Below are 129,165 nucleotides of genomic sequence, written 5' to 3'. Positions count from 1 at the left end.
CCCTCCTCTCTCTCTCTCTCTCTCTCTCTCTCTCTCTCTCTCTGCCCCTCTCGCTCTCTCTCTCACTGCATATCTCTCTCTCTCTCTGCCCCTCTCGCTCTCTCTCTCACTGCATCTCTCTCTCTCTCTATCTCTGCATCTCCCTCTCTCTCACTGCGTCTCTCTCTCTCTGCCCCTCTCACTCTCACTGCATCCCCCCTCTCTCGCGTGCTCTCTCTCTCTCTGCAGCTTTTTAAAATTTGTTTCGTTCACACCTTAAGTATTTCACTGCAACTACATCTGGGACCCTGTGCATGTGACTAAATCATCTCACTCTCTACTTCCCTGTCTGACTCATGCTCCCACCTCTCTCTGCGTGTTTCAGCACAATAAACCCCTCTACTCCTTTGAGGACAACGCTGACTACGTCTATGATGTCATGTGGTCCCCTGTGCACCTGGCTCTGTTTGCCGCTGTGGACGGGATTGGTCGGCTGGATCTGTGGAACCTCAATAATGACAGAGGTTTCTGAATGTGTGTGTGTGTGATATGGAGAGAGAAAGACATGTCTCATTCTTTGTCACAGTACTGTGTGTGTGTGTGTGTGTGTGTGTGTGTGTGTGTGTGTGTGTGTGTGTGTGTGTGTGTGTGTGTGTGTGTGTGTGTGTGTGTGTGTGTGTGTGTGTGTGTGTGTGTGTGTGTGTGTGTGTGTCTGTGTGTGTGTGTATGTGTGCCCTCATCCGTGTGTGTGTGTGTGTGTGTGTGTGTGTGTGTGTGTGTGTGTGTGTGTGTGTGTGTGTATGTGTGCCCTCATCCGTGTGTGTCAAATCAAAATCAAATCAAATCAAATCAAATCAAATTTTATTTGTCACATACACATGGTTAGCAGATGTTAATGCGAGTGTAGCGAAATGCTTGTGCTTCTAGTTCCGACAATGCAGTAATAACAAGTAATCTAACTAACAATTCCAAAACTACTGTCTTGTACACAGTGTAAGGGGATAAAGAATATGTACATAAGGATATATGAATGAGTGATGGTACAGAGCAGCATAGGCAAGATACAGTAGATGGTATCGGGTACAGTATGTACAAATGAGATGAGTATGTAAACAAAGTGGCATAGTATAGTATAAAGTGGCTAGTGATACATGTATTACATAAGGATACCGTCGATGATATAGAGTACAGTATATACGTATGCGTATGAGATTAATAATGTAGGGTAAGTAACATTTATATAAGGTAGCATTGTTTAAAGTGGCTAGTGATATATTTACATCATTTCCCATCAATTCCCATTATTAAAGTGGCTGGAGTTGAGTCAGTGTCAGTGTGTTGGCAGCAGCCACTCAGTGTTAGTGGTGGCTGTTTAACAGTCTGATGGCCTTGAGATAGAAGCTGTTTTTCAGTCTCTCGGTCCCAGCTTTGATGCACCTGTACTGACCTCGCCTTCTGGATGATAGCGGGGTGAACAGGCAGTGGCTCGGGTGGTTGATGTCCTTGATGATCTTTATGGCCTTCCTGTGACATCGGGTGGTGTAGGTGTCCTGGAGGGCAGGTAGTTTGCCCCCGGTGATGCGTTGTGCAGACCTCACTACCCTCTGGAGAGCCTTACGGTTGAGGGCGGTGCAGTTGCCATACCAGGCGGTGATACAGCCCGCCAGGATGCTCTCGATTGTGCATCTGTAGAAGTTTGTGAGTGCTTTTGGTGACAAGCCGAATTTCTTCAGCCTCCTGAGGTTGAAGAGGCGCTGCTGCGCCTTCTTCACGATGCTGTCTGTGTGAGTGGACCAATTCAGTTTGTCTGTGATGTGTATGCCGAGGAACTTAAAACTTGCTACCCTCTCCACTACTGTTCCATCGATGTGGATAGGGGGGTGTTCCCTCTGCTGTTTCCTGAAGTCCACAATCATCTCCTTAGTTTTGTTGACGTTGAGTGTGAGGTTGTGTGTGTGTGTGTGTGTGTGTCTGTGTGTGTGTCTGTGTGTGTGTCTGTGTGTGTGTGTATGTGTGCCCTCATCCGTGTGTGTGTGTGTGTGTGTGTGTGTGTGTGTGTGTGTGTGTGTGTGTGTGTGTGTGTGTGTGTGTGTGTGTGTATGTGTGCCCTCATTCGTGTGTGTGTGTGTGTGTGTGTGTGTGTATGTGTGCCCTCATCCGCGTGTGTGTGTGTGTGTGTGTGTGTGTGTGTGTGTGTGTGTGTGTGTGTGTCTGTGTGTGTGTCTGTGTGTGTGTCTGTGTGTGTGTGTATGTGTGCCCTCATCCGTGTGTGTGTGTGTGTGTGTGTGTGTGTGTGTGTGTGTGTGTGTGTGTGTGTGTGTGTGTGTGTGTATATGTGTGCCCTCATTCGTGTGTGTGTGTGTGTGTGTGTGTGTGTGTGTGTGTGTGTGTGTGTGTGTCTGTGTGTGTGTCTGTGTGTGTGTCTGTGTGTGTGTCTGTGTGTGTGTGTGTCTGTGTGTGTGTCTGTGTGTGTGTGTGTGTGTGTGTGTGTGTGTGTGTGTCTGTGTGTCTGTGTGTGTGTGTCTGTGTGTGTGTGTGTGTGTGTGTGTCTGTGTGTGTGTGTGTGTGTGTGTGTGTGTGTGTGTGTGTGTGTGTGTGTGTGTGTGTGTGTGTGTGTGTGTGTGTGTGTGTGTGTGTGTGTGTATGTGTGCCCTCATCCGTGTGTGTGTGTGTGTCTGTGTGTCTGTGTGTCTGTGTGTGTGTCTGTGTGTGTGTGTATGTGTGCCCTCATCCGTGTGTGTGTGTGTGTGTTTGTATCCGTCTTTGCGTGTATGTCAAAGTGTGTCCCCAGGGCCTCTCATGTTGGACTGGAGCCAAACCACACAGCCCAACACCAGCATTCCCAGCAGCCACCTCTTTGTGTGGGCGTTCCCTTCCCCACAAGCTCTCCCTAAATCAGCCCGGTGACATCTCCTCACCCACTCCCACCAAACACACCATCAACACTTCCACAACCATCATCATAACGCTCCCTTCTCCTACCCACTGAAACCTTGTGACAGCAATGCTCAAAGGCTTCCACAACCGTCCCCTCCACCAAACGCCCCCTCAACGTTCCCACAACCATCCCTAACACTCCCCTCTCCTCCCCACTCAAAAGCGGTGACACCAGTACTCAAATGCTCTCACAACCATCCTCTAACGCTCCTCCAACCACCCCATAAGGCTCTCCTCCACTCCAACTCTGTCGCACCAGCTCACAGCTGTCCACAGACCACTCTTCTTCGTCTTCTTCGGTCCCAAGATAAAAATACACCTTTTAGATCTGAGCAGCAATTTGATCATCTCACTTGACCCTTGTTGGCTTCTATCCATCATGTCATCATGTATACGTCCCAAATGGCACCCTATTCCCTATAGTCTACTACTTTTTACCAGAGTCCATCCAAAATGGCACCCTATGCACTACATAGAGTGTAGGGTGCCATTTGGGTTGCAGCTATAGTGATTGATCACAACTGAAGAGATATTTAAGAGTTATTTCTGGCATGTATTGTTGGGGTTACACCATCAGTAACCTCATGGTGCCAGTATGTTGCCTTTCTAGCCCAGTCCTTGGTCTTTGCCTCGCCTTCATTGGCAAGTCTACAATCACCACGTAGCAGTGATTGACATCTAGGAACCTCACCCATAGGTAGGAGGGTCTGATCAGAAAACCAATGCTGAATTTCCGAATTGGTTTAAATTAGGTTAGGTTAGGGAGTTAACGTTAGGGTTATGGTAAGGTTAGGTTTTAGATTTTGGCTAGTTGGTCCGTCAATGGGATGCTGGTCACAAAAGTCCCCTTAGGCCAGGATTTAATTCAAGGCGCTTTATTGAACAGCACACTAGACAGCCGAACAATGCACCTTTTAAAGGCATTTTCCACGTTTGCGTAGATCACATTCACAGTAACCGCTGCACATGTCATGTCAAGCGTAAATGAAATGAGGTCACTGCTCTATAACATGCATCAGATTGAATCCCAGCCTTAGTCTCTCCCAGGTAGGAGGGCTCCCTCCAGTACTGTCCTGTCACAACAAACTAAACCTTCCTAAGGTGGAGTAACTAAAACACTGCCCCTCTTCCCCAGAGGCTACTGCCCTCTGTCTACGTTGAGTTACTGAGGGGCGAGTAGGGGCGCTGGGGGGCACAGAGGTCACCCTTTCATGGCTCAGGTCAAAAGTGAGATGAAAGGGGTGACCGCTCCCTCTCTTTTTGGCATTTCCACGGATACCATGTCCACAGACCCTCCTCTCTAATTATATATCTGGTCCATGATTGATATTCTCTCTCTTTTTCTGTGTGCGTTTCTGTCTTTACCTCTCCCTTTCTCCACCATTCCTCTCTCCCATGTTTAACCCCTACCCCCGATCCAGCTCCGTGATAGTAGCTGTGACATTTGGGCCTTGGGGTTTGCCCTTTTGGGACTATACGATTGGTTCCATTGTATCACTCAAGCACAACTAGCTAAAGATATCCAATGCTATTTGAACCCAGGTCTGATGGACAGACACACACCCTTAATCCCAGTCTCTAACAGGGACAGGGGACTGGAGAAGGAAAGGGATTGAGCGTACAGTGGGCCTTGGTCAAACGTAGTGCCCTATATAGTAAATAGTGTGCCACTCCTTCCTTCAGTCTATCTCACGTTCCAGCCCTTCAGCAACAGTGTAGTCTGTAGGAAGAGTTCATTAAGGATGGACTGACTGCTCCAACAATGTGCTTTATGAAAAACATTTGGAGACACACACATACATACCCACACACACACAGACAAATACACACACACCCTCTCTCTCTCTCTCTCTCTCTCTGTCTCTGTGTCTCTCTCAAACACACACACAAACACTGCTAGATAGATAGAATGCGAGGAGCCCACAATGTTGCAACAGTCATCATAACAGCATTAGCCTAGCGGTGGAGGGCCTGGTTCTAATTTCCCCTTCACAAACACACAGCCGCTAGTCAGTCAGTCTAATAGCAGCCAGTCTGTGGTTAGCCCTGCTCTGGAGCGGGGAAGCTGTCGTATTAGCCGACGTGATGCCGAGGCTTCTGTCTCCAACGACGACATGTGTCATAAACTAGTCCTACCTGTCAAGTGCAATAGTTCTTCAGCAGGCCCTGATAGCAGACATAATCATATATAGACTGGTCCCAGATCTTGATTGTGCTTTAGACAACCCCTCTGGCTGGACTGCGATAGCTAATGCACATACTGATCTGGGATCAGGCTATTACTCTGGGTCTACGTCCCAAATGGCACCCTATTACCTACATTGCACTTCTTTCGACGAGTCATATGGGCCCTGGTCAAAAGTAGTGCACTATGTAGGGAATAGGGTGCAATTTGGGACGAATCTTGGATCATCTGTGTTCATTCCTCCTGAGCAGCCTGTAGCCTCCAGGCTGTCCTGAGTGTAGTGGAGGGCTCTAAGAAGATTTATATGGCTCATTAAAAGTTTCATATTGTTATTTCACATGGAGCTGAAGTACTACTGTATGAAGACATCAGTCTGTCTGAGAATGTACTAAACAATCTGCTGGTGCTGATGTTATTATACTATTACCGCTATGAGTGAAACCTGAAATAGTACTGTTGAGTTTATTGCCACTGTCACCTTCGCTTGCTCTTCGGCAGTTCTTAGGAAGGAGCATGTTTGTAAAACACTAATTAATATACTATGTAGGTGAAACTGTATGGATGGGTGGATGTATGAATTGATTCATTGACTGTTGTAACCCTGTGTGCCCAAGGTCCCCACAGCCAGTGTGACTATCGAGGGAGCCTGCGCCCTGAACAGGGTATGTTGGGGGTCGGGGAGCAAGGAGGTAGCCGTGGGTGACTCGGAGGGCCGTCTGTGGATCTACGATGCAGGAGAGGTATGATATGAACAAATGGCACCCTACATAGTTTTTGACTTGGGCCCATAGGGTGCATTGTGTATGGAATAGGATGCCATTTTACTGAGTAACAAGAACAGTCTGTAGAGTCTTAAGTCATAAAGATCCAATGCAGCCATTTTATCTAAATATCATTTCTGGGAAACAATTAAGTACCTTACTGTTTTTTTTATTTTATTTAAATGGTCAAAAATATCTTCTTCGCTAAGAGCTCAAGCAAGAATTTTACTAGGACTGTCTGGGAGTGGTCCGAGTTAGGGCCTAATTGGACGAGCATAATGGGAGGGATATGTAACCTGGAAACTAAATGTTATTGGCAGATAGGTTTGAAACTCTTTGTTATTGGTCTATTAACTTATACCGCCTGGTGATGTCGCCAGGCAGGTCAAAACTCCATCCCACCAAAAGAGACAAACATTTCAGGCTCTTTTCAATCAGCTCTAACACTAAAACGGCCTTATCATCATTTTCTCAACTCCACAGTATTATTCCTACCTCATTGTGTGCATATAAAACACAGGAGATAAGTTTTTCGACTGCACTGGGCCTTTAAGTATACAACCCGTTCTTCTGGAACATGTCCTCTCAGCTCCATGTAAGGGCCTAGTGCGTGGTTCATCTCCTTTACTGTGTGTTCATTAACCCGTCAGGCAGCATTGCCATGAATGTTTGTATTTGAATTTCTCTTCTATTCTTCATACATCCTTCGTTCTTTTAAAACGGCATCCACATTACGTTTACCTCTACCGCAAAGTATTTTTGGGCTCTGGTTTGTGCTTTGTGTGTGTGCGGTGTCTTCTAAATTTAGTCCTCTGTAATGTGGTAATTGGAGAGAGGCTGGGTTTAGCGTGTAGTTTCTCAATGATCTGTCCCAAATGGCATCATATTCCATATTTAGTGCACTGGTTTGACCAGGGCTATGTTCAAAAGCAGTGCACTATGTTCTTAACTGACTTGCCTAGTTAAATAAAGGTTAAATTGTTTTATTTTTTTAAATAAAAGGTCTAGCAACAGTGCAACATTTGGGGAAATGGAATGGTGGATTAGCAAGAGTCTTGCTGAACTGTTAGTTATAGGCTACGTCCCAAATGACACACTGTTCCCTATATGGTGCACTACTTTTGACCAAGGCCTATGGGGCTTTCGTCAAAAGTTGTGTACCCGTGTGTAGGGAATAGGGTGCAATTTGAGACACATTGAAGATCTCAATTGAATAGTCCTCACGTCCTTTCTCCTCATCTCCTTCTCAAAACCCATTGGATGAGAAGGCCAGAGGTCCCTCCCCTCTGACCTTCTCCTCCAATGGGTTTTGAGAAGGAGACAGAACATAAAGATCTTCCCTCTGTCATAGTAGGCCGTTTATGGCTCAATTATATTATTTTCTAAATCAATGATATCATTACCTGTACAGTATATTCTAGTAATATTACATCACCAGGTCGTTTATGTAAAAACAAATTTGTTCTCGAAGACACCTGGTTAAATAAAGATTAAATAGATATTCCAGCATATAATGATATACTTTAATATCCTGAATTGCATTTTCAGGGGATAAAATATCCCGGGTGTGTGAGATGGCATATACACTGAGATGTACAGAAATATATGGAATGAATATGTGGATAGTTTCTTGTCAGTTTTGTTTTGTGTTCATGTAGCGTGACCTCGTTAAGTGCTCAGTAAATACCTTAATTGGCTTTCCTTGTAACTTGTAATTGATTGTAATTCCCTTAAAACTATACCATGGGTGCCAGCGGGTTTCTGCTTTAGCCAACTTTACTTGTTGCCATCTTGCCAAACCACGTAGCTACAGCCGTTGAATACAAAACAATCAGATCCGCAGGTCTATAAAATATGTTCCTTAGCAAAACTCATAGGCTATATGAAGCACTACAATATCCAATCGTAGATCTTCTTAGAACAATAGGCTATGACATGACATGACACACTCTCCCTATCTGGTTAAATTTTTCTATTTTTCTTTTCAATTGTGTTATTAACTGTACGTTTGTTTATTTGTAACTCTGTGTTGTTGTTTGTGTCGAACTGCTTTGCTTTACCTTGGCCAGGTCGCAGTTGTAAATGAGAACTTGTTCTCAACCGGCCTGCCTGGTTAAATAAAGGTGAAATAAAAAAAATGCTCTTCGGGCCTCCCGGGTGGCGCAGTGGTTAAGGGCCACCAGAGACTCTGGGTTTGCGCCCAGGCTCTGTCGTAACCGGCAGCGACCGGGAGGTCCGTGGACGCACAATTGGCCTAGCGTCGTCCAGGTTAGGGAGGGTTTGGCCGGTAGGGAAATCCTTGTATCATCCCGCACCAGCGACTCCTGTGGCGTGCCGGGCGAAGTGCGCGCGCTAACCAAGGTTGCCGGGTGCACGGTGTTTCCTCCGGCTTCCGTGTTGGATGCGCACTGTGTTAAGAAGCAGTGCGGCTTGGTTGGGTTGTGTATCGGAGGACGCATGACTTTCAACCTTCGTCTCTCCCGAGCCCGTACGGGAGTTGTAGCGATGAGACAAGATAATAGCTACTAAAACAATTGGATACCACGAAATTGGGGAGAAAAAGGGGTAAAAAAAAGAATAAAAAAATGCTCTTCTGTGCTCTTCGTCCCAAATAACTCCCTATTGCCTATTTAGTGCAATACTATGGGCTCTGGTTAAAAGTAGTGCACTAAATAGGGAATAGGGTGCTATTTAGGACCCCTGGGGTCCTCTAAAAGCTTTGGGCCTTGTCACAGAAAACATCTTAAGTGTTTTCCTTAAGGGTTTACCTTAAGGAATAATTACCTAAGGGAATTGTTTAAGGGCATTACATAACATTACATAAAGCCCCTCAAATATTTATTTAGGTAAGGGCATACAGCGCATTTTCCACATTTTCTTACATTACAGCCTTATTCTAAAATTGATTCAATTGTTTTTTTCCCCTCATCAATATACACACAATACCCCATAATTACAAAGCAAAATGTACTTATGCGAATGTACTTATAATAAAACACTGATATCACACTGATATCACATTTATATAAGTATTCAGACCATTTACTCAGTACTTTGTCTTCAGGCCCCTTGACTTTTTCCACATTTTGTTACGTTTTAGCCTTAATATAAAATTGATTAAACGTTTTTTTCCCCACATCAATCTAAAAACAATACCCCATAATGACGAAGCAAATGTATTATAAAAACTGAAATATCACATTTACATAAGTATTCAGACCCTTTACTCAGTACTTTGTTGAAGCACCTTTGGCAGCGATTACAGCCTCGAGTTTTCTTGGGTATGACGCTACAAGTTTGGCATGCCTATATTTGGGGAGCTTCTCCCATTCTTCTCTGCAGATCCTCTCAAGCTGTCAGGTTGGATGAGGAGCGTCGCTGCACAGCTATTTGCAGGTCTCTCCAGCAATTTTCAAGTCCGTGCTCTGGCTCGGCCACTCAAGGACATTCAGAGACTAGCCCGAAGCCACTCCTTCGTTGTCGTGGCTGTGTGCTTATGGTTATTGTCCTGTTGGAAGGTGAACCTTCGCCCCAGTCTGAGGTTCTCAGCGCTCTGGAGCAGGTTTTCATCAAGGATCTCTCTGTACTTCTCTCCATTCATCTTTCCCTCGATCCTGACAGGTCTTCCAGTTCCTGCCTCTAATAAATATCCTTTGAGCATGATGCTGCCACCACCATGCTTCACCGTAGGCATGGTGCCAGGTTTCCTCCAGACGTGATGCTTGGCTTTCAGGGCAAAGAGCTCAAACTTGGTTTCATCAGACCAGATCATCTTGTTTGTCATGGTCTGAGAGTATTTAGGTGCCTTTTGGCAAACTCCAAGCGGGCTGTCATGTGCCTTTTACTGAGGAGTGGCTTCCATCTGGCCACGATACCATAAAGGCCTAATTTGTGGAGTACTGCAGAGATGGTTGTCTTTCTGGAAGGTTCCATCCCCAAAGAGGAACTCTGGAGTTCTGTCAGAGTGACCATCGGGTTCTTGGTTACCTCCCTGACCAAGGCCCTTCTCACCCGACTGCTCAGTTTGGCCGGGCGGGCAGCTCTAGGAAGAGTCTTGGCAGTTCCAAACTTCTTCCATTTAAGAATGATGGAGGCCACTGTGTTCTTCAATGCTGTAGACATTTTTTGGTACCTTTCTCCAGATCTGTTCCTCGACACATTCCTGTCTCGGAGCTCTACGGACAATTTCTTCGGCCTCATGGCTTGGTTTTTGCTAAGACATGCACTGTGGGACGTTATATAGATAGGTGTGTGCCTTACCAAATCATGTCCAATCAATTTAATTTACCACAGGTGGACTCCAATCAAGTCGTAGAAACATCTCAAGGATGATAAATGGAAACAGCATTCACCTGAGCTCAATTTCACATCTCATAGCAAAGGGTCTGAACACTTATGTGAATAAGGTATTTCTGTTTTTTAATACATTTTCAGAAATGTCTAAACCTGTTTTTGCTTTGTCATTATGGAGTATTGTGTGTAGATTTTTCCATTTTTTACCTTTATTTAACTAGGCAAGTCAGTTAAGAACAAATGTTTTTTTCAATTACATCCTAGGAACAGTGGGTTAACTGCCTTGTTCAGGGGCAGAACTTCTGATTTTTACCTTGTCAGCTCAGGGATTCGATCTTGCAACCTTCCAGTTACTAGTCCAACGCTCTAACCACCAGGCTACCTGTCGCCCCAAAAGATTGATTACTTTCCGAATGCACTGTACATAAGAGGTTTTACGGTAGTTTGAAGGCATACAGTTGAAGTCGGAAGTTTACATACACCTTAGCCAAATACATTTAAACTCAGTTTTTCCCTATTACTGACATTTAATCCTAATGAAAATTCCCCATCTTTATTAAATTAAGATCACCACTTTATTTTAAGAATGTGAAATGTCAGAATAATAGTAGGGAGAATGATTTATTTCAGCTTTTACTTCTTTCATCACATTCCCAGTGGGTCAGAAGTTTACATACACTCAATTAGTATTGGTAGCATTGCCTTTAAATTGTTTAACTTGGGTCAAACGTTTCGGGTAGCCTTCCACAAGCTTCCCACAATAAATTGGGTGAATTTTGGCCCATTCCTCCTGACAGAGCTGGTGTAACTGAGTCAGGTTTGTAGGGCTCCTTGCTCGCACACGCTTTTTCAGTTCTCTCCACATATTTTCTATAGGATTGAGGTCAGGGCTTTGCGATGGCCACTCCAAAACCTTGACTTTGATGTCCTTAAGCCATTTTGCCACAACTTTGGAAGTATGCTTGTGGTCATTGTCCATTTGGAAGACCCATTTGCGACCAAGATTTTACTTCCTGACTGATGTCTTGAGATGTTGCTTCAATATATCCACATAATTTTCCATCCTCATGATGCCATCTATTCTGTGAAGTGCACCAGTCCCTCCTGCAGCAAAGCACCCCCACAACATGATGCTGAAACCCCCGTGCTTCACGGTTGGGATGGGTGTTCTTCGGCTTGCAAGGCTCCCCCTTTTTCCTCCAAACATAATGATAGTCATTATGGCCAAACAGTTCTATTTTTGTTTCATCAGACCAGAGGACATTTCTCCAAAAAGTACGATCTTTGTCCCCATGTGCAGTTGCAAACTGTAGTCTAGCTTTTTTATTGCGGTTTTGGAGCAGTGGCTTCTTCCTTGCTGAGCGGCCTTTCAGGTAATGTCAATATAGGACTCGTTTTACTGTGGATATGGATACTTTTGTACCTGTTTCCTCCAGCATCTTTACAAGGTCCTTTGCTGTTGTTCTGGGATTGATTTGCACTTTTCACACCAAAGTACATTAATCTCTAGGAGACAGAACTCGTCTCCTTCCTGAACGGTATGATGGCTGTGTGGTCCCATGGTGTTTATACTTGCGCACTATTGTTTGTACAGATGAACGTGGTATCTTCAGGCATTTGGAAATTGCTCCCAAGGATGAACCAGACTTGTGGAGGTTTACAATTTTCTTTCTGAGGTCTTGGCTGATTTATTTTGGTTTTCCCATGATGTCAAGCAAAGAGGCACTGAGTTTGAAGGTAGGCCTTGAAATACATCCACAGGTACACCTCCAATTGATTCAAATGATGTCAATTAGCCTATCAGAAGCTTCTAAAGCCATGAAGTCATTTTCTGGAAATGTCCAAGCTGTTTAAAGGCCAGTCAACTTAGTGTATGTAAACTTCTGACCCACTGGAATTGTGATACAGTGAATTATAAGTGAAATAATCTGTCTGTAAACAATTGTTGGCAAAAATGCTTGTGTAATGCACAAAGTAGATGTCCTAACCGACTTGCCAAAACTATAGTTTGTTAACAAGACAATTGTGTAGTGGTTGAAAAACGAGTTTCAATGACTACAACCTAAGTGTATGTAAAATTCTGACTTCAACTGTACGTATGTGAGGGTTATTGCACTGTTCAATGACTACAGGCCTAAGCAACAAATTACGGTTTAGCACGTTATTTGGTATAAGTGCTACGTGAACTGTAATGAACAAAAGAGACATATTGTAAGCCGCTGTCTATCGTGATACCCGCCAATAAATAATGTCTGAAGAACTGTTAGCTTGTTTACTTGTTGTTGTTGTTTAGCTACTGTAATTATAGTGTCACAAGTTGGCTGTTGTGATTCTGTCCTCGTCTCCAGTGCCAGGCTTCAAGCTTTTCTCTGACTTGTCGCACCATAACATACCACCTTGTCAAAGAACACATGCACACACTTTGTTCACTAGCGTTTAATTTCATTAGTACATATATATATTGCTGCCATGCATACAGTAAGGCACAATTATCACACCATATTCTACTTCTCTCCTGTACTGTACAAGTTTAAATCCGGATGTCTTTCGTGACACCATTGGGCTGTTCCAGAAAGCTGGATAAATACGTTAGCCAGCTAACTGTCCAACATTGCTTAAAATAATGAGATATTTTGAGAAATATAGACTTAGGGCTCTGTTCAGTCTGTATTGCTGAAGCGTTACAGATTGTGTACTAGAAATGTAAAGGTAATTTGTGATAGGGCTGACATACGCAGCGTTTACGGTGAATGCAGTCGCTGTGACCACAAGAACATTGCCTTTAATTGTCAATCACGCTTTAAAGCTGAACAGTGATATAAATTGAATAGAGCCCTTCAAATTGACAAGATATAATTGACTCGGCAACAACAACCAGAATACAAATGAAAATAATATGTGGTTGTTTATCAAAGTTAACTGGATAATTTCATAATCCTGCTTTCTGGAATACCCCACATCTCTCTACTCTCTCCCCCTGCTCTGTTGTACCCTGATGATTCTTTAAACAGAAAATTATATAACACACAGCCCAGTTTGATGTGACTGAGACAACTAAGGATAACAGACAGTCACTACAATACCATAGTAGGTGTAGTAGTAATACCTTGTGCGAGTGGTGGTAATAGTAAACAGTATATTACATTCAAGCGTTTTGGTTGGTCAATCTTTTATGTTTTCTCGCAAATGAAGTTCAAGATCAAGATTATTAGTTTTGTCTCAGTATCCAAAAAGCGACTTGGTGAACTGTATCGATATGTAAATGTGTCTCTCTGTTCCGTTCTCATATGTACAGTAGAACCGTCATTCAGATGTGTCTCTCTGTTCCGTTCTCATATGTACAGTAGAACCGTCATTCAGATGTGTCTCTGTTCCATTCTCATATGTACAGTAGAACCGTCATTCAGATGTGTCTGTTCCGTTCTCATATGTACAGTAGAACCGTCATTCATATGTACAGTAGAACCGTCATTCATATGTACAGTAGAACCGTCATTCGGATGTGCGTACTTGTGCTACTATCCCCATCCTGCGGATAGGGCTCATTCTGTTTGGTATCTATCAGACTCTCAGGTGGAAGACAGTAAAAGCACCATCATATAAAGTGATGGTTAGACCAAGATTCAATCAAAGGCACGTTGTAGACGAGCACATTGAACTGTCAAGTGTCTTTTAAAGAGATGGCCTTCATGGTAAATACGGTACATGTCGGCTCAAGTGTAAATGACCTTTAAAAGCAAGTGCAATGCACATGTTGACAATGCACATGTTGACAATGCACATGTTGACAATGCACATGTTGACAATGCACTTTTGAATGAGTCCCGGCCTTAGTGATGATGTAATGAAAGAAAGCAGTCCAGGTCTAATTCAAATCATGGCCAGCCCCTCCACTACTGTGCATATTACTGTATGAAAAGACATACTGGAACACTACTCTAGACACACATTGTCAGTACTGTAGATATCACTTGATCTTCACAATAAGACTGACTCAAAAAGTCATCTTTACGGGTAGCTAAGACTAAAACAGAAGCTAAAACAACGTTTTTGTGTTTCTAGACCATGATGTAGAAAGGTACATTTCTGAAGATCATAATAGCTTTAAAAAATTCTCATCAACTAAAACAGACACATATTTATCTTTAAATCCTAGCGAAGCAGATCATACTACTCACAATGTGCTTCTCTTTCGGGTGGAATATTCCAAGTGCTCGACTAGCTGGGGGTGGGAGGGAGAGGGTGTAATGATTGCACGTGTGCTATTCTGCCCCCTATGTGTGGGCAGAGGGGGTTCAATTCAAGGGGCGTCCTTCTTGGACCGGGGGGTTACGTGAACGTTGTATCTTGGGAGGTGGAGTCCAAATTTGCTCTCGGTGCCAGCGAACGTGGCCACGGCCAACCTGAAACCTCCAATGTGGTCGGGGCTGGGCGCCGGCAGGCTGATGCGAGACTTGGGAGTCGGCTCCGAACCAGACGGCTTTCTGTGGTGTGGAGAGAGAGCGGGGAAGGACGAGGAGAGCGGGAGGGGTGGAGGTACAGGGAGAGACGAGGGGAGCGGGAGGGAGGGAGGATGAGAGAAAACGGGAGGGAGGAGAAAAGGGGGAAGAGAAAGAGGGATGGGGTAGAAAGGGAAGGAGAACGGGGGAGAGAGAAAAGGATAAAGGAGAGAGGAGAGAAAGAGAGAGGGAGTAGAAAGGGAGAGACAGAAAGGGAAGGAGAACGGGGGAGAGAGGCAATGATAAAGGAGAGGAGAGAAAGAGGGAGGGAGGGAGTAGAAAGGGAGAGACAGAAAGGGAAGGAGAACGGGGGAGAGAGGCAAGGATAAAGGAGAGAGGAGAGAAAGAGAGAGACCGAAAAAAGAGAAATAGAAAGTGGAAGGGACAAGAGAAGGAGAGAGATTTTATATTAAACATTGTCCACCACAAAAAATAAACATCTTAGTTGAATATTAAGACTGGGCGAGAGGGCTATTTTTTCCCAGAGCACACGAACCAGAAATAAATGAATATCCCACAATGGTTTCATACTCCCTTCAGTGATATCTTTCCAATACGTACAGGGAACATATTTCAAACCCACACTACACCATCCAGCAGTACAGTATTCACATTGAACACAGTCTGTGAAGACAACACAGTATGCACATTGGATATTTACAGTACATAGGGGTTTGCATAATAAATGGAAGTTGTTCTGACTTTCCAAAGGGCTGTAAACAGTCCAATATACTGGATCTCTTGATTTCCTGGTTTAGTAAGTAAGAGTTGTTGGTGGTGGTGGACCAATTATACCATGCCAATTTCAAGTCTATTTCTGTTAAAGAATATTAAGGATATTATGGTCAGTTAACTCATTGATATTGCTTTCTGGAAGAGCCCCAAAGTATTGACAACATTCTGTCAGTACCACTATATACAGTATAAAGTACTGACAACATTCTGTCAGTAACACCACCTATATATACAGTATAAAGTATTGACAACATTCTGTCAGTACCACCACCTATATATACAGTATAAAGTACTGACAACATTCTGTCAGTACCACCACCTATATATACAGTATAAAGTATTGACAACATTCTGTCAGTACCACTATATACAGTATAAAGTATTGACAACATTCTGTCAGTACCACTATATACAGTATAAAGTACTGACAACATTCTGTCAGTACCACCTATATGTACAGTATAATATTATTAACAACATTCTGTCAGTACCACCACCTATATATACAGTATAAAGTACTGACAACATTCTGTCAGTAACACCATCTATATATACAGTATAAAGTACTGACAACATTCTGTCAGTAACACCACCTATATATACAGTATAAAGTACTGACAACATTCTGTCAGTACCACCTATATGTACAGTATAATATTATTAACAACATTCTGTCAGTACCACCTATATATACAGTATAAAGTACTGACAACATTCTGTCAGTACCACCTATATGATATTAACAACATTCTGTCAGTACCACATATGTACAGTATAAAGTACTGACAACATTCTGTCAGTACCACATATGTACAGTATAAAGTACTGACAACATTCTGTCAGTACCACCTATATGTACAGTATAAAGTACTGACAACATTCTGTCAGTACCACTTATATGTACAGTATAAAGTACTGACAACATTCTGTCAGTACCACCTATATGTACAGTATAAAGTACTGACAACATTCTGTCAGTACCACCTATATGTACAGTATAAAGTACTGACAACATTCTGTCAGTACCACTATGTACAGTATAAAGTACTGGCAACATTCTGTCAGTACCACCACCTATATGTACAGTATAAAGTATTGTCAACATTCTGTCAATACTGCTCTATGTACATTATAATAGTATTGTCAACATTCTGTCAATACCACTATGTACAGTATAAAGTACTGACAACATTCTGTCAGTACCACCTATATGTACAGTATAAAGTATTGTCAACATTCTGTCAGTACCACTATATGTACAGTATAAAGTACTGACAACATTCTGTCAATACCACCTATATGTACAGTATAAAGTACTGACAACATTCTGTCAGTACCACTATATACAGTATAAAGCACTGACAACATTCTGTCAGTACCACCTATATGTACAGTATAAAGTATTGTCAACATTCTGTCAGTACCACCACCTATATATACAGTATAAAGCACTGACAACATTCTGTCAGTACCACCTATATGTACAGTATAAAGTACTGACAACATTCTGTCAGTACCACTATATACAGTATAAAGCACTGACAACATTCTGTCAGTACCACCTATATGTACAGTATAAAGTATTGTCAACATTCTGTCAGTACCACTATATGTACAGTATAAAGTATTGTCAACATTCTGTCAATACCAGTATGTACAGTATAATAGTATTGTCAACATTCTGTCAATACCATTATGTACAGTATAATAGTATTGTCAACACTCTGTCAATACTGCTCTATGTACATTATAATAGTATTGTCAACATTCTGTCAATACCACTATGTACAGTATAAAGTATTAACAACATTCTGGCAGTTCCACCTATATTTACAGTATAATATTATTGACCATTCTGTCAGTACCACTATATGTACAGTATAGAGTATTGACCATTCTGTCAGTACCACTATATGTACAGTATAGAGTATTGACCATTCTGTCAGTACCACTATATGTACAGTATAGAGTATTGACCATTCTGTCAGTACCACTATGTACAGTATAGAGTATTGACCATTCTGTCAGTACCACTATATGTACAGTATAGAGTATTGACCATTCTGTCAGTACCACTATATGTACAGTATAGAGTATTGACCATTCTGTCAGTACCACTATGTACAGTATAGAGTATTGACCATTCTGTCAGTACCACTATATGTACAGTATAATGAGTGAATGGAATATATTTGGTGATGCTTGTCCTAACAGTCTCCCCTTACCCTCCTGTCTCTGTCTCTTATTGGTCAATGGAACATTAGTGCATTCTAAAGAGTGACCAATTTGCTCCTCCAGGGAAAATGAGCTAATTTCTACCCCAAAAATCTGAAAAGAGAAAGATCCCAAGTCAAAGTGATTCTCTCTGCACTGCTTCACTCTCTGTAGCCCTGTAGTTTAGGTCTGTGTCCCAAATGGCAACCTATTCTCTATTTAGTGCACTGCTTTTGACCAGAGTCCTATGGTGTTTCACAGCTCTCTCCCTCTGTTGAAAGGTTGGTAGAAAAGTGGTGCTAGAAATTACCATCATTTTGTATCACACAGCAGCTGTCAGTAGAAGCTATCAATCCTGACTGGACATTTCTATGACATTTGCGTTTCTGTATTTCTCAGTCTTATCCTGTGGTAAGACACTTACAGGTGCATCAGAGCTGGGACCGAGAGACTGAGAAGCAGCTTGTATCCCCAGGCCATCAGACTGTTGAACAGCCATCACTAGCCCTGCACCTTGAAACTAATGCCTCATATTCTGAGTCGGCGGTTAGGGAAGCGTTATCAAATCCTAGATGCCATTGTGCCCTTGAGCGAGGCACTTAACCCCCCACAACAACAGCTCCCCAGGCACCTAGTGTGGCAGCACCTCTCCAAAACCTGTGTGTGTGTGTGTGTGTGTGTGTGTGTGTGTGTGTGTGTGTGTGTGTGTGTGTGTGTGTGTGTGTGTGTGTGTGTGTGTGTGTGTGTGTGTGGACCTTGTGTGCAATTGACCAATAAAAGTGATCTTAACCTCTGATCATAATCTCTTCTGTTTCTATACTTTTGTTTACTCACTGTGTATGTGTCTACTGTATTCTCCACATAGCTCATCCTAAAATACCTACTACTGTGCAGTAATAGCCTGTATCACAGCACACACAGCTCTCACCCCCTAGTAAAACAGTCATTTGTACGTTTAGAAATTCGGTTTCCCCTCTGTGTAATCTCTTGATCTCTTCTCCCGGAAAAGGAAATAAATATACTGATACCATTTTCTTTCCAAATGATATACCGTCTATACACACCACCTATTTATATTCTGCATTCTGACAGGTGCTAGCGGTTATCAGCTACCTTTAGCCTGGACAACTCTCGCCAGTTTGCACAGCGCGACTCAAACCAGAGAAAATTTGACTTATTTTTCTCCATATCTCCGGATTCCTACCGCAAGCTCTGAACCTTTTTTTTCTCTCACCTGTATCATCGTAGATAGCAAGCTGCTATCCGAGTGGCTACTCCTGGCTAACGTCTCTGTCCCGAAGCAAGAACCAATTAGCCTGGAGCAAGCCTTGCTAAGCCCATCTGCTAGCCTGTAAGCCGCGGCCAGCTATCTGTCTAGAGCACATCTGACTGTTAGCTTAAGAGGCCCATCAGACAAATTCTTTGGCCACTATACCTATTTTGCCAATTGGCCTGGTTTACAACATGGAGCCCTGTTGATCCGTCTGCCGAGATCACAGCACGAGGGCGCCACAACAGACTTTCGTCCGTTGCGACGTCCCTCAAAGGCCCTTCTGCTAGCTTGCTAGCCCTGGCCCGCTACTCACTGTGCCTGAAGCCACTCACTGGACTCCTATGATCACTTGGCTACGCATGCCTCTCCCTAACGTCAATATGCCTTGTCCATTGCTGTTTTGGTTAGTAATTATTGCCTTATTTCACTGTAGAGCCTCTAGCCCTGCTCAATACGCCTTAGTTAACACTTTAGTTCCACCTCCCACACATGCGGTGACATCACCTAGTTTAAATGATATTTCTAGAGACAATATCTCTTTCATCGTCACTCTATGCACAGGTTTACCCCCACTGTATTCACATCCTACCATACCTTTGTCTGTACATTATGCCTTGAATATATTCTACAATGCCCAGAAATTGTCTTCTTTTACTCTCTGTTCTGAACGTACTAGACATCCAGTTCTTTTAGCCTTTAGCCGTACCCTTATCCTACTCCTCCTCTGTTCCTCTGGTGATGTGGAGGTTAATCCAGGCCCTGCAGTGCCAAGCTCCACTCCCATTCCCCAGGCGCTCTCATTTGTTGACTTCTGTAACCGTAAAAGCCTTGGTTTCATGCATGTTAACATTAGAAGCCTCTTCCCTAAGTTTGTTTTATTCACTGCTTTAGCACACTCTGCCAACCCGGATGTCCTAGCCGTGTCTGAATCCTGGCTCAGGAAGACAACCAAAAACCCTGACATTTCCATCCATAACTATAACATTTTCCGACAAGATAGAACTGCCAAAGGGGGCAGAGTTGGAATCTACTGCAGAGATAGCCTGCAGAGTTCTGCCTTACTATCCAGGTCTGTACCCAAACAATTTGAGCTTCTACTTTTAAAAATCCACCTCTCCAGAAACAAGTCTCTTACCGTTGCTGCTTGCTATAGACCACCCTCTGCCCCCAGTTGTGCCCTGGACACCATATGCGAATTGATTTCCCCCCCATCTATCTTCAGAGCTCGTGCTGTTAGGTGACCTACACTTGGACATGCTTAACACTCCGGCCATCCTACAATCTAAGCTTGATGTTCTCAATCTCACACAAATTATCAATGAGCCCACCAGGTACAACACCAAATCAGTAAATACGGGCACCCTCATAGATATCATCCTAACCAACCTGCCCTCCAAATACACCTCTGCTGTCTTTAACCAGGATCTCAGCGATCACTGCCTCATTGCCTGCGTCCATAATGGGTCTGCGGTCAAACGACCACCCCTCATCACTATCAAACGCTCCCTAAAACACTTCAGCGAGCAGGCTTTTATTTTTATTTTTTAATTTTTTTTTTTTGAATTTTACCCCTTTTTCTCCCCAATTTCGTAGTATCCAATTGTTGTAGTAGCTACTATCTTGTCTCATCGCTACAACTCCCGTACGGGCTCGGGAGAGACGAAGGTTGAAAGTCATGCGTCCTCCGATACACAACCAACCAAGCCGCTGCTTCTTTAACACAGCGCACATCCAACCCGGAAGCCAGCCGCACCAATGCGCCGGAGGAAACACTGTGCACCTGGCCACCTTGGCTAGCGTACACTGCGCCCAGCCCGCCACAGGAGTCGCTGGTGCGCGATGAGACAAGGACACCCCTACCGACCAAGCCCTCCCTAACCCGGGCGACGCTAGGCCAATTGTGCGTCGCCCCACGGACCTCCCGGTCGCGGCCGGTTACGACAGTGCCTGGGCGCGAACCCAGGACTCTGATGGCACAGCTGGCGCTGCAGTACAGCGCCCTTAACCACTGCGCCACCCGGGAGGCCCGCGAGCAGGCTTTTCTAATCGATCTGGCCCGGGTATCCTGGAAGGATATTGACCTCATTCTGTCAGTAGAGGATGCCTGGTTATTCTTTAAAAGTGCTTTCCTCACCATCTTAAATAAGCTTGCCCCATTCAAAAAATGTAGAACCAGGAACAGATATAGCCCTTGGTTCACTCCAGACCTGACTGCTCTTGACCAGCACAAAAACATCATGTGGCGTACTGCATTAGCATCGGATAGTCCCCGCGATATGCAGCTTTTCAGGGAAGTTAGGAACCAATATACACAGGCAGTTAGGAAAGCAAAGGCTAGCTTTTTCAAACATAATTTGCATCCTGTAGCACTAACTCCCAAAAGTTCTGGGACACTGTAAAGTCCATGGAGAATAAGAGCACCTCCTCCCAGCTGCCCACTGCACTGTCACCACCGGTAAATCTGCGATAATTGAACATTTCAATAAGTATTTTTCTACGGCTGGCCATGCTTTCCACCTGGCTACCCATACCCCGGTCATCAGCCCTGCACCCCTCACTGCAACTTGCCCAAGCCTCCCCCATTTCTCATTCACCAATCCAGATAGCTGATTTTCTGAAAGAGCTGCAAAATCTGGACACTTACAAATCAGCAGGGCTAGACAATCTGGACCCTCTCTTCCTAAAATTATCCGCCGAAAGTGTTGCAACCCCTATTACTAGCTTGTTCAACCTCTCTTTCGTATCATCTGAGATCCCCAAAGATTAGAAAGCTCCCCTCTTCAAAAGGAGAGACACTCTAGACCCAAACTGCTACAGACCTACTGTATACATATCCTACCCTGCCTAAGGTCGTCGAAAGCCAAGTTAACAAACAGATCACCGACCATTTCGAATCCCACCGTACCTTCTCCGCTATGCAATCTGGTTTCTGAGCTGGTCATGGGTGCAACTCAACCACGCTCAAGGTCCTAAACGATATCATAATCGCCATCGATAAGAGACAATACTGTGCAGCTGTATTCATCGACTTGGCCAAGGCTTTTGACTCTGTCAATCACCACATTCTTATCGGCAGACTCAAATGACTGCCTCGCCTGGTTCACCAACTACTTCTCTGACAGAGTTCAGTGTGTCAAATCGGAGGGCCTGTTGTCCGGACCTCTGGCAGTCTCTATGGGGGTGCCACAGGATTCAATCCTCGGGCCGACTCTTTTCTCTGTATACATCAATGATGTTGCTCTTGCTGTTGGTGATTCTCAGATCCACCTCTACGCAGACGACACCATTCTGTATATCTGGCCCTTCTTTGGACACTGTGTTAACTAACATCCAGACGAGCTTCAATGCCATACGACTCTCCTTCCGTGGCCTCCAACTGCTCTTAAATGCAAGCAAAACTAAATGCATGCTCTTCAACCGATCGCTGCCCACACCTACCCAACCGTCCAGCATCACTACTCTGGACAGTTCTGACTTAGAATATGTGGACAACTACAAATACCTAGATGTCTGGTTAGACTATAAACTCTCCTTCCAGACTCACATTAAGCATCTCCAATCCAAAATGAAATCTAGAATCGCAAAAACTTTCACAACAAAAGCCTCCTTCACTCATGCTGCCAAACATACCCTAGTAAAACTGAATCCAACACTCTACTCAGGAAATTGGAAGCAGTCTATCATAGTGCCATCTGTTTTGTCACCAAAATCCCATATACTACCCACCACTGCGACCTGTATGCTCTCGTTGGCTGGCCCTCGCTTCATATCCGTCGCCAAACCCACTCGCTCCAGGTCATCTATAAGTCGTTGCTAGGTAAAGCCCCGCCTTACCTCAGCTCACAGGTCACCATAGCAGCACCCACCCGCAGCACACGCTCCAGCAGGTATATTTCACTGGTCACCCCCAAAGCCAATTCCTACCTCTGCCTGCCCTGACCCTGAACCTGCCTAACGTTCTGTACCTTTCGGACTCTGCTCTGGATTACTGACCTCTGCCTGCCCTGACCTTGAACCTGCCTAACGTTCTGTACCTTTCGGACTCTGCTTTGGATTACTGACTTCTGCCTGCCCTGACCCTGAACCTGCCTAACGTTCTGTACCTTTCGGACTCTGCTCTGGATTACTGACCTTTGCCTGCCCTGACCCTGAACCTGCCTAACGTTCTGTACCTTTCGGACTCTGCTCTGGACTACTGACCTCTGCCTGCCCTGACCCTGAACCTGCCTAACGTTCTGTACCTTTCGGACTCTGCTTTGGATTACTGACCTCTGCCTGCCCTGATCCTGAACCTGCCTAACGTTCTGTACCTTTCGGACTCTGCTCTGGATTACTGACCTTTGCCTGCCCTGACCCTGAACCTGCCTAACGTTCTGTACCTTTCGGACTCTGCTCTGGACTACTGACCTCTGCCTGCCCCCCTGTTTCTGTAATAAACTTTTGTTACTTCGAAAATGTCTGCATCTGGGTCTTGTCCTGAGCCTTGATACCAGGATAATTTCATTCAGTTTAAGATTAGGAGAGGGAGGAGTTCTGACTTACTGTCCGCCAAAGTCAATGTAGAACCACCTCTGCAGGAGTTCATAGGTCACCAGGGTGACCCCAAATTGGGGCGAGGACCGGAACACTCGGGCTATAGTAAAGGGAGAAACCACAACGCTCAATAACACAGTTTCACTATTACACCACAGTAGCCTGGGTACCAGTCTGTTTGTGTTAACATTCCACTTCTTGCCACTCCTTATCATGCCAAACACATAGTACAAGGAGTGACATTTTTGCACAAAACAGGTTCTGGATTTCAAACTAAACAATTTGTTGTATGAAGGGTTAAAACCAGTTGCAAGTTAGCTAGAGATTACCATGGTACACTGTAACATAATAGTGGAAAATGGTTATTAAAAACAATCACACAGTCAAATAAGACCTAAACCAATCTACATAATCACGCCACATCAGTGGACCTTTCTGGATACAGCTTAAAAAGGTGTTAACAGATGTATAACAGATAAATAAACGAAATATGTCATTTGTATCAATCGTCGTCATTATCATCGTCATCATCATCATCGTCATCATCATCGTCATCAGATATGAATAAAAACGTGGTGATACCTCCCGCTCCTTTCCAGAAGGCCCGTGGTCCCTCCTCCTTCAGAATCTTCCAGAAGCAGTCAGCGAGACCGGTGTACGTGGTCTGGCCGGCACGGGCCGCCACTTGTAGCCTGGTCTTGATAACGTCGGCGGGGGTCACCAGGGAGGCCGCGGGCATGCCTAAGGAGAGAGTGCCTCACTCAGCAGTCATCTGATACAGTACTTATCACCTATTAACTCACCTTTTACTATTATATTTGTTAAGTACTTTGAAATGCATCCCCTGTGAGAAATGTGCTCTATAAATAAAGTTTGATTGACTGATTGATATTAGGAATGGATGTGAATATACTAACCTGCATCACTATCACTGCTGAATCTGAATGAATACGTTACTACTGTTGGGTTATACAAAGTTAATAATCTAACTCTATGAATTTCCACCCGTGGCTTATCAAACTCATGTTTGGTAAACTTTTGTGCCTCTTTCAAAACAGAATTCATTCGTAGTTGAATTTGAGTCAACTGAATGAGGACCAGTGATCCTTCTTACAGAAGGTGATTTACGATCAGAAAAAAATGCATTGGACGTTCATGGTTTTCCCCCTCAGATTGGAGGGACAGACAATACCTAGTAATGAAGAAGGACCCACAAGGTGGCCCACGTGCCGGTGACTGGTGACTGGGGGCCCCATGCGGGCAGCTCTCTCCAGCCACTTCAGCTATGAATGGCCTCAATCATCAATGGCTGCTTTCGATCTCCATGCACGGTCATTACCATCACCGGCCTCTTCACCAGCAGTCACACAGACTTCTAGCTGCACGTCTTCAGTCTAAACAAGCCATTCAATTCAACCACTGATCAACTCACTCACTGCCACTGTGAGAGCTGAAGAGACCACCTGCATTGATGTCCTTCACAGGAGAGGAATGGAGAGCAGTCTTAAATCTTTCTCTCAAAGTTACCTCAGTAGAAACCATATTCGTCTCCAGCCATTGAAAGAGAGAGAAAGAGAGCGAGAGAAAGAGGGAGGGAGGGAGAAAGAGAGAAAGATGGAGAGAGAGAGAGAGAGAGAGAAATAGGGAGAGAGAGAGAGAAAGAGCAGGAGGAGGAATTAGGAGATGACCAGCGCTGCAGTGTGTATTGGGATCAGGGGGTCTGCTTGGCAAATAATGCCACCCAAACTGAGCGTGTAACTCAATTTCCTGCGCCGACTGTTAAGCACTAATTGCCAAAAAGGCTTAAAATGTAGAGAAAAAAAATGCTGATAAATGTAGAAAGGAGTGATAAATGCTATGAGCAAATGCAAAATCATAAACTGCATTTCAGATTTGTAAACCATAGCTCCCGGACCCGGTTGAGGGAATAACCAAAATAAGAGGGAGGGGGAAAATTGGGAGTAGGAATGTCTTTTTAAATTTCTATGAGTTTCCATGAAGCGCCGTGCTCGCTGCTCACTCAGTGCTGAAGAGCAGAACTACAGTACTGACCAACATTATCCCTCAGGATTCAAAATAAATATTTATCCTTTTCTTATGATGTTCCAAACCACCCTGACTTGGCTTCCGCGCTCGTCTTTTTATACACTGTTTTCTTTAAGACAAACCCCCTCCAATAAAAAATATTAAACCTACAAACTCGCTCCAGATCATATTTTCGTGTATGAAGAGGAGAAAGAGACTTGTAAGACTGTGGATCAAAACTGTTGGATGCCTTTCCTCCGGGTTGCCAGTATTGTGAGAGTAAGATCTGTTTATGGCTGACACAGGTCCCATCCTCACCTCCCTCAGCACCTCACTCCTAACATACAGGTAGTATCTCAACTAACACCCTATTCTGTACTTTTGACCAGAGCCTTATGGGTCCAGAGAGAGAGAGACATTGGACCCTATGGGCCCTGGTCAAAAGTAACACACTATGTAGGGAATAGAGTGCAATTTGGGACACAGTTCAGGCTGCCAGTTCCTATATGTTAGCAGTGGAAAGTCATCCCATCCCGACCCTGTTGGCTAGCAGGCAGGCAAGCGGTCTCTCTCTCTGGGCTCTGTCTTCTCCCTCAGTGCTCAGCTCCAAACCCCAGCCAATCACTGAGCACTCTAATTAGGAATGACCACGATTGAGCCTGCGGTCGCCGGCGGCTACTGGGGCCCTAGGCCTGGAGCCAGGAAGTTGGGATGGTTAGGGGGATGGAGGCTGGAGGGATGGAGGATGGAGGGTTAGAAGGATGGATGGGGGAAAGGAAGAATAGAGGGATGGAGGAATGGAGGTTAGAGGGCTGGAGCCGGGGCCTTGTGTCTGGGCTGGGGTCCATGTGGTGGCTCACCAACCACCAGGGACACTCATGCATGGTTTTCTGCTTCCCAAAAGAATGGTTCCTTATTTAGCTTGTGATAGTGGCATTTTAAAAGTATTGTTTCTTTCCTCTGAATCGTCATCTTCTGATCGTCATTGACCAATATGGTTGAAAAATGTTGTATTTTTTGTATTGTTCGTTTGTCCTGAAGTTTTTGGATGTGTATATATACTTTATCATATAGGCCGAGAGAATGAGAGATCGAGACAGATACAGAGAGAGAGGGAAAGAACGACAGAAAGAGGGAACCAGGCAGAGACAGACAATTCTCAAAAGACCCTGGGTCTGAACCACATGGTATCTTACCTGCTATGGCCCCTGAAAACAGCAGCTTGCCTGGTCCGATCCTCCCATCCTCATCACTCATGTAGGCCTTGACGTGCGCATAGCAGGGGAAGTAGATGGCTGAGAAAGGGATGTCTCGCAGGAAACAGGCTTTGGCTCCCTGTGGATGATGAAGAGATACAGAAGAGACAGAGGTGTGAGGAAAGAGAGGGGGGATTGAGAGGGGAAGGACAGAGAAACAAGGAGGAGTCAAAATAGAGGAAGAGGGAGACAAGAAGGGAGGGAGAGAGAGAAAGAGGGAGAGCAAAGGGGAAGACAGTGAGAAAGAAAAAAGGAGGGGGTGAAAAAAGAGGAAGAGAGACAAGGGAGGGAGAGAAAAGGTGGGAGGGAGAGAATTATTGAACTGAATTGAAAAGGTGGGAGGGAGAGAAAATAAGTTTCGTAAAAGACACAAACATTCTTTGAGGACTCACATAGAGTACTGTAACACTTTTCCTCTTTCCATCCCTGATTTTGAAAATATACCATAAATAAACATGTTTTATTGGTTGGAAAGATGTTACCTTCAACAGTCTTGATTTTTCCAGTTCCATGGGAACATCATTTATCATAGCATAGCTTGTGGTTTTATTTCCGAGAGTTCTAACCACAAAATGTCTAAGACTGGTTTCTGTTCCTGTCCCTCTGTGTTTGAAAAGCCAGTACCTTACACATCACTAGGGCTAGGAGTGTTTCCTGCTGACCATGTGACCTGACCAAGGAAAACTCTGGGCCCTTCGCTACAACTCATCAACTCTCCTCACTTCTCTTCTCCTGCTTTGGTGAGACGAGAGTGTGTGTGTGAGAGAGAGAGAGAGAGAGAGAGAGAGAGAGAGAGAGACAAAGAGAGAGAGGGCAAGAGAGACAAAGAGAGAGAGGGTGAGAGAGAACAAGAGAGATGAAGAGAGAGTAAAAGATGAGACATCAGGAAAAGAAGAGGAAGATTGCTTCTGTCCGTCACTGTAAACAAAGCCATATCTTCAACCAGATTACGTTTCATCTTATTCCCCCCCTTGGCTGCCATCCAGGTGGGGTTGAGGCAGGGGAAGGGAAATGGAAGGGTTCTCCCTTCAACAGAGTAGTTTAAAGCCAAGTTGCATCCCAAATGGAATCCTACTCCCTACATGGTACACTACCAGACCAGAGCCCTATATGGGTTCCCTTTGGGCCCTGGTCAAAAGTAGTACACAATATATAGGAATAGGTTGCCAATTGGGACGCTACCAGGAGAAGTGCTTTAGACAGGCTTCATTTAACTGCTGGGGTTAATCCTACCACTCATACACAGTTTGCACAGATACCTCCCTATACAGGTATCTCTGCTGTCCTCAAAGGCTTTGCTTCATTCTCCCCTCCCCACCAGGGCCGCCATGCCAGACTGCCTGCTGAAAAGCTGCAGATACTATCGCCAGGGCCCTGGTTCACATTCACAGACAGGCTCGTCCTTGTGCCTGCTGAGGCAGGAGAGGCTGGGATTATGTGAGTCATGTGAATCTACTATGATTCTACTGTGATTCATGTGAATCTACTGTAATTATTCTGTGATTCATGTGAATCTACTGTAATTGTACTGTGATTCATGTGATTCATGTGATTCTACTTTATCCATAATCTAGTGTGCCTTGTTTCTTCTTTTTCTGAAGTATGGTCAGGCCAAGAGTTGAGGTGACAGACATGTGTGAATTCATGACAATGTATACCTACAGTCGGAAGTTTACATACACTTAGGTTGGAGTCATTAAAACTCATTTTTCAACCACTCCACAAATTTCTTGTGAACAAACTATAGTTTTGGCAAGTCGGTTAGGACACATTTGTGCATGACGCAAGTCATTTTTCCAACAATTGTTTACACATTTCACTTATAATTCACTGTATCACAATTCCAGCGGGTCAGAAGTTGACCCACTGGACTAAGTTGACTGTGCCTTTAAAGAGCTTGGGAAATTCCAGAAAATTATATCATGGCTTTAGAAGCTGATATAGGCTAATTGATAGGATAATTGACATCATTTGAGTCAATTGGAGGTGTACCTGTGGATGTATTTCAAGGCCACCTTCAAACTCAGTGCCTCTTTGCTTGACATCATGGGAAATCGGCCAGGACCTCAGAAGAAAATTGTGCACCTCCACAAGTCTGGTTCATACTTGGGAGAAATTTCCAAACACCTGAAGGTACCACATTCATCTGTACAAACAATAGTATACAAGTATAAACACCATGGGACCACGCAGCCGTCATACCGCTCAGGAAGGAGACGCGTTCTGTCTCCTAGAGATGTGCAAATCAATCCCAGAACAACAGCAAAGGACCTTGTGAAGATGCTGGAGGAATCAGGTACAAAAGTATCTATATCCACAGTAAAACAAGTCCTATATTGACATTACCTGAAAGGCCGCTCAGCAAGGAAGAAGCCCCTGCTCCAAAACAGCCATAAAAAAGCCAACGTTATGTTATGTAATAACCATCGTTATGTTTGGAGGAAAAAGGGGGAGCCTTGCAAGCCGATGAACACCATCCCAACCGTGAAGCACGGGGGGTGGCAGCATCATGTTGTGGGGGTGCTTTGCTGCAGGAGGGACTGGTGCACTTCACAAAATAGATGGCATCATGAGGATGGAAAATTGGGTATATTGAAGCAACATCTCAAGACATCAGACAGGAAGTTAAAGCTTGGTCGAAAATGGGTCTTCCAAATGGACAATGACCCCAAGCATACTTCCAAAGTTGTGGCAGAATGGCTTAAGGACAACAAAGTCAAGGTATTGGAGTGGCCATCACAAAGCCCTGACCTCAATCCCATAGAAAATGTGTGGGCAGAACTGAAAAAGCCTGTGCGATCAAGGAGGCCTACAAACCTGACTCAGTTACACCAGCTCTGTCTGGAGAAATGGGCCAAAATTCACTCAACTTATTGTGGGAAGCTTGTGGAAGGTTACCCGGAACGTTTGACTCAAGTTAAACAATTTAAAGGCAATGCTATCAAATACTAATTGAGTGTATGTAAACTTCTGACCCACTGGGAATGTGATGAATGAAATAAAATATGAAATAAATCATTCTCTCTACTATTATTCTGACATTTACATTCTTAAAATAAAGTGGTGGTCCTAACTGACCTAAGACAGGGAATTTTTACTAGGATTAAATTTCAGGAATGGTGAAAAACTGAGTTTAAATGTACTTGGCTAAGGTGTATGTAAACTTCCGACTTCAACTGTACATAATACACAGTATGTATCTCCTTCTGTATATGGCTATGAATGAGGGATAGTACATGGTGTTGTCATGCCGTTGGCCTCTTTGGGTATAGCAAGCACATCCCCCTCTCCCTGCCTCCCCCTTGCCTCCTTCAACTAGGTTGCTGTGGTCAGAGAGACGTCGTAAATTCCTGAGAAGACCCTGCCACATGGCCACACAGTAGAGAGAGAGTAGATTTTCATGGAGAACAAAGGAAATCCTTCCACCTCACAGAACTTGAGGTACGAACAAATGTCATGTTCCGGAGAAAGTATAAAAGAGACGGACAATTCTACAAAATAAATGAACTTTTCACCAGCGACGACACCCTGAGCGTAAATATATATATTGATTGTAATTGTTCCCGAATGAGTGAGCGGTCATGTGCAAAGGATTAGCATTTCAATTGTTATAATTATCACTCTGTAGTGACTTCTTAGTCGACCCCCACTTCCCCTTTTGTCTAACAAGCCGCCATGCCGGTTTAGCCCACTAGGGCACATTCTCCTATCATTTCATGTAACCATATTTACCTTGTTTGTTTGTTTGTTTATGCATTTCTGTGAATTACTTAGTTAGTAATAAATAAATTATTTAAGACAATTGATGTATGGATGACTCATAGTGAAGACTGGGTTCGTGCAGATAACCAACAATTTACGATGTTTGGAATGAGACTAACGTGAGGTAAAGTAAATAATTCATTAATTCGAAGACTAATTGATCAGATAAAATATCTGAAAAGTTATTTTAGGAAATTATAACTTTGTAATCTGAATATTTTTCCTTGGTGCCCCTTCCTAGTTAATTAGTTACGTGATTAATCAGTTGATCGCGTAATAACTAATTACAGAGAATCTTTGATAAAAACTATAAGTCTTCAGTTAATGATAGTAAAGACACGACACTGTATATAGTATGATTGATTGTTAGTATGTTTCTTTTTTTATTTTATTTAACCTTTATTTAACTAGGCAAGTCAGATAAGAACAAATTCTTATATAGGTCAGGCCCCGGGCTAATTGCGCACCGCCCTATGGGACTCCCGATCATGGCCAGTTGTGATACAACCTGGGATCAAATCAGGGTATGTAGTGACTCCTCTAGCACTGAGATGCTGTGCCTTAGACAATCTCCTTAGACCATGTCTATCTGAATGCCTGTGTGTATGAGCACTGGAGTACATACAAGTATGTGTTTATATGAGTGAATAGGTTTTGATAAAGCCATTCAGTCAGTCAGCCATTCAGTCAGTCAGCCAGTCAGTCAGTCAGTCAGTCAGTCAGTCAGTCAGTCAGTCAGCCCCTCCAGCAGCAGAGCGGAGGTAGGTAGCAGGAAGAGGCAGAGAGAGAGAGAGAGAGAGAGGCTGAGGGGGAGGGTAATTAGCCTGACAAAGGGTGCTCTGTGCCTGGGCACAGCCCTGAGGAGCCAGCCCGTCTGGAGCTTGCTAGTCCTCCCTCCCGGCCCTCTTCCTTTCTCTGAATGCACATTGTCTCAGAAGCAGGACAGGAGACACAGACACAGGGGAGGACTAGAGGAGGCACCACCAGTGTCATACCGGATTCAGCATTCTTATAGACATAATGGAGCAGACATACTATAGACGCAAACATATTCACATTTGTGCGCACACACACACACACACACACACACACACACACACACACACACACACACACACACACACACACACACACACACACACACACACACACAGACAAGTGGAGGCACCAGGTTCAGCATTCTCTCTCTCTCTCACACACACACACACACACACACACACACACACACACACACACACACACACACACACACACACACACACACACACACACACACACACACACACAGACAAAGACAAGTGGAGGCACCGGGTTCAGCATTCTCTCTCACACACACACACACTGATTGACAAACACAGACGACTGTCATGAGAAGAACCTGGGAAGAAATTGAACTGAAACTTTGCCACAGAAAGAGAAAGGGGTAGAATCTGCAAGCTCTGGATAAAGGACCTGGAGCTTTTTAAAATGTTTTTAACGCTTTCATTTAAATGAAAACCCAAAAAGTGTTAAAACCCACAGTTTTAACAAGTGACAAAAGCCTAAATCAGAACTCTTTAAAAGGCTTCGTGCATCAAAGACACTGATCATCGTGCCCTTTTAAAAAGCAACCTCTCTATAAAGAGAATGACCCACGGTAGTTCTAAAATAACACCTGCTATCCACAAAACGTCTCAGAGTAGAAAAAGTGATAAGAATAGAGACATTAAACTCCTACTCTTATTGGTAAAAATAAAAGCTATGCATCCAAGCCTCTTTAGTCATAAGAGTCCCATCTAGTCGACATATTTAGGAGACCTCGTGAGCTGTCCTAACCAGTTAAGAGTTACCAGCAGGTGCCTTGATCATAGAAAAAGGCAGTCAGTCAGCAGGTTCCTGCAGCACATGCAATTGCTTTAGAGTTGAAAAAATGTTTTGATATTTCTACATGATTAATCCATAAATAATCTAGACCTACATGGAACAGTATCTTTGCTTTTTACAATTATTTCACAAGGCCTATTTCACATGATATGCCTCAATATTTATAGACACTAGGCTAATAAATAAACATGTTTTTATTTTGATTATTTAAGAGGCTAAATTGGACCTGTCTATAAATTGGGCAATTGAAGGCATTTAGGGCTTATATTAACTTTGATTGTGTCCAATGATAATAATAGACCTTTTAAACGTTGTATGCAACATTATCGGCAAGTGAAATGATGCCTACTGTGCAAAAGCGATTTAGAGTTCCTAAACGGGAGAGATGAGAGCGTTGATATAACAGTAATATTGTCAGCTTCCACTTTTAACAACCATCAGAATCTGTAAAAAAAAAAATTAAAAAGTTATGTATACCAACATATTAGGCAATAATTAAGAGTAGACAAAGTGATTCTGTCAGGCAAAAATGATATCAAACATTTTATCATTGTAACATTTTATCTATCAGTAACATTCACCATGGTTGTCTGAAGTGTGCTATTGTCACACCCTGATCTGTTTCACCTGTCTTTGTGATTGTCTCCACCCCCCTCCAGGTGTCACCCATCTTCCCCATTATCCCCTGTGTACTTACACCTGTGTTCTCTGTTTGTCTGTTGCCAGTTCATCTTGTTTTGTCAAGCTTACCAGCGTTTGTCCTGTCAGCTCCTGGTTTTTCCAAGCCTCTTTTTTCTCGCTCTCCTGGTTTTGACCCTCGCCTGTCCCGTCTCTGTACCCGCCTGCCTGACCACTTTGCCTGCCCCTGAGCCTGCCTGCCATCCTGTACCTTTTCCCCTGTTGCTGTAATAAACATTGTTACTTCGACACAGCCTGCATCTGGGTCTTACCTTGATACCTGATAGATTTATTACAAGACGCTGTGGAGAGGACTGGGGACAGCGCTGCGTAGAGGACTGGGGACAACGCTGTGTAGAGGACTGGGGACAACGCTGAGGAGAGGACTGGGGACAATGCTGTGTAGAGGACTGGGGACAACGCTGTGGAGAGGACTGGGGACAACGCTGTGTAGAGGACTGGGGACAACGCTGAGGAGAGGACTGGGGACAACGCTGTGTAGAGGACTGGGGACAACGCTGAGGAGAGGACTGGGGACAACGCTGTGTAGAGGACTGGGGACAACGCTGAGGAGAGGACTGGGGACAACGCTGTGTAGAGGACTGGGGACAACGCTGAGGAGAGGACTGGGGATAACGCTGCGTAGAGGACTGGGGACAACGCTGTGTAGAGGACTGGGGACAACGCTGTGTAGAGGACTGGGGACAACGCTGAGGAGAGGACTGGGGATAACGCTGAGGAGAGGACTGGGGATAACACTGAGGAGAGGACTGGGGACAACGCTGAGGAGAGGACTGGGGATAACGCTGCGGAGAGAACTGGGGATAACGCTGCGTAGAGAACTGGGGAAAATGCTGCGGAGAGGACTGGGGACAACACTGCATAGAGGACTGGGGATAACGCTGCGGAGAGGACTGGGGATAACACTGCATAGAGGACTGGGGATAACGCTGCGGAGAGGACTGGGGACAACGCTGAGGAGAGGACTGGGGATAACGCTGAGGAGAGGACTGGGGACAACGCTGAGGAGAGGACTGGGGATAACGCTGCGGAGAGGACTGGGATAATGCTGTGTAGAGGACTGGGGATAACGCTGCGGAGAAGACTGGGGATAACGCTGCGGAGAGGACTGGGGATAACGCTGCGGAGAGGACTGGGGACAATGCTGAGGAGAGGACTGGGGATAACGCTGCGGAGAGGACTGGGGACAACGCTGAGGGGAGGACTGGGGATAACGCTGAGGAGAGGACTGGGGACAACGCTGAGGAGAGGACTGGGGATAACGCTGCGGAGAGGACTGGGATAATGCTGTGTAGAGGACTGGGGATAACGCTGCGGAGAAGACTGGGGATAACGCTGCGGAGAGGACTGGGGATAACGCTGCGGAGAGGACTGGGGACAATGCTGAGGAGAGGACTGGGGACAATGCTGAGGAGAGGACTGGGGATAACGCTGCGTAGAGGACTGGCGATAATGCTGCGTAGAGGACTGGGGATAACGCTGCGTAGAAGACTGGGGATAACGCTGCATAGAGGACTGGGGATAACGTTGTGGAGAGGACTGGGGACAACGCTAAGTAGAGGACTGGGTAGAACGCTAAGTAGAGGACTGGGGAGAACGCTAAGTAGAGGACTGGGGAGAACGCTGAGGAGAGGACTGGGAATAACACTAAGTAGAGGACTGGGGAGAACGCTAAGTAGAGGACTGGGGAGAACGCTGCGTAGAGGACTGGGGATAACGCTGCGTAGAGGACTAGGGATAACGCTGAGGAGAGGACTAGGGATAACGCTGTGGAGAGGACTGGGGACAACGCTGCGGAGAGGACTGGGGATAACGCTGAGGAGAGGACTGGGGATAACGCTGTGGAGAGGACTGGGGACAACGCTGAGAGGACTGGGGATAACGCTGTGGAGAGGACTGGGGACAACGCTGAGGAGAGGACTGGGGATAACGCTGCGGAGAGAACTGGGGATAACGCTGCGTAGAGAACTGGGGAAAATGTTGCGGAGAGGACTGGGGACAACACTGCATAGAGGACTGGGGATAACGCTGCGGAGAGGACTGGGGACAACGCTGAGGAGAGGACTGGGGATAACGCTGAGGAGAGGACTGGGGACAACGCTGAGGAGAGGACTGGAGATAACGCTGCGGAGAAGACTGGGATAATGCTGTGGAGAGGACTGGGGATAACGCTGCGGAGAGGACTGGGGATAACGCTGCATAGAGGACTGGGGATAACGCTGCATAGAGGACTGGGGACAACGCAGAGGAGAGGACTGGGGATAACGCTGCGTAGAGGACTGGCGATAATGCTGCGTAGAGGACTGGGGATAACGCTGCGTAGAGGACTGGGGATAACGCTGCATAGAGGACTGGGTATAATGTTGTGGAGAGGACTGGGGACAACGCTAGGTAGAGGACTGGGTAGAACGCTAAGTAGAGGACTGGGGATAACGCTAAGTAGAGGACTGGGGAGAACGCTAAGTAGAGGACTGGGGAGAACGCTGAGGAGAGGACTGGGGATAACACTAAGTAGAGGACTGGGGAGAACGCTAAGTAGAGGACTGGGGAGAACGCTAAGTAGAGGACTGGGGAGAACGCTGCATAGAGGACTGGGGATAACGCTGAGGAGAGGACTGGGGATAACGCTGTGGAGAGGACTGGTGACAACGCTGCGGAGAGGACTGGAGATAACGCTGTGTAGAGGACTGGGGACAACGCCGAGGAGAGGACTGGGGATAACGCTGCGTAGAGGACTGGGGATAACGTTGTGGAGAGGACTGGGGACAACGCTAAGTAGAGGACTGGGGAGAACGCTAAGTAGAGGACTGGGGATAACGCTAAGTAGAGGACTGGGGAGAACACTAAGTAGAGGACTGGGGAGAACGCTGAGGAGAGGACTGGGGATAACACTAAGTAGAGGACTGGGGAGAACGCTAAGTAGAGGACTGGGGAGAACGCTAAGTAGAGGACTGGGGATAACGCTGCGTAGAGGACTAGGGATAACGCTGAGGAGAGGACTAGGGATAACGCTGTGGAGAGGAATGGGGACAACGCTGCGGAGAGGACTGGGGACAACGCTGAGGAGAGGACTGGGGATAACGCTGTGGAGAGGACTGGGGACAACGCTGAGAGGACTGGGGATAACGCTGTGGAGAGGACTGGGGACAACGCTGAGGAGAGGACTGGGGATAACGCTGCGGAGAGAACTGGGGATAACGCTGCGTAGAGAACTGGGGAAAATGTTGCGGAGAGGACTGGGGACAACACTGCATAGAGGACTGGGGATAACGCTGCGGAGAGGACTGGGGACAACGCTGAGGAGAGGACTGGGGATAACGCTGAGGAGAGGACTGGGGACAACGCTGAGGAGAGGACTGGAGATAACGCTGCGGAGAGGACTGGGATAATGCTGTGGAGAGGACTGGGGATAACGCCGCGGAGAGGACTGGGGATAACGCTGCATAGAGGACTGGGGATAACGCTGCATAGAGGACTAGGGACAACGCAGAGGAGAGGACTGGGGATAACGCTGTGTAGAGGACTGGCGATAATGCTGCGTAGAGGACTGGGGATAACGCTGCGTAGAGGACTAGGGATAACGCTGCATAGAGGACTGGGTATAATGTTGTGGAGAGGACTGGGGACAACGCTAGGTAGAGGACTGGGTAGAACGCTAAGTAGAGGACTGGGGATAACGCTAAGTAGAGGACTGGGGAGAACGCTAAGTAGAGGACTGGGGAGAACGCTGAGGAGAGGACTGGGGATAACACTAAGTAGAGGACTGGGGAGAACGCTAAGTAGAGGACTGGGGAGAACGCTAAGTAGAGGACTGGGGAGAACGCTGCATAGAGGACTGGGGATAACGCTGAGGAGAGGACTGGGGATAACGCTGTGGAGAGGACTGGTGACAACGCTGCGGAGAGGACTGGAGATAACGCTGTGTAGAGGACTGGGGACAACGCCGAGGAGAGGACTGGGGATAACGCTGCGTAGAGGACTGGGGATAACGCTGCGTAGAGGACTGGGGATAACGTTGTGGAGAGGACTGGGGACAACGCTAAGTAGAGGACTGGGGAGAACGCTAAGTAGAGGACTGGGGAGAACGCTGAGGAGAGGACTGGGGACAACGCTGCGTAGAGGACTGGGGATAACGCTGCGTAGAGGACTGGGTATAACGCTGCATAGAGGACTGGGGACAACGCTGCATAGAGGACTGGGGAGAACGCTGAGGAGAGGACTGGGGATAACGCTGTGTAGAGGACTGGGGATAACGCTGTGGAGAGGACTGGGGAGAACGCTGAGCGGAGGACTGGGGACAACGCTGTGTAGAGGACTGGGGATAACGCTGTGGAGAGGACTGGGGAGAACGCTGAGGGGAGGACTGGGGAGAACGCTGTGGAGAGGACTGGTGAGAATGCTGTGGAGAGGACTGGGGACAACGCTGTGGAGAGGACTGGGGACAACGCTGTGGAGAGGACTGGGGACAATGCTGTGGAGAGGACTGGGGAGAACGCTGAGGAGAGGACTGGGGATAACGCTGTGGAGAGGACTGGGGAGAACACTGAAGAGAGGACTGGGGATAACACCGCATAGAGGACTGGGGATAACGCTGCGTAGAGGACTGGGGATAACGCTGTGGAGAGGACTGGAGATAACGCTGTGGAGAGGACTGGGGACGACGCTGCGTAGAGGATTCGGGACAACGCTGCGTAGAGGACTAGGGATAACGCTGCGTAGAGGACTGGACGACGCTGTGTAGTGCTAGTGAAGTGCTAAGAGAGGCAGAAACTAAAAGTATCAGAAAAGACATGTAGACTGTAGAAAATTGCTAAAATGAGTGTTTGAGTACAGCTGTGACCTAATAGTCCCTGTCTTTTAATACAGTACTTAGTGTAGTAGTGTACAGGAGGACCTGCCTTGTAGAGGCCAAAGAAACCCAGGTCCTTGATGACAGATATGGCGCTGACGCGGGGGCCGGTGGTGATCTCTCCAGCCACCTGCAGGCGGATTTTCACAATCTCCAGAGGGTTGGTGAAGATCACCTGGGATCCACCCGCCTGGACACACACACACACACACAAACACACACACACGGAAACACACACACAAAGTGGGGATTAACGGAATAGTGATTCGTGAAACCTGGATTAGCAGCAGCACAAGGGGAATCTTTTTGTAAAAAATCTGTAAGAGAATGGGCAATAAGTGACCACTGGAGCTACAGTATGTAACAGAGGGTAACCATCGGCGTACACTGATGGTGCCCTGATAGGGACATCACAGGTCTGACTGATGTCATACACACACAGGACAGTTCAAATAGGCTACACTGGCTGTGATAGGTGTTCACTGTAGACAGGCTCCCAGGTCTGTCAGTAATGGGTGGTCACTGTAGACTGGCTCCTAGGTCTGTCAGTAATGGGTGGTCACTGTAGACTGGCTCCTAGGTCTGTCAGTAATGGGTGGTCACTGTAGACTGGCTCCCAGGTCTGTCAGTAATGGGTGGTCACTGTAGACTGGCTCCTAGGTCTGTTAGTAATGGGTGTTTACTGCAGACTGGCTCCTAGGTCTGTCAGTAATGGGTGGTCACTGTAGACTGGCTCCCAGGTCTGTCAGTAATGGGTGGTCACTGTAGACTGGCTCCTAGGTCTGTCAGTAATGGGTGTTTACTGCAGACTGGCTCCTAGGTCTGTCAGTAATGGGTGTTCACTGTAGACAGGCTCCCAGTGTGTCTGTAGTCTCTGAACCATCCGTCTTCAGTTGCACCCTGCCTGAGGGGTTCTGTCTCCACAACGCTCCAACTGTATACCTGGTACCGGAGATAAAACCCCCAGCCACAGGCCCAGACAGGTTCTTCTCAGAGAGCTTCAAGGTCGTCACAGCTTTCATGCACAGCTACGGTATCTGGAGCTGGGGGTGCGGTGTGGCAGTGGCTGTTGTCTTTTCCATATTTGTGCTGCTACCATGTTGTGCTGTTGTCATGTTATGCTGCTACCATGTTGTGCTATTATTATGTTGTGCTGCTACCATGTTGTGCTATTGTTATGTTGTGCTGCTACCATGTTGTGCTGTTGTCATGTTGTGCTATTGTTATGTTGTGCTGTTGTCATGTTGTGCTATTGTTATGTTGTGCTGCTACCATGTTGTGCTGTTGTCATGTTGTGCTATTGTTATGTTGTGCTGCTACCATGTTGTGCTGTTGTCATGTTGTGCTGCTACCATGTTGTGCTATTGTTATGTTGTGCTGCTACCATGTTGTGCTATTGTTATGTTGTGCTGCTACCATGTTGTGCTATTGTTATGTTGTGCTGCTACCATGTTGTGCTGTTGTCATGTTGTGCTATTGTTATGTTGTGCTGCTACCATGTTGTGCTGCTACCATGTTGTGCTGTTGTCATGATGTGCTGCTACCATGTTGTGCTATTGGTATGTTGTGCTGCTACCATGTTGTGCTATTGTTATGTTGTGCTATTGTTATGTTGTGCTGCTACCATGTTGTGCTGTTGTCATGTTGTGCTGCTACCATGTTGTGCTATTGTCATGTTGTGCTGTTGTCATGTTGTGCTGCTACCATGTTGTGCTGTTGTCATGTTGTGTTGATACCATGTTGTGCTGTTGTCATGTTGTGCTGCTACCATGTTGTGCTGTTGTCATGTTGTGTTGATACCATGTTGTGCTGTTGTCATGTTGTGTTGATACCATGTTGTGCTGTTGTCATGTTGTGCTGATACTATGTTGTGCTGTTGTCATGTTGTGCTGATACCATGTTGTGCTGTTGTCATGTTGTGTTGATACCATGTTGTGCTGTTGTCATGTTGTGCTGATACTATGTTGTGCTGTTGTCATGTTGTGTTGATACCCTGTTGTGCTGTTGTCATTTTGTGATGCAACCATTTTGTGTTGTTGTCATGTTGTATTGCTGCCATGTTGTTGATACCGTGTTGTGTCTTAGGTCTCTCTTTATATACTGTGATGGTGTGTGTCTCTCTTGTTGTGTTTTGTCTACATTCATTTTATTTGTTAATCCTAGCCTCCGGCCCAGCAGGAGGCCTTTTGCATCATTCTAAATAGGAATTTGTTCTTAATTGACTTGCCTGGTTAAATAAAGGTTAAATAAAAAATCATTTTAAATAAGCAGCTAAAGTAGCTAACTTTGTCTCGGCACGAAGAGGGAGAGCCGGGACATAGTTAGCCGGGAAGGCAGCAACCATTCAGGAACAGTCTCTCTCTCTCACACTAGTTGCCCCTGGATACCATGGCTGAAAAGTGGCACAGCGCAATTAGATAGAAATCTGTTTCCATGGAGTCCTTCCCTGCCATTAAATAGGGCATGTACTGTTTGTTGTACTTTTCTCTCCCCCCTCCTTTGCTGTGAATTATTAATGTGTAATTGCGTGTGTCCCCTCTATCTTACGGGAAGGCTATCAAATGAGTACCCCAATCTGAATGTGCAACCTTGTTTTTTAACAGCCGCCCCCAAATTCGTAAGTAAATGTTCCCATATTTTGAGGGAGAGATCATAATCGCCCCGTTGAAGGGAGTAGTACATTAAATAGTGGCGCAGAACTGACCAACATTTCCCTTCCAGAACTAAAAGAGAGGCATTGAATAGTAGTTCTACCGACTCACAGGTACAAATTTATCACTATTTATTTCTGTGGAAAATTATATTTCATAGTTGATTACAGCGACCCTCTAATAGCAATGCATTTATTACCGGGCCGTTGGACACAGAGATGATTAACTGAAAATAGGGCCTCTTGAGCAGCCAACGCTCTCGCTCACATCAATTGGACACTAATTGGGAGATTTCTGAATATTAAAGAGAGCAACAACAGGTTAGAGAAACCACCGCACAATTAGGTCTGACAGACAGAACAACAGACACGTCTGTCAGGGGGGGTAGAGAGAGAAAGAAGGAGAGAGATGGAGAGAGACAGAGGGCGACAGAGAGCAAGAGAGAAACAGACAGACAGACAGAGAGAGACAGAGAAAGAAACAGAAAAAGAGAGAGGGAGAGAGACAGAAAGAGGGAGAGATTTGATTACAGAGTGAGACAGTCGGTGGCTCGCTGATAATTCCCAGGTAATTACAAGGCAAGGTGATCCCCTGAGGGGGTTTGAGAGTCAGAACCTCAGACACGCTCCAGCACTACATCCACAGTATGTGTGGGTGTGTTTCTATGTGTGTGTGTGTGTGTGTGTGTTTCTGTGTGTTTGTGTTTCTGTGTGTGTGTGTGTTTGTGTGTGTGCACATCAGCCAGATCGCTCAAGATTGACTTTGAAATTGGACGTCTGTCCATGTCCTGAGGACGTCGGGAAATGCCTTCAAAACCAGCCACTAGGGCCAACAGTGAGGACTATTACAATCAAGTTTTGGGTTTTGGTACAGCATTGTGGACAAGGGTGGCGGATGGGCAGAATCCCGTGACTCCAGGACCAAAGGTCACATGTTCAATCCCAGTGGTAGACACTCATTGTTTTAACTCTATCCCAAACCTTAACTTAACCATTCAGAATGAACGCCTAAACTTAATGTTTAAACCTATCCCAAACCATAACTTAACCATTCAGAATGAACGCCTAAACTTAATGTTTAACTCTATCCCAAACCTTAACTTAACCATTCAGAATGAACGCCTAAACTTAATGTTTAAACCTATCCCAAACCTTAACTTAACCATTCCGAATGAACGCCTAAACTTAATGTTTAAACCTATCCCAAACCTTAACTTAACCATTCAGAATGAACGCCTAAACTTAATGATTAACTCTATCCCAAACCTTAACTTAACCATTCAGAATGAACGCCTAAACTTAATGTTTAAACCTATCCCAAACCTTAACCCTTAACTTTGACATTTGGAGAAATGTGGATAAACGTCAGAATCTAAAGTAAAATTGGTAACTTGTTACACACACACACACACACACACACACACACATAAACACACATCCTCGGGGTAACAGCTATGAAAAAGTTTACTTTTCAATGGCAAACAATAGTTTAGCACTAGTTAGCAAGCATTAGCCAACCTCAATTAATAACCACTCACACTTTCATGGGTGCCAGAATTCTTAGCTGAGGATTACACAAGCGTGCATGCATTTACGAGTCTGTGTGTGTTTATGTTGATGTGCTCATGTGCATGTTAAACGTTGTGATAAATGTTTTATAACTCTCAACGGAGCTGAATAACAAACCGTTACAAAGGCTTAAAAATCAAACCATGCAAATTCAAGTGATTTACACTGAATAATTGCCAAAGTGAAAACTAACAAAGCAACACTGTACTCTCTCTCTCTCTCTCTCTCTGACTCTCTCGCTCTCTTTCCCCCCATATTGGCCCAGTGTGTATTTTGAGTAACCAAGACCTCAAATGAGGGCCAGCGACCGCCTGATAGGCATCCAGCCAGCCAGCAGCGTCTCAGTAAACGGAGCATGCCATTCTTACCAAATAATCATTAAGACCTGGCAACCCTCACTGAGCTTAATTCTGAGGCTATTATGAGGGGAGGAAAGAGCGGGGAGAGAAGAAGGAAGAGAGGGGTGAGCAGAGGGGAGATGAGTGGGGAAAGAGGAGAAGAGAGGTGACATATGGAGGAAAGGAGAGGAGTGGGGGAAAGGAGAGAGAAGAGGAAAGGAGAAGAGAAGAGGAAAGGAGAAGAGAAGAGGAAAGGAGAAGAGGTTGAGATGAGTGGAGGAAAGGAGAGGAGTGGGGGAAAAGAGAGAGAAGAGGAAAGGAGAAGAGAAGAGGAAAGGAAAGGAGAAGATGTTGAGATGAGTGGGGGAAAGGAGAGAGAAGAGGAAAGAAGAGAGAAGAGGAAAGGAGAATATGTTGAGATGAGTGGGGGAAAGGAGAAGAGAAGAGGAAAGGAGAAGACGTTGAGATGAGTGGAGGAAAGGAGAGAGAAGAGGAAAGGAGAAGACGTTGAGATGAGTGGAAGAAAGGAGAGAGAAGAGGAAAGGAGAAGAGGTTGAGATGAGTGGAGGAAAGGAGAGAGAAGAGGAAAGGAGAAGACGTTGAGATGAGTGGAGGAAAGGAGAGAGAAGAGGAAAGGAGAAGACGTTGAGATGAGTGGAAGAAAGGAGAGAGAAGAGGAAAGGAGAAGACGTTGAGATGAGTGGAGGAAAGGAGAGAGAAGAGGAAAGGAGAAGACGTTGAGATGAGTGGAGGAAAGGAGAGAGAAGAGGAAAGGAGAAGACGTTGAGATCAGTGGAGGAAAGGAGAGAGAAGAGGAAAGGAGAAGACGTTGAGATGAGTGGAGGAAAGGAGAGAGAAGAGGAAAGGAGAAGACGTTGAGATGAGTGGAGGAAAGGAGAGAGAAGAGGAAAGGAGAAGAGGTTGAGATGAGTGGAGGAAAGCCAAGTGGAGTGGCAAAGAGCAAAGTTGAGATGAGGAGAAGAAGGTAGAAGAAGGTAGGACAGGGTAGAAGAGGGTAGGACAGGGTAGAAGAGGTGAATGGAAAGGATAATACAAAAGTGTAAAGGAAATGAGAAAGGGGGGGTGGGGAGGAGGGAGAGGAGGGGAATGGAAAAAATAGAAGATGAGAGGAGAGGAGAAGAGAAGAGAGGAGAAGATATCAGAATATGACTAGATCCTCACTGACTGTGTCGTATTTATTACTTATTTTACCGTTAAAACCTAATTGAAACACTTTTTTTACACACCTCACTCTTTTTCCCCCGTGCAATGTATTTCACCCCCCCTTCTTCTGTCCTGTCAGACTATGGTCTGGGACTGTCGCCGGAGCCCAAACCAACACTTTCACAGCTTCCAAATCATATAAACAGACTTCATGTGATGTGGCTGAAGTCTCCCTAAACAGGGTGTGTGTATGTCTCTGTGTGTGTATGTCTCTGTGTGTCTGTGTGTGTGTATGTCTCTGTGTGTGTGTGTCTGTGTGTGTCTGTGTGTGCATGTCTCTGTGTGTGTGTGTGTATGTCTGTGTGTGTCCGTGTGTCTGTGTGTTTGTGTGTATATGTCTGTGTGTGTGTGTGTGTGTGTGTGTGTGTGTGTGTGTGTGTGTGTGTGTGTGTGTGTGTGTGTGTGTGTGTGTGTGTGTGTGTGTATTGTCTGTGTGTGTGTGTGTGTGTGTGTGTGTGTGTGTGTATTGTCTGTGTGTGTGTGTGTGTGTGTGTGTGTGTGTGTGTGTGTGTGTGTGTGTGTGTGTGTGTGTGTGTGTGTGTGTGTGTCTGTCTGTGTCTGTGTCTGTGTGCATGTAGGTGTGTTTATGCATGCCTGCGTGTCTGAGTCTTTGCTCCTGTGTATGCATGTGTGTCTTACTGTGAGCATGTGCGTGTGTGTGTGTGTGTGTGTGTGTGTGTGTGTGTGTGTGTGTGTGTGTGTGTGTGTGAGTGATAACAGGAGAACGGCTCACCAGCACTAACACCAGGGGCTGAGACAGGATGAAAGGAGCTGTCAGAACAGCTCACGATGAAAAATAGGAAAAATCCATCCATCCTCACTCCACAATGCCATGGTATAATTTTGGATATGGAAAAGATATTTCACAGCAGCTTCGATGGTACAATGATTCTCTACACTATACTTGCTTGTTTTGTCACATAAACTGAAATTAGGTCGAACTATTAGAATTTTAGCAACCAGGAAATGGCGGAACGATTTCTGCATAGTGCATCTTTAAGTCATAACCTTAATTGAGCTGTATACAGGTCACATAATGGCATAAATATTCTGCTTCAGTGATCGGCATCAAACGGGCTCGTGGTGAAAGGCCTCTCTCTATTCATTGGTTGAGGGGGTGACACTACAGCTAGACCCAAAGGGATGTGGTGGGGGGGGGTCAGTGTGTGACAGCTCACTGAACAAACACAGGCTGTGTGTAGTGGGGTGGAGGTGGGGGAGGGGGGCAGTCTCAGGTAGCAGTCTCTTTATGTCTTTCTTTCAACGGGGATATATGGCTTTCTAATATATCCCTCTATGTTGATATAGCGTTTACCGTACATCTCTCTCTCTGTTGATGGAGGTTGATATAGCGCTTACCGTACATCTCTCTCTGTGTTGATGGAGGTTGATATAGTGTTTACCGTACATCTCTCTCTGTGTTGATGGAGGTTGATATAGTGTTTACCGTACATCTCTCTCTGTGTTGATGGAGGTTGATATAGTGTTTACCGTACATCTCTCTCTGTGTTGATGGAAGTTGATATAGTGTTTACCGTACATCTCTCTCTGTGTTGATGGAGGTTGATATAGTGTTTACCGTACATCTCTCTCTGTGTTGATGGAGGTTGATATAGTGTTTACCGTACATCTCTCTCTGTGTTGATGGAGGTTGATATAGTGTTTACCGTACATCTCTCTCTGTGTTGATGGAGGTTGATATAGTGTTTACCGTACATCTCTCTCTGTGTTGATGGAGGTTGATATAGTGTTTACCGTACATCTCTCTCTGTGTTGATGGAGGTTGATATAGTGTTTACCGTACATCTCTCTCTGTGTTGATGGAGGTTGATATAGTGTTTACCGTACATCTCTCTCTGTGTTGATGGAGGTTGATATAGTGTTTACCGTACATCTCTCTCTGTGTTCATGGAGGTTGATATAGTGTTTACCGTACATCTCTTTCTGTGTTGATGGAGGTTGATATAGTGTTTACCGTACATCTCTCTCTGTGTTGATGGAGGTTGATATAGTGTTTACCGTACATCTCTCTCTGTGTTGATGGAGGTTGATATAGTGTTTACCGTACATCTCTCTCTGTGTTGATGGAGGTTGATATAGTGTTTACCGTACATCTCTCTATGTGTTGATGGAGGTTGATATAGAAATATGTCACTACTAAATAGGTCTCTGTGTTGATGGAGGTTGATATAGAAATATGTCACCACTGAATATGTCTCTGAATTGATGGAGGTTGATATAGTGTTTACCGTACATCTCTCTCTGTGTTGATGGAGGTTGATATAGTGTTTACCGTACATCTCTCTCTGTGTTGATGGAGGTTGATATAGTGTTTACCATACATCTCTCTCTGTGTTGATGGAGGTTGATATAGTGTTTACCATACATCTCTCTCTGTGTTGATGGAGGTTGATATAGAAATATGTCACTACTAAATAGGTCTCTGTGTTGATGGAGGTTGATATAGAAATATGTCACCACTGAATATGTCTCTGTATTGATGGAGGTTGATGAATAATATGAGACTCACACATGCACCAGCCAGGATCTCAGCAGGTACAGGGATTGATCCATCTCTCTGTCTGGTCTTCCCTCTGATAAAGTCATTCACCTGTGGTGAGAAGACTAAAGCATTAGACACACATTAAGACACAGACATACACACAGACAGGCAGACCAAATACAGCGGGAGTGGATATTGGTAAGCTAAAGGGCCACTAGTAACGTGATTGTAGTAACAGTAACATTTCACTGTGAGACTACTAATACATGTACCACACATGAGGTAGACTTTAAGTACTTCAACTTTCGATATTGCATCCTGATTGAAACAGATCTAGCTCTCTGTCCTTGTACTCTTGGATTTAACTGCTGCATTCGACACTGTTGACCATGATGTCCTTCTGGACAGACTGGAGAGGTGGGTTGGCCTCTCCGGTCCAGGTCTAAATTGGTTTAGGACCTATTTAACCGGTAGAGAGCTGTTTGTCACCCTTGGTGAACATAACCCAGAGAAAATACACATCACGTGGTGTTCCACAAGGTTTGATTTTGGGTCCAATACTGTTCAGTTAATATATATTACCCCTTAGCAGCATTATCACAACGCACAGCATTGATTTTCACGCAGACGATACACAACTTTACATTTCTGTGTCACCAGAGTGTTTTAGCTCCACTGATAATTATTAGACTGTATTAGCAATGTAAATACTTGGATGACTCACAACTTCCTCCAGCCAAATCAAGACAAGACTGAGGTACTTATTGTTGGAGCAAAAGCACAGAGAGAGAATCTGGAAAAAACATTGTAATTCACGGGCAATAAAGATAAAACAGTAGGTGTTACAGTGCATTCGTAAAGAATTCAGACGCCTTCACTTTTTGATGGAGGGATGGTGCCAGGTTTCCTCCAGTCGTGATGCTTGGCATTTAAGCCAAAGAGTTCAATCTTGGTTTCATCAGACCAGAGAATCTTGTTTCTCATGGTCTGAGAGTTCTTTAGGTGCCTTTTGGCAAACTCCAAGCGGGCTGTCGTGTGCCTTTTACTGAGAAGTGGCTTCCGTCTGGCCACTCTGCCTGATTGGTGGAGTGCTGCAGAGATGGTTGTCCTTCTGGAAGGTTCTCCCATCTCCACAGAGGAACTCTGGGGCTCTGTCAGAGTGACCATCGATTCTTGGTCACCTCCCTGAAAAAGGGCGTTCTCCCCCGATTGCTCAGTTTGGCTGGGTGGCCAGCTCTAGGAAGAGTCTTGGTGGTTCCAAAATGCTTCCAATTAAGAATGATGGAGGCCACTATGTTCTTGGGGGCCTTCGATGCTGCAGACATTTTTTGGTACCCATTTTTTGGTACCCAATCCTGTTGAGGCGCTCTATGGACAATTCTTTCGAATTTTGCTCTGACATGCACTGTCAACTGTGGGACCTAATATAGACAGGTGTGTACCTTTCCAAATCATGTCAAATCAATTGAATTTATCACAGGTGGACTCCAAGTTGTAGCAACATCTCAAGGATGATCAATTGAAACAGGATGCACCTGAGCTTAATTTCGAGTCTCATAGGAAAGGTTCTGAATATTTATGCAAATAAGGTATTTCTGTTTTTTGTTTTTTTATAAATTAGCAAAAATGTCTAAACTTGATTTTGCTTTGTTATTATGAGGTAAGGTCTCTGTACTGGATGCCTGTGAGTTTTTGAATTCATGTTAAGATTATTCTATTGGTTTTTAAATCAATACACGATTGTTCACCACAATACATGTCAGACATGCTTTTACGTTATGTACCCAGTAGGTCCCTCAGGTCCTCTGGCACTGGCATTTTAACGATCCCAAAGCCTAGAAAAAAGAGGCATGGAGAGACAACCTTTTAACTATCCCAAAGCCTAGAAACAAGAGGCATGGAGAGGCAGCCTTTTAACTATCCCAAAGCCTAGAAACAAGAGGCATGGAGAGGCAGCCTTTTAACTATCCCAAAGCCTAGAAACAAGAGGCATGGAGAGGCAGCCTTTTAACTATCCCAAAGCCTAGAAACAAGAGGCATGGAGAGGCAGCCTTTTAACTATCCCAAAGCCTAGAAACAAGAGGCATGGAGAGGCAGCCTTTTAACTATCCCAAAGCCCAGGACCAAGAGGCATGGAGAGGCAGCCTTTTAACTATCCCAAAGCCCAGGACCAAGAGGCATGGAGAGGCAGCCTTTTAACTATCCCAAAGCCCAGGACCAAGAGGCATGGAGAGGCAGCCTTTTAACTATCCCAAAGCCCAGGACCAAGAGGCATGGAGAGGCAGCCTTTTAACTATCCCAAAGCCTAGAAACAAGAGGCATGGAGAGGCAGCCTTTTAACTATCCCAAAGCCCAGGACCAAGAGGCATGGAGAGGCAGCCTTTTAACTATCCCAAAGACCAGGACCAAGAGGCATGGAGAGGCAGCCTTTTAACTATCCCAAAGCCTAGAAACAAGAGGCATGGAGAGGCAGCCTTTTAACTATCCCAAAGCCCAGGACCAAGAGGCATGGAGAGGCAGCCTTTTAACTATCCCAAAGCCTAGAAACAAGAGGCATGGAGAGGCAGCCTTTTAACTATCCCAAAGCCCAGGACCAAGAGGCATGGAGAGACAACCTTTTAACTATCCCAAAGCCCAGGACCAAGAGGCATGGAGAGGCAGCCTTTTAACTATCCCAAAGCCTAGAAACAAGAGGCATGGAGAGGCAGCCTTTTAACTATCCCAAAGCCTAGAAACAAGAGGCATGGAGAGGCAGCCTTTTAACTATCCCAAAGCCCAGGACCAAGAGGCATGGAGAGGCAGCCTTTTAACTATCCCAAAGCCTAGAAACAAGAGGCATGGAGAGGCAGCCTTTTAACTATCCCAAAGCCTAGGACCAAGAGGCATGGAGAGGCAGCCTTAACTATCCCAAAGCCTAGGACCAAGAGGCATGGAGAGGCAGCCTTTTAACTATCCCAAAGCCTAGGACCAAGAGGCATGGAGAGGAAGCCTTTTAACTATCCCAAAGCCTAGAAACAAGAGGCATGGAGAGGCAGCCTTTTAACTATCCCAAAGCCTAGGACCAAGAGGCATGGAGAGGCAGCCTTTTAACTATCCCAAAGCCTAGAAACAAGAGGCATGGAGAGGCAGCCTTTTAACTATCCCAAAGCCTAGGACCAAGAGGCATGGAGAGGCAGCCTTTTAACTATCCCAAAGCCTAGAAACAAGAGGCATGGAGAGGCAGCCTTTTAACTATCCCAAAGCCTAGAAACAAGAGGCATGGAGAGACAGCCTTTTAACTATCCCAAAGCCTAGAAACAAGAGGCATGGAGAGGCAGCCTTTTAACTATCCCAAAGCCTAGAAACAAGAGGCATGGAGAGGCAGCCTTTTAACTATCCCAAAGCCCAGGACCAAGAGGCATGGAGAGGCAGCCTTTTAACTATCCCAAAGCCCAGGACCAAGAGGCATGGAGAGGCAGCCTTTTAACTATCCCAAAGCCCAGGACCGAGAGGCATGGAGAGACAACCTTTTAACTATCCCAAAGCTCAGGACCAAGAGGCATGGAGAGACAACCTTTTAACTATCCCAAAGCCCAGGACCAAGAGGCATGGAGAGGCAGCCTTTTAACTATCCCAAAGCCTAGAAACAAGAGGCATGGAGAGACAACCTTTTAACTATCCCAAAGCCCAGGACCAAGAGGCATGGAGAGGCAGCCTTTTAACTATCCCAAAGCCTAGGACCAAGATGCATGGAGGCAGCCATCGTTACTATGCCCCCAGCCTCAGGAATAGCCTGCCAGAGAACCTGAGGGGAGCCGGAACTGTGAACATATTTAAAAGACATCTTAAAACAAATATTTGTTGCTTTGCAGTTAGTTGTTAATCTTATGTTTGTTGTGTAGTAAATATTTCAGCTTTTATTTTCATTGTGTTGTATTAATTTTTTCCCGTGAAGCACACTGCGTTGCATTCCATGTTTGAAATGTGCTGTATAAATAAAGCTTGATTTGATACATTGGGATTTGATTTGTTACATTGAGGGGGGTGGGGTGTGTGTGTGTTTGAGTGAGTGAGTGAGTGAGTGAGTGAGTGAGTGAGTGAGTGAGTGAGTGTGTGTGTGTGTGCCTGCGTGCGTGCGTGCGTGTGTTTGAGTGAGTGTGTGTGTGTGCGTGTATCCACATCAAATCTGTACTGTATATTAAACTAAAACTAGAGGTAAATGTTCAACTAGGGCCCAGTGAGGGGCTCCGTGGTAACTGGGGCCTGACTGGTCTCCATGTAGAGAAACAAGGCACTTACTGTCAGCTTTATGGCTTTCTCCGGGGCCACACCCAGTAGCTGTGGTACCAGACCTATCATTAGGACACAACATGATTAGAAAAGAGAAGGGCCAAGGAAGTACGACACACATACACACACACACTGGCAGACCGCGGCACAGCACAGCACAGTCCCCCTCCACATGAAACACATACCCTGCTGTATTCAATTCTGCCAGATCCCCCTGACACTAAATAACACTATTGATGTGGGGTGTGGGGACATCAGGGTCTTAAAAGACTAACAAAGTGATAGAAACTCCTTCCCAGAATACAAAAAAAGACATAAAACACTCTAACCAAAGTTTATGCGGTCCTAAATTACAACCCAAGACTTCCAGCCAGATAAAAATAAACCAAATAATCTGATTGGAGTGTGTTGGATGACCCATCTCAGCGTAATAGTGGAGAGGTTGGAGGGGGGTAGTGAACGCAGGGCCCAAAACGGGCCACACAGAGTCAGACACAGGAGCACAAACATAATGATTAGCATGGCTTCAGCTGGGCTGGAACTCACAAACAGAAACAGGAGTGTTAGTTGTGTTTGTGGCAGGGCTCAGGCTGAGAACCACACACGAGTTATATTATTATTAAATGGCCCATAACAGCTCACAGTTGTAGTTAGAGACGCTTACTGCTTTCTCATGCTGCTGTGTTGTTTACGTAAGGGTTCCCGTCTCGAGATGATGACATCATCCTAGTGTTTGCAGTGTGTGGTGTTCTGGTTCTGGTCTGGCTGTCTCACCATTCTAATGCTCACCTCATTCAGTAATGGGAAACAGGGGAGGCGAAGGAAAAAGCTCAACTTCATTACATTAAAACAGAAACTTCCCCTGAGTTGGCTGATGACACTCTCCTCAGTGGCTAATATAACATAACCTGCTTTACTACACAGTAGATACATGTTAATGGGGGAATTGCGAATAACAATATATGAGATTCAAGAAACTAATAACAAGCAAATGTGTTTGCTTCTGGAGTCTTTCAAATTGTCTTCCTCGTTTAAGTTTGTTTTGTAGTGGAACTGTACCATGTGACTTGGTGACTGGATGGCCATTCAAATACAACGGTATCATTTGATGTTTGGTCACATGATGTCTAGGAGTGGAGAACAGAGAGCTGGTATCTGCCAGTGTACCACCACCTTGGAGCCAGGTCTGTCTGACCGTGTGTCTGTAATGTCAGAGACCTCTCTAAAGGCTTGGTGTCCTCTGACAGACACTAAGGATTCCCACTTCCTCTTAGAACCCTCAGGGGAGAACTCAATCATAATTCAGAGAATTCCAAAAGTCACCCCCCCTTTTCAAATCATATGATATAGTGTGTTGTTCAAGGACCTTCCGAACCCTCCTCCTTCCTCCTGCTCCCTCCCTCTCCCTCCTCCCCTCCCTCCTCCCAACCCTCCCTCCTCCCTCTCCCTACACCCATCACCTCCCTCTCCCTCCTACCTTCCGCTCCCCCTCCCTCCCTCCCTCCCTCCCTCCCTCCCTCCCTCCCTCCCTCCCTCCCTCCCTCCCTCCCTCCCTCCCTCCCTCCCTCCCTCCCTCTTACTTCCTGCTCTCCTCCACTCCCTCTCCCTCCTACCTTCCGCTCCCCCTTCCTCCCTCCCTCCCTCCCTCCCTCTTACTTCCTGCTCTCCTCCACTCCCTCTCCCTCCTACCTTCTGCTCCCCCTCCCTCCCTCTTACTTCCTGCTCTCCTCCACTCCCTCTCCCTCCTACCTTCCGCTCCTCCCCATCTTACCTCCCGCTCTCGCTCCTTCCCAACCCTGCTCCCTCTTCCTAAAACCCCCCGCTCCCTGTCCCTCCATCCCCCCGCTCCCTGAGTGCAGGTACTTATTATATTAATGCCAGTTGAATTCTGGCTGGGGCAGTCACACACCACCATTGTGACAGAGCTCTGCTGGTATGTGGCCTTTGCGTGCGACGTGCATTGTCCCCCTGAAACTCCCGAGACAACCTTTAATCACTTCAAAGAAGCCAGGTCAGAGGGAAGGTGAACTCAGACCCGCCCTCCTCTCCTCTTCCCCCTCTCTTCTACCACACCTCTAAACCCCATCTGTTGTTGTGATGGAGTGAGATGAAGTCGAAGCTGATCTCAGGTCAGATTTGTGTTTTAATTCATATGGTTAGGTTGAGATGAGGGTAAGCTGATCCTAAATCTGTGCCTACCGCTACCCAGAGCTGTAGTGATGATCATTAGCCTATCACTACATCCTAAATAGTGCACTACTCTGGCTAAAAGCCGTGTACTATATAGGGAATAGGGTGCCATTTGGGACACATCCCGTCTGGTACTGACCTCTATAGAGGCCGAAGAAGCCTTCGTAGCGCAGCACCTTCTTGAAGCAGTCCAAGCTGTTCTTGTACATGAGCTCTTCCACCAGGGAGCCTGTGGTCCTCTGGTTCTGCATCCTGGTCTTCACTAGGTCTATGGGGTAAACTGCTGTGGCTCCCACAGCTGGAAACACACGACTTTATTAAGGCGTTAGAGGAGAGGAAAGATGCTGGAAAGACGTCATTAGGTTGTTATTGCCGTATGTTGCTCTTCACCAAGATCTGCACCACCTTTCAAAAGTTTGGATTAGCTAACACAACGTGTCATTGGAACACAGGAGTGATGGTTGCTGATAATGGGCCTCTGTACGCCTATGTAGATATTCCATAAAAAAATCTGCCATTTCCAGCTACAATTGTCATTTACAACATTAGCAATGTCTACACTGCATTTCTGATCCATTTTATGTTATTTTAATGGACCAAAAATTAGCTTTTCTTTCAAAAACAAGGACATTTCTAAGTGACACCAAACTTTTGAACGGTAGTGTATAAGTACATGTGATGGCACAAATACATTATTACAAGTTACTAAGTTACCATGAAGTGTTGTAAAGGCATTATAAAGGTGTCATGAAGACGTTACAAAGACATTCAGATAACATTCACGCAATGTGGGCAACATCACAGTAACCTGGGACAGGTGAGGATGAGGAGAGTGAGACAAAAGAGGAAGATAAGGAGGGTGTGTGGTGATGGTGGGAGACATCAAACGATCCAAAAGGGAGGCTCAGTTGTCTGGAGTTTCCAGGCTCGTCAGTCATGTGTTATCTGACGGCTCTGCGACTGGACACAAAGAGGGGATCCAACTCGACCAACAGGTTTAATTAGAGAGGGGACGGTCAGGGAGGGTGCTACCTCCTTATTAACCTGTCTCCTGTAGAGGGGGAGGAGGGGTAACATCTCCTCAAAGATGGGGGAAGGAGGGAAGGGAGGAGAGGGACACGACCGCACCCCTCCCCCCAAAAGCTCTCTCTCTCTGATCAGGTACAAAAGAGTCCAAACACAGGGAGGTTCCCATGGCGCAAAGAGCCCCTGTCCTCTTTAAGTGGAGAAATCACCCCTGCAGAACGCAATAGGAAGCCCTTTGTTTTTCTCCTTTTCTTATGAGGGTGGAGGGTGATGGGGGGTGGAGGGTGATGGGGGGTGGAGGGTGATGGGGGTGGAGGGTGATGGGGGTGGAGGGGCCTCGGGGGTGGAGGGTGATGGGGGGTGGAGGGGCCTCTGGGGTGGAGGGTGATGGGGGTGGAGGTGCCTCGGGGGTGGAGGGTGATGGGGGGTGGAGGGGCCTCAGGGGTGGAGGGTGATGGGGGTGGAGGGGCCTCGGGGGTGGAGGGTGATGGGGGGTGGAGGGTGATGGGGGTGGAGGGTGATGGGGGTGGAGGGGCCTCGGGGGTGGAGGGTGATGGGGGGTGGAGGGGCCTCGGGGGTGGAGGGTGATGGGGGTGGAGGTGCCTCGGGGGTGGAGGGTGATGGGGGGTGGAGGGGCCTCAGGGGTGGAGGGTGATGGGGGTGGAGGGGCCTCGGGGGTGGAGGGTGATGGGGGGTGGAGGGGCCTCGGGGGTGGAGGGTGATGGGGGTTGGAGGGGCCTCAGGGGTGGAGGGTGATGGGGGGTGGAGGGGCCTCGGGGGTGGAGAGTGATGGGGGGTGGAGGGGCCTCGGGGGTGGAGAGTGATGGGGGGTAGAGGGGCCTCGGGGGTGGAGGGTGATGGGGGGCTGGAGGGTGATGGAACATAGACCCCCTCATCACCCTCCACCCCTGAGGCCCCGAGGCCCCTCCACCCCCATCACCCTCCACCCCCCTGGCACCTCCACCCCCAAGGCCCCTCCACCCCATCACCCTCCACCCCCGAGGTCCCTCCACCCCCCTGGCCCCTCCACCCCTGAGGCCCCTCCACCCCATCAAATCAAATCAAATCAAATTTTATTTGTCACATACACATGGTTAGCAGATGTTAATGCGAGTGTAGCGAAATGCTTGTGCTTCTAGTTCCGACAATGCAGTAATAACCAACAAGTAATCTAACCTAACAATTCCAAAACTACTGTCTTGTACACAGTGTGAGGGGATAAAGAATATGTACATAAGGATATATGAATGAGTGATGGTACAGAGCAGCATAGGCAGATACAGTAGATTGTATCGAGTACAGTATATACATATGAGATGAGTATGTAAACAAAGTGGCATAGTTAAAGTGGCTAGTGATACATGTATTACATAAGGATACAGTCGATGATATAGAGTACAGTATATACGTATGCCTATGAGATGAATAATGTAGGGTAAGTAACATTATATAAGGTAGCATTGTTTAAAGTGGCTAGTGATATATTTACATCATTTCCCATCAATTCCCATTATTAAAGTGGCTGGAGTTGAGTCAGTGTCAGTGTGTTGGCAGCAGCCACTCAATGTTAGTGGTGGCTGTTTAACAGTCTGATAGCCTTGAGATAGAAGCTGTTTTTCAGTCTCTCGGTCCCAGCTTTGATGCACCTGTACTGACCTCGCCTTCTGGATGATAGCGGGGTGAACAGGCAGTGGCTCGGGTGGTTGATGTCCTTGATGATCTTTATGGCCTTCCTGTGACATCGGGTGGTGTAGGTGTCCTGGAGGGCAGGTAGTTTGCCCCCGGTGATGCGTTGTGCAGACCTCACTACCCTCTGGAGAGCCTTACGGTTGAGGGCGGAGCAGTTGCCGTACCAGGCGGTGATACAGCCCGCCAGGATGCTCTCGATTGTGCATCTGTAGAAGTTTGTGAGTGCTTTTGGTGACAAGCCGAATTTCTTCAGCCTCCTGAGGTTGAAGAGGCGCTGCTGCGCCTTCTTCACAATGCTGTCTGTGTGAGTGGACCAATTCAGTTTGTCTGTGATGTGTATGCCGAGGAACTTAAAACTTGCTACCCTCTCCACTACTGTTCCATCGATGTGGATAGGGGGGTGTTCCCTCTGCTGTTTCCTGAAGTCCACAATCATCTCCTTAGTTTTGTTGACGTTGAGTGTGAGGTTATTTTCCTGACACCACACTCCGAGGGCCCTCACCTCCTCCCTGTAGGCCGTCTCGTCGTTGTTGGTAATCAAGCCTACCACTGTTGTGTCGTCCGCAAACTTGATGATTGAGTTGGAGGCGTGCGTGGCCACGCAGTCGTGGGTGAACAGGGAGTACAGGAGAGGGCTCAGAACGCACCCTTGTGGGGCCCCAGTGTTGAGGATCAGCGGGGAGGAGATGTTGTTGCCTACCCTCACCACCTGGGGGCGGCCCGTCAGGAAGTCCAGTACCCAGTTGCACAGGGCGGGGTCGAGACCCAGGGTCTCGAGCTTGATGACGAGCTTGGAGGGTACTATGGTGTTGAATGCCGAGCTGTAGTCAATGAACAGCATTCTCACATAGGTATTCCTCTTGTCCAGATGGGTTAGGGCAGTGTGCAGTGTGGTTGAGATTGCATCGTCTGTGGACCTATTTGGGCGGTAAGCAAATTGGAGTGGGTCTAGGGTGTCAGGTAGGGTGGAGGTGATATGGTCCTTGACTAGTCTCTCAAAGCACTTCATGATGACGGAAGTGAGTGCTACGGGGCGGTAGTCACCCTCCACCCCCCCATCACCCTCCACCCCATCACCCTCCACCCCCCCATCACCCTCCACCCCGAAGCCCCTCCACCCCCCTGGCCCCTCCACCCCCGAGGCCCCTCCACCCCCCCATCACCCTCCACCCCCATGACACTCCCATTACCCTCCACCCCATCACACTCCTTAGGGGTGGAGGGTGATGGGGGTGGAGGGTGATGGGGTGGAGGGTGATGGGAATGTCATGGGGTGGAGGGGCCTCGGGGGTGGAGGCGCCAGGGGGGTGGAGGGGCCTCGGGGGTGGAGGGTGATGGGGGGTGGAGGGGCCTCGGGGCCTCAGGGGTGGAGGGTGATGAGGGGGTGGAGGGTGATGGGGTGGAGTGTGATGGGGTGGAGGGTGATGGGGGTGGAAGGTGATGGGGTGGAGTGTGATGGGGTGGAGTGTGATGGGGTGGAGGGTGATGGGGTGGAGGGTGATGGGAGTGTCATGGGGCAGGTGAGGAGGTAGTGGTGACACAATAATCCGTGGGGCCTGTCCCAGATGGCACACTTTAAGGGATCTGGTCAAAAGCAGTGCACTACATAAGAATTAGGGTGGCATTTAAGACGCAGACATGACTTACCGCCGGCGATGGAGCCAAGGCCAAACCTGTAGGCGGACTCTGCTACCTGGATAAGAACAGATCGGGACGGATCACCACCGGACAGCTGGAAGAGAGACACAACAGAGAGAGAGGGGAGGGGGAGAGATGGTGAGAGAGAGATAAGAATTAACAAAAAACTGAGCAAACTAGAATGCTATTTGGCCCTAAACAGAATGCCTGACCACTGTGACTGACCCAAACATAAGGAAAGCTTTGACTATGCACAGACACAGTGAGCATAGCCTTGCTATTGAGAAAGGCCATAGGCAGACTTGGCTCTCAAGAGAAGACCGGCTATGTGCATACTGCAAACAAAATGAGGTAGAACTGATCTGCACTTCCTAACCTCCTGCCCAATGTATGACCATATTAGAGACAAATTTCCCTCAGATTACACAGATCCACAAATCATTTGAAAACAAATCCAATTTTGATAAACTCATATCTATTGGGTGAAATACCAGTGTGCCACCACAGCAGCAAGTTTTGTGGCCTGATGCCACAAGAAAAGGGCAACCAGTGAAGAACAAACACCATTGTAAATACAACCCAGATTTATGTTTGTTATTTTCTCTTTTGTACTTTAACTATTTGCCTACATTACAACACTGTATATAGACATAATGTTTACTGTACATTTTGTTTGTATTGTGTCACGTTCTGACCTCAGTTTCTTCTTTATGTCTTTGTGTTAGGTTGGTCAGGGCGTGAGTTGGGGTGGGTTGTCTATGTTCCTTTTCTATGTTATATTTTCTACGTGTTTGGCCTAGTATGGTTCTCAATCAGAGGCAGGTGTCGTTCGTTGTCTCTGATTGAGAATCATACTTAGGTAGCCTTTTCCCAGCTGTGTTTTGTGGGTGATTGCTTTCTGTTTAGGTTGTTTCCCTGACAGAACTGTGCACTTTCGTTTTCTCCGTTTCTCATTTTGTTTGAGTGTTTTGTGAACATTAAATATGAACAATTTCCACGCTGCGCTTTGGTCTCATTCCAACGACGATCGTTACATATTGTTTATTTCACTTTAGTTTATTATCTATTTCACTTGCTTTGGCAACGTTAACATATGTTTCCCATGCCAATGTTGTCAACTGTAGATATTACTTGTTAGATATTACTGCACTGTTGGAGCTAGAAACACAAGCATTCCGCTACACCCGCAATAACAACAGCTAAACACGTGTATGTGACCAATAAATTAGATTTGATTTGATTGATTTGATAAAGCCCTTAAATTTAAAATGTTTTAATTAAATTGAGAGATGGAGAAGATATGGTGAGAGAGAGAGAGAGGGAGAGAGAGAGAGAGATGGAGAAGAGATGGTGAGAGAGAACGAGAGATGGAGAGAGATGGAGAGAGAGAGAGATAAAGGGAGAAGAGATGGTGAGACAGAGAGAGAGAGAGAGAGATGGAGAGAGAGAGATAAAGGGAGAAGAGATGGTGAGAGACAGAGATGGAGAAGAGATGGTAAGAGAGAGAGAGAGGGAGAGAGAGATGGAGAAGAGATGGTGAGAGACAGAGAGATAAAGGGAGAAGAGATGGTGAGAGAGAGAGATGGAGAAGAGATGGTGAGAGAGAGAGAGAGAGAGAGAGAGGGAGAGAGGGAGAGAGAGGGAGAAGAGATGGTGAGAGACAGAGAGATAAAGAGAGAAGAGATGGTGAGAGACAGAGAGATAAAGGGAGAAGAGATGGTGAGAGAGAGAAAGAGAGAGATAGAGGGTGAAGAGATGGTGAGAGAGAAAGAAAGAGAGAGAGAGATAGAGGGAGAAGAGATGGTGAGAGAGAGATAGAGGGAGAGAGATAGATAGAGGGAGAAGAGATGGTGAGAGAGAGATAGAGGGAGAGAGATAGATAGAGGGAGAAGAGATGGTGAGAGAGAGAGAGAGAGATTCTATTTGGACACAGTTCTATTAGAACACACCAAAAACTACACATATCTAGGACTAAATATCAGCAACACAGGTGGCTTTCACATGGCTGTGAATGAGCTGAGAGACAAAGCAAGAAGAGCATTCTATGCCATTAAAAGGAACATCAAAATTGAAATTCCAATTAGAATCTGGCTCAAAATGTTTCAATCAGTTATAGAACAAATTCTCTATATGGCAGTGAAGTATGGGGTCCAAAAATAGCCATCAAATTTTACAACCATCTAAAAACAAGTGACACCAAAACATTCCATCACACAGCTCTACAATGTCAAGAGATGAAATAAGAGAAGAGTCCTCTCAGCCAGCTGGTTCTGAAGCTCAGTGAGAATCACGGCTCAGTTCACCAACCCAAACCAACCCCATAGAGCCTCAGGACAGCACTCAGAAAATCTGGCCCAACCAATTCATCACAAAACAAAAAGAACAATATATCATCTATTGGAAAGACACCACAAAAAATGTACGTCAACTTCAATGCTTTTTGTCTCTAAACAGACAGTACATGGTGGCAGACTATCTGACCACTGTGACTGATAGAAAACTGAGGAAAACATTGACTAGGTACAGACTCAGTGAGAACAGTCTGGCTATAGAGACCGGTCGTCACAGACAAACCTGGCTGCCCAGAGAGGACAGGCTGTGCTCACTCTGCTCCAGGGGAGAGGTAGAGACATAGCTGCATTTCCTATTACACTGTGACAAATACTCAGACCTAAGATTATATTTCTTTCTCAAAATTATAATTCAATACAAAGAATTTGAAACTATAAAAGATGAAGAAAAAATCTAATATTTATTAGGTGAAAAGCCTAAATGTGCAGTTTTGGCAGCCAAATATGTGTCCTCCTGCCACAACCTGAGGGACGGCCAGTGAAAAGTGCATGTCGATAATATTTCCCATCTTGTTTTGTTTTATCTTCCATACCACGTCATATGTCTTCTCAGTCATGTTGACCCTGGTCTACTACTATTGCTTTAATGTATTGTTGTTCTCAATAATATTGTTGTTGTAGTTGTTGTTAATGGTAATCCCATGTATACTTTGACAATGTAAGTAATAATGAACTTGCAATGTCAATAAAGTCAATTGAATGTAATTGAATTGAGAGAGGGAGAAGAGAGAGAATGAGAGAGAGAGAGAGAGAGAGAGAGAGAGGGAGGGAGGGAGGGAGGGAGGGAGGGGGAAGAGAGAGAGAGAGAGAGAGGGAGAGAGAGAGAGAGAGAGAGAGAGAGGGAGTGAGAATAGAGAGAGAGAGAGAGAGAGAGAGGGAGTGAGAATAGAGAGAGATAGAAAGAGAGAGAGAGAACGAGAGAACGAGAGAGAGAGAGAGAGAGAGCGCGAGAGAGAGAGAGCGCGAGAGAGAGAGAGAGAGAGAGAGAGAGAGAGAGAGAGAGAGAGAGAGAGAGAGAAAGAGGGAGGAAGGAAGGAGAGAGAGATAGAGAGAAAGAGAGAGAGAGAGAGAGAGATAGAGAGTGAGTGAGAGAGAGAGAGAGATAGAGAGAGAGAGAGAGAGAAAGAGAGAGAGAGATATAAGACAAACCAAAAGATCCCATGTTTCAATCAGACGTCAGCACTGCCATTGATTCCCATGCTGTAGTTGAGCCATTAATACCATCTTGATTCTCACAGAGTAACAAGAGAAGTTAACTATTATAAATCTAATTTACATTCAGTCCTACATAAATTCAGATCAGACAGTTTACAAGCATCATCGGAATCATTTTAATGCCTATATTTCATCAAGCCTTTAGAAGAGTTGAATGATTTTAAGGGTCACGTTGAGTTTACTGCTGAATAAAACACTGTGTCTACTCTGACATGATTAGACACCATCCCATACTGTACCAAGTCATCTCATGTGACGCCACCAGATATATCATTCCATTTTATCATCACTATAGGCTATATATTCACATTTATGTCTCTATTCTGTGATTCAATTAATTGCCCTCTAGCATCGATTCCCACCAGTTTGAATGTTAAAACTCTCTTGAATTAGTGAGACTTTTGGATTCGTTTGAAAAACTCCAATCAGGCACAGAAGCATTTCTCGTAAGAAGTTAGTAGCACAAAACCAGAATCAGGAGCCCTGGTTTGATTGGATGCCACCCCTTGCCCATGCCATTGGCACACATCAGAGCACAAAATCAGCTGATTGTTACTGATAGCAACATCATCCAAGCATTCTGCTCCACATACCCAGCCGGAGGCACCTGTGCCCTGGCCTGCCGTGCCCAGCGCTCAGCCATCGTCCCTGGGGAAGGGAAGTAAAGAGGGCAGCTCGCTCTGGAACAGGTCCACCTGTCAGGAACCATCTGAGCCCCTAACCCCCCTCTGTCTGCCCCTTTCTGCCCCAGAGGACCCCCCCTCTTTCCTCTTCTCTCTCTGAGTCAGAGCCAGATGAGGAGGGTTGGAGGTTCAGAGGGAGAGCTGGCCTATAGCCCGCAGAGGCCAGACCACACAGCCCAAAGTGGCTCATTGTGGTGGGACTGGCGTCTCTACCCTGGGCCCCTGCTCCGGCCCGGCCCGGCCTGGAGCCTAGCCTGGCTGCAGTCAGAGGAGGAGGAGGAGGAACTCACCCCACAACACCGCGCTGTCTCACTCTGCAGACCAGGCAGAACTTCTAACAGGAGGGAAAAAAAGAAACATCCATCCAACTTTCTTTCCATTTTTTTCCCTCAGCTGTTTTGTTTCAAACACCGTTCACTCATTTTTCATTTCTCCCCTCAATACATTTGAGATAACTGATTTGGACAGCTGCAGTTGGTCTTGAATTTACATGGTTTTAAAAGTTGAATTGATAAAGATATAATGTCACAGAGATGTTTCTGATGTCTAATGGTATTTCTATGGAGAAAAGTTGTGTTTTCCTTAGCAGTTTGTTCATTTGAGAGTCTGACAGAAATAGAGCGAGTGGGCTGGAATTTGGACTGGTATTTTGGGATCCTGTAGTAAGATGATTTTGTCTTCAGTTGTTCATGCTTCATGTTGGATATACAGTGCCTTGCGAAAGTATTCGGCCCCCTTGAACTTTGCGACCTTTTGCCACATTTCAGCCTTCAAACATAAAGATATAAAACTGTCTTTTTTTGTGAAGAATCAACAACAAGTGGGACACAATCATGAAGTGGAACGACATTTATTGGATATTTCAAACTTTTTAACAAATCAAAAACTGAAAAATTGGGCGTGCAAAATGATTCAGCCCCTTTACTTTCAGTGCAGCAAACTCTCTCCAGAAGTTCAGTGAGGATCTCTGAATGATCCAATGTTGACCTAAATGACTAATGATGATAAATACAATCCACCTGTGTGTAATCAAGTCTCCGTATAAATGCACCTGCACTGTGATAGTCTCAGAGGTCCGTTAAAAGCGCAGAGAGCATCATGAAGAACAAGGAACACACCAGGCAGGTCCGAGATACTGTTGTGAAGAAGTTTAAAGCCGGATTTGGATACAAAAAGATTTCCCAAGCTTTAAACATCCCAAGGAGCACTGTGCAAGCGATAATATTGAAATGGAAGGAGTATCAGACCACTGCAAATCTACCAAGACCTGGCCGTCCCTCTAAACTTTCAGCTCATACAAGGAGAAGACTGATCAGAGATGCAGCCAAGAGGCCCATGATCACTCTGGATGAACTGCAGAGATCTACAGCTGAGGTGGGAGACTCTGTCCATAGGACAACAATCAGTCGTATATTGCACAAATCTGGCCTTTATGGAAGAGTGGCAAGAAGAAAGCCATTTCTTAAAGATATCCATAAAAAGTGTCGTTTAAAGTTTGCCACAAGCCACCTGGGAGACACACCAAACATGTGGAAGAAGGTGCTCTGGTCAGATGAAACCAAAATTGAACTTTTTGGCAACAATGCAAAACGTTATGTTTGGCGTAAAAGCAACACAGCTGAACACACCATCCCCACTGTCAAACATGGTGGTGGCAGCATCATGGTTTGGGCCTGCTTTTCTTCAGCAGGGACAGGGAAGATGGTTAACATTGATGGGAAGATGGATGGAGCCAAATACAGGACCATTTTGGAAGAAACTGATGGAGTCTGCAAAAGACCTGAGACTGGGACGGAGATTTGTCTTCCAACATGACAATGATCCAAAACATAAAGCAAAATCTACAATGGAATGGTTCAAAAACAAACATATCCAGGTGTTAGAATGGCCAAGTCAAAGTCCAGACCTGAATCCAATCGAGAATCTGTGGAAAGAACTGAAAACTGCTGTTCACAAATGCTCTCCATCCAACCTCACTGAGCTCGAGCTGTTTTGCAAGGAGGAATGGGAAAAAATGTCAGTCTCTCGATGTGCAAAACTGATAGAGACATACCCCAAGCGACTTACAGCTGTAATCGCAGCAAAAGGTGGCTCTACAAAGTATTAACTTAAGGGGGCTGAATAATTTTGCACGCCCAATTTTTCCCAATTGAATCCCAGCCTATATCTCTGAGTCTGAAAAGAAAGCTAAAACCATCAACAAGTCTTCTTTCTGTCCTGCTTTCTTTCTTTCTCTCTCTATATTACCTGTCTCTGGACCTCGGCCAGGTTGTATGGGAGGGCCCCCTCCTCCAGCGGAGCAATCCTGTCAATGTCCACCAGACCAACACGGCTGGAAGAGAGGAGGAGAGAGGGGAAAGTTAAATTGCTTTAAACTATTATTTCGAGAAACACTTCGAAACGTTTATACCATTTCAGTGTTTCAGAATTTTCCTTCTGACCCTGGTACGATTTTCAACGATATCTGATATTCAACAATATCAATGACCAACTACCTCTCTCTCCCTCTTTCTCTCTCCCTCTTTCTCTCTCCCTCTTTCTCTCTCCGTCTTTCGCTCTCCCTCTTTCTCTCTCCCTCTTTCTCTCTCCCTCTTTCTCTCTCCCTCAAAACAAAAACATTTGTCTGTGATTCCCGGGCCTCTCCAACTAGGCCTCCACATAACATATCTGTGGCGTTCCCAGATTTGGGAGCAGCTCAATCCCCTCCGATTATTGGGAGCAATTATCTCCTGCATCTCCAATCAGAGGCTGGGGAGACTATTAAAGTATCCCGTTGCCCAGAAATAATCATCAGGTGCTCGGAGAGGGCAGAAATGACCGGTTCTCTACGTCACAGGTCGGCCCTATTGAGCAAGATTCATGGGAACGTGAGCCGTGTACAATTAGAAGAACCACTGGGGTGCTGTATGCTGTGTGGATTCCCCTTTCCCTGCGTGTGTGTGTGTGTGTGTGTGTGTGTGTGTGTGTGTGTGTGTGTGTGTGTGTGTGTGCGCGTGCGTGCGCGCGCGTGTGTGTGTGCGCATGTGTCTCTTTTCTGTGTGTGTGTGTGTGTGTAAGTTTGTCTCCCCTTCTTTGGATAAATGCTGAGTTTTGAAGGCTTAGTTGAGAGAAGGTGGATTCTTATCCTGGCATCATAGCAGAGCAGCAGTCATGTCTGGCTCTCTTGACCACGCTGCAGTGAAAGCAGACATTTTGGACGAGGAATGACTGGGTCCCAGAGGTATGACGAGCCCCAGGGATCCAATGACAACCACACGCATTAGAGGACAGGCTATTGAGATCCAATAAACTGAAAACTAGCATTAACTACAACAATACATGCTAATGTGGAAATACAAGGAGAGACATGGACTACAATACGCTGTATTTCAATGACTCTGGGAAAATGTTTCCCTAATATGGAGCTTCATTCAATATTGCTGGAAATCACTGAGTTCAAAATAAGGCTTAGAGGGCTGATGATGTATGATCTGTTCTGCATAATTATGTATCTTGAACGTAACTGTTTAAAAAAATATATTATTTCACCTTTATTTAACCAGGTAGGAAAGTTGAGAACAAGTTCTCATTTACAATTGCGATCTGGCCAAGATAAAGCAAAGCAGGAGCAAAATAAATAAATAAATACAGTAGGGGAAGAGGTAGTTGTTTGGGCTAAATTATAGATGGGCTATGTACAGGTGCAGTAATCTGTGAGCTGCTCTGACAGCTGGTGCTTAAAGCTAGTGAGGGAGATAAGTGTTTCCAGTTTCAGAAATGTTTGTAGTTCATTCCAGTCATTGGCAGCAGAGAACTGGAAGGAGAGGCGGCCAAAGGAAGAATTGGTTTTGGGGGTGACCAGAGAGATATACCTGCTGGAGCGTGTGCTACAGGTGGGAGATGCTATGGTGACCAGCGAGCTGAGATAAGGGGGGACTTTACCTAGCAGGGTCTTGTAGATGACCTGAAGCCAGTGGGTTTGGTGACGAGTAAGAAGCGAGGGCCAGCCAACTGTAATGAAGCTATTTAAACCGAATAGGGCTCTTTATTTTGTGTGTGTGCGTGTGTGTGTGTGTGTGTGTGTGTGTGTGTGTGTGTGTGTGTGTGTGTGTGAGACTCACCCACGGGACTCAGAGAGGTCGGCCAGTTGGAACAGGATGTCCAGCTCCATTGGAGTCACCTGACCAAACCTCTGGGCCGCAATGATGAACTCCTCTGTTACAGGAGAGAAAGAGAGGAGATGAGAGGTGAGGAGAGAGAGAGGAATGGAGAAGAGAGGAGAGGCAAGGAGAGGAGAGTGGCAATGAGAGGAGAGGAGAGAGGAGAGGAAAGGAGAAGAGAAGAGAGGTGAGGTGAGGAGAGGAGAGAGAGAGAGGGGAGAGGAATGGAGAAGAGCGGAGAGGCAATGAGAGAGAGAGGAATGGAGAAGAGAGGGGAGGCAAGGAGAGAGAGAGGAATGGAGAAGAGAGGAGAGGAATGGAGAAGAGAGGAGATGTGAGGAGAAAGAGAGGAGAGGAATGGAGAAGAGAGGAGAGGTGAGGAGAGAGAGGAGAGGAATGGAGAAGAGAGGAGAGGTGAGGAGAGAGAGGAGAGGAATGGAGAAGAGGAGAGGAGAGGCAAGGAGAGAGAGAGGAGAGGAGAGGCAAGGAGAGAGGAGAGGAGAGTAATGGAGAAGAGAGGAGAGGTGAGGAGAGAGGAGAGGAATGGAGAAGAGAGGAGAGGTGAGGAGAGAGAGGAGAGGAATGGAGAAGAGAGGAGAGGAGAGGCAAGGAGAGAGAGAGTAGAGGAATGGAGAAGAGAGGAGAGGAATGGAGAAGAGAGGAGAGGTGAGGAGAGGAGAGAGAGGAGAGAGAGGAGAGGAATGGAGAAGAGAGGAGAGGTGAGGAGAGAGAGGAGAGGAGAGAGAGGAGAGAGAGGAGAGGAATGGAGAAGAGAGGAGAGGTGAGGAGAGAGAGGAGAGAGAGTAGAGGAATGGAGAAGAGAGGAGAGGAATGGAGAAGAGAGGAGAGGTGAGGAGAGAGAGAGGAGAGGAATGGAGAAGAGAGGAGAGGTGAGGAGAGAGAGAGGAGAGGAATGGAGAAGAGAGGAGAGGAATGGAGAAGAGAGGAGAGGTGAGGAGAGAGAGAGGAGAGGAATGGAGAAGAGAGGAGAGGTGAGGAGAGAGAGAGGAGAGGAATGGAGAAGAGAGGAGAGGAATGGAGAAGAGAGGTGAGGAGAGAGAGAGGAGAGGAATGGAGAAGAGGAGAGGAGAGGAGAGAGAGAGGAATGGAGAAGAGAGGAGAGGAATGGAGAAGAGAGGAGAGGAATGGAGAAGAGAGGAGAGGAATGGAGAAGAGAGGTGAGGAATGGAGAAGAGAGGAGAGGAGAGAGAGGAGAGGAATGGAGAAGAGAGGAGAGGAATGGAGAAGAGAGGAGAGGAATGGAGAAGAGAGGTGAGGAATGGAGAAGAGAGGAGAGGAGAGAGAGAGGAGAGGAATGGAGAAGAGAGGAGAGGAATGGAGAAGAGAGGAGGGGAATGGAGAAGAGAGGTGAGGAGAGAGAGGAGAGGAATGGAGAAGAGGAGAGGAGAGGAGAGAGAGGAATGGAGAAGAGAGGAGAGGAGAGGCAAAGAGAGGAGACAGAGAGAGGAGAGGAATGGAGAAGAGAGGAGAGGAGAAGAATGGAGAAGAGAGAAGAGGAGAGGAATGGAGAAGAGAAGAGAGGAGAGGAATGGAAAAGAGAGGAGAGGAATGGAAAAGAGAGGAGAGGCAAGGAGAGGAGAGAGGAGAGGAATGGAGAAGAGAGGAGAGGTGAGAGAGAGAGAGAGAGAGAGAGAGAGAGAGAGAGAGAGAGAGAGAGAGAGGAGAGGAATGGAGAAAAGAGGAGAGGCAAGGAGAGAAGAGAGGAGAGGAGAGTTAAAACATCAATGCATAATAGTTTTATTTCTACTTTATCTGAGTCTTGCTTTGCATTATGTGTGATGGATACTCCCACTTTATGTATCTGGGATTTATACAGGTAATCTAAGATGAAAACCTATCTTTCCCAACATCCAACTTTTGTGCACTACAGAAGTAGTACACTTTAAAGGGAATAGGGTTTCATTTGGGACTCAACTCAGGGCTGGCTTACAGTGTGATTTCTATAGCTCTGGTATCTGGTATTGAGTGACACGCTTATTCAAAGAGCAGCAAGTGTTCTTGCTGTGTTGTCCCACAGAGATCAGCTAGCTCAGTTTACCCCCAGGCTCTGACACAACACACTGTCTGTCAGGGAAATCACAGATCACACACACAGATAACTCTGTCTAAACTATCTACACACAAAGATCAGCTGACTGTCCAGCTATACACATACATTACATGACTGTCAGTCTATATATGATACACAACATCACCAAATGGTATGTTGCTATTAAATCTACACAGGCCTAAGTGCTAGTCCCAAATTCCCGGTCTGCATGCACAGAGAAGACTAACATTCATCTACATCTATACAAAACAATCACCTGTCTCTGTCATATATACACTATGTAGCAGACCACAGAATGAGTTGCATTCATTTCATTGAAGGTAATGTTGTAATCAGCCCTGCCCTAGGTAACCACAGCGATGACTTCCTAAACCACCATACATACGGAACCAATCAGGCTGGATGGTGGGGGTCAGGGAGGGAGGGAGGGAGGGAGGGAGGGAGGGAGGGAGGGAGAGAGAGAGGGAGGGAGGGAGGGAGGGAGGGAGGGAGGGAGGGAGGGAGGGAGGGAGGGAGGGAGGGAGGGAGGGAGGGAGGGAGAGAGAGAGAGAGAGAGGGAGGGAGGGAGGGAGGGAGGGAGGGAGAGAGAGAGGGAGGGAGGGAGGGAGGGAGGGAGGGAGGGAGGGAGGGAGGGGAGGGAGGGAGGGAGGGAGGGAGGGAGGGAGGGAGGGAGGGAGGGAGGGAGGGAGGGAGGGAGGGAGGGAGGGAGGGAGAGAGAGAGAGAGAGAGAGAGAGAGAGAGAGAGGGAGGGAGGGAGGGAGGGAGGGAGGGAGGGAGGGAGGGAGGGAGGGAGGGAGGGAGGGAGGGAGGGAGGGAGGGAGGGAGGGAGGGAGGGAGGGAGGGAGGGAGGGAGGGAGGGAGAGAGAGAGAGAGAGAGAGGGAGGGAGAGAGAACGAGAGAGACGTGGAGCTCTGCACGCACAGACCAGGTCCCAGTGGGGCCTAATGACTGGCTGGGGGGGGGGGTGAGGCCTGGCTAGGGGCCACCACAGCCCAGCCACGGCCACGCCATGGTGGGAACAGCCAAGGAAACTCAGGCCCAGGCCCACACCCCCGATAAGGCCCGATAGCATCACACTCACATACCCAGAACCCCAGAGCCATGTGGTGGACTGACCTACTCAGCCTCAGCCCTGCTCAGTCTGAGAGTGAGAGTGAGAGTGAGAGAGAGAGAGAGCAAGGGGGGGGAGGGGGGTGATGTTGAGGGGGACTGTTGCGCTAATTATTGCGATAAGTCTGACTTAATACATGTCAACTGTCATATCATGTCAAATCATTACACATTGTGTATGTTTATCCTTTCCTCTCTGCTATTTGTGATGTGTGAAACAACTGTTAGTTTGGTCTGTACTGGCCATCCACCCTTTAATGGTTTAAGGTAGAATTTGGGCAGGGTTAGCTGATCCTAGATCTGTGCCTCAGGGGAAACTCCTAGCCAGAGCCAAGGAGGATGTGTCACAGACAGGCCCAGTGAGAGGCCCGCCACTGCTGCTGAGCATTCTGGGTAAACAGCCCATGTGTCTGTTGGGACGCATCCAGCAAGGCCAATCAAATGTAGACAAGGAGGAGGAGGAGGTGGGGGGGGGGGGGGGAAAGAAGAAAACAAACAAAAGAAAAACAACAACACACAACCACAGCATGTGTGTGTTGTGTGTGTGTGTGTGTGTGTGTGTGTGTACATGTGTGTGTGTGTGTGCATGAACGTGTGTGTGTGTGTGTGCGTTCATGCACGTGTGTGTGCGTATGTGTGCCTACCAACCTTTAGTGACTTCCAGGACTCTACTGCTTCCAGCCAGTGTGGTGTAGATCTTCCTAATGAGATCCATGTTGTTGAGGAGAGAGTTGAAGCCGTTAAAGTAGGAGAAACTGACCTGGTGAGATGTACTGCCCCCGGCCACCTGGGAGAGAGAGGGGTGGAGAGAGAAAGAGAGAGAGAGAGAGAGAGGAGGGGAGGGGCGAGAGAGAAGTAGAGAGGAGAGGTGAGAGAGAGAGGATGGGAGGGGAGAGAGTCACCGAAACACACAAAGTGACATTCCCATTCAATGGAGGGATGGGGGGATGGAAGGATGGTGGGATGGTGGGATGGAGGAATGGAGGGATGGTGGGATGGAGGGATGGTGGGATGGAAGGATGGAGGGATGGGGGGATGGAAGGATGGAGGGATGGTGGGATGGAGGGATGGAGGGATGGAAGGATGGGGGGATGGAAGGATGGGGGGATGGAGGGATGGAGGGATGGAGGGATGGTGGGATGGAGGGATGGGGGATGGGGGGATGGAAGGATGGAGGGATGGTGGGATGGAGGGATGGTGGAATGGAGGGATGGGGGGATGGAGGGATGGTGGGATGGAGGGATGGGGGGATGGAAGGATGGAGGGATGGTGGAATGGAGGGATGGGGGATGGGGGGATGGAAGGATGGGGGGGATGGTGGGATGGAGGGATGGTGGAATGGAGGGATGGTGGGATTTCACTGCACACTGTCCTCCCAACACAACTCTTTCACTGTCCTCCCCACACTGTCCTCCCAACACAACTCTTTCACTGCACACTGTCCTCCCAACACAACTCTTTCACTGCACACTGTCCTCCCAACACAACTCTTTCACTGCACACTGTCCTCCCAACACAACTCTTTCACTGCACACTGTCCTCCCAACATAACTCTTTCACTGCACACTGTCCTCCCAACACAACTCTTTCACTGCACACTGTCCTCCCAACACAACTCTTTCACTGCACACTGTCCTCCCAACACAACTCTTTCACTGCACACTGTCCTCCCAACACAACTCTTTCACTGCACACTGTCCTCCCAACACAACTCTTTCACTGCACACTGTCCTCCCAACACAACTCTTTCACTGCACACTGTCCTCCCAACACAACTCTTTCACTGCACACTGTCCTCCCAACATAACTCTTTCACTGCACACTGTCCTCCCAACACAACTCTTTCACTGCACACTGTCCTCCCAACACAACTCTTTCACTGTCCTCCCCACACTGTCCTCCCAACATAACTCTTTCACTGCACACTGTCCTCCCAACACAACTCTTTCACTGCACACTGTCCTCCCAACACAACTCTTTCACTGTCCTCCCCACACTGTCCTCCCAACATAACTCTTTCACTGCACACTGTCCTCCCAACACAACTCTTTCACTGCACACTGTCCTCCCAACACAACTCTTTCACTGCACACTGTCCTCCCAACACAACTCTTTCACTGCACACTGTCCTCCCAACACAACTCTTTCACTGCACACTGTCCTCCCAACACAACTCCTTCACTGCACACTGTCCTCCCAATACAACTCTTTCACTGTCACAGGAATAATGTCTCTTTTTAAGTCTGTTTAAAAGTACATAAAGTAGCATGGGTAAAATATTGCGGATATTCATCTTGTACTGTTCTAGATTGTGGGGGTGGGGAGAAAAGACTGGAAACCATCCGTTTCACTAGATGGCGCTGTTTGCTTTACAGACACAGCAGTGTGCCCAACACAGCTTGCAGTGAGGGAGAGAAGCCATCTGCAGGAGGAAGAGGCTACTTGGGTTGAAGCTTCTCCTCTCCTTACAAAAATATCCATTTATCTAAAATCCAAAAACCAAGCAGCCTCTGCTGTTCACTGAAACATCATATTACTGTGCCCTGGCCACGAAATCTACACCCGAGCCATGTACAGGGACACAAAGGGAGAGAAAATAAAATTGTTGGGAAAACTGAGCATTCTATTTACCATTTATCATTTTTCAGTGTGTGTGAGAGAGATTAGAGGGAGAGTGTGTGTAAATGTTTGTATAGTGTGTAGGCCTGGTTCCACACACAGCCTTGTCTTAAATGTGTCTGCTGTAATGGCAGTGAGTGTGTGTTTACTAACATGGACCCTGAGATGGCTGGTTTATGAGGTAAACAATGTGGGAGAAATGACAGAGTTCACTAGGTGTTTATAAAATGGGCTAGACGTGGAGGGAGACACACACACACATTCTAAAGACGCACACACATTCTAAAGACACACACACACACACACACGAGGAAAACAGACAGAGACACAAACAAACATGTGACATGAGACATACTGTACATACTCACTCACACAAACATACCATACTTTTTTCTATCACACACAGAGAGAAAAAGAGAGGACAAGAAAACAGCCGTGTGTGTGTGTGTGGTTGTGTGTGTGTGTGTGCGTGCGCATGTGAAGGGAGAGACATTTAGCTGCATGGTTTGATGCCAGAGAGGTTTGAGGTGGCCCTTTCCTGCAGTCAAATGACCTGGTGGCCTCATGGGTGGAATGTTATTCATATTTTTTATCATTTCATCATGAATCAACTTTTCTTGTTTTTTAAATGTTGAAAATCCGGTGTTTCTATGTCAAACAGTTTTGTTATATTTCAGTCTTCTCTGATGTATATAAAGTGTAATATTGGGATGCAGACTGGAATACATTTAAACTCTAAATCTGACTTGGTACAGGTGTCTTATTTTTTAAGCCCATAACCATGTGTGAGGTGGATACTTTTGTTTCAAGTAGATTTGTTTAAGACTACCAAGACTGTGTGACCCTGATTTAGCCCACTGCAGTAAAAGGCTTTAATGACACGTTAGGGGAAGGAAAGGGAGAATTATAGAGGAAGAGAGCGAGAAGGATGAGGGATAGAGGGAGAGAGGGAGGAGAACCAGAGAGCCAGACCCACCGCCACCAGGCTCTCCTCCACAAAGGGTGTGAGCATGTGGGGCCGGATGGTGACCATGATGTCCCTGAAGTCCAGGGCGGAGATGGAGCCGCTGTGGGCCTTGTCCCTCTGAACAAAGGCCTGCCGTGCATGTTCCAGCTGCATCTCCTGGGGAGGAGACAGAGGAACACACACACAGATTAACAACACACATAGACATATACACACGCACGCACACATACAGTCTTATACAGCTAACCTTGTGGGGACACACAATTCAGTCCCATTCAAAATCTTATTTTCCCTAAACCCTAACCTGTACTCTTACCCTTACCCTAACCCAAAAACCTAATCTTAATCCTAACCCCAACCATTAACAGAATTGTAACCCTAACCCTTGAACCCTTGGTTCCAAGTAAAATCCTTTTCAGTTCCAGATAGAACCATTTTGGATTCCATGTAGAACCTTCTGTGGAAACGGTTCTACATGGAGCCCAAAACGGTTTAACTTGGAACCAAAAGGGTTCTACTTTACTTTGAACCAACAAGGGTTCTTCAAAGGGTTCTCCTATGGGGACAGATGAAGAACCCTTTAAGGTTCTAGATGGCACCTTTTTTCTAAGATACCCTTTAAATCACATAGATACCCTTTAAATCACATAGATACACAGCCTTTAAATCACATAGATACACAGCCTTTAAATCACATAGATACACAGTCTTTAAATCACATATATACACAGCCTTTAAATCACATAGATACCCTTTAAATCACATAGATACACAGCCTTTAAATCACACAGATACACAGCCTTTAAATCACATAGATACACAGTCTTTAAATCACATAGATACACAGCCTTTAAATAACATAGATACCCTTTAAATCACATAGATACACAGCCTTTAAATCACATAGATACCCTTTAAATCACATAGATACACAGCCTTTAAATCACATAGATACACAGCCTTTAAATCACATAGATACACAGCCTTTAAATCACATAGATACCCTTTAAATCACATAGATACCCTTTAAATCATACAGACATTCCTAGCTTCAGAGACATAGAGCAACAAACACACGGACACAAACAGAGACATCGTCCTGTTCGGTTAAACCCGGTAAAATTATATTTCTGTGACATGATTTAGACATGTTGTGCAAAATGTTGTCCTCTTATAACATTTTAATGACTTCAGATGAGGGTGTACCTACAAACACACACACACACACACACACACACTTCTCGGAGAAGCAGGATGGCCGTTGATGACCCCCTTGACGCCATTTTCCCTCTCAGTTACAGGGAAACAGCATTTGGCGGAGCTGCAGTAATTTGCTCTCTCCTCCTCTCCTCTCCTCTCCTCTCCTCTCCTCTCCTCTCCTCTGTCCTCTCCTCCTCCTCTCCTCTCCTCTCCTCTCCTCTCCTGTCCTCTCCTCTCCTCCTCCTCTGTCCTCTCCTTCTCCTCACGCTGCTGCAGTGGGGCGTCGCTTGTGTTTCTCTCACCAGTCCAAATCCCCCATTAAGGCACTCCAGGGGATACACATGCAGACTGGCTAATCACCTAACTGCTCACTATTTCACAACACACACACACGGCACAGCAGCTTCCTCCTCTGTGGATCGTAGAGACAACAGACAGGCTCATGGGAAGACTCCAGTGGGGCTTTGAAATGAAAAGCCATTATCACTACTGTACCTGTGACCACACGTCTGGTGAGACACCCTGTAAACAATACCGCTTCCTCTGGGCTCATACTGAAAATACCACAATTCAAACAACTGTAAAACTCGGAATACCAATAGGCTACTTACTGACATTATTTCAGTAAATTAGAGATGTTATATGGATTTTGACTATAAAAACTCTACTTCCTCGCTACCATCCTTTGTCATAAGAACTCCTGTGTCTAAGTCTGAGTGACTAACATTTTTGATAACATAACAGGCCCCAGGCTACGCTCAATAACCCCAGAAAACAGTTTCAGGAGATTGACACCTACATAAAGCTGAAAACAAAGGGGAGAATAAGTAGAGACATTTATCCCAAAAGATCTGCAAACCAGGTTTCTGTGAGAGCAGGGTGTCAGGAACAAGCACTTATGATTCTGCATAGGAGCTCGTCAGCTACCTACTGCCATATAACGATCAGTTAGGAGAGTCATCATTAGGGGAGGTTATAGTAAATGTACTGAGGGGGTCCAAAATGGAAACCATACAAAGGAACATATCGCAAATAAACAAATCATTTGGGAATGGGACAATCCCAAATACGCTTTTCAGTTGGTTTTTGAACCTTGGGATGAATAGGTCCAAACCAATAAACATGTGTGGGGGGAAAGAAACTACCACAGATAAAACAGCGAATGAAAAAAGAACTGGAGCGGTATAGTCAAAACAAGAGAGAAAGGAGGAGAAAAAGAGAAAATAAAAGCCTGTGTGTGTAAAGGAAAAAATATCCCTGAGCTATATAGGCTGGACAACACAGCAGAGTTAGGAGCTGCCTGGACTGCCACAACCACATGGAACAACAGAACAATTGCGGCCCAGAATCTAGTCAGTTTACAGTTTTATTGTAACTGTGAGTGTTTTAGAGACATGGTTTTCATTTCAGGAGGAGAGCTTAGCCTCTGACGACCAAATCACAGACCGCCACAGTATTTACACTCACTTTAATTGTTCCTGGACTGGACGGAATAAAAAACATTTGACGAGCCACTTCTGTTTTGGGTTTCGATACGAAAGGCGTTGGCGTCTTTCCTGCTGTTTAAGGTCTTTAAACAATGGAATACCTGCAGGAGAAATACTGTACAGATTCCCTCTAACTGTTCCCAGTGGTTCCGATCAACACACACCAGGTTAAAGTCATTACTGACCCTTAAAGCTACAGTCTGGGATTCTGTTTTTTCCCCCAGCTAAATTGGTGAATATCAAGCATTGAAATTACCATTGAAAACACAACCCCAGATCAGAGACTGTAGCTTTCAAAGCTCAGACATAACGTAACAAGGCCACTTTAATGCCCTCCATCCATGTTCGGTGTGCCAGCCACAGACCTATACTGTATATTGGTGGCAAAATTCCCAAAACAATGAATTTAGCAGTATTGATTGTATTATTGTTTGAGCATAGGAACATAGTATTAGCCATGGCAACATGTGTAGAATTGCAGAAAATTAGCTTTAAAACGGTTAAATGTTCTCTCAGCTTCATGGCAGAACATGTAGAATCGCATGAAATTAGCTTTAAAATATAAACATTTTCTCACACCTCCATGGAAAAATGTGTAGAATTGCAGAAAATTAGCTTTAAAACAGCAATAATTTCTCTAATCTTAAAAATGTACAAATTTCTCTACACAGCCAAGATGGGGGGGCCTCTAAAATTCAGCTGCGCTGACTGTCCGACTGTGCCCATTGCCCTGCCACGTCCACCACCTAAGCTCCTTTCTGATCCTGAAAAAAACCCTGCAAGTGGGAAAAAAATAATGGTTGCATTCTAAATCACACTCTATACCCTACATAGTTCACTACTTTTGACCAGTACCCCATGGGCCCTGGACAAGTGTACTGCACTATATGGGAATAGGGTGCCATTTGAAATGCAAATCATGTAATTTTAGATAATCTCTGGCATCCACCGAGACAGTAATTGGCGAGAAATTTGCAGCGAAAAAGTTTTTCCGGTTCTTGTGTGCATCTGGCTCGTCATCATTATGGATGATTATGCAAGTAAACACAGTGTATAAGGATGACTAACCCCATTGAGGAAACCACTGAAAATAAACCTTAGTATATACAGTACACAGTTTATTAGGTACACCACCCCATTCACGAAAATGGTTTGCTCCTACAGACAATGAGTCACGTGGACGTGGCTTGCTCTATAAAGCAGGCAGACAGGCATCGAGGCATTCAGTTACTGTTCGCTTGAATGTTAAAATGGGCCAAACGAGTGACCTAAGCAACTTTGAGCGTGGTGCAGTGGTATGATCGCTGGTGCCAGGCGCGCCGGTTACAGTATCTCAGAAACGTTCTGGGCTTTTGGGCTTTTCACAAACAACAGTGTCTAGGGATTACAAACAAAAAAACACAGTCTTGTGGGCAAAAACAGCTTGTCGATGAGAGGTCAAATGAAAATGTCAAAAATTGTGCAAGCTACAGTTGTGTGCAGAACGGCATCTCGCAATGCACAACTCGTCAGTCCTTGTTACGGATGGGCTACTGCAGCAGACGACCACACCAGGTACCACTCTAAAAACAAGAAGAAGCGGCCCCAGTGGGCACGTGATGGCCTGGTCCGATGCATCCCAGTTCCTGTTGAATCAGGATATGGCGTAATCCTGCCAGGTGTCAACAGTACATACTGGTGGCGGTGGTGTCATTTTAAAATTGTATTTATTTAACCCTTATTTAACCAGGTACGTTGACTGAGTGTGGGGAATGTTTTCCTGGCACGGGTTAGGTCCTTTCATACCAATTGAGCAATGTTTCCATGCCCGAAGAATTCAAGCTGTGCTGGAGGCAAAGTGGGGTCCGAACCAGTACTAGATGGGTGTACCTAATAAACTGGCCCCTGAATGTACATACAGTATATTTGCTGTATAATAAAAGTATGTATTATTACAATTATACTGCGCTTAACTGTGAGATACACAGCTTAAATCTGTATTATCATTCATATTACAAGGGGGAATAGAAATTATAGTATTTTTAAATAGTAGTTCATTAAAATAACTGAATAACTTAAAATAACAGTAAAGGTCTTCACTCAGGTCTAAGTGGATTTATAACAACCATTTTCTCCTCTACTACTAGGAAAACACTTAAATCACAGCCCCTGAATTAAATAAGAACCACAGAAAAAATGATTTTTCTGACTCAGTTATTATGACATGAATCAATAGCTATGAAATTGGGGCAAACTGACTAAATGAAGTGAGTGAAATAGGAAATGTGTATTTCATAGTTGAGCTATGAGCATTACTGCTGCACTTCTGGTATGAAGTATTGGAAACCACTGGAGTCGAACTGTGCAAGCCCTGAATGTAAAATATTTCCCTAATGTAACTGGCTGCAACACACACATGCATGCATGCACACAGACACACACACACACAGACACACACACACACACACAGACACACACACACAGACACACACACACAGACACACACACACCCACCCACCCACACACACACAGACACACACACACACACACACAGACACACAGACACACACAGACACACACAGACACACACACACACAGACACACAGACACACAGACACACACACACACACAGACACACAGACACACACACACAGACACACACACACACACACACACACCCACCCACCCACACACACACACACACACACAATATCAGTGTGTTATTCACAGTACAACCCATCTGGTCCAAGTTAAGTGTAACATAGAAAGCTCATTCAGATATAGTGAGTGTAGATGCAAACTTGGCAAGGCCCTCTCCTCCACTCTCCCTCTCCCCCACTCTCCCTCTCCTCCAGTCTCCCTCTCCCCTGATTTCACGTCTAGACATCATATTGGAAAATGGCTAGCACACCACAAATACAAAAGGAATGCGGCAGCAGCAGCACGGCTGATACTATCCTTTATGGAAGAGAACACGTCTACCTGTTTTCGATAGAAGGGTGTATAGGTGGATTGGGTTTATATTGGTGGTTACGTCACTTAACTGTAATGGAAAACAAATGCCAGTGTGGTCTAAAGTATAACCTCAGTGTTTCATTAATGCCTAATCAGGACAATATGGCGAGCTGTGTTGGGAAACAGGACCAAGTAGAATCAGGACAATATGATGAGCTGTGTTGGGAAACAGGACCACAAGTAGAATCAGGACAATATGATGAGCTGTGTTGGGAAACAGGACCAAGTAGAATCAGGACAATATGATGAGCTGTGTTGGGAAACAGGACCAAGTAGAATCAGGACAATATGATGAGCTGTGCTGGGAAACAGGACCAAGTAGAATCAGGACAATATGATGAGCTGTGTTGGGAAACAGGACCAAGTAGAATCAGGACAATATGATGAGCTGTGTTGGGAAACAGGACCACAAGTAGAATCAGGACAATATGATGAGCTGTGTTGGGAAACAGGACCAAGTAGAATCAGGACAATATGATGAGCTGTGTTGGGAAACAGGACCAAGTAGAATCAGGACAATATGATGAGCTGTGTTGGGAAACAGGACCAAGTAGAATCAGGACAATATGATGAGCTGTGTTGGGAAACATGACCATAAGTAGAATCAGGACAATATGATGAGCTGTGTTGGGAAACAGGACCAAGTAGAATCAGGACAATATGATGAGCTGTGTTGGGAAACAGGACCAAGTAGAATCAGGACAATATGATGAGCTGTGTTGGGAAACAGGACCACAAGTAGAATCAGGACAATATGATGAGCTGTGTTGGGAAACAGGACCAAGTAGAATCAGGACAATATGATGAGCTGTGTTGGGAAACAGGACCAAGTAGAATCAGGACAATATGATGAGCTGTGCTGGGAAACAGGACCAAGTAGAATCAGGACAATATGATGAGCTGTGTTGGGAAACAGGACCAAGTAGATTCAGGACAATATGATGAGCTGTGTTGGGAAACAGGACCACAAGTAGAATCAGGACAATATGATGAGCTGTGTTGGGAAACAGGACCAAGTAGAATCAGGACAATATGATGAGCTGTGTTGGGAAACAGGACCAAGTAGAATCAGGACAATATGATGAGCTGTGTTGGGAAACAGGACCAAGTAGAATCAGGACAATATGATGAGCTGTGTTGGGAAACATGACCATAAGTAGAATCAGGACAATATGATGAGCTGTGTTGGGAAACAGGACCAAGTAGAATCAGGACAATATGATGAGCTGTGTTGGGAAACAGGACCAAGTAGAATCAGGACAATATGATGAGCTGTGTTGGGAAACAGGACCACAAGTAGAATCAGGACAATATGATGAGCTGTGTTGGGAAACAGGACCAAGTAGAATCAGGACAATATGATGAGCTGTGTTGGGAAACAGGACCAAGTAGAATCAGGACAATATGATGAGCTGTGTTGGGAAACAGGACCAAGTAGAATCAGGACAATATGATGAGCTGTATTGGGAAACAGGACCACAAGTAGAATCAGGACAATATGATGACCTGTGTTGGGAAACAGGACCACAAGTAGAATCAGGACAATATGATGAGCTGTGTTGGGAAACAGGACCAAGTAGCATCAGGACAATATGATGAGCTGTGTTGGGAAACAGGACCAAGTAGAACCAGGACAATATGATGAGCTGTATTGGGAAACAGGACCACAAGTAGAATCAGGACAATATGATGAGCTGTGTTGGGAAACAGGACCAAGTAGCATCAGGACAATATGATGAGCTGTGTTGGGAAACAGGACCACAAGTAGAATCAGGACAATATGATGAGCTGTGTTGGGAAACAGGACCAAGTAGAACCAGGGCAATATGATGAGCTGTATTGGGAAACAGGACCACAAGTAGAATCAGGACAATATGATGAGCTGTGTTGGGAAACAGGACCACAAGTAGAATCAGGACAATATGATGAGCTGTGTTGGGAAACAGGACCAAGTAGAATCAGGACAATATGATGAGCTGTGTTGGGAAACAGGACCACAAGTAGAATCAGGACAATATGATGAGCTGTGTTGGGAAACAGGACCACAAGTAGAATCAGGACAATATGATGAGCTGTGTTGGGAAACAGGACCAAGTAGAATCAGGACAATATGATGAGCTGTGTTGGGAAACAGGACCAAGTAGAATCAGGACAATATGATGAGCTGTGTTGGGAAACAGGACCACAAGTAGAATCAGGACAATATGATGAGCTGTGTTGGGAAACAGGACCACAAGTAGAATCAGGACAATATGATGAGCTGTGCTGGGAAACAGGACCAAGTAGTATCAGGACAATATGATGAGCTGTGTTGGGAAACAGGACCAAGTAGAATAAGGACAATATGATGAGCTGTGCTGGGAAACAGGACCAAGTAGAATCAGGACAATATGATGAGCTGTGTTGGGAAACAGGACCAAGTAGAATCAGGACAATATGATGAGCTGTGTTGGGAAACAGGACCAAGTAGAATCAGGACAATATGATGAGCTGTGTTGGGAAACAGGACCAAGTAGAATCAGGACAATATGATGAGCTGTGTTGGGAAACAGGACCAAGTAGAATCAGGACAATATGATGAGCTGTGTTGGGAAACATGACCATAAGTAGAATCAGGACAATATGATGAGCTGTGTTGGGAAACAGGACCAAGTAGAATCAGGACAATATGATGAGCTGTGTTGGGAAACAGGACCAAGTAGAATCAGGACAATATGATGAGCTGTGTTGGGAAACAGGACCACAAGTAGAATCAGGACAATATGATGAGCTGTGTTGGGAAACAGGACCAAGTAGAATCAGGACAATATGATGAGCTGTGTTGGGAAACAGGACCAAGTAGAATCAGGACAATATGATGAGCTGTGTTGGGAAACAGGACCAAGTAGAATCAGGACAATATGATGAGCTGTATTGGGAAACAGGACCACAAGTAGAATCAGGACAATATGATGAGCTGTGTTGGGAAACAGGACCACAAGTAGAATCAGGACAATATGATGAGCTGTGTTGGGAAACAGGACCAAGTAGCATCAGGACAATATGATGAGCTGTGTTGGGAAACAGGACCACAAGTAGAATCAGGACAATATGATGAGCTGTGTTGGGAAACAGGACCAAGTAGAACCAGGACAATATGATGAGCTGTATTGGGAAACAGGACCACAAGTAGAATCAGGACAATATGATGAGCTGTGTTGGGAAACAGGACCAAGTAGCATCAGGACAATATGATGAGCTGTGTTGGGAAACAAGACCACAAGTAGAATCAGGACAATATGATGAGCTGTGTTGGGAAACAGGACCAAGTAGAACCAGGACAATATGATGAGCTGTATTGGGAAACAGGACCACAAGTAGAATCAGGACAATATGATGAGCTGTGTTGGGAAACAGGACCACAAGTAGAATCAGGACAATATGATGAGCTGTGTTGGGAAACAGGACCAAGTAGAATCAGGACAATATGATGAGCTGTGTTGGGAAACAGGACCACAAGTAGAATCAGGACAATATGATGAGCTGTGTTGGGAAACAGGACCACAAGTAGAATCAGGACAATATGATGAGCTGTGTTGGGAAACAGGACCAAGTAGAATCAGGACAATATGATGAGCTGTGTTGGGAAACAGGACCAAGTAGAATCAGGACAATATGATGAGCTGTGTTGGGAAACAGGACCACAAGTAGAATCAGGACAATATGATGAGCTGTGTTGGGAAACAGGACCACAAGTAGAATCAGGACAATATGATGAGCTGTGCTGGGAAACAGGACCAAGTAGTATCAGGACAATATGATGAGCTGTGTTGGGAAACAGGACCAAGTAGAATAAGGACAATATGATGAGCTGTGCTGGGAAACAGGACCAAGTAGAATCAGGACAATATGATGAGCTGTGTTGGGAAACAGGACCAAGTAGAATCAGGACAATATGATGAGCTGTGTTGGGAAACAGGACCAAGTAGAATCAGGACAATATGATGAGCTGTGTTGGGAAACAGGACCAAGTAGAATCAGGACAATATGATGAGCTGTGCTGGGAAACAGGACCAAGTAGAATCAGGACAATATGATGAGCTGTGTTGGGAAACAGGACCAAGTAGAATCAGGACAATATGATGAGCTGTATTGGGAAACAGGACCAAGTAGAATCAGGACAATATGATGAGCTGTGCTGGGAAACAGGACCACAAGTAGAATCAGGACAATATGATGAGCTGTGTTGGGAAACAGGACCACAAGTAGAATCAGGACAATATGATGAGCTGTGTTGGGAAACAGGACCAAGTAGAATCAGGACAATATGATGAGCTGTGTTGGGAAACAGGACCAAGTAGAATCAGGACAATATGATGAGCTGTATTGGGAAACAGGACCAAGTAGAATCAGGACAATATGATGAGCTGTGTTGGGAAACAGGACCACAAGTAGAATCAGGACAATATGATGAGCTGTGTTGGGAAACAGGACCACAAGTAGAATCAGGACAATATGATGAGCTGTGTTGGGAAACAGGACCACAAGTAGAATCAGGACAATATGATGAGCTGTGTTGGGAAACAGGACCAAGTAGAATCAGGACAATATGATGAGCTGTGTTGGGAAACAGGACCAAGTAGAATCAGGACAATATGATGAGCTGTGTTGGGAAACAGGACCACAAGTAGAATCAGGACAATATGATGAGCTGTGTTGGGAAACAGGACCACAAGTAGAATCAGGACAATATGATGAGCTGTGCTGGGAAACAGGACCAAGTAGTATCAGGACAATATGATGAGCTGTGTTGGGAAACAGGACCAAGTAGAATAAGGACAATATGATGAGCTGTGCTGGGAAACAGGACCAAGTAGAATCAGGACAATATGATGAGCTGTGTTGGGAAACAGGACCAAGTAGAATCAGGACAATATGATGAGCTGTGTTGGGAAACAGGACCAAGTAGAATCAGGACAATATGATGAGCTGTGTTGGGAAACAGGACCAAGTAGAATCAGGACAATATGATGAGCTGTGCTGGGAAACAGGACCAAGTAGAATCAGGACAATATGATGAGCTGTGTTGGGAAACAGGACCAAGTAGAATCAGGACAATATGATGAGCTGTGCTGGGAAACAGGACCAAGTAGAATCAGGACAATATGATGAGCTGTGCTGGGAAACAGGACCAAGTACAATCAGGACAATATGATGAGCTGTGTTGGGAAACAGGACCAAGTAGAATCAGGACAATATGATGAGCTGTGCTGGGGAACAGGACCAAGTAGAACCAGGACAATATGATGAGCTGTATTGGGAAACAGGACCACAAGTAGAACCAGGACAATATGATGAGCTGTGTTGGGAAACAGGACCACAAGTAGAATCAGGACAATATGATGAGCTGTGTTGGGAAACAGGACCAAGTAGAATCAGGACAATATGATGAGCTGTGTTGGGAAACAGGACCAAGTAAAATCAGGACAATATGATGAGCTGTGTTGGGAACCAGGACCAAGTAGAATCAGGACAATATGATGAGCTGTGTTGGGAAACAGGACCAAGTAAAATCAGGACAATATGATGAGCTATGTTGGGAAACAGGACCAAGTAAAATCAGGACAATATGATGAGCTGTGTTGGGAAACAGGACCACAAGTAGAATCAGGACAATATGATGAGCTGTGTTGGGAAACAGGACCAAGTAGAACCAGGACAACATGATGAGCTGTGTTGGGAAACAGGACCAAGTAGAATCAGGACAATATGATGAGCTGTGTTGGGAAACAGGACCAGGTAGAATCAGGACAATATGATGAGCTGTGTTAGGAAACAGGACCAAGTAGAATCAGGACAATATGATGAGCTGTGTTGGGAAACAGGACCACAAGTAGAATCAGGACAATATGATGAGCTGTGTTAGGAAACAGGACCAAGTAGAATCAGGACAATATGATGAGCTGTGTTGGGAAACAGGACCATAAGTAGAATCAGGACAATATGATGAGCTGTGTTGGGAAACAGGACCAAGTAAAATCAGGACAATATGATGAGCTGTGTTGGGAAACAGGCCCAATTAGAATCAGGACAATATGATGAGCTGTGTTGGGAAACAGGACCAAGTAGAATCAGGACAATATGATGAGCTGTGTTGGGAAACAGGACCAAGTAGAATCAGGACAATATGATGAGCTGTGTTGGGAAACAGGACCGAGTAGAATCAGGACAATATGATGAGCTGTGTTGGGAAACAGGACCACAAGTAGAATCAGGACAATATGATGAGCTGTGTTGGGAAACAGGACCAAGTAGAACCAGGACAATATGATGAGCTGTGTTGGGAAACAGGACCACAAGTAGAATCAGGACAATATGATGAGCTGTGTTGGGAAACAGGACCAAGTAGAACCAGGACAATATGATGAGCTGTATTGGGAAACAGGACCACAAGTAGAACCAGGACAATATGATGAGCTGTGTTGGGAAACAGGACCACAAGTAGAATCAGGACAATATGATGAGCTGTGTTGGGAAACAGGACCAAGTAGAGCCAGGACAATATGATGAGCTGTATTGGGAAACAGGACTACACGTAGAACCAGGACAATATGATGAGCTGTGTTGGGAAACAGGACCACAAGTAGAATCAGGACAATATGATGAGCTGTGTTGGGAAACAGGACCAAGTAGAATCAGGACAATATGATGAGCTGTGTTGGGAAACAGGACCAAGTAAAATCAGGACAATATGATGAGCTGTGTTGGGAAACAGGACCAAGTAGAATCAGGACAATATGATGAGCTGTGTTGGGAAACAGGACCAAGTAAAATCAGGACAATATGATGAGCTATGTTGGGAAACAGGACCAAGTAAAATCAGGACAATATGATGAGCTGTGTTGGGAAACAGGACCACAAGTAGAATCAGGACAATATGATGAGCTGTGTTGGGAAACAGGACCACAAGTAGAATCAGGACAATATGATGAGCTGTGTTGGGAAACAGGACCAAGTAGAATCAGGACAATATGATGAGCTGTGTTGGGAAACAGGACCACAAGTAGAATCAGGACAATATGATGAGCTGTGTTGGGAAACAGGACCAAGTAGAACCAGGACAACATGATGAGCTGTGTTGGGAAACAGGACCAAGTAGAATCAGGACAATATGATGAGCTGTGTTGGGAAACAGGACCAAGTAGAATCAGGACAATATGATGAGCTGTGTTGGGAAACAGGACCAAGTAAAATCAGGACAATATGATGAGCTGTGTTGGGAAACAGGCCCAATTAGAATCAGGACAATATGATGAGCTGTGTTGGGAAACAGGACCACAAGTAGAATCAGGACAATATGATGAGCTGTGTTGGGAAACAGGACCAAGTAGAATCAGGACAATATGATGAGCTGTGTTGGGAAACAGGACCGAGTAGAATCAGGACAATATGATGAGCTGTGTTGGGAAACAGGACCACAAGTAGAATCAGGACAATATGATGAGCTGTGTTGGGAAACAGGACCAAGTAGAACCAGGACAATATGATGAGCTGTGTTGGGAAACAGGACCACAAGTAGAATCAGGACAATATGATGAGCTGTGTTGGGAAACAGGACCAAGTAGAACCAGGACAATATGATGAGCTGTATTGGGAAACAGGACCACAAGTAGAACCAGGACAATATGATGAGCTGTGTTGGGAAACAGGACCACAAGTAGAATCAGGACAATATGATGAGCTGTGTTGGGAAACAGGACCAAGTAGAGCCAGGACAATATGATGAGCTGTATTGGGAAACAGGACTACACGTAGAATCAGGACAATATGATGAGCTGTGTTGGGAAACAGGACCACAAGTAGAATCAGGACAATATGATGAGCTGTGTTGGGAAACAGGACCAAGTAGAACCAGGACAATATGATGAGCTGTGTTGGGAAACAGGACCACAAGTAGAATCAGGACAATATGATGAGCTGTGTTGGGAAACAGGACCAAGTAGAACCAGGACAATATGATGAGCTGTGTTGGGAAACAGGACCACAAGTAGAATCAGGACAATATGATGAGCTGTGTTGGGAAACAGGACCAAGTAGAACCAGGACAATATGATGAGCTGTATTGGGAAACAGGACCACAAGTAGAACCAGGACAATATGATGAGCTGTGTTGGGAAACAGGACCACAAGTAGAATCAGGACAATATGATGAGCTGTGTTGGGAAACAGGACCAAGTAGAGCCAGGACAATATGATGAGCTGTATTGGGAAACAGGACTACACGTAGAATCAGGACAATATGATGAGCTGTGTTGGGAAACAGGACCACAAGTAGAATCAGGACAATATGATGAGCTGTGTTGGGAAACAGGACCAAGTAGAACCAGGACAATATGATGAGCTGTATTGGGAAACAGGACCACAAGTAGAATCAGGACAATATGATGAGCTGTGTTGGGAAACAGGACCACAAGTAGAATCAGGACAATATGATGAGCTGTGTTGGGAAACAGGACCAAGTAGAATCAGGACAATATGATGAGCTGTGTTGGGAAACAGGACCAAGTAGTATCAGGACAAGCTGTGTTGGGAAACAGGACCAAGTAGAGGAACCCAAGTCTGTGTGTGTCAGGCCAGGGGCTGGATGGGCATCAAATAGTACACTGAATACAGACACACACCATAGCTTTTAACACACAGTCTGAATACAGATACACACACACACCATGGGCATCACACACAGTGTGAATACAGACACACACACACCATGGTCATCACACAGTGTGAATACAGACAAGCAGGTTAGAGTAAATATCTAACACAGACTGATGGGGTTTCATTGACTTTGTACAATAATGGGTATGCAGGGTCTGAAGGCAAAATGAAAAGAACTCGACAGATAGACAGAGTCAGACACAAAGGGAGAGAGGAGGTAAAGGACTAACTAACTGACAGAAAGACACATTGACATGGACAAAAAAGAGCAAGACATTTACTCAGACAGAGAGAGAGAGAGAGAGAGAGAGAGAGAGAGAGAGAGAGAGAGAGAGAGAGAGAGAGAGAGAGAGAGAGAGAGAGCATTTACTCAGACAGGAGGGAGAGAGAGAGAGAGAGAGAGAGAGAGAGACAGTCACTATATGTGAGTGCAAGGTGATATAGAAAATATCAACCCACCAGGAGGAACTGGGTGAACTCTCCATAGCTGAGGTGCTTGGTCCTCTCCGTGCCGAAGTGCAGCCGCATGAACTCAGAATCCCAGTTAAAGGGGATGTGCTGATGGTTGGTGGTCTGGCTGAAGACCTGCTTCACATCCTCTGAGGAGAGACCAGACAAGACAGGCACCTTTAATGAAATCAGTCCCCTTTTTATTCTGACCCTGTTGACAAACAGACTATTGTAGATGGCTGGTTAGCAGTAGCATTGCTTCACAAGACTCAGTTACTTGCAGACATGGGAGACAATGTTGTGTATTATGTCAGAAAGAAATGTGCTATTATTTTCTATGAAATCGTAGAAATTATCCTCATTGACCAGTTTCTTTTTTATAGATCTCATATTAGAAAAGTATGTGTTAATAATTATTAAGGTTACAGGTCCCTGAAACCATAGGTCTAAACAACGATGATGGATAGATATCTGATGGAAGCATTAGACAGTACTGTAGGCCTACCGTAGCTATAAAATATGCAAAGCTATGTGATTATACGCTTTTCTAATTCTGTAAGAGTCTCATTCAGTAGAGGTAATGTAGGTGGGAGACATTGAACACCAGCCCAAATGATTACAGCCTCATCAGAGAAACCAAAACAACAGATAGTCAGAAAGAAACCTATTTTTTATTACACCACTAAACAAAAAACGTGTTTCATACCCTAGCATGTATCAGTGAATGAATAACTTAAAGAGAAATGAGAGAGGGGATCCGTACCAAATTGCACCCTATTTCATAAATACCTTTGATCGATAGTAGTGCACTATTTAGGGAATAGTTATGTCATTTGGGACACAGACCAGAGAAATGGTAGTGATATTTTTTTCCCCAGACAGATCAGGCCATACCTTTCGGAACAAGACAGCTCCAGCAGGTTTTACACTTTAATGAGGCAATAAAAATGCTGCATTTACTGGGCAGTGTAACACTGCAGTGCCATTCCCTATTCCAGACCTGCCGTTTATATTATCAGCCTTTATGGACCTGTCAACATTCAGGCAACCTTTTATTCTTCTATTTTTTGGTCTCTTTGGCTGAAGTACAATCCCGTTTTAATGTGTGTTGCATGTCACAGTTTAATTAACTCTATTCCACAAAATGATGGATTTACTTTTTATAAAACACTTAAAATTAACATCCCTTCATGTAAAAATATCTGTTTTTCCGCGATCACTTAATAGGAATTACACAGGTTATTAACAAACAAGAAAACAACGTACAAAAATGTAATAAAAATGTATAACAAAAACCCATTTATGATGTGGAAAAACAAACTGTCTTTAATGCAGCTAAGCCACAGCAATTCCTGCTTTCAATACGTTATAAAGGAGTGACTTGTTATTTTGGTTGAGATGGAGAAGGCCATTTCATCTAATGAAAAATTGAAGAAAGAGATCAAATCATGTAATGGATCACAATAAAGCGACTTTGACAAGACCATAATCTCAATCACAAGTGATTTTCTTTCGGTGAAATGGTAGCTGAACGTGAGCGATAAACAGCAGCGTATGAGCATGTGTAATGTTTTTCATGCAATTTTCCACTTCTTGTTGCATCTCCTAGCGTAGCCACGGTAGCGTCGGGGTAGGCTATATTCATTAACCTTTCAGAAGGCAGAAAAACAACAGAGCTTTTAATTACCAAACCAGATACACCACGTCACTGATAAATAGTGTAATTGCTCCTTTTAAATATGAACATTTACATATGTGCATACATAATCAACCACAATGATCTTACTCCCTGCCGACTACCAACAATTAGAACGGAATTTACTTTCTCTCTGTTTGTGCCCAAGATATGTGCGCCGCATTTCAAATCAGTCCTAATGTGCTAATTTGGCATACATACAGAAGGCAAAATTAAGGTTGTTTAAATCAATTAGGGAAATGTGAATCACGTACAAATGTCTCCTCTTCTCACCTCTGGGCTTGGAGCCTTCTAGGTAATGGTCCCAATCACAAACACACTCCCCTCCTCTCCGACAGACAGACATGTCTTCTCCCCCCCCCCCACCCCTCCAAAACCAATATCTGTCATCTCCATAGGGGTGCTTACACTGTCACCTTCATAGGGGCTAAGGTTACTGTCATTGATTCTGATGGTTATATGTGACAATATTATTTTTTAGGTTATTTTGTTTTTTAGTAAAAGTGATGTCTTTTTACCTTTTCCAAAATAAAAAAAATAGAACATGTCCAATGAAATGTACTTTCAGTAAATAAAATAACTTATAGTGTACTTGAGAACAGCTTTAAGAATTCCTCCTTCACTTCAATATAATATCCTAGCTATATGTGTCCACATTGTTTTGTACTTCAGCGGTCACAAATCAAACCTGGGGGTTGGAAATAGAGCTGTCAATCAAATCAGAGGGAACGTTACGTACCGTAGGTGGCTGCTCCTTTGCCCGTCTTGTCGAACAGCAGGAAGGCAACCACGTAGAGAGCATCTGGGGCACAGAGGACCGACTCAAAGGCCACAAACTCCTGGAAGGAGATCAACCTGATGGAAAGAAAGAAAGAGAAAGAGAAAGAGAGAGAGAGAGAGAGAGAGAGAGAGAGAGAGAGAGAGAGAGAGAGAGAGAGAGAGAGAGAGAGAGAGAGAGAGAGAGAGAGAGAGAGAGAGAGAGAGAGAGAGAGAGAGAGAGAGAGAGAGAGAGAAAGACAGACAGACAGACAGACAGACAGACAGACAGACAGACAGACAGACAGACAGACAGACAGACAGACAGACAGACAGGAAGGTGAATGTTAGGATATCCTAAAGGTCTACAGATAACGAACGGCCTGTTCCACAATGAAAAAGCAGAGGACTATCAGTAAAACAAGCAAAAAAATGGATACAAACGTAGTAGTTTGTACTTGTTCATACTTGACACATTTTACAGCACGTGTAGTGTAATCATTAAGAGAGAACTATACAAGTTCCAATGTATAACACTGGGCTTTACTGGGTGACAAAACCAAACAACAGAACAGCCTATATGTCCATCTTAATTCAAGTAGGCCACTTCTCAGCTGAGTGAAATGTCCTAAATCCAATGAGTATGACTGTAGGAAAATAAAAACATTAAACAAGGTTTTGAAAGAACTCTGTTCTTCATGTCAGTATAGTGTGCCAGTCTGAGTTGGCTGCTATAACGTTGACGGGCAACTTTACACATGTAAAAAGGACTAAATATGACGTTTTACATTTCCCCCTCTGCCATTATAAACAGGTGTACAAGCACAAAGGGAGTTTTGAACGGATATCCTTTCACTATATTTCAGCACAAAAATATACATTTGTGCACAAGCCCAACAATGTATTAGGAAGGGTGAATTCTCTCTTGCTCTCTCTCTCTATCTCTCTATATTTGTCTTTCTTTTTCTCTCTCCCTTTCTCTCTCTCCCTTTCTCTTCTCAATCTTTTCACTCTCTCTCTCTCTCTCTCTCTCTCTCTCTTTCTCTTTCTCTCTCTCTTTCTCTCTCTCTTGATGTGTAGGCTACAGAATGTATGTGCCATTAATACCATTGTACTACACTTCTCTCTAATATGCCCACATCATCTATAACAAAGGGAGAATACACCAACTGATCCATGGGAGCCCTGGGGACCCCGGCGCAATCTAGTCTTAATTCATGCTCGGTTCAAAGTTGCCTCAAGTCCATTATGAATTTCACAAATGGATACTATAATTACGCAGGGTCAGTCCTAATGAGCAGTCCCCTGAGCATGCATCTGCAATCTATTTCAATTTCCAGGGGAGCGATGATTACATTTTTCTGGCTACTCTAATTAATTTTGTTACTGATGAAATTCAAAGATGGATTCATTTGGAATTTGTAGGCTTGTAGGCATGCTCTGCCTGCCTTACAGTATAGAAAAAACTGCCGTGTTGAAAAGTCAAGAGTAATTGTTATATTAACTAAGCGAGCTGACAGTTTTAGAACAGGGGCCTGTTGGTAGGGAGTGGGTGGAGGGATACAAAAGTGTGCTGCTGAGTCCATGCATCGGCTGTTAGAGGAAAGCTAACATATTTACAACTCTCGCGGCTGGAAGCATATTGAACGTTTAAAAGGAACATTTTCTCAAACATAACAATTACCAATTTGGAAGGTAATTTCATGAGTTACTGTTTGACAATAATACAGACGAGTGCAGGGGAGAAAAAAGATACTGTCTAAAATGCCTGAAATAAGACGAGGAAGTACAGTATGCATATCAGCTTACATTCATTTATGTTGTTAGCATTTCAGTATTTTTCTAGACATGGCTTATGAGCATTTTACTGAAACTTACACTGCTGTTGATTATCTGGGGTATGATGACATACACACACACACACACACACACAGTGGTGATTGTGCCAGGGATGAGGCTTATGATGGTTGATTAGCATTGCTATGACTACTACAAAACAATTACCCCCCAAAAAGAGAGGGCATCACTTTGCAATGCAGACTCCAATAATCAAATCAACCAACAGTATCTACCAACCATCAACTTATATGGCACGGGACCAGGTTTTTTCTAGGCATGTCCATGGTCTGGGTAAACAGTGCACAAACATTTGCATTTACGAACATGAGACTATGTTTCTGGGAAATGTAAGACGTACACAGTTAATGCTATACCACATGTACGGGATTGTTATTCACTTTAAATCTTAGTCTGAGAGTCAGAGGTCAACAAAGGTTGAAAGTGTATCTCTGTACGAAGTCAATGTGGAGGTAGACATCCTTGATGTCTTTGTTTGAGGGTGTCTATGAAAGTCTAGACTTTACTGTCATCTTCAGCAGCTAGCGAGGGTCTAGAACACTGTTTACAGCATAAACACTTGGGCGGATTAGGCTGGAGCGACAGCTTTTATCCCTGCTAGTAAAAGGAAAGACGATCCCTTCAATAAACCCCCTGTCCCTGCTATTGTCACTGACAGCCTTCCACCCAGAGGTGACTGCTGGCTAGCTGACTGACTGGCTGGCTAGCTGTCCGGCTGGTGGGCTGGATGCTTTGGGTTCTTCCAAGCAGACCACACCAAAATGCACATGGCTGGCTGGGAGGACTGCTATTTTCCCAGCATGCTCTCTTTACAAAGTTTTAACCCCAGAGACTAACCTCAGAGGGTTTGAAGAGGTTTCCATCGGAAAAAAAGAGAGAAAGAGAAAAATAAGTGTGTATGAGAGAGAGAGAGAGAGAGAGAGAGAGAGAGAGAGAGAGAGAGAGAGAGAGAGAGAGAGAACGAGAGAACGAGAGAGAGAGAGAGAGCGCGAGAGAGAGAGAGAGCGAGAGAGAGAGAGAGAGAGAGAGAGAGAGAGAGAGAGAGAGAGAGAGAGAGAGAGAGAGAGAGAGAGAGAGAGCGAGAGAGAGAGAGAGAGAGAGGGAGAGAGAGAGAGAGAGAGGGAGAAAGAGAGAGAGAGAGGAGGGAGGAAACATCTCTGACACATCTTTGAGACAGAAGTAGGGATGTCTACATGTGCTGAATGAGTAATTTGCAGACATAGAGAGGGAGTGTATCTATCTCAGCCAGCCAAGTCTGGGGAGGGTGAATAACAAGAGAGAAAAGTGATTTCCAGGCAGAGAGACTGTGATGGCTGTCAGTGAGTGTATCACCTGATTTACACAGTCACAGAGGGAGGCAAAGAAATGCATTACACTGTTTACGTACATCCAAACCCCCTCTACTCACAAAAACGATTACCCCGCCCTGACTCATCTCTGTGAAATGGAATCCTACCTGGGGTAAAAACAGAGGCAGACGCATTGGCAAGAAAAAAATGTATGCCGTATGCATATCCTGAAAAAGACTCTAATTTTAACTAGAGGGAGTATATCATAATATGATTGTGTAAGTGGCTTGTTTCCTTACTTTCTTTTTTGTCAGGGAGGTCACTCAACAGGTTCTTGCCAATACTTGAAAAACAATGCGTTCCTGTTATCCGTGAACATAAAAGGGGGTGATGTTGACACGCGTAGCCATTGTCTGTTCTCTCTTCCGCACTAGGCATAATCATCCATCTCATTGTCTAGTGAAATCAGAATGTCTTAAAAAAAGAAAAACGAGCTAAAACAAAATACATGACGACTAACCTACGATGCCAACTGTAAACAAAATGGAGGCATTCAAACAAAGGTTTCTGATTTCGTGGCTTTGATCAAACCATCAAAGCAGACATTTCTGCTTCCTTATCATTTGGTATCCCCTACCCACCACCCGACCACACCAAATGAAGTTCAGATACAGAGACCAAGCCATGGTTTCCTAATAGATTTATCCCTTAATAGCAGTTTTGCTGCAGCCATTTATCTAGCTAGCAAAGCCACACAATGCAGGAGTGCTGAATGGCATGGGCAATTACAGTGCATGTGTGCAGCCAGCCTCCACTCCATTTTAAAGCAGGCTTTCATAATGTGAGCAACATGACCGCATGCACTCTGCTCTTTGCCGGAGCCCAGGTGGTTGCCATGGCAACACACTTTTTCTTTTTGACTTACCCTAACATTTTATTGCCCGTCATTATGTATCATTAAAAACATACATATTAATGCAAAACACAGGGGTGATGGGGGTTAAGGGGAGATGGGGAAAGATGAGATGAATTAGGGTACAACAACCAACAGGAGGAACAGAACAACACCTGACAAAGGGCCTTTGAGGATTTCTAAGAGTTTATTTTTGAAACATAATGAATCAAATAAATAAGTGGTAAATAAATTCATCATGAGCTAAAAAAAAGTATAATATTTGGGTTGCATCCTGTGCATTAGAAAATAAGGGCTAGGCCCTATCTATAACCCTAGCAGTACTCCAGGCCCTATCTATAACTCTAGGAGTACTCCAGGCCCTATCTATAACTCTAGGAGTACTCCAGGCCCTATCTATAACTCTAGCAGTACTCCAGGCCCTATCTACAACTCTAGCAGCACTCCAGGCCCTATCTATAACCCTAGCAGTACCCCGGGCCCTATCTATAACCCTAGCAGTACTCCAGGCCCTATCTATAACCCTAGCAGTACTCCAGGCCCTATCTATAACTCTAGGAGTACTCCAGGCCCTATCTATAACTCTAGGAGTACTCCAGGCCCTATCTATAACTCTAGCAGTACTCCAGGCCCTATCTACAACTCTAGCAGCACTCCAGGCCCTATCTATAATCATAGCAGTACCCCGGGCCCTATCTATAACCCTAGCAGTACTCCAGGCCCTATCTATAACCCTAGCAGTACTCCAGGCCCTATCTATAACCCTAGCAGTACCCCGGGCCCTATCTATAACCCTAGCAGTACTCCAGGCCCTATCTATAACCCTAGCAGTACTCCAGGCCCTATCTATAACCCTAGCAGTACTCCAGGCCCTATCTATAACTCTAGCAGTACTCCAGGCCCTATCTATAACTCTAGCAGTACTCCAGGCCCTATCTATAACCCTAGCAGTACTCCAGGCCCTTTCTATAACCCTAGCAGTACCCCGGGCCCTATCTATAACTCTAGCAGTACTCCAGGCCCTATCTATAACCCTAGCAGTACCCCGGGCCCTATCTATAACCCTAGCAGTACTCTAGGCCCTATCTATAACCCTAGCAGTACTCCGGGCCCTTTCTATAACCCTAGCAGTACTCCAGGCCCTATCTATAACCCTAGCAGTACTCAAGGCCCTATCTATAACCCTAGCAGTACTCCATGCCCTTTCTATAACCCTAGCAGTACTCCAGGCCCTATCTATAACCCTAGCAGTACTCCAGGCCCTTTCTATAACCCTAGCAGTACTCCAGGCCCTATCTATAACCCTAGCGGTACTCCAGGCCCTATATATAACTCTGGCAGTACTCCAGGCCCTATCTATAACCCTAGCAGTACTCCAGGCCCTATCTATAACCCTGGCAGTACTCCAGGCCCTATCTATAACCCTAGCAGTACTCCAGGCCCTATATATAACCCTGCCAGTACTCCAGGCCCTTTCTATAACCCTAGCAGTACTCCAGGCCCTTTCTATAACCCTAACAGTACACCAGGCCCTATATATAACTCTAGCAGTACAAAAGACCATATCTATAACTCTAGCAGTACAAAAGGCCATATCTATAACTCTAGCAGTACTCCAGGCCCTATCTATAACTCTAGCAGTACTCCAGGCCCTATCTATAACCCTAGCAGTACTCCAGGCCCTTTCTATAACCCTAGCAGTACCCCGGGCCCTATCTATAACTCTAGCAGTACTCCAGGCCCTATCTATAACCCTAGCAGTACCCCGGGCCCTATCTATAACCCTAGCAGTACTCTAGGCCCTATCTATAACCCTAGCAGTACTCCGGGCCCTTTCTATAACCCTAGCAGTACTCCAGGCCCTATCTATAACCCTAGCAGTACTCCAGGCCCTATCTATAACCCTAGCAGTACTCCATGCCCTTTCTATAACCCTAGCAGTACTCCAGGCCCTATCTATAACCCTAGCAGTACTCCAGGCCCTTTCTATAACCCTAGCAGTACTCCAGGCCCTATCTATAACCCTAGCGGTACTCCAGGCCCTATATATAACTCTGGCAGTACTCCAGGCCCTATCTATAACCCTAGCAGTACTCCAGGCCCTATCTATAACCCTGGCAGTACTCCAGGCCCTATCTATAACCCTAGCAGTACTCCAGGCCCTATATATAACCCTGCCAGTACTCCAGGCCCTTTCTATAACCCTAGCAGTACTCCAGGCCCTATCTATAACCCTAACAGTACACCAGGCCCTATATATAACTCTAGCAGTACAAAAGACCATATCTATAACTCTAGCAGTACAAAAGGCCATATCTATAACTCTAGCAGTACTCCAGGCCCTATCTATAACTCTAGCAGTACTCCAGGCCCTATCTATAACTCTAGCAGTACTCCAGGCAATATCTATAACCCTAGCAGTACTCCAGGCCCTATCTATAACCCTAGCAGTACTCCAGGCCATATCTATAACTCTAGCGGTACTCCAGGCCCTATCTATAACTCTAGAAGTACTCCAGACCCTATCTATAACTCTAGCAATACTCATGGCCATATCTATAACTCTAGCAGTATTCCGGGCCCTATCTATAACTCTAGCAGTACTCCAGGCAATATCTATAACCCTAGCAGTACTCCAGGCCCTATCTATAACCCTAGCAGTACTCCAGACCCTATCTATAACTCTAGCAATACTCATGGCCATATCTATAACTCTAGCAGTACTCCAGGCCCTATCTATAACTCTAGCAGTACTCCAGGCCCTATCTATAACCCTAGCAGTAATCCAGGCCCTATCTATAACTCTAGCAGTACTCCAGGTAATATCTGTAACCATATCTGTAATCCAGGCCCTTGGTATAACCCTAGCAGTACTCCAGGTTGTTGTTGTAACCAACCTTTAGCTAGGCATAAAGCCTGGAGTTTTTCCTGGTCAGGGCCTGTATTCACAAAGCTTTGTGAGATGGTTAAAAGGCCAAACTGATCCTAGATCAGCACACATTCTCTGATACGCTTTGTGATACGAGCCCTGGTCGTCTGTCCATCATACCCACCCATCTTTCTTCTGGTCCACCACCCCAGCCAGCAGTGAGGTGGCCTCGTCAGACAGCCTGATGTCAGTGTGTGCATAGAGAAACCGGGCCACAAAGTCCTCTGGAGACATGAAGGCCTCATTGTTCTTCTGGATGCTGGCATACTGCAACAGCACACACACACACACACACACACACACACATAGAGACAGACGGACGGACAGACAGACAGACAGACAGACAGACAGACAGACAGACAGACAGACAGACAGACAGACAGACAGACACACATAGAGACAGACAGACAGACAGACAGACAGACAGACAGCATCATTGATTTGTTAATAAGTGATCTATTGGTCAAGAAAGACACTGACGCTGACTGTTTCAATCCTTTGGGCAGACACCTAACTTGCGATCATTCACACGTAACTCAAGACTTTAATAGGCATAAATCATGCAATGATGTCAATGGTAGAAATTCAAGCTGTGTGCAGGGATCTCAAGTTAGGATTCAGACCTCAATGGAGAAAACCAGAAATGTGCTATTCTCTTGTTTTTGTGACTTGAACCAGAAGAAGCCTACAAATAAATGCAATATTAGTAGTGGCTTTCCAGTACACGAAGTTGGCTTGTATCCAGTGAGCTAAGGAAATGTTGTTGATCCATAGGCAAATTGATTCTTACACAACTGACCTTTATGAAAATAGCTTTCAGCTCAGTAGGGTCAGCCCTCTTTTGTCCCTGGAGAAAGAAATTACATACACATTATCATCACATAATCAACAACCAAGTTCTGTGGTAATAACCTGAAACGAATACACTTCTTTAATTTACAATTCTGTTGAAGCACTCATTAAAGCCCTCTTGGGTGTCTTCACCTGCACACCATCTTATCTGTTTTTTATCTGCACTGTTATTTTTAATCCCAGGCCCCTGTCCCCGCAGGAGGCCTTTTTCCTTTTGGTAGGCCATCATTGTAGATAAGAATTTGTTCTTAACTGAGTTAAATAAATAAGTAAAAATACAAAATAAAATGGATAGGCCTATAGGCATAGGCTACTAGGATAATGTTATGTCTTGTTACAGTAAGATGTTTTCCCCACTTTGCAATAAAAGTAAGACACGCTAATCTTGTACTTATAATAACATCCCCCTGTTAAACTGTTAATAATTACGTAGGAAAAAAAAGAAAAAAAATGTATTAGGATATGCAGCATTACTGAGACCTTTGATATTTATGACTCAATGAATTCCTGAATGTCTTCATTTTAGTTTTATGCTTTTCAACTTAAAAAAACAAAAAGAGCACAATAGCTCTTTTTGTTTATACCTTTCATAGTAGACATTCAGTGGCTTGTGAAAGTATTCACCCCCCTTCACATTTTTCCTGTTTGTTGACTTACACGCTGGAATTAAAATAGATTTTGGGGGGATTTGTATCATTTTATTTACACAACATGCCTACCACTTTTAAGATGCAAAATATGTTTTATTGTGAAACAAACAAGAAATAAGACAAAAAAATGAAAAACTTGAGCGTGCATAACTATACACCCTCCATACCATCTGAATACGCCCAGTACAGCAATGTCTTCAGCAAAATCAAGGCCTCCACTCTGCCACCACATCGCCCAGGGGACTGTGCTACTGACTTACTCCCTGAAGGGTCCCCATCAAAGGGCCGAGTTTACCCCCTATCTATCCCGGAAAATGAGGCAATAGAGAACTACATTGATGAAACACTCAAACGGTTTCATTCGTCCTTCTTCCCCGGCTGAGTCCAGCTTCTTCTTCTTGGAAAAAAGGACAGTGGTCTCCGATCATGTATTGATTAACGTTCTCTGAATGATGTCAAGAACCGTCTTCCTCTGATCCCAGCAACCCTTGAACAAGTGGACCGCGCCAACATCTAAACAAAACTCGACCTGCAAAGTGCATATAACCTTGTCCGTATACGTGAAGGCGACGAATGGAAGACAGCCTTTATCACCGCACGAGGGCACTACGAATACCTGGTCATGCCCTATGGCCTTACTAACGCCCCCGCCATCTTCCAATCCTTTATGAACAAGGTTTTCCAGGATATGATCAACAGCTTTCTCATCGTCTACATTGATGACATCCTGATTTACTCCCTAAAGGAACACATACAGCATGTGCAAAAGGTACTTTAACAGCTCCCTGACCATAACCTTTATGTGAAGACTGAAAAGAGCACCTTCCATGTAAACTTCCTCGGGTTCGTACTGACACCTGGAGGGGTCAGCAGATATGAGAACAAAGTCCCCGCCATCAGTAACTGGCCCAAACCCACCCCCGCTAAGGAACTCCAACGTTTCATTGGGTTCTCCAACTACTATCGCCGGTTCATTCGAAACTTCAGTTCCACTGCCGCTCCCATCACTGCCCTTACCAGCCAAAAAGAGCCGGACCCTTCAATGGACTGATACAGCCCTGAATATTTCCAACAACTTGAAATGTCGCTACAGCTCAGCTCCTGTCCTTCTCCAACCTGATCCGACCCTTCCTTTCACCCTGGAGGTGCTTCTGAAGTAGGAGTAGGAGCCATACTCTTTCAGCGGGTGGGAACACCTCCAAAATCACATCCCTGTGCCTTCTTCTCCCGGAAGTTATCCTCCGCTGAGAGGAATTACAATGTGGGGAACAGAACTCCTCGCCATCAAGCTGGCCATCGAGGAGTGGCGCCACTGGTTGGAGGGCGCACAACATCCTTTTCTCTTCCTAAAAGATCATTGTAATCTGGAATATATCAGAGGGGCCAAGAGGTTAAACTCCAGACAAGCCTGCTGCGCTCCTCTTCACACACTTTCATGTTACTTACATCCCTGGAAAGAAACGTAAAAGCTGATGCTCTCTCCCGCCAGTTTGACCTTCCGACCAGTAAGTCCGGTCCTACACCCATTCTTCATTCCTCTTGCATTATGGGGCCGGTACAGTGGGAGGTTCACTCTGCCATACAAGAAGCCCTCACCTCAGACACAGCTCCTCCTGAGACACCAGCTGGGAGGAGTTACGTACCAGCAGCTGTTAGGCCCCAACTGATGCAATGGTGTCACATCTCCTTTGGGTCAGGACATCCGGGCATTACACAAACCACCAAACTTCCAGCCCGAAAGTTCTGGTGGTCCTCACTGGCATCTGACGTAAGGGATTACATTCTCTCCTGTCCATTCTGCGCCCAAACCAAAAGCCCTCGTTATCTCCCTTCCAGTATAAGCTTCAACCTTTGCCAATCCCTCACAGACCCTGGTCCCACATAGCTGTTGACTTCATCACAGACCTTCCTGAATCTTCTGGTAACACCACCACCACCACCATTTTTCAAAAATGTGTCATCTGGTTCCTCTTCCTCATTTACCTAACACCATGGAATTGGCTGAGTGTAAGTTCCAGCAGGTGTTCCGTCTTATGGGATCCCGGAGGACATCATCTCTGACCGCGGGCCCCAGTTTGTCACCTGGGTGTGGCGAGCCTTCTGTGACCCGACCGGGGGTCGCCCTCAGCCTCTCAGGTACCGTCCCCAGACCAACCGGCAGACGGAACGCCTGAACCAAGAAATAGGGAAGTACCTCCGCCAACAATATTCTGCCTTTCCACACGACTGGAGTCGGTATATGGCCTGGGCCGAATATGCTCAGAACTCACTCATGCATTCATCCCTCCGCCTTACTCTGTTTCAGTGTGTACTTGGTTACCAACCCCCCATGTTTCCCTGGGAGGTGGAGCCTGGTACTGTCCCAGCTGTCAACGACTAGTTTCGGCGTAGTGAGCGGGTATGGGAGACCGCTCACCGGCATCTGCAGGAGGCCTCTAATGCCCAGAAACGCTTTGTCGACAGACGCAGCAGACCTACGCCACTCTTTCACCCCGGACAATGTGTGTGGTTCTCTACCAGAGACATCTGCCTCCCCTGCAAACAGTTCTGTCCTTGTTTCATTGGTTCCTTCAAGATAACACTATCACGTACCACCTCCAGTTACCCCGTCAGTATAAAATCTCCTCGTCCTTTCATGTCTCTGTTAAAACCGGTCACCTACAGTCCTCTTCATCCTCTTCATCCTCCAGTCTCAACCAGCAGTGCACCAACACCGTTGTACGTCGGAGGGGAACCCTCCATTAGGCCATCCTTGATTCCAAATACCTGAGAGGTCGCATCCACTATCTAGTGGACTGGGAAGGTTATGGGCCAGAAGACCGGTCCCGGGTCCCCAACCAGGATATCATCAACCCAGAGATAATTCAGGCATTCCACAGTGATGGTCCCGCTCCCCGACCTCTGGGTCGACCCACCCCCCTGAACAGACCCACTGGACATCAGCCTCGACGCAGAACATCGGGTCAGTTCACAACCTTGTCGAACCAGCCTGACCTCGCCCCTGAGGTATGCGGCCGCCTCTGCTCCCACGCCCACTCCACCCTCCGGTGCCGTTGGGTCGTCAGGAGTATTCATTACAGGCACATCTAGCCACTGGGATTATTGCCCTTTCTTCAAGGCAAAACTGCTCCAGCTCCTTCAAGTTGAATGGGTTCCGCTGGTGTACAGCAATCTTTAAATCATACCACAGATTCTCAATTGGATTGAGGTCTGGGCTTTGACTAGGCCATTCCTAGACATTTAAATGTTTCCCCTTTTAAACCACTCAAGTGTTGCTTTAGCAGTATGCTTAGGGTCATTGTCTGCTGGAAGGTGAACCTCCATCTCAGTCTCAAATCTCTGGAAGACTGAAACAGGTTTCCCTCAAGAATTTCTCTGTATTTAGCACAATCCATCATTCCTTCAATTCTGACCAGTTTCCCAGTCCCTGCTTCTGAAAAACATCCCCACAGCATGATGCTGCCACCACCATGCTTCACTGTGATGGTATTCTCAGGGTGATGAGAGGTGTTGGGTTTATGCCAGACAGTGTTTTCATTGATGGCCAAAAAGCTACATTTTTGTCTCATCTGACCAGAGTGCCTTCTTCAATATGTTTGGGGAGTCTCCCACATGCCTTTTGGTGAACACCAAATGTGTTTGCTTATTATTTTTTTTAAGAATTGGCTTTTTTTATGACCACTCTTCCGTAAATCCCAGCTCTGTGGAGTGTACAGATTGAAGTGGTCCTATGAAAATCCAAACCCGCTGTGGAAATTTGCAGCGCCTTCAGTGATCTCAGCGATCACTGCCTCATTGCCTGCATCCGTAATGAGTCTGCTGTCAAACGACCACCCCTCATCACTGTCAAACGCTCCCTGAAACACTTCAACGAACATGCCTTTCTAATCAACCTGGCCTGGGTATCCTGGAAGGATATTGACCTCATCCCGTCAGTAGAGGATGCCTGGTTATTCTTTAAAAGTGGTTTCCTCACCATCTTAAATAAGCAGGCCACATTCTAAAAATGTAGAACCAGGAACAGATATAGCCCTTGGTTCACTCCAGACCTGACTGCCCTTGACCAGCACAAAAACATCCTGTGGCGTACTGCATTAGCATCGAATAGCCCCCGCGATATGCAACTTTTCAGGGAAGCTAGGAACCAATATACACAGGCAATTAGGAAAGCAAAGGCTAGCTTTTTTAAACAGAAATTTGCATCCTCTAGCACAAACTCCAAAATGTTCTGGGACACTGTAAAGTCCATGGATAATAAGAGCACCTCCTCCCAGCTGCCCACTGCACTGAGGCTAGGAAACAATGTCACCGCCAATAAATCCACCATAACTTAGAATTTCAATAAGCATTTTTCTACGGATGGCCATGCTTTCCACCTGACTACCCCTACCCCGTCAACAGCCCTGCACCCACCTCCCCACAGCAACTTGCCCAAGCCTCCCCATTTCTCCTTCACCCAAATCCAGATAGCTGATGTTCTGAAAGAGTTGCAAAATCTGGACCCCTACAAATCAGCTGGGCTAGACAGCTCTTTATAAAATTATCCGCCGCAATTGTTGCAACCCCCTATTACTTGCCTATTCAACCTCTCTTTCATATCGTCTGAGATCCCCAAAGATTGGAAAGCTATCACGGTCATCCCCCCCCTCTTCAAAGGGGGAGACACTCTAGACCCAAACTGTTACAGACCTATATCGATCCTACCCTGCCTTCGAAAGGAAGGTCTTCGAAAGGAAAGTTAACAAACAGATCACCGACCATTTCGAAACCCACCATACCTTCTCCGCTATGCAATCTGGTTTCCGAGCTGGTCATGGGTGCACCTCAGCTATGCTCAAAGTCCTAAACAATATCCTAACGGCCACCGACAAGAGACAATACTGTGCAGCTGTATTCATCGACCTGGACAAGGCTTTCGACTCTGTCAGACTCAACAGCCTTGGTTTCTCAGACAGAGTTCAGTGTGTCAAATCGGATCTCTGGCCGACTCTTTTCTCTGTATACATCAATGATGTCGCTCTTGCTGCTGGTGATTCTCTGATCCACCTCTACGCAGACAACACCATTCTGTATACTTCTGGCACTTCTTTGGACACTGTGTTAACTAACCTCCAGACGAGTTTCAATGCCATACAACTTAAATGCAAGTAAAACAAAACGCATGCTCTTCAACCGATCGCTGCCCTCCCGTCCAGCATCACTACTCTGGACGGTTCTGACATAGAATATATGGACAACTAGATGACTGGTTAGATTGTAAACTCTCCTTCCAGACTCACATTAAGCCTCTCCAATCCAAAAATACATCTAGAATTGGCTTCCTATTTAGCAACAAAGCATCCTTCACTCATGTTGCCAAACATACCCTTGTAAAACTGACTATCCTACCGATCTTGGACTTCGGCGATGTCATTTACAAAATAGCCTCCAACACTCTACTCAACAAACTGGATGCAGTCTATCACAGTGCCATCCGTTTTGTCACCAAAGCCCCATATACTACCCACCACTGTGACCTGTATGCTCTCGTTGGCTGGCCCTCGCATCATATTCGTCGCCAACCCCACTGGCTCCAGGTCATCTATAAGTCTTTGCTAGGTAAAGCCCCGCCTTCTCAGCTCACTGGTCACCATAGCAGCACCCACCTGTAGCACGCGCTCCTGCAGGTATATTTCACTCGTCACCCCCAAAGCCAACTCCTCCTTTGGCCGCCTTTCCTTCCAGTTCTCTGCTGCCAATGAATGTTCCATTCATTGGCAGCAGAATTGCCAAATTTACTGAAGCTGGAGACTCATATCTCCCTCACTAACTTTAAGCATCAGCTGTCAGAGCAGCTCATAGATCATTGCACCTGTAAATAGCCCATCCAACTACCTCATCCGCATATTGTTTTTTGTTTTTTTGCTCATTTGTACCCCAGTATCTCTACATGCACATTCATCTTCTGCACATCTATCACTCCAGTGTTTAGCAATTAAATTATAATTACTTCGACACTACGGCCTATTTATTGCCTTACCTCCCTAATCTTACCTCATTTGCACACACTGTATAAAGATTTTTTTTATATTGTGTTATTGACTGTATGTTTGTTTATTCCATGTGTAACTCTGTGTTTGTGTCGCTTTGCTTTATCTTGGCCAGGTTGCAGTTGTAAATGAGAACTTGTTCTCAACTGGCCTACCTGTTTAAATAAATGTAAAAAAATATTTTTGGTCTCTTTGTTGCCTCTCTGATTAATGCCCTCTTCGCCTGGTCTCTGAGTTTTGGTGGGCGGCCCTCTCTTGGCAGGTTTGTTGTGATGCCATATTCTTTCCATTTTTATTAAATAATGGATTTAACGGTGCTCTGTGGGATGTTCAAAGTTTAGGATATTTTTTTTATAACCCAACCCTGATCTGTATTTCTCCACAACTTTGTCCCTGACCTGTTTGGAGAGCTCCTTGGTCTTCATGGTGCCGCTTGCTTGGTGGTGCCCCTTGCTTAGTGGTGTTGCAGACTCTGGGGCCTTTCAGAACAGGTGTGTGTGTGTATACTGAGATCATGTGACACTTAGATTGCACACAGGTGGACTTTACTTAACTAATTATGTGACTTCTGAAGGTAATTGTTTGCACCAGATCTTATTTAGGGGCTTCATAGCAAAGGGGGTGAATACATACATATTGTTTTTGTGACCCCAAAGTGTCCAGTCCCCACCCCCCCCCCCCCCCCCCCACGAGTACTCTGGAGCACAGCCTCCCGCAATGCTTTTGGGACCCCACCTGCCACCTCTCCTCTCCCGTAGCTGACTCCTTCCATGCCCGCTGTAGCACGCCATCAGCCAGCCGCAGTCTCACAAACTTTGACCACAACCATTTGGTCGCGAGTGAGAGCGCTGTCACCTCTTCCCACAGTGGCCTCCCCTGCGCCTCTACCCACTGTAACACCGGCTGTAGGTCTGTGTCCCGTCCCTGCTGCTGCCCCCATTCAGCCACGTCGACAGTCTGCAGCTCACAGCAGACAGGCCCGCTCGCCCGACACACTGTGGCACAGACCCCCTCTGCACACAGTTCTCTCTCCCGTCCCTCTCTCCACTCACAGTGGAGGCAGCCGCCTGCAGTACAGGACCGACGGGACATGGCGTTGGAGTGGCGTGCCCCTGCCCTGTGCACTACTGTGAAGTCATACGGCTGAAACTCCTCCAACCAGTTAGCCACCTGCCCCTCTGGCTCTCTGAAAGACATGAGCCACTGGAGAGCAGAGTGGTCAGTCCTTACAGTAAAGGGCTGGCCACACAGGTAGTACTTGAAGTGTTTGGCGGAAGCCACAACAGCAAGGAGCTCCCGCCGGGTGACACAGTAGCGGCGCTCATGTTTGTCAAATGTTTTGCTGAAGTACGCCACCACTCTCTCCCCCTCTGGCCCCACCTGGGCCAGCACCCCACAAAGGCCCACATTGCTTGCGTCTGTAACCAGGATAAAGGGCAAGGTGAGGTCAGGGGGGGCGAGCACGGGGGCCTCGATCAGTGCAAGTTTGAGGGTGTTGAAGGCCTCCTCACACTCCACTGTCCAAGTGAAGGCCTTGTCCTTCGGCAGCAGGCGGTTCAGGGGAGCAGCGACGCTTGAGAAGCCCCGTACAAACCTCCTGTAGTACGAGGCCAGGCCCAGGAAGCTCTTCAGCTGACGCTGGTCGGTGGGGGTGGGCCAGTCTCGGACAGCCCCCACCTTGTCCTCCATGGTGCTGATCCCCTCCTTCCCCACTCGGTGGCCCAAGAAGGACACCTCTCTCCTCATGAAGTGGCACTTTCGGGGTGGAGCTTCAGACCTGCGGCAGCCACCCTCTCCAGCACACGCCGTAGCGCCCCCAGGGCTGACTGGAAGGAGCTGCCATGGGCCAGGATGTCATCGAGGTATACTAGACACTGCTGTCGGGGGATGCCATCCAGCACCCTGTCCATCAAACGCTCAAAAGTAGCTGGAGCTTTGCACAGGCCGAAGCACAGGACCTTGAACTGCCAGTATCCTCTGTTAGTGGAGAATGCAGTTTTGGCTCTGGCCTCTGGGGAGAGGGGCACCTGCCAGTAGCCACTGCGGAGGTCTAGTGAGGAGAACCAGGAGGACCCCTTAACCAAGTCCAGCGACTCATCGATACGTGGTATGGGGTATGAGTCCTTCCTGGTTACCTCATTCAGCCGCCTCTAGTCCACACAGAACCTCAGCTTGCCCCCCTTCTTCGGAACCATTACGACTGGCACCGCCCAGGGGCTGTCTGGGGGCTCGACGAAGTCTGCCCGCTGCATCTCCAACATAGCCTTGTCTGAGCCTCCTGGCGTGCCCGCGGGATACGGCGGGGACGCATCTTTATTGGTCGAGCAACACCTGTGTCAATCTCATGCTATACCAGATGAGTCTGACCCACCTCCTCCTCACTCAGCGCAAAGCTGTCTCTGAATTTAAACAGCAACTGCCACAACCGTTCCTGCTACTCGGGGTCAAGACCAACACAGTTCCTCCCCCATATCTCCCTCACTGCAGACAGTGTCCTCTCCTCTCCCATCTGGGGTTAGCTGGGCAGGGGGGGCGTGGCCCGGGCTCACAGAGGGCTGTGTCATGGAGGTAGTTGGGGGAATGTAACACACAGCCGTAGATGACAGGGGGGCTGGGGAAAAGTCACACACAGATGTGGGGGAGGGGGTGCAGCCATGAGTCTGCTGTTTTAACTGTTGGAGTAAAGGGTTTGTTGGGTTGAGTGAATGTGACATTAGGGGGGGCCATGGTGACTGCCGGCCCTCCCTGGAAGCTCAGTGTGCCCCCATTTAGGTCTAACTGGCAGCCTGTGCTCAGAAAAGTCCAACACCGGTATACAAGGGTCCTGCACAGCTGCCACCCACACAGGATGACGCACAGTCCTGCCCCCTACTGTCAGAGTCATTAGTCCCTTCCCTTTCATGGCTGCCAGCTCACCTGTGACTGTGCGGAGCTGCACAGTTGTGGGCTCACACTGAGTCCAACCTGGCACAATATCTGGCCTCACCAGGGTTACTGTGGACCCAGTGTCCACCAGGGCAGAGCAGGGCACCCCCTCCACAGTGACAGGGACATGACAAAAGTCCCCAACACAGGTCTGGCCCACCACAACAGGCTCCATCCACTTGCCCTCGTCTGCTTCTGGGGGAAGTGGAGCCTTGCTTCCCCGTCTGTACCGGTGGGCTCCTCCTGAAGAAGATGGTGGTTGGGATAGAAAACCAGGGGTCCGCACTAAAAAAAAATCAAAAATCACTACCCGGTCTATGCGGACCCCGAGCCGTTTCCCTGAGCTCTGGGGGACATGGGGCAAACTTGACTCAGATGGCTGGCTGGCCACAACCCCAGCAGACCCTGGGACCAGGGCGTGTGTTTCGTGTCGCCTGTAGTGACACAGCAAGAATGAGTTCTGTCATTTCAGCCACCCCATGCAGGCTTTTCCGTCTCCCTGCACCCCCACAAAAGCCCCAGCTGAAGCCCCAGCCCACACCAGTTCCCTCTCCAAAGCCATCTTCAAGGCTATCTGCAATGACTCAGGATGAGCCAGCTGGGTCTGTATGCGCAGCTCCGTAGGAGAGAGCTTCTGTATGAACTGGTCCCGTGCTAGCTGGCTCTGCACGGAGGGGGGCATGTGTGCATATGCCAGCCGAGAGAGGCTCTCAATGTCACTAGCTAGCACCCGTAGAGGCTCTTCAGGCTGCCTGTGTCTATTACTCAGTTCGGATCGCAGTGGCCCGGGCTGTACACACTGTCCATAGCGCCTCCTCAGTGCTCCCACTAAAGCACCATAATCACGTCTGTCCTAGGGGCTAATCATTATTAAACAGGCCAGAGCGTCATCCGTGAGGCATAAAGCCAACTGCAGTGCCCTTTATTCATCCGACCACTCCCTAAAATGAGCTAACAGTTCAAACTGAGCAAAGCTTCCCAATCCGCCTTACCGGAATACTTCAGGGTCTTAACAGATACGGACGCAGCCGGGAACCGGGCGCCGCCATGTTTGTTTACATCCTGAGCCCCAGATTCCTTGTCCCGCCGCATCGATGTCACCACTTCGGTCCGCCCACCAAAATCCGTGCGAAGCACAGTCGACGAAGGACTCATGCACGCTTCAGCCGCCATCACTCTAACGTCCTCACTCAAGCGGCCTCTGGGCTCCGACGCCCTGGCGATCTCCTCAGCCAGATCCTCCGACGTCCATGCACACGCACCTCCTTGGCCATAATCTTCCCCTACCTCCACTTCACTTTCGGATTCCCTCTAAGCATTTTCAACCCCCGTTCTCACCTACGTTAGCTAGCCACAGAAGTCAGCTAGCTAGCTGGCTAACTTTTATCAACGTTTTTACTTCTGACACCAATGTAATAACCTGACTAGATCATAAAGGAACAATTGTCAGACAGAGGATTGAGTTTACGAATTGACGGTTTATTAACCCAACTTTACACATGCTACTGTTTGGCCGTAGCCCACGCCAAATAAATGAAAGATACCACACAAGCCAACCGTGACCTTCTCTTGTGAAGGCCAGACGTAAGAGGAAGAACAATGGCTAAACCTGGTCTTAACTTCCAATGCTCGATCCCCCTGCCCAACCCCCCTCCACGCCACTCCGCCAACCACCAGGATGCCCGTCATCAGAACATTCCAGGCATTCCCGTGATTGGCAGATAGCAGGTTGATTGGCATGTCGTTCCCCGCGAACACTGGTAAGTACAACACAACCCACTAATAGCCTAACACATAACACACCACTGTCTGTGCAGGTTGCTACAATATGCACACACCACTTTTCCGTTTTTTATTTTAAAGCATTTTTTTTTCTTTTTTTCACTTCACCAATCTGGACTATTTTGTGTATGTCCGTTACATGAAATCCAAATAAAAATCTATTTAAATTACAGGTTGTAATGCAACAAAAGAGGAAAAACGCCAAGGGGGATGAATACTTTTGCAAGGCACTATAAGTCTCAATGACGATGTGCAAATGTCACCTGTATCATTTGACAATGTTAAGATTCAACAGGTCAATATTGCTGTCTTTATATGGAATTATTATATGAAACGGGGCTGTACATAATAATAGGAGATTCAGCTGTGAGTTTATAAGTTATTACATTTTGGGGGGAGGGAACACTTTCTTCATTCAAAAACGTGGCTCGAGGCAGATGACGGCACTAGACACAGGGCACAGAAAATTTGCAGCTAAAGTCTGGCTGCTGAGGAGGAGTTAGTTTCACTGTTTGTGAAGGTACATTGACTCTGTCCACTGCTGAAATGGCCTCTTCCTGCGGAGATATACTGGTTAAGGAGATTGACAAACGTGCGTCTGGCTAGGTGTTCGAGGTGATCCTAGGAGCTCCAGCTCCAGACGCCAAGGGAGAGTTCCCCCTTTCTCCCCCCAAGAAGAAGGACCTGTCCCTGGAGGAGATCCAGAGGAAACTAGAGGCTGCAGAGGAGAGGAGGAAGTCCCATGAAGCGGAGGTTCTGAAACACCTCACTGAGAAGCGGGAGCACGAGAAGGAGGTGCAAAGGAAAGCCATGGAGGAGAACAACAACTTCAGCAAGATAGCAGAGAAGAAGCTTAACCAGAAGATGGAGGCTAACAAAGAAAACAAGGAGGCCCTTCAGGCAGCCATGAGTGAGAAGTTCAAGGAGAAGGACAAGAAACTGGAAGAGGTGCATGCTAAGAAGGAAACCAAAGAGGGCGGTGCCGAGACATCAACAAACTGAACAGTTCAGTCTATGGGGGAATTGTATACTATAGGGTTTTTTACGTATCCAAAGATTGATTTATATTTATTTGATGGCCAGTATTTTTGTTCCCTGCCACCCACTTTATGAAGAAAAATAAGTTCTCCCCGTTTGTGAATTTAGCTTCTCTGCTATAAGTGTACTTGCTATAGTTTTACATGTGGATATTGGTCTCCTTGTTGCTTCTACTCCACGGCTGTCTAAATGTTACTAGCCTTCAAATCCTCAATTCCTTTCAAATGGCATTGGAGGATAGGATCCAAGGCAATATCCTTATACCACCAATGAAGCTTTGAGAGATGAACGAAAAGAGGAAGCAAGGATTTGACTTCTAGTAATTGTTTCATACACAGCCCATGTCTTTGGATATGTAGCTTTTGTCATGGCAGCTTCTGACCTAATGAAAAATAGCCGTGGACGTAGTTGTCCTCTAAGGAAGCATGTGCTGTGCATAGGCCCTCGACATGATCTCTCTATTCCATAGTGCCGCCTTGGAACAGTGTCCCCGTGTATCTCACACCTGACTGTTCATAGCACTTATTGATCACTGTTTGTTAACATATTGATTGGTTTCACCTTTTCTCACAGCATCAGGTGTCGTATTGCAGCTTTTGTTGTTCAGAGATCTGCTAGTCTTGTTCTTTAAAAAACTAGGGCTGATATGGCATCCTGATCCTATTACACTACCCAAAAGTAGTGCACTATATGGAATAGGGTGCCATTTCAGACACACCCTAAATCTAATCTTTGTGCCACTGCAGATTTTAGGCGTTTGTAATGTGGAGTTTTGTCTCAAAGCACGACTTAGTGCTGTTGTAGGGCAATAAAGTAACTTTGCCAAACTTTGAATCATCTAGGATGTTACTGGAAGTGGGTCTACACATGGAATGCAAAAGAGGAATACACTTTGGATTCTTAATAGATGTTACTAGTTGACTTAACTGTTGTACTAAAAAATACATTCATTTATTAATTATTTTTTTATTTTTTTAAGACACGTGCCTAATCTACATTGTAGAATTTGATCACGTGAATTAATAACTGGCCCCAGTGGAGCGAGCAACAATAGAAGCCTTATATTACTGTAGTGTATGTGTACGGGGAGAAGCTCATGTAGCATTATGCTAACCAAGGTTACTAGGCTACAGCCGGCTTTAAATCAATGACATGCTAATCAGCCGGCCACACGGGACGTGGGGAAAGGGAGGGACAGAGACCACTGGTTTCACTGACAGGTTGGTCTGATAACCGGCTTCCGCATAGTGCATCACAGGGAAAAGATGCATCCCATTACAACCTTGACTTCTGCAAGTAGCCCCGTCCTCCTACACTGTAAAGCCAAATGTCATTGCCACTGGCTAATGTTAACCTCGAACATCCTCTTAGCAGGCTAACTAGTAGCTAGCTGGCTAGCCATCTATCAATAGATGGGGGGGAGGCAGTATGTGAGAAAGTCTTCCCTGCGTTCGAAGGTGTCGTTATCTATTCCGACATTGTCTAGTTCACCTACTGACAAAAACTGTATTTTTTTTCCTCGAAAAGGTGAGCTTACCTTTGCAGCCATAGCAAGATTACTGTCAACCAACCAAGCCCACTGACCAAGCAAACCCGGTAATTTCCTTTTGCGTGACGACGTTCCCATGGAAATCACGCGCGGTTGTCTAACGGTGCAGTGAATAGAGGAGATCAAGGCAGCTAAAGTGTTCACGTGGTATGGAGTGGTAGAGAGGTAGTCAGTGGCAGGCATCGTTATGTAACCATCCATATTACTAACCATCCGTATTACAGTCTATTCATATTACATGAATACGCTGTTACTACACAGGTATTAGAGTAAGGTGTTGGCAATCATTCCTTATTTCAAAGTTCTCTGTCTTTCTTATGAAGCTTATCATCATCATAAGATCTCTGTATCCTCCCAGTACACCTATACTAGGATATGACTGACATTGGCTCTGTGCCTACACAACCTATGACGCATTTAGTTAAACATGATCTGATACTATACATTTTGGTAATAGGCTTATGTACCTTTCCTGGCTGCCATTGAGTGAAGAATGTAAAAACCTTGTTCCATCCATATCTATGTACAGTGCCTTCAGAAAGTATTCACACCCTTAAGTTTTTCCACACTTTGTTGTGTTACAGCCTGAATTTAAAATGTATTAAATTGAGATTGTGTGTCACGGGCCTACACACAATACCCAATCATGTCAAAGTGAAATTGTTTTTAGAAATTATTACAAATAAATAAAAAATTAAAATATTAAATGTCTTGAGTCAACTCCTTTGTTAAGGATAGACTAAATAAGTTCAGGAAGAAAAAAGGTGCTTAACAAGTCACATAATAAATTGCATGGACTCTGCGTGCAATAATAGTGTTCAACATGATTTTTGAAAGACTACCTCATCTGTACCCCACACAATTATCTGTAAGGTCCCTCAGTCGAGCAGTAAATTTCAAACACAGATTCAACCACATAGACCAGGGTCTTCCAATGCCTCGCAAAGAAGGGAACCTATTGGTAGGTAGCTAAAAAATAAAAAAAACAGACATTGAATATCTCTTTGAGCAAGGTGAAGTTATTAATTACACTTTGGATGATGTCTCAATACACCCAGTCACTACAAAGTTACAGGTGTCTTTCCTAACTAAGTTCCCAGAGAGGAAGGAAACTGTGCAGGGATTTCACCATGAGGCCAATGGTGGCTTTAAAACAGTTACAGAGTTTAATGGCTGTGATAGAAGAAAACTGTAGATGGATCAACAACATTGTAGTTACTCCACATTACTCACCTAAATAACAGAGTGAAAACAAGGAAGCCTGTAAGGAATATAAATATTCCAAAACATGCATCCTGTTTGCAATTAGGCACTAAAGTATGAATACTTCCTGAAGGCACTGTTGTAATGGTCTTTTGTATTTCTCCAGTGAGTAGAGCAGTTCTTCAATTATTTTCAACATCAGACGTATAGCTTCTGAGAAAGAACCTTTCCTATAGATCTAAGGCAGAAAGGGGGCATTTATGGAAGAGAGCATACAAGGTTTCTCCTTCTCTTCCCCACAGTAAATGGTTTCGCTACTTTATTTCCAGCCATTCCATCCCTCCATCTATGCTTTGTGTCGGGAAGAGAGAAAGAGAGAGGGAGAGAGAGAATTACATGACTACAAAAGCAAAGGTTAACATTACTCATAGCATAAAAACAATTTAAAAGGGAGCAAAAGGGCCCTAATGGCACATGGTCTTCAAAGAAAATGCATTTTGCGCTTAAAATAATTCATAGCTTTTTGCCAGTGGCTTTTCGGATTCCCGATCACCAGCATGAACCCCTGTATTTTTCTCAGCAGGCTGTCTGCTCCTCTCAAAATGGCCTTCGCCAGGGCATAGCCCACATCCCTCCCAAATATTGATGGCACACAGTTTATCGTTTATTGGAAAAATGGCTGTGAGTAACGTTTTATGAGCTAATGCAATCTCATAACCTGTATTAAATTTGGTTGTAGGACAATATTTGAGAAGATTTAAACATGAATGATTTGGTCCTTTGACACGGCATTATCTATCTCTGTCAGTCTTGTATTAAATGACTTATTTGTGACATTTACTGTAGGTAGAACACAGAGGTGTGTTATAGCCGGTTGCTGTTATGATTTGCAGCATTTGTGAGCTGTGAGACTGCGCTGTTTTGCGTACAGGCCTACATCCACTATTTGTTCATGTAAAAATAAATGATCTATAATCGAATTGTGAGGGATTTTACATGAGAAATAGGCCTTTGAGAAACACAATGTTACTAAATCATTAAATTCCCTGGTCTGGTTTCTCTGTTTTATTTTCAGGAACAGAATTGCATGACAAAAACAAATCCAAAAGCTTGACTGGTCTTCGTCCAAGTCCAAGGTCCCATGAATGATTGAATAATGGGGATAAACTCTGGAACCTCTGAAACCTCCTGACCTGGGGGGTCACCTCTCCCGGCCTCTCAGTCCCAGAGAAACCACGCATCCTGACAGAATGAGCGAAGAGTGATGGACGACAATCTTCTAATTTTAACCATCTAAACACAGCGTTTCAAAAATAGACCCAGAGTTATAAACAAATTATTATACCACTTTGGCCCTCTCCACCGACTACACAGTCCCTATTAACGGTCAATAACTGTGGACCCTAGAGGTCAAAGGGGGTTAAAGACTTTCTATTAAAAGTAACAGAGGAAAGGAGCTGTGTTCTTGAAAAGTTGTGTTTTGGGTTTGAAATGCTGACAGGTTAGTGGCGGCCTCTCAAATAGCGCTGTAAATGACCAGTTTGGGCTTACTTATTGCCGTCGTCTGTCAGTCACTCAAATGTATTTTTATTTATCTTTAAGTGTATTCACATAGTTCTGCTTGTTGAAGACTTTATTCTCCTATTGTCTCTCCCTTGTGTTTTTTTCTCTTGTAGGATGTGCCTTTCAATTGCATTTTTAGGATGAAAGATATCATGGAAGATCAGAGGGGAGTGTAGTGGATGTGGTCATGTGGATGTTGTTGACCTGAAGGAAAGGGTCACCTGTTGGCAGCAGCTTCACAGTTTTCCATTAATTAAGTTATAGAACCATTTTTGGTACACCTGAACGGCCTCTGGATATAAATATAAATCATCACATTAACACAATCTCTACCAGTCAGAGCTTACATAGCCTAACTCGTATTTAAAAAATACCCCAACATTTTTTGTTAAAGGCCCAGCACAGTCAAAATATTTTTCCTGTGTTTTATATATACTTTCCCACTTTGAGGTTGGAATAACACTGTGAAATTGTGAAAATTATAATGCCCCTTTAGTGTAAGAGCTGAAAAGACCGCCTGAAATTTCAGCCTGATTTGGTGGGATGAAGTTTTGGTCTGCCTGGTGACATCACCAAGATGTAAAGTAGTTAATAAACCAATAAGAAACAGAGAGTTCCAAACCTCTGCCAATAACAGCTAGTTTTCAGTTTCCCTCTCCCCAGTCAGACCACTCCCAGACAGTCCTAGCAAAATAATTTTGCTAAGAAAAAATGGCTATTTTTCTTCTTTTGGGCCATTTTAATTGTAAACAATCACAGTGAGATACTTAATTGTTACCCAGAAATGATTTGATATTGAGACAAAAACAGCTGCATTGGACCTTTAAAGAGAATATTCAAGTCCAGATGAATTTGTCTAAGGCCTAACCTACTATCACAGAGAAAAATGTTTTAAAACCCTCTGTAAGACAAGGCCTCACCAGTTCCAGTTGTGTTAGCTATGTGACACGCAATGCAAACATCAAGTGTCTGCAAACTGCTAAGCCTTGCATTGTACAACAAACCCTGCAAACCAACAGCATGCAAAAATAGGTTTTATATAACTTTGTTGTACCAAACCACAATACAAACAAGCTGCCAGATAGTGTGGATGGGAGGACTGGGAGAAATAAATGTGCTTTGCATTAAAATAAGAATATGATTATAATAGCCATTTGAAGGCAATTTATGAAATTACTTATTTTATAATTGTTATAAAATGTTATTTATGTTATTTATCTATAAATCTAAAACCACATTTAAGATGAGTACAGGATCTACATTTTGGGGCGACAGTGGTTAGTGGTTAGAGTGTTGGGCCAGTAACCAAAAGGTTGCTGGATCGAATCCCCGAGCTGACAAGGTAAAAATCTGTTGTTCTGCTCCTGAACAAGGCAGATAACCCACTGTTCCCTGGTAGGCCGTCATTGTAAATAAGAATTTGTTCTTAACTTACTTGCCTAGTTAAATAAAGGTTAAAAAAAATAAAAAATAATCTCAAAACATTCATTGATTTGTGTAATACTTTGGTCTCCCAAAGTATAAGTACACATCTTTCTGCCTAGCATGTATCTCTCCATCTGTCTCCATATCTATCCAATCAGGGGGATGTCAAACATAATGCAGGAATATCATCTGTAACATGCAGTGCTTTATGTGTAATAGACCATGACAAGCGCTTTCTTGTTTACGCTTAAATAATTCTGTGTTAGAATAACATCAACAACTTACTTAACCAATCAAACTCACTCTGGTTCCATTCAAAGACCAGACTGATAAATAGTTCTGACGTTAGACATGGGATGGAAGATCGAATAGGAACGTTTACACTTACAGATGTCCGGCTCATAGAGATTCGTTGCTAAGACCTGACCCCAGAGCAGATTAAAGGAGCTTTTTAAAGACTATAAGAGGGAGATGATAAAGTTAATTGACCTACATCGCTGGGGATTTGATTCTTGCATTATGGATTCACTATACCTTTATTTATTTAGTTTTCTACTCATTCCATACTCCACTAACTACACACACACACTCAGGCATACACACACACACTTGCAGACTCAGTCCTCCCCTTGCCCTCATCACCACCGTCCACCCACTCCTTCTTCTCCAAACCTCAATGAGACTGCTGGCTCCTGGATGAATCTGTTTAACATCTTTCAGTTCAGATAAAGAGCTGCACTAAACATGTTCAGGGGCATCTGGGATGGGCTGGAATTGGTCCTCTGGAGGGTTGGGCGGATGCTCCCGCCTGGGCGGTTTGAGAAGGTCCAGGCGGGCAGTGGGGCTTGAGCCCCTCTCCAAAACAACAAGGCCCCACACTCAAGCCTGCAACCTGAGAGGACATTGGTCCCCCTCCTAGGCCTGGCTAAATGAACCCAGATGCTGCCTACAAACACAGGGTTGAGGCATTCTGGTTAGAGAGGGATGGAGGGAGCAGGAGAATTAGACAGGAGGAGAGGGGTCGGGGGGCTTTCTCTCCCCTCAGTATAAGTAGTTGTCTCTCAGATTTCTGGTTTTTCTCATAATTGCTGATCACAGGGGCTGCCAAGGAGCATTGTGGGGAATTATCAAAGGGGAGTTTGTCTTTGAACCAAACGAGTACACCAGCAAATCTTTAAGTATTTTCCATTTCCTGAAGAGTTGCCACCTGGCCGTTAGAGTGAAATGGGTGCGGAATGTGTGTGTGCGTGTCCATGCGAGTTTGCGGCCAGCACAGTGATTACATCTTGGATTTAAGGGGATTAAACCAGGGAAAGGAGATATTGATCTGCAATCACAATTGATTGAGGAGGATGTCAATGACCAGGGTTGATTAGGGACAGGGCTGGTCCAACTCGAGGTGTCATAACAGGCTCAGTTATTCAGGAAAGTTTAACAGCGTTCTGCCACCTTTTAGATCCGAGCTGCTTTTCTTCAACCTAGAACCTAGCACTTCAATATAGCCTATTTGTCATTTAACGTTTAAAATGTATTACCTTTTATGTGTGGCATAAACACAACTAGTCACATTGTTTTAATCTGATTAGGCTACTTCAAAAGTCTCCTGTAGGCTACCTGCGCATGTTCATCAACTCCACTCTAATATAATTCCAGCATCCAAACTGCGCAATAGCCATTAGATTAATGGAGGCAGAACGCATGTTAAGCTTTCCTGAATAACTGGGCCTGCTGGGAGCATATGCCTATGTGAATACGCTATATAGATGACTTGGGAGAATGATGATCGGCAACAGACAGCGCAACAGTATCAGAAGTAAAAAATACAGTCAGACTGTCCAGTACTGTGCCTTTCTATAACCTGTCGAGATTACACCCACAATTGATCCCAATTAAATTAATGGAATGAAACATTCAAATAACAGGGCTTTTGCACCATCATTCAAATTACATTTTCACTGCAGTTTACAGGCTAGAGTAGAATTGTACTCAATTGTACAAATTTAAAAACAATAATGCAATGATGTATTGTATTGTGGTGTTGTAAACTGGTCTAGGTAGGAAAATAGGGGAGCTTTCTGAGCTGCGTGCCTTCGCTGTTCTTTCATTCGCAATGAGGCCAGGCCTCTCTGCTGCCTATCAACTGTTGCTCTATCTTGTGGATTTATTTTGAAAATTGGTGCAGATTTTAATGCTTTTATTTGTAGTATGATTGCCAGTTAACCTATGCCAGATTTGGACAAACGATCCAACTACCACTATTGTCTCTATGGATAGAGGGCAGGATAGACAGTTGACTGGTAGACTATATTGACCTGTGGATTTGTAATCGTGCAGAAAAGTTTAGTGCATAAGGGACGTACCAAAACCCCTTGATAGGGGAGGTGAATGCAAGCAGATGGAAATGTGGCTATATGGAACACATTATATAGTCAAACCTGCAAAAAGGCTAATTGAAAAATAGTCACCAATATAGTATATACATACACTGAATCCCAAACACCACACAAACAAAAAAGTTTGACAACGTTACCCTATTTTGGACCAGCATTCTCACCCCAGTACATGTCAAACTGTCCCTTATGCAACACATATGAAACACTTTGTCACAACCTGCAAGACACAGCTCTGCTACCACCAATAGTGGAGTGGTATGATTTTAGAAACAAACAGAACATTTTGAAAAAGAAGGGAATACCCATGTGTACATCCGCTTCTAGCCCGGGATTCAAAGCTCCTTTTTCCCAGCAGGCTTTAGGGGTGTTTCTCAGTAAAGACCCCTGGAGTAACCTGTGTCAGTCCTAATTGGTCTGCCTCGCCTGATGCCATCCAGACACCCCACCCTGAAACACACACCCGCTCTTTGTTTGCTTGAGTTTGAACTCCCCACGCCCCCTTTCCCCCAATCCCAAGCAGGGGTTGCATTGAGGGAATAAACAACAAATTTCCTATTTCATTTCAGTAAGCCCTCACCTGCTTTAGCTCATACCTAAACTGCTTTGCCACACAGAAGACGAATAGTTAAATTAAATGCGCCTAAATGTGAAATGAAAAAGCTCATTTCAGGTTTTGTCCATCTGTCATCTTGAAAGAGAGTAATAGAAATGTCAAAAACTCTCTATTGCGATTCAGAGCAGCAATAAATATATAGTAGGCCTCAAACGTTTGACATTGCTCAGTGAATGCATGTGGCAATATCCATCCATTTCTATTGAATGTAAGGACTTGCTAGGTGATTAAGATCTGTTTGAGACTTGAAAAGTGAGTCGGACTTCAACACTCAGGTCATGACAGCTAGCAAGTCCTGATGACATTTGTCTGATAGATCTGATGTAGCATAGGCATGTGTGTGTGCGTGTGTGTGCATGCGTATGTGTGCATCAGTGGAGGCTCTTCAGTAGAGGAAGGGGAGGACAATCCTTTTTTAGATAAAACTATACTAAATATATTCACGTCACCAAATAATTGATTGAAACACAGTTTTGCAATGAAAGTCTACAGTAGCCTCAACAACACTCTGTAGGGTAACACCATGATGTAGCCGGAGGACAGCTAGCTTCCGTTCTCCTCTGGGTACATTGATTTCAATAAAAAATCTAAGTAGCTCGTGGTTCTCAACCCCTTCAATAGACTTACACAGTAATTATGACAACTTCCGGAGGACATCCTTCAACCTATCAGAGCTCTTGCAGCATGAACTGACATGTTGTCCACCCAATGTTGAAAGCAAAAGCTACAGCTAGCTAGCACTGCGGTGCATAAAATGTAGTGAGTAGTTGACTCAAAGAGAGAAAAACAATAGTTGAACAGTTTTTAACAAGTTAATTTCTTTAAAAGTGAAGGAGAAGCAAGATGGAGAAAGAGAGCTAGCTATACTTCTTTGTATTTATTTGTTCACTTTTGCTTACTTAGCTGGCGAATGCAGCTAGCTAGTTCAGCCTACTCAGTCACCCGGCTCAAACAGAGAGGGATGCTATGTTAGCTAGCTGGCTATGCCTATCCAACACTGGAACTCTTCCAAGTCAAGGTAAGCTATTGGTTTTATTAATTTATTGCCACTAGGGCCCGCCGGTGTAACTCCTAAATTCTTTGCTGACTGTACACTGTACTGCATGATTTTAGCTGGTTTACTAAAGCATTAGTTCTAGTAGCTATGTTGACTATGAAGTTAATATGGTGACACCGATGTAGGCTGTGTGTAGTGGTTAGCGGTCAAGATATGAAGGTTGGGCTTGGAAAGTTTTTTTTTGCCTCGTCACAGACAGCTGATGTGTTGTGCACTGAAGTCCATAAGCGAAGGGAAAAGTTGAGAGGAGGAAAGCGCGTAGATGCGAGAAGCAATTATTAAATGATCAAAGGGATCATGCTGTTTGTATGTGGCTTCTATGAAAGTGAACTGATCAGGGATGTATTCATTCCTACGATTCTGTTGATAAATTCTTAAATGGAACGAAAAGGAGATAAACATACCTGAATTTGTCCAATAGATTTCTACAATCTCATTTGCAACTGTTGGACTAATGATTACACCCTAGATCAGGTAGATGCAGGCAGGCGTGTGCAAGGCGGTGTTGAATGTGTCAATGTCTTTCACTTTGATTACAAAAATGTATCTCGACCTGTGAACCTACAGTTGAAGTCAGAAGATTACATACACTTAGGTTGGAGTCATTAAAACTCGTTTTTCAACCACTCCACAAATTTCTTGTTAACAAACTACAGTTTTAGCAAGTTGGTTAGGACATCTACTTTGTGCATGACACAAGTCATTTTTCCAACAATTGTTTACAGACAGATTATTTCACCTATAATTCACTGTATCACAATTCCAGTGGGTCAGACGTTTACATACACTAAGTTGACTGTGCCATTAAACAGCTTGGAAAATTCCAGAAAATGACTTCTGATAGGCTAATTGACATCGTTTGAGTCAATTGGTGTACCTGTGGATGTATTTCAAGGCCTACCTTCAAACTCAGTGCCTCTTTGCTTGACATCATGGGGGAAATCAAAAGAAATCAGCCAAGACCTCAGAAACAAATTGTAGACTTCCACAAGTCTGGTGCATCATTGGGAGCAATTTCCAAATGACTGAAGGTACCACGTTCATCTGTACAAACAATAGTACATACGTATAAACACCATGGGACCACGCAGACGTCATACCGCTCAGGAAGGAGACGCGATCTGTCTACTAGAGATGGCCATACTTTGGTGCGAGAAGTGCAAATCAATCCCAGAACAACAGCAAATGACCTTGTGAATATGCTGGAGGAAATGGGTACAAAAGTATCTATATCCACAGTAAAACAAGTCCTATACCAACATAACCTGAAAGGCCGCTCAGCAAGGAAGAAGCCACTGCTCCAAAACAGCCATAAAAAAGCCAGACTACGGTTTGCAACTGCACATGTGGACAAAGATCATACTTTTTGGAGAAATATCCTCTGGTCTGATGAAACAAAAATAGAACTGTTTGGCCATAATAACCATCGTTATGTTTGGAGGAAAAAGCGGGAGGCTTGCAAGCCGAAGAACACCATCCCAACTGTGAAGCACGGGGGTGGCAGCATCATGTTGTGGGGGTGCTTGCTGCAGGAGGGACTGGTGCACTTCACAAAATAGATGACATCATGAGGTAGGAAAATTATGTGGATATATTGAAGCAACATCTCAAGACATCAGCCAGGAAGTTAAAGCTTGGTTGCAAATGGGCCTTCCAAATGGACAATGACCCCAAGCATACTTCCAAAGTTGTGGCAAAATGGCTTAAGGACAACAAAGTCTAGGTATTGGAGTGGCCATCACAAATCCTTGACCTCAATCCTATAGAAAATGTGTGGGTAGAACTGAAAAAGCGTGTTCGAGCAAGGAGGCCTACAAACCTGACTCAGTTACACCAGCTCTGTCAGGAGGAATGGGCCAAAATTCACCCAACTTATTGTGGGAAGCTTGTGGAAGGCTACCCAAAAAATTTGACCCAAGTTAAACAATTTAAAGGCAATGCTACCAAATACTAATTGAGTGTATGTAAACTTCTGACCCACTGGGAATGTGATGAAAGAAATAACTCTCTCTACTATTGTAAACTTTAATTCATAGGCTAGGTTGTAGCAACCTCATGATGGGTACAGGGAAAATTAGAGTATCATATAGTAGCCTAACCCTCTCCATGTTACATTGAGCTGGGTGAATGGAAAATGAATGACAGTCATCCAGTATGCTGTAATAGAAATAGGGCCATGCTCATAAAAAATGTATCGTCCTCCCTCATATTAAATGGTACTGACCGCCACACGCATGCTTGCATTTGTTTATGGCTGTCTGTCTTCATGCCAGACAGTTTTTGTGACTGTGTGCATCAGTATTTGTGTGTCTGTGTGTGAGGGACCGCATGCCTACATATTCAGCTGGATGTGTGTCCTGCCTCAGGCTCAGGCAGAGATTTGGAGCGTTGTTGTTGTCTTGCAAGCAGACAGCCATTCACACATGATTAATCGTTTCCTTGTTGGACGCAGTACAATTGACTGTGGCTGTGCCAGGCCTCCCAGGCTCTCCAATCCACTGCCGCTCGCTGGCTGTTCATAACTTGTCTGTGTTTGCCTGTTTTTCTCCCATTTGATGTGTTCGTCAGTCAGTGGGATGATCCTCCTCAGTACATATGTGATAGCCTTTAGATTGAACACAGGGAAGTGGTCAAAAATCTAATCGTATTTCAATAACATGAATAAGTTCTGTGTGATTCCTATAGGATATCATACTTTTGTGATTTGGTATAAATTGTATGAAAATTAAGTCTGCTTAGTGGCATTACTTATTTGTTGATATTGTAATCAGGCCTATATGTCAACATACAGTGGGGAGAACAAGTATTTGATACACTGCCGATTTTGCAGGTTTCCCTACTTACAAAGCATGTAGAGGTCTGTAATTTTTATCATAGGTACACTTAAACTGTGAGAGACGGAATCTCAAACAAAAATCCAGAAAATCACATGGTATGATTTTTAAGTAATTCATTTGCATTTTATTGCATGACATAACTATTTGATACATCAGAAAAGCAGAACTTAATATTTGGTACAGAAACCTTTGTTTGCAATTACAGAGATCATACTTTTCCTGTAGTTCTTGACCAGGTTTGCACGCACTGCAGGGATTTTGGCCCACTTCTCCATACAGACCTTCTCCAGATCCTTCAGGTTTCGGGGCTGTCTCTGGGCAATACGGACTTTCAGCTCCCTCCAAAGATGTTCTATTGGGTTCAGGTCTGGTGACTGGCTAGGCCACTCCAGGACCTTGAGATGCTTCTTACGGAGCCACTCCTTAGTTGCCCTGGCTGTGTGTTTCGCGTCGTTGTCATGCTGGAAAACCCAGCCACGACCAATCTTCGATGCTCTTACTGAGGGAAGGAGGTTGTTGGCCAAGATCTCGCGATACATGGCCCCATCCATCCTCCCCTCAATACGGTGCAGTCGTCCTGTCCCCTTTGCAGAAAAGCAACCCCAAAGAATTATGTTTCCACCTCCATGCTTCAGGGTTGGGATAGTGTTCTTGGGGTTGTACTCATCCTTCTTCTTCCTCCAAACACAGCGAGTGGAGTTTAGACCAAAAAGCTATATTTTTGTCTCATCAGACCACATGACCTTCTCCCATTCCTCCTCTGGATCATCCAGATGGTCATTGGCAAACTTCAGACGGGCCTGGACATGCGCTGGCTTGAGCAGGGGGACCTTGCGTGCGCTGCAGGATTTTAATCCATGACGGCGTAGTGTGTTACTCATGGTTTTCTTTGAGACTGTGGTCCCAGCTCTCTTCGGGTCATTGACCAGGTCCTGCCGTGTAGTTCTGGGCTGATCCCTCACCTTCCTCATGATCATTGGTGCCCCACGAGGTGAGATCTTGCATGGAGCCCCAGACCGAGGGTGATTGACCGTCATCTTGAACTTCTTCCATTTTCTAATAATTGCTCCAACAGTTGTTGCCTTCTCACCAAGCTGATGAGTGGAGAACAGGAGGGATTCTTAAAGAAAAACTAACAGGTCTGTGAGAGCCGGAATTCTTACTGGTTGGTAGGTGATCAAATGCTTATGTCATGCAATAAAATGCAAATGAATTACTTAAAAATCATACAATGTGATTTTCTGGATTTTTCTTTTAGATTCCGTCTCTCACAGTTGAAGTGTACCTATGATAAAAATTACAGACCTCTACATGCTTTGTAAGTTGAAAAACCTGCAAAATCGGCAATGTATCAAATACCTGTTCTCCCCACTGTATATTTATGAATAAATTGGTTATTCAAATGGGAGTGGACAACTGCACATTATAAATTGGCTTGTTCGAGCCCTGAATGCTGATTGGCTGACAGATGTGGTATATCACATTACTACCACAATTGATATGGGCTAAAACAAATGCATACCCTGCTTCTTATAGGTCACCGGTGCTCTAGTTCCCATTTCCAGTGTGTAGGAGCGCATGAGTGACTCAGATGATTGATTAATTACAATGATCAGAGCACTGATAATAAGTCACCAGCGATGATGATAACACAAGTGCCTAATTAGCCTGCAAAAGCCTCTCTCTAAATGGTTCTGTTAATGTTTCTTCCTTCACTGTCCAATGCTATTAGGCTCAGTAGAATGGATGACTTGATATGGGAGCTATAAATGTTTACAAAGATGGTCAGTGGGTGGGGGGGGGGGGGGGGGGGATTGGAGTAAAAATAGAAAACAAAACCTAATTGCTGGGTATTGGTGTCTGTAAGGACAGTGGATGGAGTCACAGTGGGGGGCTTGTTGAGGACGTCACTGTAAACTCAAAATCTTCAGAAAGCCCTTTATAAGGCTTATTGCACATTGAGGTTTATTTCTTTACACAGGATCAAATGTAATTAAGGGTGAACTGATAAACTCTTAACCAGTGTTCCATAAGAATGATATTAATACTATCATTAAAGGAATATGATAGGCCTACGTGCTGAGGGTATTGTAGCGAGATCCTCTAAAGTGATTGGCTTTATCTATTTCTATTTACTTCTACATTTTGTCCTGATACTACTGCTGTCATTGACACAGGTTGGGTCATGATTAAACAAATCAGTCAATACGACCGTAGTGACCCGTCAGTAACAGATTGAGTCATGATTAAACAAATCAGTCAATAAGACTGTAGTGGTCCATCAGTAACAGGTTGAGACATGATTACACAAATCAGTCAATACGACCATAGTGACCAGTCAGTAACAGATTGAGTCATGATTACATGAATCAGTCAATATGACTGTAGTGATCCATCAGTAACAGCTTGAGTCATGATTACATGAATCAGTCAATATGACTGTAGTGATCCATCAGTAACAGCTTGAGTCATGATTACATGAATCAGTCAATATGACTGTAGTGATCCATCAGTAACAGCTTGAGTCATGATTACATGAATCAGTCAATATGACTGTAGTGATCCATCAGTAACAGCTTGAGTCATGATTACATGAATCAGTCAATACGATTATAGTGACCCGTCAGTAACACATTTTTTTCTCACCTTTATTTATTCAGGTAAGCTAGTTAAGAACAAGTTCTCATTTACAACTGCGACCTGGCCAAGATAAAGCAAAGCACTGCGACACAAACAACAACACAGAGTTTCACATGGAGTAAAACAAACATACAGTCAATAATACAATAGAAAAGGTCTATATACAGTGTGTGCAAATGAGGTAGGATAAGGGAGGTAAGGCAATAAATAGGCCATAGTGGCAAAATTATTACAATATAGCAAATAAATGCTGGAGTGATAGATGTGCAGAAGATGAGTGTGCAAGTAGAGATACTGGGGTGCAAAGGAGCAAAATAAATCAAATAAATAACAGTATGGGGATGAGGTAGTTGGATGGGACATTTACAGATGGGCTATGTAAAGGTGCAGTGATCTGTGACCTGCTCTGACAGCTGGTGCTTAAAGTTAGTTTGGGAGATATGAGTCTCCAGCTTCAGTGATTTTTGCAGTTCGTTCCAGTCGTTGGCAGCAGAGAACTGGAAGGAAATGCGGCCAAAGGACCAGTGAACCAGTGAACTGAGATAAGGCGGGGCTTTACCTAGCAAAGACATAGATGACCTGGAGCCAGTGGGTTTGGCGAAGAATATGAAGCGAGGGCCAGCCAACGAGAGCATACAGGTCACAGTGGTGGGTAGTATATGGGGCTTTGGTGACAAAACGGATGGCACTGTGATAGACTGCATCCAGTTTGCTGAGTAGAGTGTTGGAGGCTATTTTGTAAATGACATCACCGAAGTCAAGGATCGGTAGGATAGTCAGTTTTACGAGGGTATGTTTGGCAGATGACTGAAGGATGCATTGTTGCAAAATAGGAAGCCAATTCAGATTTAATTTTGGATAGGAGATGCTTAATGTGAGTTTACAGTCTAACCAGACACCTAGGTATTTGTAGTTGTCCACATATTCTAAGGCAGAACCGTCCAGAGTAGTGATGCTGGACTGGCGGGCAGGTGTGGGCAGCGATCGGTTGAAGAGCATGCGTTTAGTTTTACTTGCATTTAAGAGCAGTTAGAGGCCACGGAAGGAGAGTTGTATGGCATTGAAGCTCATCTGGAGGTTGGTTAACACAGTGTCCAAAGAAGGGCCAGAAGTATACAGAATGGTGTCATCTGCGTAGAGGTGGATCAGAGAATCACCAGCAGCAAGAGCGGCATCATTGATGTATACAGAGAAAAGAGTCGGCCCGAGGATTGAACCCTTTGGCACCCCCATAGAGACTGCCAGAGGTCCGGACAACAGGCCCTCCGATTTGACACACTGAACTCTGTCAGAGAAGTAGCTGGTGAACCAGACGAGGCAGTCATTTGAGAAACCAAGGCTGTTGAGTCTGCCAATAAGAATATGGTGATTGACAGAGTCGAAAGCCTTGGCCAGGTCGATGAATACAGCTGCACGGTATCGTCTCTTATCGATGGTGGCTATGATATCGTTTAGGACCTTGAGCGAGGCTGAGGTGTACCCATGACCAGCTCGGAAACCAGATTGCATAGCGGAGAAGGTACGGTGGGATTCCAAATGGTCGGTGATCTGTTTGTTAACTTGGCTTTCGAAGACCTTAGAAAGGCAGGGTAGGATAGATATAGGTCTGTAACAGCTTGGTTCTAGTGCAGGCTAGTAATAGGGGTTGCAACAAGGGTTATATAGGGAATATAGTCACATTTGGGGGACACTGTTTTCTACCATTGTCTATGCAGGACCATGCATGTCCATATCACATTAGGCTGAGAGTGACCTCTTGCTCAATGTCTTTGAGAGATTATACACTCATTCCCTCAAAATTCCTCCCAGACCAAAGAGAAGAGGAATGTCAAACTGCTCTGCTGCAGCAGGGAAGTCCATAATCCACACTGACATCAAACTAAAGTCTGTGTTTTCATAGTGATCAACCTCCACTGATGGCGTTAAAAAGAAACATTCCCTTCTCTTTCTCTGTGTGAGAACACGTCAGATGTGTTTAAGGCCTGTCCGCTCTTGAACGAAACTGAAGCTCCAGTATGATCCTACTGTCTGAACTGTCCAGTGTCATGTTCTATGGTCTATGACGAGTCTATCCCCTTTGAACTTAACTTTAATATGTGTGATGGAGAAACAGATGGGAACTAGACTGGTTGTAGAGTAAAACACATGGAACAAAACAAAACTCTATCAGGGCTACCTCACTTTAATGTCCAACTTATCGCCATACTGAAAACCAACCCGGCCCACACTCTCAAGGTCAATCCCCATTGAGGTGACGAAGCACACAAATTACTCGGGCTAGACATTAAAAAAGCAGGGTCCTCATTGAAAGTGATGTCTGCCTTGCTCTGGGGCCACTCATTCTTTCTACCTTATCCTGAGGTTGTTTCAGCCCCACAATAAACAGGCCAGACATTGTCACATGAGGGAGCCCTCCTCGCTATTATTTTCTAAAGTAATTACACCTTATTATCTGTGTTTACTTTAGCGAGGGTGAGTGCAGGTGTGGGACGACGCTTGGCCGTGGGCGTTGATGGGTCTCTCTCTCTGGTGAATGACTCGCCCCCTCGTGACACTTAAAAAAAAAAAATTTAACTCAAGGTTTTTTTTGGGGGGGGGGGGGGGCATTGTATATAGCAGTGTCTGCCACTAATTTCAGCCCCACAAAAGAAACGTGCAATTAGGCCTATTATTGTAGCAGCTGCGTGTCCCCTGCCTGCACGACTACGACGGCCCTGTCTTTCTAGGCTGGTGGTGGAGAGGCCTGCTGCGGTCGCAGAACCCTGGAACGACAGCAGTACCAACCAGGGTCTGAAGGAAGTAAAGTATAGCCTGGGAGGATGCAGTGTGTCCCCTCTCTACAGTGTTGACACAGTGGGATGGATCCATACATCGCCCACAGCCACCAGGCCAGAGGAACAATTGAACTGTAATGTTACAAAATGTGTTGTATTCAGTAGTATTTTCACTGTTTTTAGAGACCTCTTGCTGGTTATATTGCCAGCACATAAGACAATGGTCAAACCATGATCCAGGGTTTTATGTACAGATGCTCTTTTTTTGAAAAAGCGGACAAAAGCAACTGGAGCAGTCTATTGATGAAACAATGGTCCAAATTGAAATCATGTTACCGTCCAAAAATAAATCCTCATTGGGGTTCAGTTCAAACAATGTGATTGTTGACACATCAATAGTGGTCAAAGTGGGCAGACTGCCCATGTCAAGGTGAATTATGTGGGTTATAAATGAATGACAAAAGTTAAGTAAATGAAAAGCAATTGGGGGGGGGGGGGGGGGGCAGAGGCCCTGCTCAAACCCCAACACAGTGAGACAACCTGCCGCTCTCAGCACAAACAAAATGGCTGTGTTCTCCATTTCTCGCACTTACCGATTCTCTCACTCTGTTGCCTTTCCAACAATTAAAATAATGATCCGGCTCTTGGCACTTAGCTTAACTGCATAAGTAAATGTGAACATCTTTGTGTAATGTGTCAATCTTAGTCCCACATCCTAAATGTAAAAATGTATACATTTTATATTGCACTAGTAGTACCCACAACTGCAAGTTCAAATGGGGTCTATAAAGTCTAAAGACACCAAATGTTCATTTTGGACTAATTGAAATTCCATTCTGAACAGTTGGCAAAATCAGAAAGTGTCATAAGGGCTTTACACACAAGGGAGCGGTTGGATTGTGGTCTGCAGACGAGTGTTTGGCATAATCACTGGTGAAGAGGGAGCTATAATCTCTGGGGAGATACCCTCTCATCTTGAGGACCTACACCTGTGCAACTTCACAAATATCAGAGAACATACCTTAAAAAGAGACACGCCATTACGAACAGCAGCCATGAGCAATAGATCAGAGATGTAAAATCATCTGGCAAAGACAGGGGACAGGATGGTCTGTTTTGCCTACAGTGGTGGAGGATAGATTAGATAAATCAACCCATTTTGGTTTGAACAGGAAATCAGGACTGTATCTAATAATACAACCATAATCAATAATATGTAGAGAAACACTGGAAAACAGTACGTGTGAGACTTTCCTAATGGCTATTCTAACAAGCCATCGCAGGTCTACCAGCAACATATAAAGAGCAGAGGGAGCAACACTGGAGGAGAGGAAGCAGCTCTCCACTCCACAGCAGGCTGGCAGGCAGCAGGTTATACTGGCATCCATTTCTTCTCATTAAGATTGTGGGACTGAGAGTCCACAAATGCAGCGAAATCATTTTGCCGAGGCGAGTG

The 129,165-nt window shown here is 45.3% G+C and overlaps 1 protein-coding gene and 1 pseudogene across 1 annotated transcript; one reads left to right on the top strand and one right to left on the bottom strand.

Annotated features, from left to right (window-relative positions):
- Positions 1–12,595: 12,595 nt before the first annotated feature.
- LOC139373775 (electrogenic aspartate/glutamate antiporter SLC25A13, mitochondrial) lies at positions 12,596–111,275 on the bottom strand. Its single transcript, XM_071114755.1, is given in 19 exon segments — positions 12,596–14,495; positions 14,498–14,639; positions 23,419–23,509; positions 23,992–24,150; positions 26,631–26,765; positions 37,909–38,053; positions 46,175–46,255; positions 50,426–50,478; positions 52,746–52,904; positions 56,969–57,053; positions 63,456–63,540; positions 65,309–65,402; positions 69,177–69,315; positions 72,124–72,270; positions 86,949–87,088; positions 89,375–89,490; positions 96,504–96,646; positions 97,179–97,226; positions 111,193–111,275. Coding segments are annotated over 19 exon segments (2,019 nt in total). The 5' UTR covers positions 111,205–111,275; the 3' UTR covers positions 12,596–14,450.
- On the top strand, positions 109,097–109,632 carry LOC139372743 (stathmin pseudogene; annotated as a pseudogene).
- Positions 111,276–129,165: the final 17,890 nt, after the last annotated feature.

This window comes from Oncorhynchus clarkii, chromosome 18 (genome assembly GCF_045791955.1).
Source record: "Oncorhynchus clarkii lewisi isolate Uvic-CL-2024 chromosome 18, UVic_Ocla_1.0, whole genome shotgun sequence".
Taxonomy (NCBI): Eukaryota; Metazoa; Chordata; class Actinopteri; order Salmoniformes; family Salmonidae; genus Oncorhynchus; species Oncorhynchus clarkii.
The sequence above is the reverse complement of the archived record's forward strand: the minus strand, read 5'-3'. Positions and strand labels throughout refer to the sequence as shown.